This window comes from Scyliorhinus torazame, chromosome 5 (genome assembly GCF_047496885.1).
Source record: "Scyliorhinus torazame isolate Kashiwa2021f chromosome 5, sScyTor2.1, whole genome shotgun sequence".
Lineage (NCBI taxonomy): Eukaryota > Metazoa > Chordata > Chondrichthyes > Carcharhiniformes > Scyliorhinidae > Scyliorhinus > Scyliorhinus torazame.
Genome location: NC_092711.1, coordinates 165,323,771 through 165,460,510, shown reverse-complemented (window position 1 = coordinate 165,460,510; position 136,740 = coordinate 165,323,771). Strand labels below are relative to the sequence as shown.

At 47.5% G+C, this 136,740-nt stretch overlaps 3 protein-coding genes and 2 long non-coding RNA genes across 5 annotated transcripts; 2 read left to right on the top strand and 3 right to left on the bottom strand.

Moving 5' to 3' along the window:
- Positions 1-5,471: 5,471 nt before the first annotated feature.
- Positions 5,472-12,234, bottom strand: LOC140420444 (uncharacterized). The gene has a single exon (XM_072504443.1). It carries the CDS (start codon positions 11,715-11,717, stop codon positions 10,374-10,376), a length of 1,344 nt encoding a protein of 447 aa, XP_072360544.1. The 5' UTR covers positions 11,718-12,234; the 3' UTR covers positions 5,472-10,373.
- Positions 12,235-23,650: 11,416 nt separating this feature from the next.
- Positions 23,651-110,001, bottom strand: LOC140418020 (uncharacterized). Its single transcript, XM_072501450.1, is given in 6 exon segments — positions 23,651-29,130; positions 32,462-32,564; positions 34,567-34,630; positions 39,067-39,187; positions 102,442-103,795; positions 109,776-110,001. Coding segments are annotated over 5 exon segments (2,175 nt in total). The 5' UTR covers positions 103,450-103,795; positions 109,776-110,001; the 3' UTR covers positions 23,651-28,251.
- Positions 36,849-43,267, top strand: LOC140420450 (uncharacterized). The gene is made up of 2 exons (XM_072504460.1): positions 36,849-36,939; positions 39,377-43,267. Exon 2 carries the CDS (start codon positions 39,723-39,725, stop codon positions 40,623-40,625), a length of 903 nt encoding a protein of 300 aa, XP_072360561.1. The 5' UTR covers positions 36,849-36,939; positions 39,377-39,722; the 3' UTR covers positions 40,626-43,267.
- On the bottom strand, positions 90,689-92,367 carry LOC140420452 (uncharacterized). Its single transcript, XR_011946376.1, has 2 exons — positions 92,213-92,367; positions 90,689-91,056 (listed from the first exon to the last, which is right to left on the bottom strand). It is a non-coding gene; the product is annotated as an uncharacterized lncRNA (long non-coding RNA).
- Positions 110,002-110,583: 582 nt separating the features above from the next.
- LOC140420455 (uncharacterized) lies at positions 110,584-114,165 on the top strand. Its single transcript, XR_011946379.1, has 2 exons — positions 110,584-110,682; positions 111,010-114,165. It is a non-coding gene; the product is annotated as an uncharacterized lncRNA (long non-coding RNA).
- The last annotated feature ends 22,575 nt before the right edge of the window (positions 114,166-136,740 follow it).

Genomic DNA, 136,740 nt, shown 5'->3' with positions numbered 1-136,740 from the left:
GGTGTATAATGAAGCGTGGGGGAATTCCCCTGACATTGTCGCAGGCTTCCAGCTCTCTGATTTTAAAGAGGGACAAGAACCCGGAGTAGTGTGGGTCATACCGCCCGATATCATTTTTGAATGTAGATGCCAAGGTAGTGACGAAGATGTTGGCCTCACAAATTGAGGACTGTGTACCGGGGGTGATGGGACGAGGCAGGGGTGTCCGCGCTCTCCATTGCCATTCCCCTTCGACCCGTTATATATTTCAGACTCGGTGGGCAGCACCGGAGGCATCATGGAAAATGTGGGAAAGAGAGACTACAGCTTCAAATTCCTAGGTGTGCACGTCACCAACAATCTGTCCTGGTCCACCAACGTCGACGCTACGACCAAGAAAGCACAACAGCGCCTATACTTTCTCAGGAAACTAAGGAAATTCAGCATGTCCACATTAACTCTTACCAACTTTTACAGATGCACCATAGAAAGCATCCTATCTGGCTGCATCACAGACTGGCCTGGCAACTGCTCGGTCCAAGACCGTAAGAAACTACAGAGAATCGTGAACACTGCCCAGTCCATCACAGAAACCCACCTCCCATCCATTGACTCTGTCTGCACCTCCCGCTGCTTTGGGATAGCGGGCAGCATAATCAAAGACCCCTCCCATCCGGCTTATTCACACTTCCAACTTCTTCCATCGGGCAAGAGATACAAAAGTCTGAGAACACGCACTAATACGTCCAAAGACGTGCAGGTTAGGTGGATTGGCCATGACAAATTGCTCTTAAGTGACCAAAAAGGTTCGGAGTTATTGGTTACGGGGATGGTGTGGAAGTGAGGGCTCAAGTGGTTTGGTGTAGACTCGATGTGCCGAATGGCCTCATTCTGCACTGTATGTTCTATGTTCTAACAGATTCAAAAACATCTTCTTCTCCGCTGTTACCAGACTCCTAAACGACCCTCTTATGGACTGACCTGATCTCATCACACATCTCCTCCACTGAGTAGTGCTGCACTCCTGTATGCTTCACCCGGTGCCTGTGTCTATGTATTTACATTGTGTATTGATGTTTCCCCTGTGTATTCTCATGTATGGAATGATCTGTCAGAACTGTACGCAGATCAATACGTTTCACTGTATCTCGGTACACGTGACAAAAAACAAATCCAATCCTCACCATTGAAGTGATAGTATTTCTAATCAGTAAGGCTACTCCACCCCCTCTGCCATATTCTCTGTCCCTCCTGTAAACTTATAACCAGTACATTTGGTACCCAGTCCAGACCATCCTGCTACTTGTTTTTGAAACTGTGTTGAGCACTGTCCCAGGTTCGATTCCCTGTTGGGTCGTGGTACGTGCGTAGTCTGCACATTCTCCCCATGCGCGTGGGGTACCTCCGGGTGTTCTGGTTTCCTCCCACAGTCCAAAGACGTACAGGTTGGGTGGATTGGCCATGATAAACTGCCCTTAGTGACCAAAAAGGTTAGGAGGGGTTACTGGGTTACGGGGATAGGGTGGAAGTGAGGACATAAGTGGGTCGGTGCAGACTCGATGGGCTGAATGGCCTTCGTCTGCACTGTATGTTCTATATACAGGTAAAATGATAATGAAATGACCTACAAAACAAGTTATAGAAACATGAAAAATGCCCATACAAATACAAACAGAGGGAAAACGAAAAAACAAATACACGAATACACATTCAAGTAAATACAGTAATTCCAGTTACTGGTGCTAACAAGTAGGAGTACCAGAGGGTCCTCTAATTTGGTGCTATTTGGGGGGCCCGTGTCACAAACATGGGTCCCAAGTCCCGATGTGTGGTTATTTTGGCTTCCCACCTACGGAATTGGACTGTGAGGATGATGAGGTACATTAGTGTGAACAGGATCAGGATTGCAGCCAGGGGTAAAATGAGGTGAATGGTCGAGTGTAACTGAACATCTGAGTCCAAAACCTCATCCCACCACATGGTGGCTCCACTTGTCTTAATCTGCCTTGTTACCTCCTGGGTTAATCGGATCACTTTAGTGAAGTTTTTGTGTGTAAAAGCCAATTTTAACCGACTCTCGTGCACTTCCTCAGGTCGGGGGTTTAATTTATTGTCTCGTGCTGACTTTAGTCCTGTCCTGATCTCACCTAGGGCGAAATGACCCTCGAGGAGTGTCCCGGGGCACTTTTGTCCAAGTTCTAATCCTTTTTCGAGGCTATAAGCAAGACATCCAATTTCAGGACACCCATTATTTGAAAATCCCCACCAATCCCCTTTTGTGGTGACACTCAGACAGCATTCATTCGAGGTCCTCTTTGGCTTTTGGTAAATAAACCTCTGATTATTGAAATGAAAATCGCTTATTGTCACAAGTAGGCTTCAATGGAGTTACTGTGAAAAGCCCCTAGACGCCACATTCCGGCGCCTGTTCGGGGAATTGAACCATGCAGCTGGCCTGCTTGGTCTGCTTTAAAAGCCAGCGATTTAGCCCAGTGTGCTAAACACCAGAACATAATACTCTTATCCGGGTGTGTCCATTGCCCACCGTCCTCACATTCCCCTGCGTCAGATGGAGAAAACCAGATAGCCGGGGTATAAAAGGTTCACAATGTCCTGCGTTTTGAGTCAGATGATGAGAATACCAGGTTTCATCCTGTGTCGTCGTCCGTTGGTGCCCTGGGGAGATCAATCATCATTTTTGTTATTATCTGTTGCTTAATCTCTGCATTTTATAGTGTCACAATGTGTAAACCCCCCTTTCTTTTTGTTCTTATTTCAAAGAAAACAAAAAGCCTGATAATGGCTGAGGCTTGGAGTGGTCGGAAACTGTCTTCGAACACTGCCATCTTTTAACACAACCATACAGTGATTGAGGCTTTCTTAACCGGCCGAATTTTAGGGGGGTCAGTTCTATTCAGTTTTGTCCCGGGTGCTCAGACGTTCACTGAAGGGGCCGAATTTTAGGGCAGCCCGATTCTGTGTAGCAGCAAACACCAAAAGGTTCATACGTGTAAATAGCATGTGGGATCAGCCAAACATGACCTCCAAAAAGAGGAAAGAGAAAGGGAAGTGGAATGAGTCAGGTTATGGGATAAATACATTCTGCATCCCACAACCAAACTGTGGAGCAGGCTCCCCTCAATAAGTTCACAGCTGATCTGATTGTAACCTCAACTCCACATTCCCACCGACCCCCCGATAACCTTTCACTCCCTTGCTTATCAAGAATCTATCCAGCACTGCCTTCAAAATAGTCAAATCTAGGATTTGGATTCTCACCAGCTGATTATGGGAGGGGGTGGTCCGGATTTCAATTGTGTAAGGGAGCCAAGGTTGGATAGGTTCAGCCTTAATTGTCACAGAAACTTCATTGCAGCGTTAATGTCTGCCTACTTGTGACACTAATAAGAGCCGAATTAGGCCACTCGGCCCATCGAGTCTGCTCCGCCATTCAATCATGGCTGATATTTTCTCATCCCCATTCTCCTGCCTTCTCCCCATAATCCCTGATCCCCTTAATAATCAACAACCTATCTATCTCTGTCTTAAAGACACTCAGTGATTTGGCCTTGATCGATGATGTCCAACTAAATCCGCTACCTTGATGGCGGGGCTTGTCCCTACCGGCCATGTCGTTGGTGTCCGAGGCACATGGGCCTTACCAAATGAGGAAAACTCAAATGCGGCAAAGAATTCCAGATTCACCACCCTCTGGCTGAAGAAATTCCTCCTCACATTTGTTTTAAAGGATCGTCCCTTTAGTCTGAGATTGTCTCCTCTGGTTCTCATTTTTCCTACAAGTGGAAACATCCTCCCCATGTCCACTCCATCCAGGCCTCGCAGTATCCTGTAAGTTTCAATAAGATCCCCCCCGATCCTTCTAAACTCCAGCGAGTACAGACCCAGAGTCCTCAACCGTTCCTCATACGACAAATAAAGGGTTGAGCAAGTTTAATGGGCCAAATGGCCGACTGCAGCTCCTATTTGTTTTGATCTCTGTGTCCAGGACAGGAAGCAGTGAGCAGGGATCTGTCAATCAGCCTGAATCAGCACCTTCAGGAGAATTGGGAGGGTGAATATTAGATAGAGTGAATGGAGGGAGAGTGTGTGGGATGGAGATTTACAGCTTTTGGGGAATGAGAGAGGGAAGAATGTTCCATGGAAACTAGAACTGTCTGTTCTGAGTTTCTATCCTGTACTGACAGCGATGTATTTTGTAAATTGTTTTTCCAGGATATTAGAAAAGGAGGAATTACAGACAGAAATCTCAAACATCACATCTTGATCGGACAGAGTCACTTGATTCTTTGGGTCACACACACCCGAGTGAGTGTGTTCCAGAGCACTGACTGTGAAAAGAGCTTCAACCAGTTAGAGCTTCACAGCGGGGAGGGACTGTACACGTGTTCTCTGGATGAGTAAGGCTTCAATTGTCTAACCTGGAGAGACACAAGGAGACCCAAAACATGGAGAAACAGTGGAAATGCCGGGACTGTGGGAAGGGATTCAAAGCCCCATCTGCACTGGAAGCTCATCGGCGCATTCACACTGGGAGAGGCCATTCAGCTGCTCTCAGTGTGAGAAAGGATTCAGTCAGTCATTCACCCTGTAACACACCAGAGGGTTCACACTGGGGAGAGGCCATTGAACTGCTCTCAGTGTGGGAAGAGATTCAATCAATCAGCCAGCCTGACGTCCCACCGGCGAGTTCGCACGGAGGAGAAGCCGTTCACCTGCTCTCAGTGTGGGAAGAGATTCAATTAGCCAGCCTGACGTCCCACCAGCGAGTTCACACGGAGGAGAAGCCGTTCACCTGCTCTCAGTGTGGGAAGGGATTCAGACATTTATCCACCCTGCGGAGACATCAGCCAGTTCACCCCGGGGAGTGAACATTCACCTGCACTCAATGTGGGAAGGGATTCTGTGTTTCCTTGTACCTGCTGAGACACCAACAAGGTCACAAGTGATTACAGGGGTTGGATTCTGCTGTTATTGTTGCTATTCTCAATTACACCCAGAACAGCATTGTGTTCATTCTGTCAGTTGGTCAATGGGGAGGGTCGGAGGGTTTCGTTCTGCTGGACTGGCCGGTCTCACGACTTTGCCTCCAGTGGGCTGATGCTCTTGAGCCTTGTGGCAAATACTTGGCTTCAAATTTCACCAGGATCACAGAGTGAAAGGGTGTTTGGAAGGTAGATGACAGATAGTTCCTGTTTCTGTTTGGAACCCCAAAGCATGCAGTTCAGATAAAGATAGGCTTTGGTGGTTACATGGTTCTGTCTCAGAAGGAAACGGTCAAGCCATGAGGGCCAAGTTGATTGGGAACATACAATAAAATGTGTAATGATACACAGGCAGTCGCATTTAAGGAATTATCACATATTTACATAAAATATAGATTCCTTTAAGAAACAAAATCCAACAGGAAAAGTGACGCAACCGTGACTAACAAGAAAAATTAAAGATTCCATCAGGTCAAAGGAAGAGGCTCATTAATCGATTACAGATTTATTGCTTCACTGATTTATTGGTACCTTGAAGAATCAATGCAGTATAATTCTTAAATTCAGTATACATACAGACAGAAAATTGAATACCCACAAGGCAAAGTCATTGTTTCAGATAAAAATATGAGAATTGCTGTACAGCAACTTAATGTGTGTCAGAATCTAACACGGTTTCTAGAAAAGTTGCATAAAAGCCCTCGAAATGAATAAACCATTGTTCTACAAATACATGTAGTAGTGAAAAAGTATTGCAGCCTTAGCAACAGAAACATTTACAAAATGTAGCAAAACCTCAGCAACAAGCAAGGTTAATGCAGAACACCTTATCTTCAGAGGATTGGTACACGTGGCGGGAGCATGTAGACATTTAATTAATTTGATAGACATTAATGAATTTTAAGTAATGACCAATGCCTGGATAACAAATCATGCTCCAAGTGACAAGAGTTTTTTGAATAAATCAGGAAGCCTCAGCTGAGAATTTGAAACCAATAAGGGGTTAGACCATTGATAAGAATTTATTTAAGACTAAAGTTTCATGACTAAAGTTTATTCTGTATTCATGCTTTAAGAAATTCTGAACCATCTATTCATTTCCTAATATTTTCTTATGTTTTTGTTTAACTCTCTTTATTATGTTTTGATGTATTATTTCATCTGAATTTTGATTTATTTCTATGCAAGAGAATCAAGGTGGATAATTAGCAATAAAGTTGCATTTTTGGACACCTCCAATCAACCAGATCTTGGGCTCATTTTTGAAGATAAAATAAAAGATCTTATCACTCATATAGTTGCCAAAATAAGTGTAACACCGAGGATTGGAAACTTGTTCTAGAATTCAGCAAAGGAGGATCAAGAAACTCATAAAGAGAAAATAGAATATGAGAGCAAACTGGCGAGAAACATAAAAAAACGACTGGAAAAGTTCCTGCAAAATGTGAAAAGGAAAAGATTCGCAAAGACCAATGTGGGTTCATTGCAGGCAAAGACAGGAGAGTTTATAATGGAGAATAAGGAAATGACAGAGAAACTAAACAATGAGTGTCTGTCTTCATGGAGGAGGATACAGAAATCGTCCCAAAAACAGAGAACTAAGGGACCAGTGAGCACGAGGAACTGAAAGAGATTAGTATTTGTGAAAAAGTAGTATTGGAGAAATTAATGTGGTTGAAAGTTAATAAATCCCCAAAACCGCTGCTCGCCATCCCAGAGTGTTGAAAGAGGCGGCTGTAGAGATAGTGGACACATTGGTGATCATCTTTCACAATTCTATAGATTCTGGAATGGTTCCTGCAGATTGGAAGGTGGTAAATGTAACCCCACTATTTAAGGAGGGAGAGAGAAAACAGGGAACCACAGACCCATTAGCCTGACATCAGTAGGAGGGAAAATGCTACAATCTATTATAAAGGATGTGATAACAACGATTTAGGAGCAGGAGTAGGCCACTCGGCCCCTCGAGCCTGCTCCACCATTCAATAAGTTCCCGGCTGATCTGATTGCAACCGCAACTCCCACCACCCCCCGATAAGTTTGCTTATAAAGAATCTATTCAACTCCATCTTCAAAATATTCAAAGACTCTGCTTCCACTGCCCTTTGAGGAAGAGAGTTCCAAAGACTCCCAACTCTGACAGAAAAAAGTTCCCCTCTGCCATAAATGGGCAAGTATTACTTTTAATGTGACTCCAATTTCTAGATTCTCCCACAAGAGGAAACATCCTTGCCACATCCACCCTGTCAAGGCCCCTCAGGATCTGATACGGTTCAATCATGTCACCTAAACTCCATCGGACACAAGCCCAGCCTGTCCAATCATTCCTCACAAGACCAGCCTCCAATTCCAGGTAGGAGTCCAGTAAACATTCTCTGAACTGCTTCCAACACATTTACATCATTCCTTAAATGAGAGCAATACTGTACACAGTGCTCCAGATGTGGACTCGTCAATGTCTTGTATAACTGAAGCCTAACATCCCTACTTTTGTATTCAATTCCCTTTTTGTGAGTCATGCTCTTGGACACCCAGATCCCTTGGAGTCTCAGAGCTCTGCAATCTCTCACTATTCAGATCAGAAACTTTTTTATTCTTCTGGCAACATGGACAATTTCACATTTTCTCACATTATTCTCCATTTGGCAGATCTTTTCCCACTCACGTAACCTGTCTCTATCCATTGTTGTCTCCTTATGTCCTCTTCACAGTTTACTTTCCTACCTATCTTTATACCATCGGAGCAGGAGTTGGCCATTCAGCCCATCGAGCCTGCACCACCATTCAATACGATCATGGCTGATCATCCACTTCACGGTAGCACAGTTGCTTCACAGCTCCAGGGTCCCAGGTTCGATTCCCGGCTTGGGTCACTGTATGTGCGGAGTTTGCACTTTCTCCGTGTCTGCGTGGGGTTTCCTCCGGGTGCTCCGGTTTCCTCCCACAGTCCAAAGATGTGCAGGTTAGGTGAATTGGCCATGCTAAAATGCCCTCAGTGTCCAAAAAGGTTGGGTGGGGTTACTGGGATAGGGTGGGGTTGTGGACTTAGGTTGGGTGCTGTTTCCAAGGGCCGGTGCAGACTCAATGGGCCGAATGGCCTCCTTCTGCACTGTAAATTCTATGATTCTATGATTCACTGTCTTTTTCCCCACACTATCTCCATATCCATTTGTGTTATTGATATTTAGAAATCTGTCAGTTGGGTGGCACGGTTGCCCACTGGTTAGCACTGTTGCCTCACGGCACCAAGAACCTGAGTTCGATCCTGGCCCCGGGTCACTGTCCATGTGGAGTTTGCACATTCTCCTAGTGCCTCGTGGGTCTCAGATCCGAACTTGTTGTGCAGCATTGGTGAATTGACCTCGCCACACTGCCCCTTAATAAGAATAGACTAATTTATTAAACAAAGAAACAGAAATCTGTCAGTTTCTGCTTTAAACACACTCCGTGACTGAGCTTCCACAGCCCTCTGGGGTAGAGAATTCCAAAGATTCACAACCCCCTGAGTGAAGAAATGTCTCCTCTGAGACCCGTCCTAAGTGACTTCCCCCTTAGTTTGAAATTGTGTCCCCTGGTTCCAGACTCTCCAATCAGGGGAAACCTCTCACTTGCACCCACCCTGTCTATTCCTTTATGGATTTTGTAAGTTGCAATGAAATCCCCTCTCATTCCTTGAAACTCTAGAGAAAAGAGGCCTAGTTTCCCCAATCTCTCTTCCTGGGACAGTCCTGCCAAATCCAGAACAAGTCTGGTGAAACTTTGTTGCTGTTCCTCTGTGGCAATACATTTCCTAAGGTAAGGGGAGTAAAACTGCACACATTACTCCAGCTGTGGTCTAAGCATTTCATAATGATCAATGTCAAGGCCACTGGATGGTATTCACTGAGGCACATTGCCTGGTTCTTCTTTGGCACCGGTATGATGGTGGTCTTCTTGAAGCAGGTGGGAATCTCAGAACAGAGTAGGGGAGGTTGAGGATGTCCGCGAACACACCCGCCAGTTGGTCCGCGCAGGATCTGAGTGCATGGCAGGGACTCCCGTCAGGACCTGTCGCTTTCCAAGGGTTCACTTTCAAGAAGGCCAATCTGACTTTGGACGCTGTGACGGTGGGCATGGGTGTGCCCAAGGCTGCTGGGGCAGATGACAAAGGTTTGTTGGTTTCCTGCTCGAAATAAGCATAGAATGCATTGAGTATGTCAGGAAGGGGTGCGCTGTTGCTAAAGATTCTACTCAGCTTTGCTTTTTAGCGCATTATGTAGTTTAAGCCTTGCCACAATCGATGAGAGTCCATGATTCTCGCTTAGTCTGGACAACTCTTCTGTTGTCTCTTGGCATCCCTGTTGGCTTTGATGAGGCCGTACCTAGATTTTTTTGTATAGGTCAGGGTTGCCTGACTTGAACGCCTCAGACGTGGCCTTCAGTCAGGAGTGAATCTCCCGATTAAACCATGGTTTCTGGCTGGGTAACGTATGTACTACCTTCTTTGACACACAATCTTCTACACACTTGCTGATGAAGTCTGTGACGGTGCTGGCATACTCATTTAGGTTGGCTGCTGAGTTCTTAAATATGGACCAGTCACGTGGGAGCTCTTCAGTTGCCTCGGACCAGCATTTGCACAACCTTCTTAACCGGATTCTCCCGCTTAAGTTTCTGCTTGTATGCCGGGAGAAGGAGCGCCGTCTTGTGGTCCGATTTTCCGAAGTGCAGGCGGGATAGATCATCAGGCGCCCTTGATGTTTGTGTAGCAGTGGTCAAGGATGTTGGGGTCCCTGTCGGGACAGGACATGTGTTGGTGGAATTTTGGCAGTACACTCGAGGTTGGCCTGGTTAAAGTCCCCAGCCACGATGAACAAGACCTCCGGGTATTCTGCTTCATTGTTATTTATAGCGGTTACAATTCATCAAGCGCCTTCTTCACTTCCACCTGGGATGGGATGTAGACCGCCGTGTTGATGGCAGAGGTGAACTCCGTGGAAGGTAGTATCGGCGGCACTTCACAGTCAGGTATCCCAGATCCGGGGAGCAGTAGTTCGCCAGGGTCGCCACATCCGAGCACCAGGAGTTGACGAGGAGACAAACCCCTCCACCCACTCCAGGTTCAGTCCTGGATGTAATTAACAGCAGAATCTAACCCATCATCACTTGTGAACCCTTTGGTGTCTCAGCATGTTGGACGACTGAGTGAATCCCTCCCCACAGTGAGTGTAGGGGATTGGCTTCCTTTCAGTGTGAACTCGCTGGTGTCTCCGCAATGTGGATAATGTTTGAAATCTCTTTGTGCAGTGAGAGCAGTTGAACAGTTTCTCCTCAGTGTGAATGCGCTGGTGCAACATCAGTACCCGAGAGCTTTTAAACCCACTCCCACAGTCGGAGCATTTAAAGGGTCTCTCATTGCTGTGAGTGACATTGTGGCTCAGCAAGTGATGACCGAGTGAATCTTTTCCCAGTCGGAGAGGTGAACGGGCTCTCCCCGGTGTGACCTCGCTCGTGTTTCATCAGGTTGGATGAGGTTCTAAAACACTTTGTGCAGTGAGAGCAGCTGAACGATCTCTCCTCAGTGTGGATGCGCTGGTGGGACATCAGTAGCTGAGAGCTTTTGAAACCCCTCCTGCAGTCAGAGCATTTAAAGGGCCTGCTCTTGGTGTGAGTGACATTGTGGTTCAGCAGGGTGGATAATCGAGCAAATCCCTTATCACACACAGTGCAGATGAATGGCCTCTCCCCGGTGTGAACTCGTTCGTGTTTCCTCAGGTCACCAATGTTAGTGAATCCCTTATCACACACAGCGCAGTTGAATGGATAATCCCCAGTGTGAACTCGTTCGTGTTTCCGCAGGCTGCCATTGTCAGCGAATCCCTTTTCACACTGAATGCAGGTGAAAGGCCTCTCTCCAGTGTGAACTCGCTGGTGTCTCTGCAGGTGGGATAACCGAGTGTATCCCTTCCCACAGTCAGAGCAGGTGAACGGTCTCTCCCCGGTGTGAACGCGTTCGTGTCTCCGCAGGTTGCTAATGTCAGTGAATCCCTTTTCACACTGAAAGCAGGTGAACGGTCTCTCGCCAGTGTGAATTCGTTCGTGTGTCCGCAAGCTGCCGATTTCAGTGAATCCCCTTTCACACTGAGAGCAGGTGAAAGGCCTCTCTCCAGTGTGAACTCGCTGGTGGTTCTGCAGGTTGTGTAGCTGAGTGAATCCCTTATCACACACAGTGCAGATGAATGGCCTCTCCCCAGTGTGAACTCGTTCGTGTGTCCGCAGGTTGCCAATGTCAGTGAATCCCTTTTCACACTGAGAGCAGGTGAAAGGTCTCTCTCCAGTGTGAACTCGTTCGTGTCTCTGCAGGTTGCCAATTTGAGTGAATCCCTTTTCACACTGAGAGCAGGTGAAAGGCCTCTCTCCAGTGTGAACCCGTTCGTGTCTCTGCAGCTTGCCAATCTGAGCGAATCCCTTTTCCCACCGAGAGCAGGTGAAAGGACTCTTTCCAGTGTGAACTCGCTGGTGTGTCTGCAGCTGGGATAACCGAGGGAATCCCTTCCCACAGTCAGAGCAGGTGAACGGTCTCTCCGCAGTGTGAATTAGTTTGTGTCTCTGCAGGTTGTCAATGCGAGCGAATCCCTTTTCACGCTGAAAGCAGGTGAAAGGCCTCTCGCCAGTGTGACTGCGTTGATGCGTTGCCAGCTCGTGTGGGGCTCTAAATCCCTTCCCACAATCCTCACATTTCCATGGTTTCTCCATGATCCGGGTGATCTTACGTCTCACCACGCTTGACGATCAGTTGAAACCTTGTCCACACAGAACACCTGCACAGTCTCTCCCTGCTGTGAATGGTGTAGTATGTTTTCAGGCTGTGTCACTGGTTAAAGCTCTTTCCACAGTCAGTGCTCTGTAACAGTCTCACACGGGTGTGTGTGTGTGTCTCAGTGCTTTTCCAGACACACTGTTGTTTAAAATCTCGTGAAGCAGACAGAATAGACAAACATTTCTCCTTCTAGATTCTCAGGCCGATGATCCCAAGAATTGAGTGACTCAGTCAGTTCTTGACCTGATATTTAGTTTGAGATATCGGCCTCAAACTCCTCTCGTTCGAACTTCCTGCAAACAGATTTTACAATAGTAATCATTGGCAGTACAGGATAGAAATTGAGAACAGACAATTCTAGTTTCTATCGAACATTCTTTCCTCTCTCTTTCCCTGGAATGCTTTAAATCTCAATCCCACACACTCTCCCTCCATTCTCACTCTGCTGTATCTAATATTCACCCTCCCAATTCTCCTGAAGGTGCTGATTCAGGCTGATTGACAGATCCAAGCTCACTGTTTCCTGTCCTGGGCACAGAGACCTGAAAATCTTCATGCAGGCTGCCAGACAGATATATATCTATATTACTGGATGAAAAATGTGTGTAATAAACAGACTGTATTCACTTACTTTCCCTCCCAATTTTCCTGCAGGTGCTGATCAACAAATCTAAACTCACTAAAACCTGCACAAGAGTAGAGAATCTCCATATAAGTACTGATTAGAGATGGGGAAATTCTGAGGAAGAATTTTATTTAGTCATGGAGTGGTCATGACAGGGAACTCACTGCACACAAGGGTTGTGGAAGTCCAGATGATCAATCATTTAAAATAAAATAGGATGGTCACTTGAAGAAAATAAACTTGCAGGTGAACAGGGATATCGAGGGGGAATGGGACTGACTGGATTGCTGTACAGAGAGTCAGCATTGACTTGAGTTCCCAAATGGATTCTGTCAGTGCTGCAATGACTGTATGACTGGAAATATATAATGTAGGTACAGTACTATATTACAAAACTAGAAATAATAATACATGTATTTTATTACAGAACCATCAATAATATATATAATACATACCATATAACACAAGACATAATTCTGTCCGATATTAAATTTTTAAAAATTAATTTACGGGATGTGGACAATGCTGGTCAGGCCAGCATTTATTGCCCATCCCCAGTTGCCCTTCCGAAGTAGTGGTGAGCTGCCTTCTTGAACTGCTGCAGTCCTTGAGGTGTTGGTACATCCCCTGTGCTGTTTTTTTTTCCATTTGTTTTTTATAAATTTAGAGTTCCTAATTCATTTTTTACAATTAAGGGGCAATTTAGCGTGGCCAATCCAGCTACCCTGCACATCTCTGGTTTGTGGGGGTGAAACCCACGCAAACACGGGGAGAATGTGCAAACTCCACACGGACAGTGACCCAGAGCCGGGATGGAGCCTCGGACCTCGGAGCCGTGAGGCAGCAGCGCTAACCACTGCTCCACCATGCTGCCCTACATCCCCTGTGCTGTTAGGGAGGGAATTCCAGGATGTTGCCCCAGGGACAGTGAAGGAATGGCAATATATTTCCAAGTCAAGGTGGTGAGTAACTTGGAGGAGAACCTCCAGGTGGTGGGCTTCCCAGGTTTCTGCTGCTCTTGTCCTTCTAGATGGTAGTGGTTGTGGGTTTGGAAGGTGCTGTCTGAGGAACCTTTATGAGTTACTGCAGTGTATCTTGTAAATGGTATACACGGCTGCTACTGTTTGTCGGTGGTGGAAGGTTTGAATGTTTGTGGAAGGCAATGCAATCAATCAGGTTGCTTTGTCTGGATAGAGTCGAGCTTCTTGTGTGTTGTTGGAGCTGCACTCATCCAGCAAAGTGGAGTGTTTTCCATTACACTCCTGACTTGTGCTTGTAGATGTCTGGTGGACAGGCTTTGAGGCATCAGGAAGCGTGTTACTCATCGTAGGATTCCCAGCCCTTGATCTGCCCTGGTAGCTACAGTATTAATATAGCTAGTCCAGTTCAGTTTCTGATCAATGGTAACCCCCAGGATGTTGGTTGTGGGGGATTCACCGATGGGAATGTCACTGAATGTCAAGGGGTGGTGGTTAGATCCTCTCGTCAGAGATGATCATTGCCTGGCACATGTGTAGCGCGAATGTAACTTGCCATTTATCAGCCCGAGTCTGGATATTGTCCAGGTCTTACTGAATTTGGACATGGACTGCTTCATTATCTGAGGAGTTGAGAATGGAGCTGAATATGTTTGCGGATCTGCAAACATCACCATTTCTCACCTTATGATGGAAGGGAGATCATTGATGAAGCAGCTGAAGATGGTTGGGCTTAGGATACTGCCCTGAGGAACTCCTGCAGTGATGTCCTGGAGCTGAGATGACTGACCTCCAATCACCACAACCATCTTCCTTTGTGCCAGATATAAATCCAACCAGTGAAGAATTATCCCCCGATTCCCATTGACTCCAGTTTAGCTGGGGCTCCTTGATGCCATACTCAGTCAAATGCTGCCTTGATGTCAAAAGGAGTCACTCTCACCTCATTTCTGGCATTCAGCTCTTTCGTCCAAGTTTGAACCAAGGCTGTAATGCCGTCAGGAGCTGAGTGACCCTGGCGGAACCCAAACTGACCTTCCTGGAGCAGGTTATTGCACAGTAAGAAGTTTTACAACACCAGGTTAAAGTCCAACAGGTTTGTTTTGATGTCACTAGCTTTCGGAGCGCTGCTCCTTCCTCAGGTGAATGAAGAAGTATGTTCCAGAAACACATATATAGACAAATTCAAAGATGCCAGACAATGCTTGGAATGCGAGCATTTGCAGGTGATTAAATCTTTACAGATCCAGAGATGGGGTAACCTCAGGTTAAAGAGGTGTGAATTGTATCAAGCCAGGACAGTTGGTAGGATGTCGCAGGCCAGATTGTGGGGGATGAACGTAATGCGACATGAATCCCAGGTCCCGGTTGAGGCCGCACTCATGTGCGCGGAACCTGGCTATACGTTTCTGCTCGGCGATTCTGCGTTGTCGCGCGTCCTGAAGGCCGCCGTGGAGAACGCTTACCCGGAGATCAGAGGCTGAATGCCCTTGATTGCTGAAGTGTTCCCCGACTGGAAGGGAACATTCCTGCCTGGTGATTGACGCGTGATGTCCGTTCATTCGTTGTCGCAGCGTCTGCATGGTCTCGCCAATGTACCACGCTTCGGGACATCCTTTCCTGCAGCGTATGAGGTAGACAACGTTGGTCGAGTCGCACGAGTATGTACCGCGTACCTGGTGGGTGGTGTTCTCACGTGTAATGGTGGTATCCATGTCGATGATCTGGCACGTCTTGCAGAGATTGCCATGGCAGGGTTGTGTGGTGTCGTGGTCACTGTTCTGAAGGCTGGGTAGTTTGCTGCAAACAATGGTTTGTTTGAGGTTGCGCGGTTGTTTGAAGGCAAGTAGTGGGGGTGTCCCGGGACCTGGGATTCATGTCGCATTACATTCATCCCCCACCATCTGGCCTGCAAAATCCTACCAACTGTCCTGCCTTGATACAATTCACACCTCTTTAACCTGAGGTTACCCCATCTCTGGATCTGTAAAGATTTAATCACCTGCTAATGCTCACATTCCAAGCATTGTCTGGCATCTTTGAATTTGTCTATATATGTGTTTCTGAAACATACCTCTTCATTCACCTGAGGAAGGAGCAGCGCTCCGAAAGCTAGTGACATCGAAACAAACCTGTTGGACTTTAACCTGGTGTTGTAAAACTTCTTACTGTGCTCACCCCAGACCAACGCCGGCATCTCCATATCAGGTTATTGCAGAATTGCCACTTAATAGGACCTTTGATGACTCCTTCCATTACTTTGCTGATGATGGAGAGTATTCCGACAGGGAAGTAATTGGCTGAGTTAGATTTAGCCTGTTTACTGACCCCTTAAATGTCAGCCATTTCCTGGGGAAAGCAGCCCTTTAATTGTGAACATTGGGAAAGAGACCATCCTTTTAGCCAGACAAATAAATGTGTCAAGCTGAAGGAGCAAAGGATGTCAATGTCTTTGAGAGAGAGAGAGACCTGGGCCAAGCTTTCCAGAGTCTGCACCCTCCCTGGATTCACTTCCTTTCCCTTCAGTTGCTGCAAGTGACCAATTGAAGGTCAGAATGAGAAAAGAAATGGAAAGGGGGAGGAAATAAAGTGTTTTACTCTCAGATGTTGGAGACAGGAGTCTGTGAGCAGCTCAAACTTATTCAGGGTTGGAGGAACAACAGCTTTGCTCGGCAAAAACCGCCATGTGCAGCTTTCGCATTGAGACAATGGGGGAGCTTTGATTGGCGGAGGGGCAGAGTCTTTCCGGTCCTCCAACTCTTCCCATTGGTCAACACCTGAGAGGTAAGGTCAGCGGAAGTGAGCTCCCCTACGCATGCGCAGCAGTCCCTCTCCCTGAGACATGCGCAGTCCCGGATGAGGGAAGGGGGAGAACACCGATGGCCGGAACTGTCAGCCGGTTGCTGGAAACCGTCTCGAGGATGTGTTGGGGGAGACGGAACTGAGGGTGGGGGCGGCGCTCGCGTGTCCCGCGCCGGCGTGTTTGCACTAATGCAGTGACGTCACCACGGAGCGAGTGGATTCCTATTGGCTGATTTAGACGATGAGCTCCTTTGTGATGTCACAATGTGGAGGTTGAACAATGGGTTTCAGACTAAAACTTCCTCCTCTGGGCAACATCTGGGAGCAAATCAATGTCTCCCCTTTCAGAAGTTCATACGATATAAGAACTAAAATTAGGCCATTTGGCCCATCGAGTCTGCTCCGCCATTCGATCATCGCTGATCTCATCCTGGCCTTATCTCCACCGTCCTGAGAGTTCTTCAGAACCCTTGTCGTGGTTCCCCAGGACGACAATTCGTGTTTATCGATTAAATCAGAGAGTCTGAACAGCGATCTTCCAAGCAGTGGATTTTATTCAGCTAGTACAAGAGAATAAAATCGGGATGTCCGGAACAATCCGAAGAGCCCTCAGGCTTACAGGCTTTTTATGTACATTTCAGTTCCATATCTCAAGGTTCTCATCTTCCTTATCTTACTTTACAGCCGGACCTCGCTTTTGGCCACTATTATTTTTAGATGCCTTTTATCTGTTTTAGTCACGATTGGTCGCTTCCTTTTTCCTCTCTCTGTTTCTTAAACCATGGTGGTTATAACTCCTGCTCTTATCTATACTTTTCTGCTTGTGCAACAATCGTGGTTTAGCTGATTTAGGCCGAATGTATAGGAAACATCTGCTTTCTTTATTCTGTTTTATTATGGTTTATTATTAAAGTAAGTCACGAAGCAGTATTCACTGTATTCCCAAGTGATTAATAGTTGCTTTTATTAATTAGTAATTGCTAAGCTACTTTTCTGGGTCTTCTGCTTTGATTATATCAACTATACTTGATTACCTTAGGTTGTCTATGCTGTGTTTGATTATGTTACTTCACACAGGGTTATTCTAAATTACATCAGGTTACATAGGTCACACATTCATTTCATTGCTCACCTAACTCTACTTATCACTAAAACCTATGATTCTACATGCCATGTCTACCTATCCTTATACAATACTCAGTACAAATTCCCAACATGTCCCCCCTTTGAGGCTACCTCCTAGCCTCATCACAATTACCAAGCCCAAATAACACATTTTAAATCAAACCGCTCCCTGCAGGCAATGTGGAGGAGCTGAATATTTTGGCCAGGGACCAATGCCCCTGTTATACTTTTTAACATAATGCGGTTAGCCAGATTCAAATTCCCAGGCTGCTCCCCCAGGTTGCCTGCTCCTAACAGTCATCAGCCAAAAACCTCCCCACATTTGTCAAGGAAAGGAAAAAAGACTGATTCCTGTTTACAGACTAAGTTCTTTTGGGCAGCCGCGATGTTCAGCAAGGTGTGTATCCATGTCACCAGGCGACCGTCCAGAACCGCAGTTAGTTCACAGAGTGACGAGATTCAACTTCAACCAAAGTCATGGTAAATTCACTTCGTGGGGGCGACTTAAAGTCTCCCCATTCCTCTGTTGTTCGTCCAGGGCGTGAACTGCTGAGCACCCGAGTTACCATCTGCCGTGCCGCGATCCTGGAAAGGAAGGATCTCAGAACGGGTAGGAAGCAACAAAATATTAGTCCCAAAATAACTATTGTTGTGACTGCTATAGCTCCGGCCTTGGCAAACCATGCCCCCCATTTTCCGAACATTCTATCCAGCCAACTCCATACCCCCTGTCCAAACCCAGCATTTGAAAATGATGAATTCTAGCCGGTGTCAAAACAAACTTCCCTTTTTCAATCAATTCAGCTACCTTATGGTACACATGTATGTTTATCGGATATCCCATGGTGACTGTAGATGCTTTTTCATACGCCCACCAAGCTGCTGCCAGGCCTTGGTAGCACGGAGGATATCCCATTGCTACGTCGTCTAGCCTGGTGCTGTAATATGCTACAGCCTGCCTTCGTCTACCCTTACAATTCTCTTGTGTTAACACTGCTGTAGCAAATCCAGCTTCCCTGTTACTTACAAATAAGTCAAAGGGTTTGTCATATGTCGGTAAAGCCAATGCTGGAGCTTGTGCCATTTCTGTCTTTATTTTCTCAAATGCGTCTGAAGCATCACTATCCCATTTCAGCTTGGCTCTCAATTCTTCGCAACCTGCCTCCTTCATCACCTTTCGTAGTGCATGTGTCTTTTCTGCATAATTTTCCACCCATTCTGAACTGAATCCTGTCATTCCCAAAAATGTCATCATTTGGCCCACCGTCTGCGGTTTCGGAATCTTTAATACAGCTTCGATCTGTTGAGAAGCTATCCCTTTCTGTCCCGCTGATATGTCTCTTCCCAGGTATTCTACTTTCTCCTGGCACATCTGCAGCTTTTTCCTGGACACCTTGTGGCCCCCTTCTGCTAGTCTTTCTAACAGTTTTAAACTATCCTTCCTGCATTGTTCTTGTGTTTCTGTGCATAACAACAAATCATCCACATATTGTATTAGTGTTCCTTCCAACTGTACTCCTGTTAAATCCTCTTTCAACACCTGATTGAATACATGTGGAGAGTGTTTAAATCCTTGGGGCATCCTGTTGTATGTGTATTGTTTCCCTTCGAACGTAAATGCAAAGAGATACTGACTTTCTTGAGCTAATGGTACACTAAAAAATGCCGAACATAGGTCTATCACAGTAAACCATTTACTTTCAGGTGGTATATTTGTCAACAAGGTGTAAGGGTTTGGAACCTCTACCGGCATATCTTCCACTACCTCATTAATTGCTCTGAGGTCATGCACCAATCTCCATTTTTCTCCGTCCGCTTTCTTCACCGGTAGCAGCGGTGTATTACACCTGCTCCGGGTCTCTTTTAATACCCCTGCTTCTATCAATCCCTTAATTGTTCCTCTAATTCCCTCAATTGCTTCTGTCTTGATTGGATATTGGGGCCTATAAGGCCCCTGGCGTCCTGTCTTTAATCTGACTTCAACTGGATTAGCGGTTTTGACCCTTCCCACATCCGTGTCCTGTCTGGACCACAACTCCTGCGGGAGGGAGTTCAAATCCTGCTCTAAACTCTCTCTCCATTCCAGTTCCTGTCTCTCACTTTGCACTCCTATTGTTACTTGCTTTGGTTTCCCAAGCAACTTAACATCCAAAATTATCTTCGTCATTTGTCCGTCACTGGACGTCCAAATATCTACATTGTCTGTCTGAACAAATTCTAAGTCTTGTGCTTTCAGCACCATTGGTCCTAGGTCTTTTGATCTATTTTGCGGATTCACTTTCAAGGTGACATGTGGCTCTGATCTAGGTACAGAAAACCATTTATCAACCCATTTATTCCTAACGATTGTGAGGGCTGCTCCCTCTAGTCCAATTAAAATGCTTCCTGTCTCTATTTCCTGTTCTTGTCCCGCCTCTTTTTCCCATTTCTCCTGAATCTCAGGTTCCTGCTTCTCATCAAATATCATTGTACTGTGTAATTCTGTTCTTGGCCATTTGGCTTGTGGTATCCTGGTATCTATAAGTTTTCCCCAAATTTCCCATATTTCTCTTTTAACTTGTTCTTCTATATCTCCCAACCAATATACATTAACCCTCTCCTCTCCTGGTATCTCAAGTGGATATATTCCCATCACATCAATTCCCTGTTCTGTACATTCTAATTTTAGTCCCAAACCTAGGATTGCATCCCTTCCTAATAGATTTAAAGGAGTTTTATCATATATTAAAACAGGTACATGGGTAGTCTTGTTTCCAATGGTAACAGGCACCGGCGTCGTCATTCGAGCTAATGTTACTTTTCCCGAGAACCCCACAGTTTTTATAAACTGGTTTGACAATGGTAAGTGATCCGCATATTTCGTTTGTATGCACGTACATGTGGCGCCGGTGTCTATCATCATGGGGACCTCGATCCCTCCTACTCTAAACGTTAACTATAGGTTCTTGCTCTGCGGTTTCTGTTATTTGTACGTACTGTCCTACCATTTTGGGGTTCTCTGGGCCTCCCTATGGGGAAATTTGATGATTTACCGGCCCTTGAAACGTCGGGATGCTGTTTGGTGACACTTGGATCATTTGCTGGCTTGTCTGCCGCTGGTTCTCTCCCTGCCTGTAGGAATTTCGCGGGCAATTCCTTTTTATGTGCCCTGCCTCCCCGCAACCCCAACACACACCTGGAGGGCCAGGCAATGGTCCCTGTCTCGGAGCCTGATTACTAACCTGTCCCTGTCCTCTTTGATTCTGATAGGGTGGCCTACCACCTCCTTGTCCTTTCCCATTTCTATTCCAGTCATTTTGACCTTGCAGGGCGTATGGGTTTTGATAATTTAGGCCACAAGCTTCTGGGTTCATGGACAGCGGGAAGGCAGAAATGTTATAGGTTACGATGGGTTGGCCTCCATCTCCGCTCCCCCCTAATATTATTGGTGCTGGTTGTTCCTCCAATTTTTGTTCCACCACCACCGGTGCTATTTTTCTGGGTACGAGATCCTCTTTTGCCTTTATCTTATCCTTGTTTTTGATCTCCTCCAACTGTGCCTGAAGGAGTTTACGTTGTATCTCCTTCAACTGTTTATCTGCATTCTTTTCATCTTTGCGATATCTCTCCACTGCATGGGCAACATAATCAACAAACTCTCGGTAACTTTTTGAGTCCAAGCCCACTACCTCCTCCAGTCTTGTTTTAGCTGGAACTGGCAAGCCCTCCAGTACTGTAGCCCGAAACATGGCATTGGTCAGTGGGTCTATTAGAATGTCCCTTTCCGTGTCCCTTCTCCATCTTCTTAATTGTTTTTCCACATACACAGCCGCATTCTCCTCCTCACCCAATGGCTCCCCCTTTAGGGTTTTTACATCCATTCGGTTGGGGTATGTATCCCGCAATGCCTGCCATATGTCTTGGCGATACGGGTCCATGGGTGTCCCATCTACGTCTGGGTCATAAGCTGCCATCGGGATACCTGCACGTCTCATTATTTCTGCCATTTGGTCCATTCCTAGCACCTTTGTCAAGAGAGCTTTGATGTCACCCAGTGCCATCCTTTTCCCCATCATTCCCGCCTCCAACTGTCCAATCCACCTTCCAGCTCCATCCAAAATATTGGGTAATTCATTAATTAAACTAGGCAGATCCTGTCCTGACCAAGGGATATACTGCAGTCTGCCACCCTTCAGAATCACCGGGAACACGCTCTTTTCTCTCCTATCCTCAGCTGGAAACTTCACAGGTTTATGTTTTTTCCGCATTGACTTTCTTCGTCCCCCTAACACTGATTGTCCTCCTTCATCTTCACTACTTGCTTCTGTCTCTTCTTCCATCTTTCCCTTTGTTCTATTTTTCTCCGGGTACCTCTCTGGGTGTTTCCATGTCCATGGTTTTTCCAATCTTTGTCTATTTGTCCCTTCGGGTGCTTCCCAGCCTATCTCTTCTCTTTCTTTTTCCTCTCTGTTCCATCCTACTCTTTTTCCTTCTATTTTTCCCTGTGCCGCCTCACTCCCATACTTGGAGAGATCTTCTTCTGTCCTCCACTTACATCCGTCTCCAACATTCTTCCCTTTCCTTTCTCGTTCCTTATCCACTTTCATTGTCTTCTTTGCCCATTCCAAAAGTTCTACCATATTTACTTCTTCTGTCAATTCCTTTCTTTTTTGACTCAGCTCATCCAAATCCTCTTCTACTTTCCTTGCCGCTTCTTCTATATCTTGTCTCTTTTCTCTCTCTCTTTCTTTCCATTCATCCCTTGTCATTGGTTCCATGTTATATTCTCCCTCAAAATTCATTGTACCTGATATGACTGGGTACAGTCCCTTGGAGCTCTGTTCCCCTAAATATGGGGGCGGGGCTTCGTTTGGATCTTCCAATTCTGCTTTTTCCCGAAATTGTACTGGCATCTGCCTCCTGTCTCCCCTCCATGCCCTTCTTTTCTCTTTCCCCTCTTGTTCAAATAGTGCTAGTATTTCTAACTCCTTTTCTCGCTTCTCCCTTCTTTTGCTCGATTTATCCTTAATTTTATAGTTCTTTATCATTCCTTTCTGGTCCTCACACCTCTCTACGTCCCATGTGCCTTCCTCCGGCCACTGTGTATTGGTCTTACTTGTCCTTTTGGCCCATTTTTTAGAAACGTGTTCTATATCTCCCCGAAGGGCTGGGAACTTCTCCCCTAATTTCTCCACTGGTGTTCTAAACTTGTGTTCCATTATTCGTCTTTTTGGGTTATTGTCACAATCTTTATCACTCAATTCGTCAGAGTTAGGTATCACAGTGATGATCACTTGCTGTATTATTTTCCCGTGTTCAGTCCCCTGTTTACCTTTCCCTTGGGTTTCCTTTGTCAATATCTGTAACTCTAACCGGGGTTCCGATATCCACTTCCCAGTAGTCCCCTGTCCCGGTACTATCTTCCTCTCCCGGGCTATGGGGTAGTATGTTCTCACTTGTTTGTCTATTTGTACAGAAACCCTGTATCGGTCAGATTCCTTTATTAATTTCTCTAGAGTTTCTAATTCTATCTCGTCTATCCAATTTCTGTCGGTTATTCCTTCCCAGTTCACATACGGCCACTCATTTTTTATCTCTTCTAAATTAGTTACATGTGTAATCTTTTCCCACTCCAGGGTTGCTTCTGTTTTTTGTTAATTTTTAATCCCCTGATTTTTCTTCTCAGCCTGTTATATCAATCTCACCACTAGGTGGTCGTGTCAGTGTAATGTGCTTTTAATTACCGTATTAGGTCAGAGAGCGATCTCTCACTGATCTCTCTCCCTCTCGGTTGACGTCCGTTACCCGAGGTCCTGGGTAGGTTTGGACTGGCAGATTCTTCCACACTTACTCTCTTCCGGGCAAGTCGTGACCTGAAAAACCCGCTCCAAACCGCTTGACTTAACCTAATTGCATCAATTTAGCGTTCGGTCTTTTTTCCCGTCTCACTTTTTACCCATTCACAGACAATACAGTATTCTCAGCGCGCTTTTGCATGCAATGCTCCACTCTTCAGATCAGGCTCAGTCTCTCAAAGTACTTTACACAATTTAGCTTCACCTTTGCAGGATATCTTTTGGGTTTGGGGAGATCCAGGACCAGCAAAGAGCCGGGTGCGCCGGGCCTCGAGATCCCTTTTCCGACAACAAGGATTTACATGCAATACAAATTTGCTCACCTTGCTGTCAGAATGCCGGCTTTGGGATGTCCAGCCCCGGTCGGACCTCCGTCTCCGCCACTCCTTCCAGATGTTTTTCTGGGCGATCTCGCTCCAACCCTGCTCGCTGCGCCAATTCTGTCGTGGTTCCCCAGGACGACAATTCGTGTTTATCGATTAAATCAGAGAGTCTGAACAGCGATCTTCCAAGCAGTGGATTTTATTCAGCTAGTACAAGAGAATAAAATCGGGATGTCCGGAACAATCCGAAGAGCCCTCAGGCTTACAGGCTTTTTATGTACATTTCAGTTCCATATCTCAAGGTTCTCATCTTCCTTATCTTACTTTACAGCCGGACCTCGCTTTTGGCCACTATTATTTTTAGATGCCTTTTATCTGTTTTAGTCACGATTGGTCGCTTCCTTTTTCCTCTCTCTGTTTCTTAAACCATGGTGGTTATAACTCCTGCTCTTATCTATACTTTTCTGCTTGTGCAACAATCGTGGTTTAGCTGATTTAGGCCGAATGTATAGGAAACATCTGCTTTCTTTATTCTGTTTTATTATGGTTTATTATTAAAGTAAGTCACGAAGCAGTATTCACTGTATTCCCAAGTGATTAGTAGTTGCTTTTATTAATTAGTAATTGCTAAGCTACTTTTCTGGGTCTTCTGCTTTGATTATATCAACTATACTTGATTACCTTAGGTTGTCTATGCTGTGTTTGATTATGTTACTTCACACAGGGTTATTCTAAATTACATCAGGTTACATAGGTCACACATTCATTTCATTGCTCACCTAACTCTACTTATCACTAAAACCTATGATTCTACATGCCATGTCTACCTATCCTTATACAATACTCAGTACAAATTCCCAACACCCTTCAACCCAATTAAAAATCTGTCTAACTCCTCCCTAAATTTACTCACTGTCCCAGCTCCTCCGCACTCTGGGGTAGTGAATTCCACAGATTCACAGCACTTGGGAGAAGCAGCTTCTCCTCAACTCTTTTGAATAGGGCAGCACTGTGGCCCAATGGTTAGCACTGCTGCCTACGGCGCTGAGGATCTGAGTTCGATCCAGGCCCCGGGTCACTGTCTGTGTGGAATTTGCACTTTCTCCCCGTGTCTGCGTAGGTTTCACCCCCACAACCCAAAGATGTGCAGAGTAGGTGGATTGGTCACACTAAATTGCCCCTTAATTGGAAAAAAAAATAATTGGGTACTCTAAATTTTATTTTTTTAAAATTAAAACTGTTTTGAATTTGCTACCGCTTTTCGTAAGACTATTACCTCTCGTTCTGGAATGCCCCACAAGAGGCAGCAGCCGCTCCAAGTCTACTTTATCTTTCCATTTCTTTCCTCATTCTGAGGGGTTATTGGTGACTTGCAGCAGCTGAAGAGAAAGGAAGTGAATCCAGTCTGTATGTTCCACACATCTTGAGTTCAGTAACATAGACATATTTCTGTCTGGCAGTCTGCATGGAGATTTTCAGGCCTCTCCAAGACGGGGAGCAGGGATCTGTCAGTCAGCCTGAATCAGCACCTTTAGAGAATTAGGAGGATGAATATTACAGCAGAGTGAAAATGGAGGGAGAGTGTTGGATGGAAACTAGAATTGCCTGTTCTCAATTTCCATTTGTAAATTCCTTTTACTGGATATTAGATGAAGATTTGCAGAAAAAAACCGAACGCCACTTCAGGATTTGGAAGTCACTTGGTTTATCAGGACCTGAATATCATCAGGAGAACCATCACTGCAAAAGACACTTCTGGGATTAAGGATTGCCAGTCAGGCAAAGGAACAGAATGGAAGTAAACACAGGAACGAAGAATCACATTGGGCTGGTTCCAGGAGAATTGAGTGACAACTTCTGCGACGTAACCATGGAGTGTGATTTTTGATTGTCTTAAAAGTAAAAGAGCTACATTCTATTTGTAGTTTAAGGGATACGTTCCCTATAAAAATAGTGTTTAGGCATTGTTGCTTCTAGTTTGTTGCAATAAAGTCATAAAACCTGAAGTTTTTGTCTTATGACTCAGTAATTTGTTCACTGGGTTTAGAATTTATCTTTTAAAATTCCTGATCTTTTCAGAGATCTTACACAGTTGGTTTTGAGTCACAAGTTTCAACTTCCCATTTAAGCCTCAGGCAACTTGCTGTCTCTCTCTTGCTCATGTCAATGACAGCCCAGTAACAGAGCTGAAGGCTGGAGATGTTGTGACCCCTTGTCGGAGCTGGAATCAGTTGAAAGAAGAACCATAGTTTCTGGTTGAGCTTTGTGTGAGCTGTCCAACCAGGCTGACCATATATAAATAGCTAACCAGGCATTATGTTGTGATGAGGGTTTAGAAACAGACCCTGGATAGACGAGTTCACTGAAGCTGTGGGCTTGTCAGCTGTACAATGAAACCAGGCATCAAACAGCCACAGACACCTGTAATATTGGACACTGGGTTTAATCCTGTTCTGTATTAAACAGACCTAGTTGATACTGGGTGATTGTGATATAGTTAATCTGACCCTTTGTTCATTCAATTCCAAAAGTGAATAATATTGATTCAAGTACAGTGACTACCTTGTCAATCTGTCAATAAGGTGGTGTCAGTTCATGCAGATCCATATCTGAACTCAATTCCATTACTTATTTTTGTTACTGACTAGACTGTCTCTCTCTTCTCTCCTCTCTCTCTCTCCTGCCTCTCTCAGTCTCTGGTGTTCCTCTCTCTCTCTGGTGCCTCTCACTCCCTCTGCTTCCTCTCTGTCTCTCTCAGCTGCCTCTCACTCTCTCTCTTCAGTGCTTAGGAAGGCAGGTGGGATAGTTTCCTTTGGTAGCCGAGGGCTGAGATTATGAGAACAGGGAGATTGTGCTGGAACTGCATCAAACACCAGTTAGACCACAGCCATATTACAGGAAGGATGTGATCATCCGAGAGAGACTGCAGAGGAGATTTATTTATTTAAATTTAGTGTGCCCAATTAATTTTTTCCAATTAAGGGGCAATTTATTGTGGCCAATTGACCTACCCTGCACAACTTTGTGTTGTGGGGGCGAAACCCACGCAAACACGGGGAGAATGTGCAAACTCCCCATGGACAGTGACCCAGAGTCGGGATCGAACCTGGGACCTCATGCTGCCCGTTGCAGAGAAGATTTATGATGATGTTACCAGGGATGGAGAATTTTAACTATGAGGAAAGTTTAGATCTCCCCAGTGTGAATTCGCCGGTATACAGTGAGTTGCTGAATCTGGTCCCACAGTGAGAGTACCTGAACGGTCTCGTCAGTGTGAACAAGATGATGGGACATCAGTTCACCGGACGTTTTATAGAATTTCCCACAGTTTAAACATTTGAAAGGTCTGTCTTTAATAATAATAATCTCTATTGTCACAAGTAAGCTCACATTAACATTGCAATGAAGTGAAAAGCCCCGAGTCGCCACATTTTGCCGTCTGTTCGGGTACACGGAGGGTAGAATTCAGAATGTCCAAATTACCCAACAGCACGTTAGATAAACTCGGTCAGTTCTCACTGGAACAACGGAGGTTGAGAGGCGAGCTGATAGAGGTCTACAAGATTATGAGTGGTATGGACAGAGTGGATAGTCAGATGCTCTTTCCTAGGGTAGGAGAGTCAAGTACGAGGGGGACATAGGTTTAAAGTGCGCGGGGAAAAGTTCAGAACAGATGTGCGAAGCAGGGTTTTTACACAGGGTGGGAAATATATGGAACGTGCTGCCTGGGGAGGTGGTGGGAGCAGGTACGGTAGCGGCATTTAAGGGACAATTAGATAAATATATGAATAGGGTGGGAATGGAAGGATATGGACTCCATAAGTGCAGACGGTTTTAGTTTAGGCAGGTACCATTATCGACCCAGGCTTGGAGGGCCGAAGGGCATGTTCCTGTGCTGTAGTGTTCTGTTTTTTTTAAAATGTAGAGTTCCCAATTCATCTTTTCCAATTAAGGGGCAATTTAGCATGTTCAATCCACCTACCCTGCACATCTTTTGGGTTGTGGGGGTGACACCCACGCAAACATGGGGAGAATGTGCAAACTCCACACGGACAGTGACCCAGAGCTGGGATTGGCCCTGGGACCTCGGTGCTGTGAGACTGCAGTGCTACCACTGCGCCACCGTGCTGCTCTTGTATTGTTCTATGTTCACCTCTTTCGGGACTCGTGGGAGGAAACCGGAGCCTTTGTGTCAGGTGGTGTGATGATAGCGTTTTGTGCAGAGTCTGTGAAAGTGAAATAAAGGTGTTGGTGAAAAGGAGCAGAACCTTTGACTCTTTATACACAGCAGCTAAACGTCAACAGGACATTTTTGTCATTTAATCTCACCCATCCCTGGTTTTCTCTTTTGTTCTACCCGAAACTCCCCCTTTCTCACCAGCATCAAACCCATCATATTTCTCTCTCTCTTTAGTTCTGAAGTAAAGTTACATTGGACGTGAAACGTTAACTCTGTTTCTCTCTCACAGATGCTGCCTGACCTGCTGCGTTTTTCCAGTACTTTCTGTATTTAATTTAGATCTACCTGTAGTGGGGAGAGAAACACTATTTATCATTCAGGATAAAACAAATGTCCTTCATCAGCTTTTGTGGATCATTTCAGTGGAAATGTGCTCTCCCAGGCTCAAAGAGCATCAGCCCACTGGAAGCAAAGTTGTGAGACCGGCCAGTCCAGCAGAAAGAAACCGTCCATTAACCCTGCCATTTCACCAAGTGTCAGAATGAACATGGTTCAGTCCTGGATGTGACTAACAGCAGCAATAACAGCAGAATCCAACCCGTCATCACTCGTGAACTCGCTGGTGTCTCAGCAGATGTGTTGACCGAGTAAATCCCTTCCCACACACTGTGCATGTGAATGGCCTCTCTCCTGTATGAAGTCGCTGGTGTGCCTGCATCGTGGCTAAGAGAGTGAATCCCTTCCCACATTCAAAGCAAGTGAACGGCCTCTCCCCCGTGTGAATTCGCTGGTGTGCCTGCAGATTGGTTAAATGAGTGAATCCCTTCCCACAGTCAGGACAGGTGAACGGCCTCTCCCCAGTGTGAATTCGCTGGTGTGTCTGTAGGTGGGATAACCGAGTGAATCCTGTCCCACAGTCAGAGCAGGTGAAAGGCCTCTCCCCAGTGTGAACTCGCTGGTGTGTCTGCAGGCTGGATAACCGAGTGAATCCCTTCCCACAGTCAGAGCAAGTGAATGGCCTCTCGCCAGTGTGAATTCGCTGGTGTCTATGTAGGTGGCTTATTTGAGTGAATCCCTTTCCACACTGAGAGCAGGTGAACGGCCTCTCTCCGGTGTGAATGTGCTGGTGTGCCAGCAGATGGGATGAGATTCGAAACATCTTTGTGCAGTGAGAGCAGCTGAACGGTCTCTCCCGAGTGTGAACTTGGTGGTGCGTCAGCAGTTCGGAAGAAGTACTGAACCCCTTCCCACACATGGAGCAGGTGAATGGCCTCTCCCCGACGTGGACTGGCTGGTGCTTCTTCAGGTGGGATAACTGAACAAATCCCTTCTCATGCTGAGAGCAGGTGAACGGCCTCTCCCCAGTGTGAATGCGCCGATGAGCTTCCAGTACAGATGGGAATCTGAATCCCATCCCACAATCTGGGCATTTCCATGGTTTCTCCACGGTGCTGGTGTCCTTGTGTCTCCCCAGGTTGGACGATCAGTTGAAGACTAACACAGAATTTGTGTACGGTCTCTCCCCGCTGTGGATGGTGTGATGTTTTTTTTAGGCTGTGTAACTGATTAAAGCTCTTTCCAGTCAGTGCTCTGGGACACTCTCACTCAGGTGTGTCTTGGTGTTTTTGCAGTCACACTGATGGTTAAAACCATCTGAAGCAGGCAGATCAGACAAACCTTTTTGCTTCTCGATTCAAAGGCCGATGATATTCAAGTCCCGGTGAATTGAGTGAATCTGTCAAATCGAGACGTGAGGTTTGGTTTGAGATTTCTGTCTGTAATTCTTCCTCTTCTGATATCCTGTAAAAGGAGTTTACAAAAGACATCATTGTCAGTACAGGATCGGAATTCAGAACAGATATTTCTAGTTTCTATGGAACATTCTGTCCTCTCTCATTTCCCCAAATCTGTAAATCTCCGTCCCACACACACACCCTCCATTCTCACTCTGCTGTATCTAATATTCACCCTCCCAATTCTCCTGAAGGTGCTGATTCAGGCTGATTGACAGATCCATGCTCACTGCTTACAATCGTGGACAGAGACCTGGAAATCTTCATGCAGACTGCCAGCCTAACGGAAATATGTAACAGGACTAAAATTGTGTTTAATGTAAAGGATTGTATCAGTTGGTTAAAATACACGGGGTTGCGATTGATCATGATCTGGAACTTTCTGCCAATGAAGGTCCTCAAGCAGAGATGATCAATAATTTCTAACTGAATTGGATGGACGCTGCAGGGTTACTTTTGTCAATAATAAAGATTATTATTATCCTCCTGTAACCAAAGGCTATCCTCCTCATTATTTACCACCCCACCAATTTTCGCACAATCCGTGAACTTACCGAGAGACCTGGGCCACCCTTTCCAGAGTCTGCACCCTCCCTGGATTCACTTCCTTTTTCTTCAGAACCAGAGTACTTCCGACCCTTCAACTGTTCCCATTGGTCAACAGCTCAGCCGAAAGGTCAGGGGTGGGTTCTCGATGCACATGCGCAGCTTTCCATCGCTCCCAAGACATGCGCAGTCAGGGCCGCCCGCCCGGCGAATGGAGCGGTTTCGCCACCGCGGGGGATTATGGGAGCTAAATGTGGGGGGGGGGGGGGGGGGGGGGGAGGAGAGAGAAATGACCCCACCCTGACACAAAGTATATATGGGTAGTGAGTGGATTTGATTGTGGCGCTCCCTTTACAAAACAGTTTGTTAACTTAATGTGTAAAGGTTAGACACCTGGGTGAAATATTGGGAGGGCCATAGATTAGTGTGAAACTTAACTCAACAGTCAGCGCCTTCAGGGGAGGAGATTTTTTGGGAAAGCAGGAGTAGATAATGGGATGAATTGATGTTGAAATCAATAGGAAGGAGAGACTATCTGGGGAATGAGATGTAGAATTTGTGAGACATCACGATCTTGGACAACCTTCATGAAACTTTCTTTTACAATGTTCCTGGAAAATCCATGGCGTATTTTATTAAGTCAAATGTGCTATCAAAGAGGGCGGCACGGTGGTGCAGAGGTTAGCACTGCTGCCTACGATGCTGAGGACCTGGGTTCAATCCTGGCCCCGGGTCACTGTCTGTGTGGAGTTTGCATATTCTACCTGTGTCTGCATGGGTTTCACCCCACAATCCAAAGATGTGCGGGTTAGGTGGATTGGCCACATTAAATTGCTCCTTAATTGGAAAGAAAATAATTGGGTACTCTATTTTTTTTAAATGTGCTGTCCAAATGAAAATTAACGTTTTATTGAAGACAGCCGCTTGAACTCCCCGACTACTCCCGAACACCAATGAACAGTCTGATTAACTATCTAATTCATACAGACCAGCCGAGCCCACCCATCCCAGTGTTCACAATGACTAGGCTTGGTCACTTTTCTCTCTTCAAAATACAAGGCTGAGGGGCTAATTGAGGTCATTAAAACTATCAAAGCTTTTGATAAACACAGAGGGCGTTTCCCACTTGTAGGGTTAAGAGCAAAACTGAATTCAGGAGAAACTTCTTTCCAGAGAGTAGTGATAATGTGGAACTCACTACCACAGTGAGTGGTGGAGGTGAATAACATCGATACATTGAAGAGGGAGCTGGATGAACACATGAGGGTGAAATAAACAGACGGACACACTGATAGAGTCAGATGGGAAAGCATGGGAGGAGGATGAGGTGAAGTAGAAATACTGGCAGAGATTGGTTGGGCTGAAAGGCCTGTTTCTGTGCTGTATATTCAATGTAATTTAGCCTGGTATTGCCTTTAACTCTGACATAGTCCATTCCGGGTTAAAGAGCGACGTTTCACTCACAGAACATTTCAGATCATTGTTTCCAGCTATTGTCCAATCAATGCCTTTGTCAGTCTGGTGTCTGAGTGAGTTGCTGAGGCAATAAATTTAACTACAAATATCAAATGTGATTTCTTCTGATATATCTTTGAAGACCAGATCTTTTTTCAAGTGGACTGAATTGGTTATATTTCCTCGGTCACAGTCCTGTCCAACAACAATTATTATTTATCAGCCAGTCTTATTTAAATTATGGAGTCTGTTTTATACAGTAAGAGGTCTCACAACACCAGGTTAAAGTCCAACAGGTTTATTTGAAATCAAGTTTTCGAAGCACTGCTTCATCATCAGGTGAAGTGAGACCTGATGACGGAGCAGTGCTCCGAAAGCTTGTGATTTTAAATAAAGCTGTTGGACTTTCCCCTGGTGTTGTGAGACTTCTCACTATGCCCACCCCTGTCCAATGCCGGCATCTCCACATCATGTTTTATACAGGACAATGCATCAGCTTGTTCAGTACCCCATTCACCACCTGAAACAGTGACCTCTCTTGACCTCAAGAGCACAATGGTAGCAGTGTGTGTACCATCTACAAGATATTTCACGGTAGCACAGTGATAGGGCAGGACGTTAGCACAGTAATAGGGGCAGTACGGTAGCACAGTGGTTGGCACAGTTGCTTCACAACTCCAGGGTCCCAGGTTCGATTCCAGGCTTGGGTCATTGTTTGTGCGGAGTCTGCACGTTCTCCCAGTGTCTGCGCGGGTTTCCTCTGGGTGCTCTGGTTTCCTCCCAGAGTCCAAGGATGTGCAGGTTAGGTGGATTGGCCAAAGTTAATTGTCCTTAGTGTCCAAAAAGAATAGGTGGGGTTACTGGGTTACGGGGATAGAGTGGAGGCATGGGCTTAAGTCGGGTGTTCTTTCCAAGGGCCGGTGCAGACTCGATGGACTGAATGGCCTCCTTCTGCACTGTAAATTCTATGATCTATGAGCTCACCAGGGCTCCTCCGACATCACCTTCTCAACCCATAACCTTGACTGTCATGAAGGACAAGGGCAGCAAACACATGGGAACAGCACCACCTGAAATTCCCTCAGGGCGACTTGGAATTATCTGCTTCAGGGTCTGAAGACACCTAGACAAATAGAACACAAAAAGCGTTTCAGATCAATATCTGTGTGTACACAAGCCTCTTTAGTTCAGAGTCTGTCCAGACCCTGGTCCCTTTCAGCTCAGTATCAGCTTGCTCAACCCATTCTGCTGCATTCTGGGCAGGTTTTAACTTGGCTATTTCCTGATCTTTAGACCCTATCCTCTGATCCTCGCTATTTTTACATTTATAAGTGTGGTGCTGTTTCAACATTAAGATCCCCACCCTAAACTTGAGCATGTTTTCCATGTTAAAACATCGCATCTCAAACAAAGTTTTTAACACAACAAATGCCAAAATGTTTTTTTAATACGTATTTAATTGGCTGAAGAGGTGGGAATCTTGTGTGATGCAAGTTCTTCACTCACAATGTACAGCACCCGAACCAGGCCATTCAGTCCCTGTCATTTATACTGTACCCGAGACTCCTCCCACTTTACTTCATCAAGCTCCAGCTTTCTTCCTCATGTGTTTATCCAGCTTCCCCTGACAGACATCTGTACTGTTCATCCCAACTACTCTGTTTGGCAGCGAGCTCCACATTCTCACCACTCTTGTTCTTCTCTTCTCCTTCATCTGTTCATCCAGTCTCCCCTGATATACATCAATATTATCCACCTCATCCACTACCTGTGATAGTGAGTTCCACAATTACACTGTTCGCTGGGAAAGAGGATTATTTTTGTAACCTTTGTCTTTTCCCTTTTAGTTGCTGCCCAGTTTCTCAGCTCGATTTGCTGATCCTGGAATGGGGTAAAGGACAGGGCAAGGAGGAGACTGAAACTTTACATCACTTTCCCGAACACCATGGCTCAGTCAGTCTCACAGTCTCGCCTCTGAAGGTCGTGGGTGCAGGTCCCCTCTCCAGAGACTCGACTCCCCCATAATCCAGGGCTGACTCTCTTTCAGTCTTCAGATGCCAGGGTTCTAAACTCTGGAATTCCCTCCCTTCACCCCTCCACTTCTCTCTCCTCTTTCACCACTCTGCTTAAAATCTACCTTTTCCTTTCGTTGACATTAAGGACTTGAAAAATTCACGGAGGATAATTTATTTGAAATTCATCCAGAACATTAAATTCCCAGCCCAGTTACAGGGATTATTAACAACAATAGAAAATACCTCAACTGTCAGAGTGAACATGGTTCAGTCCTGGATGTGATTAACAGCAGCAATAGCAGCAGAATCCAACCCCTACATTCAAACAGAAACTCACTGGTGTGTCAGGACATTGTCAGGGAGTGAGTGACTCCCTTCCCACTGTTATGGGTCAGGGCTTAGAAACTCCCAAGTGTATTATGGAGTTCACCTGATCTACAACCTTTATGTTGAATTTGGCTAGGATGAGCACAAAAGCCTTCGCCTCAGGTGTGATTCAATAGATTCCCTAGACACCTTAATCAAAACAAGGTTTATTTTCGAATACAGTTAACACACGCACACATTATATATATATATATATATATAAACACACAGCAAGAATTATCAAACATAAAGACACCATACAGCTACAGTAATCTATGTATAACACTTAATGAATTCCGCCTTTAACTGTTCGAATTCAATAACAAAATCCAATAAACCAAAAAGCCCTACTCAAGGGCGTAGCACAGCACACTGCATTCTCACTTGAAGGGGACTGGTCTTTTTCCTGAAATTTTGAGCCAGTTTCAATTAGCAGATTTAAACTCCTTCTGGAAATCATACTATATATTTTAAGTTACCAAAGCAGGTACCCACAACCAATGTTTGTTTTACTGGAACAGATATTTAAAATGAAAATAGAGAGAGATAGGCAAAAAAACACTTATTTCCTCCTCTGCACTCCAAAATGAAACTGAGACCAAACACCTGACAGCGACAGCCCAGCTCCATACACAAAATGACGTCACTGAAGCCATGTGATAAGACAAAAACCTTTCTTCAAGGGACACTCGCATGGCACCATGCACACAACATTTAAACAGCCTCTCCCTGGAGTGAACTCACCGGGGCATCAACAGATTGGAAAACTGGGTGAATCTCTTCACACACAGGGAACCCTTAAATGCACCTATGATAAAAACAAATTACTGCAGATGCTCAATCAGAAACAAAACAGAAAATGCTGGACATCCTCACCGGTCTGCCAGCATCGGTGGAGAGAGAATGGAGCTGCCGTTCCGAACCTGGGTGTCTCTTTGTCAAAGCTGGAGGGAACTGGAAATAAGATGAGATTTCTCCTGTTGTGAGGGGTGGTGGCGTGGAGCAGTGGGGCTGGTTAGAGGGCCAGTGACAGGTGGGGATTGGCAAAGACGTAGTGGACAAAAAGACAAAGGTGGTGATAATGACTAAGAAGGGTCCAACGCCAGCACCTCCACATCAAGAAGGGTGTTGACAGTGGCACATTAAGAGATCAGAATGTGCCTTTGTTCTTCCATTAGCACATTCTGATCTCTTAATGTGGCAATATCAGCACCCTTCATAGTAACTTATATGAACAACGTCTGATGCATTTACTTATAAGAAACAATAATGACATTTGAGACAGATGATTCACACATGATTGTAAGTAATAGCTTCATAGAATGTGAAGGCGACTAAAAGAGGTGTCTTTAATGTGGATGGTGAAAGTCAGTCTTAGATTATATAAAATTGGTCTCTTCCTTCATACATCGGAATAAAGCTTTAAACCTGATTCTGAGTATCTCCTGGTGGGGACTGGGTTGTCCCACAACAGTCACCATCATCATTCTCAGACTCAGAAGTTTCTGTTTCATGAGTTACTGAAAAACACGATTCTTTCGCTGAAGACAATTCATTACATAATGATACTGAGAATCAATGATGAAAACACTGATTAATCATCCCCAGTGCATTTCCCGGGTTCAAACACCTCTGGTTACCATCCAAGACCCATATTTTGTTTCAACAAAATGCAATCGGCATGAAAAATGCCTCCACAATCGAGCAACTTAACTGAGAAAACAGACCCTGGGATTTCATGATGAAACCCTTTCATCTCTTATATGACTTATCAAAGTCCGTAATATATTTCTCCATGGATGACCACCTATTTCCTGAAATCTATCAAAGGTTAACAATGCTTCATATGCTTCCAACAACTCATCTTTTTTATACGACTTATCCAAAACGGTAATGGAATATCCAATCAGTTTTCAGCATCTAAATCATCCTCAACGAATTCCGAAAAAACTTTCCTCATAACCTTGTATTTTGCTGTTAATGATGAAGCCAAAGCCCTATCCAGCCTCTTTCAGGGGATGGAAGTGACGCGTGTCCACATCTCAGATTCACTGTTCCATTCCTGATATTGTTCTCCCTCCGAGAAAATTCGTGGATAATTAAAGCCTGTCCTTCTGCCATTCTGTAACTAAAATGTCAGCAGCAATGTGCTTCTTCTCAGAGAGAGAGAATAAAACTTCTTACACACGAACAAAGCACCAAAGTTTAGTGTTGATCTTCTGCTACCACGTTATTCAAAATAGTAAGAAGTCTTACAACACCAATTTAAAGTCCAGCAGATTTGTTTCGAATCATTTCATCAGGTGTCTCGCCTGATGAAGGAGCTGCGCTCCGAAAGCTAGTGACTTGAAACAAACCTGTTGGACTTTAACCTGGTGTTGCAAGACTTCTTACTGTGCTCACCCCAGTCCAACAGCGGCATCTCCACATCATTCAAAATAGTGTCTGCAGAGGAAGAATCGGTCTAAAGCTGAGTTGTACCTTGAACAGGTTTATTTCCAAAACAACAAAGGAAACGCAGATACTCTCCCAGTTCCTCACCCCCACCCTTATTCCATTCCACCCTATCCCCTCCAACGCCCAGTTCTCCTCCCCTGAAAATGCTGACTCCCGGGTTAAGGTTCACCCTCACCTAATGTCACCCAGGTGTCTAAATCTTTCCACCTGAAGCTAACAAACTGTTTTGTCAAGGAACGGCACAAACCAATCCAGTGACTATCCGCACGTACTTGTGTCAGTTGGGTCACCGCGCCCTGCCCCCTTTTCATCCCAGTTCCAGGAGTTTGGAGGCTGGGCTCTGGAGGAAGAATGGCGACCGCAGCTCCCACAATCCCCCGCGCTGGGGAAATCGCTTTATCCGCCGCGCGGGCAGGCGGCCCAGGACTGCGCATGTCCAAGGGAGAGGAGAAACTGCGCATGTACATTGGAGTGCCCACCTCCTGACCGTCATACTCAGATTTGGACCAATGCGAGGAGGTTTCACCGGAAGGACTCTGCACCTCTAGCCAATCAGAATGCGGGTTTTGTGTGAATGAAGAGTGAGAACAAAGACAGAAACGTCCTCCTGTCTCCAACCTAGAACATAACATAGAACCTACAGTGCAGAAGGAGGCCTCTGTGAGTAACACTTTCTTTTCTCCTTCTTTCCATTTCTTTTCTCATTCTCACCTTCAATTGGTCACTTGGAGCAACTGAAGGGAAAGGAAGTGAATCCAGGGAGGGTGCAGACTCTGGAAAGCTTGGCCCAGGTCTCTCTCTCTCTTTTTGAAAAACATTTTCTGAAGGCATTTATGATTATATAACAGTAATTACAAATGTAAACATAACTCAGTAAATACCCCCCACCCCCACCCCACAACTGTACCCAGCCAACAGACACAGTTCCCCAGCTCACCCTCCTCCTTCACTCACTGATCTTGCCGAAACTAAACTACCTCCCTCTACCCCCTCCCCCCCCCCCCCCTTATTATATCTGCGAACAGTTTAATTTTCCTCAAAGAAGTCGATAAACGGCTGCTACCTCTGGATGAACCCCAACGTTGATCCTCTTTGGGCGAACTTGACTTTCTCAAGCCTGAGAAACCCGGCCATGTCACTAACCCATACCCCCGATTTTGGGGACTCCGAGTCCCTCCGTGCCAGTAAGATCCGTCTCTGGGCTACCAAGGAGACAACGGCCAAAATGTCAGCCTCTCTCGTCCCCTTGACTCCCGGGTCTTCTGACACTCCAAAAATCGCCACCTCTGCACCCGGTGCCATCCTTGTCTTTAAAACCATGGACATGACATCAGCAAATCCTCGGCAATATCCCCTAAGCTTCGGACATGCCCAAAACATGTGGACATGGTTTGCGGGCCCTCCCGCACACTGCCCACACCAGTCCACCACGCCTTCAAAACCTTGCTCATCCAGGCAACAGTCGTGTGTGCCCGGTGGACCACCTTAAATTATATCAGGCTGAGCCTGGCACATGATGAGGACGTTTTGACTCTACTCAGAGCATCCTCCCAAAGACCCGCCTGTAGTTCCTTATCCAGCTCTTCTTCTCGCTTGCGCTTTACTTCCCCTGTCTGGCGTCCCTCCCACGCCATAAGTTCTTTATACATTTCTGAGACCATCCCCTCCCCCATCCTCATTTTTGAAACTGCCTTATCCTGTATCCACTGGGTCGGTAGAAGCGGAAAGGAACCTGCCTCCGGTATGATGTCCTTCACCTGCAAATAATGAAACCCATTCCCTCCTGGGAGTTCAAACTCCTCCTCCAAACAAGAAAAGCTCCCACCAATAAACAGGTCCCCCCGCCTCTCAATCTGTGCTCTCTGCCACCTCTGAAACCCCCCCATCCAACCTCCCCGGCACAAACCGTTGGTTCCCACAAATTGGAGCCCACATCCTCTCTTTATCTCTTAAAGACATTGACATTCTTTGCTCTCTCAGCTTGACACATTTATTTGTCTGACTAAAAGGATGGTCTCTTTCCTAATGTTCACAATTAAAGGGCTGCTTTCCCCAGGAGATGGCTGATATTTGAGGGGGCAGTAAATTAATATCGGATAGAGAAATGTCTACTGTTGTTATATGGTACAGATTAGATATATTATTGATGGTTCAGTAATAAAATATATTTGTTATTATTTCTAGTTTTGTAATATAGTTGTATATCTATGTTATATTTTTCCAGTCACAGAGTGATTGTAGCACAGAAGGCGTCCATTCATTAATTCGAAACCATACCGAATCTGTTGAGCAAACTAGTCAGTACAATTACCCGTCTATATCCATGTTCCCCTGCAAGTTTAGTTCCTAAATGGGCCAATGCTATTCCATTTTGAAATTAATAATCATCGCAACTTCCACCAACCTCATAGGCAGTAAATTAGAAGTTCTGAAAAATTGCCTCTGAATAAAGTTCTTCCCGCACCCCCCATTTCTAATCAAGCAATACAGTTCAGCGGCACAGTTGCACAGCTACTCCCAGCACCAGAGACATGGGTTCAATTCCGGCTCCAATTTCTGGGTGCTCTAATTTCCTCCTACAGTCCAATGGTGTGCAGTTAGATGGATTGACCATGCTAAATTGTCCCGTAGTGTCTAAAGATGTCCAGGTTAGGTAAATTGACCATGATCAATGCACAGGGTTACGGGGATATGGCAGGGAGTGAGCCTAGGTAGAGTGCTTTTTCTAAGGGCCGGTGCAGACCCAATGGACCGAATAGTCTCCTTGTGCACTGCAAGAAACATTACCCAAATTCTGTAGTCCAGTCAAATGGACAAATATCTCTGGCAGTTGCCAAAAGATTTTGAGATTCCCTTTTCCAGGACAGGTTGCAAAGTGCATGGATCTGTTGATCAGCTGATTCAGCATCTTCAGGAGAATTGGGAGTATGGATATTAGTTACAACAGAGTGAGAATGGAGTCAGAGTGTGTGGGGTGGAGATTTACAGCTTTGAGGGAATGAGAGAGGAAAGAATGTTCCATAGAAACTGGAATTGTCTGTCCTGAATTTCTGTCCTGTACCGACACTGAGATGATCTTTGTAAACACATTTAACAGGATATTAGAAGATGAGGATTTACACACAGAAATCTCAAACCAAATATCACATCAAACCAAACATCACATCAAGATCTGACAGTCACTCAATTCATCAGGACCTGAATATCATCGGCCTTTGAATCTATAAGGAGAAATGTTTTTCTGTTCCGTCAGATTCAGATTTTAAACATCAGTGTGGCTGAAAATGCACCGAGATACACACACTCAATAAGAATGTTCCAAAGCACTGACTTTTAACCAGTTACACAGCCTGAAAAAACATTGCATCATTCACAGTGGGGAGAGACCGTATCCGTGCTCTGTGTGGGGACGAGACTTTAAGAGACACGAGGACACCAGCAGCATGGAGAAGCCATGGAAATGTGGGGACTGTGGGAAGAGATTCAGATCCCCATCTGTGCTGGAAACTCACCAACTCATTCACACTGGGGAGAGGCCATTCACCTGCTCTGTGTGTGGGAAGGGATTCAGTCAGTCATCCACCCTGCAGACACACCAGCGAGTTCACACCAGGGAAAGGCCTTTCTCCTGCTCCATGTGTGGGCACCGATTCACTCATTTATCCACCTTGCAGGCACATAGGCGAGTTCACACCGGTGAGAGGCCATTCATCTGCTCAGTGTGTGGAAAGGGATTCACTCAGTTCTCCAGCCTGCTGAGACACAATGTCACTCACACCAATGAAAGGCCCTTTAAATGCTCTGACTGCGGGAGTGGCTTCAAAAGCTCTCGGGAGCTGATGACCCACCAGGGCATTCACACTGAGGAGAGACCGTTCAGCTGCTCTTACTGCACAAAGAGGTTTCGAAAGTCATCCACACTACGGACACACCAGCACATTCACACCGGGGAAAGACCGTTTACCTGCTCTGAGTGTGGGAAGGGATTCACTAAGTCACCCGATCTGCTGATACACCAGCGAGTTCACACAGGGGAGAAACCATTTACCTGCTCTGAGTGTGGGAAGGGATTCAGTTCTGCAACCCAACTGATGAGACACCAGCGAGTTCACACCAGGGAGAGGCCGTTCATCTGCACTGGATGTGGGAGGGGATTCGCTCATTTACCCAACCTGTTGAGACACAATGTCACCCACACCAATGAGAGACCCTTTAAATGCTCGGACTGTGGGAGCAGCTTCAAAACCTCTTCGGTACTGATGGAACATCAACGCACTCACACCGGGGAGAGACCATTCATCTGCTCTGTTTGTGGGAAGGATTCTCTCGGTCATCCTATCTGTTGAAACACCAGCAAGTTCACAAGTGATGACATGGGTTGGATTCTGCTGTTATTGCTGCTGTTAATCACATCCAGGACTGAACCATGTTCATTTTGACACTTGGTGAAGTGGGAGGGTCGGAGGATTTATTTCTGCTGGACTGGCTGTTCTCATGACTTTGCTTCCAGTGGGCTGATGCTCTTTGAAACTGGGAGTATTTGGAAACCAAAGGTAGTTTTAAGGTATTTATATTTGTATGGATAAACATTAGAATAAAGTTATAGTTTCCAGTCGGTGTTTTGTGCCTCGAAGGGAGCTGTAGTTAGACGTTAAAGGCTGTCTACGTGGGGATTAGCTTCAATCCTAGGATATGATTGTGTTTAGATAGCTCCGCATAAAGAAAAGATAGTTGCTGAGCAACTAGAGGCCCTGAAAGATGGCAAACAGCTTTCTTTTGCTCTTTAGTTTATAGCTGAAAGCTAGCAGCAGTTGCAGGCAGTTGGAGTCAGGTCACGGAGCAGGGAACAGCTCCCAACTCTGCTCGAAGCTGGAGAGAGAAACCAGCTTTGCTATAAGAAAAGCTGTACATTGGAGTAATGTGCAGGAAAGAAGATTCAAAGGAAACTCTGGGATAGCTGGGTCTGAAGACCTGGAAAGAGAACAGGATTCTGTTCAGGGACCCCAGACAAAGCTGAGAAGGAATTGGTTAGTGAAAATACAAGACAAACGTTTCCTAAAAAAATCCTCACTGTTAAAATGCGTTAATATCGTCTATGAACAACTTGTAAAGTATTAGTTGGATATCAGAATTTGTGTAACAGTGAAATCATAAATGGGTTGATCCAAAATCCTGGCACAGATTTCCTGCTAAAAATTGGAGTCAAAAGGGTCCTTTGGAAAAGTTGGACTGGATTTTGGAATGTGGATCACTAAGTAAAGGTATTCTTACAAGGGAATATTTTTTAAAGTATTTTGGGAATGGAGTTTGGAAACTCTCATATGATAATCATCTGGGGGGATTCTAAGGAGAAATCTGGAAACACTAACTTTGTGCCAATGAGACCATTGGGGCTTCAAATGTATTTTGTCATCCATGTGAGTCTTAAAACTTGTGTGTATTGGTGAAGCGGAAGGAGGTGTAAAGGAGGATTGTATTATAATCCATTTTTATGTTTAATTTTTTTTCTTATTGATAAACTAATCAGTAGCCCCGTGACTCTGTTTCATTTAAAAAAGTTAAAGTCTTTTGAGCCAGGGTTCCATTATGGGATCTTCCTGTTCCGTTATAACGTCAACTGGGATCGGGACAGGAGTGAAAATTTCTACTGAAATGGAAACATGGAAAATAGGAGCAGGAAGAGGCCATTCGGCCCTTCAAGCATTCTCTACCATTCATTCTGATCATGGCTGATCATCCAACTCAGTAACCTGTTCCCACTTTCCCCCTGTGTCCTTTGATCCTTTTAACCCCAAGATCTCTATCTGACTCCTCCTTGAAAACATACAATGCTTTGGCCATAACTGCTTCCTGTGGTAGCAAATTCCACAGACTCACCGCTCTCTGGGTGAAGAACTTTCTCCTAATCTCAAACCTCAGTGGTTTACCCTGTATCCTCCTGGACACTAAATAGTGTTTTTCCCCAACTACAGACAGATCGAAAATAAATTCAGAAAGAACTGGAAAAACGCAGCAGGTCTGGCAGCATCTGTGGGGAGAGAAAGAGTTGACGTTTCACGTCCAATGTAACTTACTTCAGAACTAAAGAGAGGGAGAAATGTGCTGGGTTTGATGCTGGTGAGAAAGGGGGAGGGTCAGGTAGAACAAAAGGGAATGTCAGGGATTGGTTAGAGGGTGGGTGAGATTAAAAGACAAAAATGCCCTGTTACAAAAGGCAAAGGGAGAGGTACTGGTTGCAGTAAAGAAACAAAGCATTGGGGTGGAACGGTGACACAGTGGTTAGTTCAGCTGCCCACGGCGCTGAGGTCCCAGGTTTGATCCTGGCCCCGGGTTACTGTCCGTGTGGAGTTTGCACATTCGCCCCATGTCTATGTGGGTTTCAGCTCCACAACCTAAAGATATGCAGGTAGATGGATTGGCCACGCTAAATTGCCCCTTAATTGGAAAAAAATAATTGAAGACTCTAAAGAAATTTAAAAAAAGAAACAAAGCATTGGTCCACAGTAAGTGTTAATGGCAGAATAAAGGACAGCTCTGTCTGGAAGCAAAAAACATGAAAACAAAATGCAGACTGGCACTTGGTAAAAAAACAAATCAAAATGGAGGAGAGAGTTCAGGGTGTGAGGTTGTTGAACTCAATGTTGAGTCCAGAAGGCTGTAAAATGCCTCATGGGAAGATGAGGGGCTGTTGGTCCAGCTTGTGTTGGGCTTCTCCGGAACATTGCAGCAGGCTGAGGACAGAAATGTGAGCCTGAGAGCAAGGTGGTGAATTCTAATGGCAGCAAGCGGAAGGTCAGGGTCATGCTTGTGGACTGAGCGGAGGTGTTCCACAAAGAGGGCAGGGAACAGGCTACAGATGAATTAAAGAGAAACCATTTGTGTCCAGAATATTGTGAATATCCTTTTACTCTGGTTGTCTTTGATCCTCAAGTCATTTTCTGTTTTTTTAACCATGTTATGCTTCATTAATAAACATTTATCATAACAATATTTGATTTTTCATGATTAGATTGATGTCGTTCAGGGAAAGTGGATGAGAGGGGTTGACAGGCTCTTTAACAGAAAATGAATCCCTCTGAGGTAATTGGCAAAGGAGCCAGAGGGGAGGGGGGAGGGGTGGGGGGGGGGGGGGAGAGAGGGGGGAATGAGATTTTATTTTATTTATTGACACAGCGAGTTGTTCTGACCTGACTGAAAGCAGATTCAATTGTATCTTTCCAAATGGTAAATACTTGTAAGGGAAGAATCTTCAGGGTTCTGGGGAAAGAGCAGAGCATTTGGAGGAATGGGAGAGTCCTCTCAAAGATATAGCGGGTACCTGGTGGGCTGAATGGTCTCCTCCTGCACCCTGTGAATCTGAGCCTCCTGCTTTTGTGCAGGTTAAAAGGGACAGATTTCATTGCAGCCTCTTCCCTGTATATGTATTTAAAGAGACGGGTTTCTCTTTAGCTGTGAGTGACCGATATAACAATTGGTTGGAGGCCCATTTCCCAGTCAGTCCTCCAGCACTTTCCTGTCTCTCTATTAGTGCGACGTCCATGGTAGTTTCCCAACTGGGAACAGGCCCCGTTATTCTTAGGTAAATTCAGTTTCAGCTCTGTTGCCTGGCTGTCATTGACACGAGCAATAGAGACAGAAAGGTGCCCGAGGCTCAAATGGGAAGTCAGAACTTGTGGCTCTAAACCAACACTTCAACATTTGTCAGTGAAATCCATGTTATTTATACTGGGGTGTTTATTATTAGAGTTAGGCACTGGAGGCAAAGGGTGGGGATTTTAAAGGGTAACTTTCCATTTCTAACTTTGTATTGTTTATAGTATCAGCCTATAGGCTCAGTGGGCAGCTCTCTCACCTCTGAGTGAGAAGGTTGAGAATTCAAATCCCAGTCCAGGGACTTGAGGACAAAAATGACATCCAACATTCCTCGTCCCAGCACTGAGGGAGTGCTGCACTGTCAGAACAGCCTTCTTTCAAATAAGATGTTAAACTGAGGCCCTGTCTGCCCCTCTCGGGTGGGTGTAAAAGTTCCCACAGCCACTATTTTGAAGAAGAGCAGGGGAGTTACCCCAGTGTCCTGGTCAATATTTACCCCTCAATCAACATCACTAAAAACAGATCATCTGCTCATTATCACATTGCTGTGTGGGATCTTGTGTGTAAATTGGCTGCTGCTTTTCCTACATTGCAACAGTGACTACACTTCAAAAGTACTTTATTGGCTGTAAAGCACTTTGGGACGTCCTGTGGTTGTGAAAGGTGCTATAGAAATGCAAGTTTTTAAATTGAAGATTTATGTTTTCTGAACTTGTTATTTGGAACTTAATTGATTTCAGCCACACCCAACTTACCATTTAATAAATTCACTTTGGTTCAGACAAGGCAATTAAGGCAAAGGCAGAATTCTCTTGAAGTTAAATTTAAAACATTTATTCAAAGAAACTTTAAGACATTGACTTTTACAACTTCATGCGGGTGATCAGTCTGTAGAAGCGTAACCCTCTCTGGCTCCTTTGACAGTAATTTCCTTGGAACTCGGCCTCTGGAATCTTCAGTACTTGGCCAGCAAGGAAGACCTTCAGAACCTCTGCTTTTATCCCCAAAGTGACCATTACTTCACATCAGAGTTGGGCCTGTTGTAACATGACCATTGGTCAATTTGGTCACTGGGTCAATTTAATTGGATCGCCAATTACTGACACCACCGTCTCTCATTATCTTAGACAGGAATACAATAGAACTGTTTCATACTATCCCTTTATCTGATTCTATACAATCGCTTATTCAAACAGTTTCAAATGTTGAGGCGAATCAAAGTTTGAAGGTCTCTCTTGCCAGTACATTTATCCTCATTGCACATGCTTTACAAGCACAGCAATTAAGCTGTTACATTTTTACAGCAAATAAAACTGAGTCTCTTACTATAACTACTGATTCATTATTGAGTATTTAATTGTAACTCAATTAAGGCTCATTACTTAATCAGTTACTGACTGGTAGCTAATTAATACAGTAATCTTTAATTAATACATTTGGTTAATACAATATCCACTAGTTGAAAAAGACAGTTTTGTGAAAGACAATACCTTTCTTTCTTACTAACCTAGATTGGATTGAACATTGAGTCTTCGACTTGAACCAGACATTGGCAATATATGATCTTCTGTAGCTTTACAAAATTCTGGAACAATTTGTTACTTGAAACAATTTTGCCTCACTCAGCTTTGGAACAGAATGAATTTTTAAAATAAAGGTCCAGTCACGTTTCAGAGTTTAACATGGTTTCCTTAACCTTGTTACTCATAACAGTGAAGATTGACGAGTGATTGATTTTAAAAACAAAATATTATCAATGAGGCATACCCAGAATTTCCGACATTATAATAATAATATAATCGCTTATTGTCACAATAGGCTTCAATGAAGTTACTGTGAAAAGCCCCTAGTCGCCACATTCCGGCGCCTATTAGGGGAGGACATTACAACAGTGACTACACTTCAAAAGTACTTCAAAGGCTGTAAAAAGCTTTCGGAGATTGTGTGGTCATGAAAGTTGTTATAGAAATAGATATAGAATCCCTTGAGTGCAAAAGGAGGCCATTCAGCCCATTGAGTCGGCACCGACTCTTCCATAGAGCACTCCACCCATATCCACTCACCAGTAACCCCATAACCTAACCTGCACACCCCTGGACACTGAGGGGCAATTTATCAGGGCCAATCCCCCTAACCCATACATCTTAGGACTGTGGGAGGCAACCAGAGCACTCGGAGGAAACCCACACAAACATGGGGAGAATATACAAACCACACACAGACCGTGACCAAGGCCAGAATTGAACATGGATCCCTGGTGCTGTGAGGCAACAGAGCTAACTACTGTGCCATTGTGATGCTCAAATAAATGTAATTTATTTTTAGAACTAGTTCCCAAACTTGGATATATCACACTCGGTCCACTCACGAAGATCACTCATAAAGACTGAGACTTGATTTTATGTAACAACCATGTCTTTCACTGCATTTCAAATACCCTGTGAAAATCCAAACACAGTATCTCATGAAGGTATTTGATTTAAAACAGAATGACTTGTTGTGATTTGGGATTCACTGCCTGACAATGGTGCAGGAAGTGAGCTTAATGGCCTCCTTCTTTGCCCTTTGATTCTCGTTTACATTTGAAGAAAATCTTAGACTTGAACCAGAGATTGGCAGTATTTGGGAAATACCTGAAACCCACTTCCGAGGAGGGGGGTAGAAGCGGAGATGATGAAATGTTTCCAAAAGAAAATGGGATGGGCTTTTGAGGGAAATAAATCGACATGGATACGGGGATAGAACAGGGCAATCATTTGATCTACAGAGATCTACAAGTTGTGAATCTTTGGAATTCTCTACCCCAGAGGGCTGTGGGAGCTCAGTCATTGAGTGTGTTTAAAACAGAGACTGACAGATTTCTAAACACCAATAACACAAAGGGATATGGGGATAGTGTGGGGAAAAGACATTGAAGTGGATGATCAGCCATGATCGTATTGAATGGTGGAGCAGGCTCGACGGGCTGAACGGCCAACTCCTGATTCTATGTTCCAATGATACGAAGATGTGAGAAACACCCAGATAAATTAGACAAAAGAACCCTGTAACCACCATAGCCCATCTTCATGGCAACGTGGCTGCTTTGGGAACTGAATATCTTCCAACGTGCAAACACCTTTTCATTCTGTGCTCCTCGTCAAACTTGGAACCAGGTAATCGCAACTAACCTTAAAAATGGTCAGCCCACCGGAGGCAGAGGTGTTAGACCGGCCAGTCCAGCAGAAAGAAACCCTCCAATCATCACCATTCACCAGATGTCAGAATGAACAAAATGCAGTCCTGGATGTCAGTGAGAGCAGAAACAATAACAACAATTGTAACTTATTGTGAACTTGTCCGAGTCACAACAGGTGTGATGAATCACAATCCCCCCCCTCCCCGCATTGAGAGCAGATGAATGGTCTCGCCCCAGAAATAACCCGCTGGTGTGTCCGGATCATTGAATGTCTCCCCTGCTCAGAGCAGGTGACTGGCTTCTTCCAGGTGTGAACTCGCGAGGGTTCCTGCAGGGAGTATCGATATCTGAATCCCTTCTCTCATTAAATGCAGGTTAATGCCTTCTCCCCTGTATGGACTCTCTGATGTCTCTGCAGGTGGGATAACCGAGTGAATCCCTTCTCACACTGAGAGCAGATGAATGGCCTCTCCCCAGTGTGAACTCGCTGGTGTATCCGCAGTTCGGATGACCTGAGTGAATCTCTTCTCACACTGAGAGCAGGTGAACGGCTTCTCCCCAGTGTGAACAAGCTGGTGTCTCCGCAGGCTCGATGAAGTAGTGAATCCCTTCTCACACTGAGAGCAGATGAACGGCCTCTCCCCAGTGTGAACCCGCTGGTGTTTCCGCAGGTCGGATGATCGAGTGAATCCCTTCCCCCACACACAGCAGATGAACGGCCTCTTCCCGGTGTGAACTCGCTGGTGTGTCCTTAGGTGGGATGATTGAGTGAATCCCTTCTCGCACTGAGAGCAGATGAACGGCCTCTCCCCAGTGTGAACTCGCTGGTGTTTCTGCAGGGCGGATAACTGAATGAATCCCTTCCCACACACAGCAGGTGAACGGCCTCTCCCCAGTGTGACTGCGCCGATGAGCTTCCAGTGCAGATGGAACCCTGAATCCCTTCCCACGTCCCCACATTTCCACCGTTTCTCCAGGGTGGGGTGTCCTCGTGTCTCTCCAGATTTGACAATCAGTTGAAGCCTCGTCCACACACACAACACGTGTAAGGTCTTTCCAGACTGTGAATGGTGTGATTTTTTTTCGGTCTGTGTAACTGGTTCAAACTCTTTCCACAGTCAGTGCTCTGGAACACTCTCACTCGGGTGTGTGTGTCTCGGTGCTTTTCCAGTCACACTGATAGTTAAAATCTTTTGATGCCGACAGATCGGGCAAACATTTCTCCTTCTAGATTCAAAGGCCGATGATACTCAGATCCCAAGGTATCAAGTGACTCTGTAAGACCGAGACGTGACAATTGAGATTTCTGTCTGCAATTCCTCCTCTTGTAATATCTGTAAAAGGAGTTTACAAAAGTGAACACTCAGTACAGGATAGAAATTCAGATCAGAGAATTCTAGTTTCTATGGAACATTCCTTCCTCTCATTCCCCAATACCTCGTCTCCAATACCTATTCCCCATACCTAGTCTCCAGGGAGCGGACTCGGAGGGACGGAGTGTCGGAGCTGTGAGTACAGAAACCTTATCTCGGGGATTCGCAGCCGAGTCTCCGGGGAGCGGACTCGGAGGGGCAGGGTATCGGAGCAGTGACTGTAGGAAGGATGAGCTCGCTGACCACTGCACCCTGGTACAGGAGGCCATTCAAGCGGGGGGAGGAAGTGGTAGTTGTCGGGGATTCTATAATTAAGGGAACTGATAACATCCTTTGGAAGCAGGACCGAGAGTCCCACATGGTATGGGTGCCAGGGTGAGGGGCATCTCTAACCGGCTTGAAAGGATATTGGAGAGGGAGGGGGAGGATCCAGTTGTTGTGATCCACGTTGGGGCAAACAACATCTGCAAGACTCGGAAAGAGGACCTGTTTGGGGAAAATCAGGAACGAGGTTCAAAATTAAAGAACAGGTCCTCAAAGGATATAATCTCTGGATTATTACACGAGCCACGTGCAAATTTGACACAGGGATGAGAAAATTACAGAAGTAACACGTGGCTAAAGGAGTGGTGCGGGAAAGAGGGGTTCCATTTCATGGGGCACTGGCATCAGTATTGGGATAGGAGGAATCTGTACCGTTGGGACGGTCTCCACCTGAACCGATCTGGGACCAGTGTCCTTGTGGAAAGGATAAATAGGGAGGTCAGAAGGACTTTAAACTAATAAATGGAGGGGGAGGGGAAGGCCTCAGGGGAACTCAATACTGTTCCAAAAACAAGTAGCAGGATGGTCTGGACTGGGAAAATACACCGGTCATAAAGTTTACAGGAGGGACAGAGAATATGGCAGAGGGGGTGGAGTAGCCTTACTGATTAGAAATACCATCACCTCAATGGTGAGGATTGGATTTGTTAATTGTCACGTGTATCGAGATACAGTGAAAAGTATTGTTCTGTGTATAGTTCAGATAGATCATTCCATACGTGAGAACAATACATAGGGCAAACATCAATACACACAGCGCCTTCTCCTCCTCCAAAATAGCCCCGTAAACCACCAATACTACCCCTTCCCCAGTCCCCCTGTCGTCAGCACCTCCTCCAGCAATGTGGAAGCTGGCTCTACTGGGAAACTCTGTATCACCTTTCTGGCAAACTCTCGAACCTGCAAGTATCTAAATATTTTCCATTGCTCCAGCCCATACTTCACTCCCAGCTCCTTCAATCCCGCAAAACGACCCGCAAGAAATAAATCTTTTAGTGTCCAAATTCCTTTCCAATCCCATCTCCGAAAATTTCCAATCCCATTTCCCTGGCTCAAATCTATGGGTATCCTCTCCTTTCTTAAGGAGAAAGTCGACATAGCTTTATTACAGGAAACTCATCTGGATGATGAGGAACACTTTAAATTGAGGCGGGATTGGGTGGGGCAGGTTTTTTCATCTCCTTTTCATCAAGTAGCAGGGGTGTGGCAATCCTTATTAATAAAAATATCCCTTTTAAGGTTGAAACCTGCACCAAGGACAAAGGAGATAGATATGTGATCATTAGAGGTTCGGTGCATGGAGATGTTGCTTCAATAATGAATGTTTATGGATCCCCGAATTACTCCCTGGAGTTCATTACTAAGTCCTTTGTGGATTTTGCAGAGCTAGCTTCAACTAACTCTTTTGTGGTTGGCGACTTCAACTGCCACTTAAATCGTCTGGTAGATAAGCTCCCGGTTACCAGGAACACCCCCACCCCCACCCCTACCCCCCAACCCCCAACCCGCAAGCTAGGGCATCGGCCTTTACTTGTGAGGAGGTGGGTTATGTGGATGTTTGGAGAACTTTGCACCAGAGGGGCGGAGATTTTACCTTCTTTCCAGCCCTAATCAATGTCATACTGGAATCAACAAAATTTTTATGTCAAGGACCATCCTACACCTGGTGTCCTCTTGCACCGTAGTGAACATCGATTGTGGACCATCCCGTTTCTCTGGAATTCTACTTGAGGGTTCACCCCCAGGTCGAGAATGTGGAGGTTTGCTGCCTCTCTGATAAGAGATACTTAATTTACTAAGCATTGTAAGAACGAGTTGGAGTTCTTCCTTTGGGTTAACCCAACCCCTGGTATTCCCCCCTCCATTTTATGGGAGACATGTAAAGTTTATGCTCGGATGCTGAAGAACCAGCAATGTCTGGGGGTTTGTTTCACGAAGGCCGAGCAGAATTATAAGGAGATCTCGCATAAGCTATTGCTTAAGGAGCTTCCTGAGACAAGAGTGGTTTTGGATTCCCTATTGATGCAGCAGGTCGAGAAAGGTTTGCGAGGCAGACGGTGTACGAGTTTGGGAATAAACCAAGCAAATACATGACCTGTTTGACAAAGAAAAAGGCCGACATTGGAACAATTCCCTCTGTGCGGCTTGGGGGAGGGAAAAGGGTTGTGAGGACAGAGGAGATAAACAGGGATTCGGGGAATTCTATGCAGGATTATAAAGTCTGTGAAGTCTGGTGAAGGGTTGCTGGATATGGAGCATTTATTCTCTTCCTTGAAGCTTACGGAGGCCTCAGAAAGCCAGTGTGAACCTCTTAATGCTCCCCTTTCTCGGGAAGAGGTCTCAAAGGCCATGAAGGAGCTCAGCTGGGTAAAGCACCAGGAGCGGATGGCTGTGGGTGTGAGTTTTATAGGGGGCTTGAGGATTTGTTGTTGGACCCATTGATGGCGAGAAGGCTGGAGGACATCCTTCCAACAATCGTGGTGGGTGGGGGGATGGGGGGGGTGGGGGTGGGGGTGGGGGTGGGGGTGGGGGGGGGGGGGGTGGTAACCAGACTGGGTTTATAAGGGTTTTCCAGTCACAATGTCAGACGGTTGCTGAATGTGATTCAGGCTTTTCAGAAATACACAGTGGATGGGCTGGTGATCTCCTTTGATGCAGAGAAAGCTTTCGCTCAAGTCGAATTATCTGGTGCATACGGTGCGAGGCTTCGGAATCGGTGAGGATTATGTCGAGTGGATTAAATTGTTGGATTATAGGTAAAGTCGCCAAGGTCCCAGATGACCATAGGCTGCTTTCCCCATTGAGAGGTAGAGCTGGCTGGTGGTGATTCAACCTGAGGATCAACACACCTCAGGCAAGAGACAAGGTTGAGACAAGGTTGAATAACATCAGCCAGGAATTGAACCCTCGCTCTGCATCACAAACCAGCTGTCCAAACAACTGAGATTAACCGGCCCCTGTGATATTACAGGCTGGTCAGGGGCAGGGCTCATGGATGGTTTATAATTGTCGTATTTGAGCTTCAGAGAGAGTCTCAACAAATAAATGTGTCAAGCTGAGGGAGCAAAGGATGTCAATGTCTTTAAGAGAGAGAGAGACCTGGGCCAAGCTTTCCAGAGTCTGCACCCTCCCTGGATTCACTTCCTTTCCCTTCAGTTGCTGCAAGTCACCAATTGAAGATCAGAATGAGCAAAGAAATGGAAAGGGGGGAAAAAAGAAAGTGTTTTACTCAGAGGACGTTTCAGTCTGTGTGATGTTCAAGCTCCATTCACACAAAGCCCGAGCTGATTGCCTGGAGGACCAGAGTCCTTCCGGTCATCCAACCCTTCCCATTGGTCAACGCCTCAGCAGAAAGGTCAGCGGTGAGCTTTCCCTCGCACATGCGCAATCTCTCCCTCAGACATGCGCAGTCCCGGGGCCGGGGCCGGGGCCGGGGGCGGGGGGGGGGAGAGAGAAAATCACCGAGAGGCTTCTCGCTCTGGCCGGAGCCGTCAGTCGGTTGCCTGGAAACCTTGTCTCGAGGAGGGGGAACAATGACTGGTGGAAGGTTGTTGACCAATGGGAAGAGTTAGTGAACCGGAAGGACTCCTTCCGCCATCCAATCAGCTCTCCCGTTCGAACGTGGAAGCTGGACACTGAGGAAACCTGGGGCCTCGCACGAACTGAAAACTTCTTCATGTCTCCAACATCTGTGAGTAAAGCACTTTATTTTCTTTTCTCCCCCTTTCCATTTCTTTTCTCATTCCCACCTTCAATTGGTCACTTGCAGCAACTGAAGGGAAAGGAAGTGAATCCAGGGAGGGTACAGACCCTGGAAAGCTTGGCCCAGGTCTCTCTCTCTCTGAAAGACATTGACATCCTTTGCTCCCTCAGCTTGACACATTTATTTGGCTAAAAGGATGGTCTCTTTCCTAATGTTCACAATTAAAGGGCTGGTTTCTCCAGGCGATGGCTGACATTTGAGGGAACAGTAAATTAATACCAGAGACATGTCTCGTGCTGTTATATGGTACAGATTAGATATATTACTTATGGTTCTGTAATAAAGTACAATCCAGTCATCTCTTCCCTTGGAGGGTTATTAGTCTCTGGATTTCTCTTCCCAGGGGCCAGTGGCGTGTGGGGGTCTTTGAATATATTCACGGATGAGTTGGACTGATTTTTAATAAATTGTTTTGTTTTAAATCATTTTAAATCAATGAATGCAACAGAGTAACAGAACAAAATCGTGGCAAATGGGCACAGAGCGGAACAAGAGATATTGCCAACATCAATCCAAGCAACACATTGCAGAATTAATTTGGAACAGGATATTTGAGGGACCAGAGCCTCGAGATGAAATGCCAGATCAATTGAAGAACCAGTTAACAGGTTAAAGTAGTGAGTGGGGAAAGAGGGTAAGAGTATATAACAGTTCAGTTTGTAAACCCAAAAATATCACAAACGGGATGGGCTAACAGCATAATGAAATTAAAATGAATTACACAACATAGATGACATAGAACTCCTGTAGTGCAGAAGGGTATTCGCCCCTTCACATCTGCACTGAGCCTCAGAAAGAGCATTTCACACAGGCCCACTCCCCATCCAATCCTCATAAGCCTGTCCATTGATCATGGTCAACCCACCTAACCTACACATCTTGGACACTAAGGGGCAAAATAGCGTGACCAATCCACTTTCGCTGCACTTCTTTGGATAGTGGGAGGAAACCGGAGCACCCGGAGGAAACACTCAAAGCCACAAGGTGAATACACAAACTCCACACAGACTGGAATTGAACCTGGGTCCCTGACGCTGAGGGAGCAGTACTAACCACTGTGCCCTAAGTTAAATTGAATTCACTCCTGGAAAGTCCAGGAGGAGCAAGTCAGTGAATTTGGAGCCTATCTATTTTAGATAGGAGTCCCATACTTTACCCAATGCATCAGACTCCGAATGAATTACAGACATAAAAATTGCATGGAGATGCTTTCCATAATCAGACTATGCCAGTTTTGGATCGAGGGAGAACTGACTGGTCTGCTTCTGTATTGAGCCAGATGAATGTTGGCTCCATCCTAACCCAATCCCTTATGAACCTAAGATGAGAGGCCAATTGATGAAGCCTGATTTTTCAGGAGACCATACCCTCCCTTAGCTCCTGGTGATTGGAGCTTAACAAACTTGAGGCAAGGTTTATTTGTGTTCCAGGTAGAGTCATAGATGTTTACAGCTTGGAAACAGGCCCTTCGGCCCAGCTTGTCCATGCCGCCCAGCTTCTATCACTAAGCTAGTCCCACTTGCCAGCATTTGGCCCATTTCCCTCTATACCCACCCTGCCCATGTAACTTCTAACTGCTTGTTAAAGGACAAAATTGTACCCGCCTCTACCACTGCCTCCGGCAGCCATTCCAGATGCTCACCACCCTCTACCAGCCTCCCCGAACAGGCGCCGGAATGTGGCGACTAGGGGCTTTTCACAGTAACTTCATTTGAAGCCTACTTGTGACAATAAGCAATTTTCTTTTCATTTCATTTCTATGAAAAGAAACTTCTCCTCTGGTCTTTTTGTGTCTCTCTTCTCTCACCTTAAACCTATGCCCTCTAGTTCTAGACTCCTCTACCTGAGGGAAAATATGTTGACTATATACCTTTTCTATGTTCCTCATTATTTTGTAGACTTCTATAAGGTCACACCTAAGCCTCCTACGCTCCAGGGAAAAAAAGTCCCAGCCTATCCATCTGCGGTCTTACCAATGTCTTGTCCAACTTCAATAAGACATCCCAACTCCTGTGTTCAATATTCTAACCAATAAAACTGAGCATACTGAATGCCTTCTTCACCACCCTGTCCACCTGCGACTCCACCTACAAGGAGCTGTGAACCTGTACTCCTAGATCTCTTTGTTCTGTAACTGTCCCCAACTCCCTACCATTAACTGAGTAGGTCCTGCCCTGATTTGATTAATTCCCCTAACAACTCTGGTTGACAGCAGTATAGGCAGCATCTGCAGAGGGTACAACAGTCTGGGCAACACATTCACTTTAATGAAGGCAATCCTCGCCATGAAATCGGAAGAGCCGACTACCGGGCAAGGTCCCACCTAATAGTCACCATCAGCTGTGAAAAGTTGGCCCCATACAGCTGCCTGAAAGAGGGGCCATTGACATTCACTGGTTTTTAAATGGCATGGTGGGCGTGGGGCATCTGAAGGGGAAGTTAGTAAGAGGAGGGGGCTTACACCTCAACCCCTCCCCACCGGCATGGCCTTGGACTCAGTAAAATTGATCTCGTAACTGGAGAAGGCACTAAATCTACCTACTACTCCAATAATGACCAGGACTGAAACACTGGGGATCGACATCATCAGCAGCCCGTCATCTGCACACAGAGTGATCGTGTGCTGCCTCACGCCACTCCCCAGTCCCGATATCAGAGGATCTGATCTGATATCCTCCAGCAAGGGCTCAATGGCCAATGCAAACAGCAAGGGGGACAGAGGGCAGTCCAGTCTTGTCCCTCTCTGAAGCTCAAGGTTTGATGCCCTTAAACCATTGGTGAGCACCGCCGCTGCCGGTCTGTGATGTAACAATTGAATCCACTCAATATAAACCTCACCCAACCCGAAGCCTCGCAGCGGATACACCAGATAATTCCACTCAACTCGAGCAAAAGCTTTCTCTGCATCGAAGGAGATCAGCAGCCCATCCAGTGCATATTTCTGAAAAGCCTGAATCACATTCAGCAACCTTCCAACATTGTTACTGGAAAACCTTCTCCGTATAAACCCAGTCTGGTCCTCCCGCACGATTGTCGGAAGGATGTCCGCCAGCCTTATCGCCAAAACATAAGATCGCAGTTTCAAGTCAACATTCAAAAGAGAGATTGGGCGATAAGAGGCCCACTCCTCTGGGTCCTTGCCCACCTTCAGGATCAAAGAGATATTAACCTCACCAAGAGTCGGTGGCAGCATCCCTGAGTCAAAAGAGTGACAACACATATCTACCAACGGGTCCAACAACAAATCTTCAATCCCCCGATAAAACTCACCCACAGCCATCCGGTCCCGGGCTTTACCCGGCTGCAGCTCCTTCATGGCCTTTAATACTCTTCCCTCGAAAGGGGAGCGTTAAGAGCCTCACAATGGCTTTCTGAGGCCTCCAGAAGCTTCAGGGAAGAGAAAACATGTTCCACACTCACCAACACATCAGAATATTGCTCAGACTTGTATAATCCTGCATTGAATTCCTGAAATACAAGTTTGTCTTCATGACCCTTTTCCCTCTCCGAAGCTGAACAGAGGGAATTGCTCTAAAGTCGACCTTTTCTTTGTCAAACAGGCTAAGTATTTGCTCAGCTTATTCCCCAAACTCGTACAACTTCCGCCTCGCAAACGTCCAACTTTTCTGTTGGGACAATAGGGAGCCCAAAGCTGTTCCGCTGTGTTAACCCAAAGCCGCTCTTGCTGTGTTAACCCAAAGCCGCTCTTGCCGTGTTAACCCAAAGCCGCTCTTGCCGTGTTAACCCAAAGCAGCTCCGCCGTGTTAACCCAAAGCAGCTCCGCCGTGTTAACCCAAAGCCGCTCTTGCCGTGTTAACACAAAGCCGCTCTTGCCGTGTTAACCCAAAGCCGCTCTTGCCATGTTAACCCAAAGCCGCTCTTGCCGTGTTAACCCAAAGCCGCTCTTGCCGTGTTAACCCAAAGCGCTCTTGCCGTGTTAACCCAAAGCACTCTTGCCGTGTTAACCTAAAGCCACTCTTGCCGTGTTATCCTCCTTCAACAGAAGCCGACTCAGGCCCTCCAGATGATTCTCCTCCACCTTCACCAAACAAACCTCCAGATGCCGCTGGTTCTTCAACATCCTGCACCTTTTATTAGCAGTGTAAGACATGATCAGCCCCGAGCATAAACTTTACACGTCTCCCACAAAATGGAGGGGGAAATACCAGGAGTCGAGTTAACCGAAAGGAAGAACTCAAACTATTCCGTAAAGTGTGCCGTAAATGAAGTGTCTCTTATCAGGGAGGCATCAAACTTCCACGTTCTTGACCTGGGGGTGAGCTCTCGAGCAGAAACTCCAGACAAACGGGGGAAGGTCTGTGATTACGATGCTCCCTGTGGTGCAAGTGGACACCAGGTGTAGGATCGTCCTCGGCACAAACAAATTGCTGATTCTAGTATGACATTGATGTGGGGCTGGAAAGAAGGTAAAATCTCTGCTCCTCGGGTACAAAGTTCTCTAAACATCCACATAACCCACCTCCTCACAAGCCGAGGCCAACACCCTAGCTTGCAGTGTGAGGGGTTCCTGGTAACCGGGAGCTTATCTACCAGAGAATTTAAGTGGCCATTGAAGTCACCAACCACAAAGAGTTAGTCGAAGCTAACTGTACAAAATTCACAACAACCTTCGTAATGAACTCCGGGAGTAATTCGGGGATCCATAAAGATTCATTATTGAAACAACATCTCCATTCACCAAACCTCTAATGATCACATATCTACCTCCTTTGTCCTTGGTGCAGGTTTCAACCTTAAAAGTGATATTTTTATTCATAAGGATTGCCACATCCCTCCTATTTGAGGAAAAGGAGGTGAAAAAACTTGCCCCACCCAATCCCACCTCAATTTAAAGTGTTCCTCATCATCCAGATGGGCTTCCAGTAATAAAGCTATGTCGACTTTCTCCTTAAGAAAGGAGAGGATCTTTTTTCTTCTGATAGGGTGATGGATGCCCCGTACATTCCCTGGGAAAACTTTTAGATTAACTGCCGCCATTAATTCGGCGACAGAGAGACAGGAACAGATTTTCACGCCACAATCGGGCGTGCGCCATTACCCCCTCCTCCAACTCACTTTACACCAGAGGCACCAAAGTCTCCACAAACTGCTCCTTTCACAGATAAAAGCCCCGTCTGTACCAGAGTAGGATAAAGTCAACAACACATAAACCCTCCCATAATAACAAAAATACAAAAGAATCACAACCACAATAGATCCAAGGGGACATTCCTCAATAAGACTGAGGACCCGGAGGATTAACCCCACGGCCAGACTGTCGTTACCCTCGGGATACCTTCTCCAAAATGAGGAGAAGAAAAGAAGGGCCAACAAGGGAATGGGGATCGAATGTCCCTCCCGCATTTTAGGCCCACCCGTGAAGACCTGCATCCACCACCACGCACCCTTCGGCAATGGCGCCACTCTGTTCTGCCATGATTAACGCTTGGATAATAGAAGAAAGACGACGGATAATAAGCACACGGCACATCTACCATAACTGAGATAAGATAATCCGAGTCCCTGGAACACTCGAGGAGAAGAAGACATTCAATCGGCGCTCACAGAATAACAACTCCCTTCAACAGGATAAAAGATAACAAATTCAGACAACAACACCAAGATAGGGAAAGAGTCCGGATTAGAGCCTGAGTTAGTCTGAGCTGCAAATCATCGCTCCAATCCTTGCCCTTCAAGGATTTAGCGAAGACCAAGGCAGTAGTCGGATTATCGAAAGACTTGACGGAGTTGTCGGATACAATTTTCAGGGTCACAGGATGACGCAACATAATTCACTGTAAGGTGAGGTGGGAGCCAGGTCTCACCTCACCTTACCCGTCTCCAGGACCCTCTGGTGATCTTTCAAGTTGTGGAAGGGAATGATTACAGGCCTGGGATGAAAACTATCCCTTGGCCTCAAAGACAGGATCCGATACCCTTTCTAATTTCTAATTCTAATACCCAGGCTTCACATCCAGCTTGAGAAAACGTGGCAGCCGGTCCTCGAAGAACCTAACGCAAGCCTCGCCCTCCACACCTTCTGGCAGGCCGACGACTCAGATGTTCTTTCTCTGACCTTCGGTTCTCCAAGTTCTCCAGGAGTCCACCACACCACTCCGGCTGTTTTCCAAGGATTAAATTTTTGCCTCCGCCGAGGACGCATTTGCTCAACGTTCAGGATTCTCTCCTCCGGATCATCGAGCCTCTTAAAGGTGTTTTACAGCTCGGCCTCATGAGCTCACAGATATTGAGTCAGCACACTCAGTCTCTGGTCAGTAACACGCAGAATGTCGCTGACATAAATCGGCCAATGATCCCACAGAATAGACGAGCAGGCTCGATGGGCCAAATGGCCAACTGCAGCTCGTATTTGTTATGATCTCTGTGCCCAGGACAGGAAGCAGTGAGCATGCATCTGTCAATCAGCCTGAATCAGCACCTTCAGGAGAATTGGGAGGGTGAATATTAGATACAGCAGAGTGAGAATGGAGGGAGAGTGTGTGGGATGGAGATTTACAGCTTTTGGGGAATGAGCGAGGAAAGAATGTTCTCTAGGAACGAGAATTGTCTGTTCTGAATTTCTGTCCTGTACTGACAATGATGTCTTTTGTAAATTGTTTTTACAGGATATTAGAAGAGGAGGAATTACAGACTGAAATCTCAAACTTCACGTCTCAATCTGACTGAGTCTCTCAATTCCTTGGAACTGAATATCACCGGACTTTGTATCTAGAAAGAGAAATGTTTGTCTTTTCTGTCAGCCTCAAAAGATTTTAACCATCAGTGTGACTGAAAAATCACCGAGACACACACACCCGAGTGAGAGTGTTCCATAGCACTGACTGTGGAAAGAGCTTTAACCTGTTACACAGCCTGAAAAAACATCACACCATTCACAGTGGGGAGAGACCGTACACGCGTTCTGTGTGTGGACGAGGCTTCAACTGATAGTCAAACCTGGAGAGACACGAGGACACCCAAAACATAAGGAAACCGTGGAAATGTGGGGACTGTGGGAAGGGATTCAGGGTCCCATCTCAGCTGGAAGTTCATCGACGCAGCCACACTGGGGAGAGGCCGTTCACCTGCTCTGTGTGTGGGAAGGGATTCACTGAGTTATCCACCCTGCAGAAACACCAGAGAGTTCACACTGGGGAGAGGCCGTTCACCTGCTCTCAATGTGAGAAGGGATTCATTCGGTTATCCAACCTGCTGCAACATCAGCGAGTTCACACTGGGGAAAGGCCATTCACCTGCTCTCAGTGTGAGAAGGGATTCACTCACTTATCCACCCTGCAGACACACCAGCGAGTTCACACTGGGGAGAGGCCGTTCACCTGCTCTGTGTGTGAGAAGGGATTCACTCACTTATCCAGCCTGCGGAAACACAAGCGAATTCACACTGGGGAGAGGCCGTTCACCTGTTCTCAGTGTGAGGAGGGATTCACTCAATCATCCGTCCTGCGGAAACACCAGCGAGTTCACACTGGGGAGAGGCCGTTCACCTGCTCTCAGTGTGAGAAGGGATTCACTACTTCATCGAGCCTGCTGACACACCAGCGAGTTCACACTGGGGAGAGGCCGTTCACCTGCTCTCGGTGTGAGAAGGGATTCACTACTTCATCGAGCCTGCTGAAACACCAGCGAGTTCACACCGGGGAGAGGCCGTTCACCTGCTCTCAGTGTGAGAAGGAATTCACTCAGTCATCCCACCTGCAGAGACACCAGCGAGTTCACACCGGGGAGAAGCCGCTAACCTGCTTTTAGTGAGAGAAGGGTGAGCAAGCGGGTGATTTTTGAGGCGATGAGTATTGTGGCGGATAAAGTGGGCCGATCTGTGATGGTGAGTGGTAGGCTGCAGGGGGCCCGGGTGGTGCTGGTGAATGTATATGCCCCGAATTGGGACGATAGAGGGTCCATGAAGCGAATGCTGAGCCGGCTCCCGGATCTGGAGGCGGGGAGGGGGGGGGACTTTAATCCGGTACTGGACCCGGCACTGGATCGATCCAGGTCGAGGTCGGGCAAGACGCCAGCTGCAGCCAAGGTTCTGAGGGGGTTTATGGGTCATATGGGGAATGGACCCATGGAGGTTTGCCAGGCCAGCGGCTTGAGAGTTCTCCTTTTCCCATGTGCACAAGTCCTATTCACGGATAGACTTCTTCGTGGTGAGTAGGGAGTTGATCCCAAGAGTGGAGGGGACGGAGTACTCGGCAATAGCGATTTTGGACTATGCCCCGCACTGGGTGGAGCTGGAGTTGGGGGAGGAGAGGGGCCAGCGCCCGCTGTGGCGCATGAATGTGCCACTGCTGGCAGATGAGGAGGTCTGTGGGCGGGTCCGAGGGTGCATTCAAAGGTACATGGAGGCCAATAATAATGGGGAGGTATTGGTGAGTGTGGTCTTGGAGGCGGTGGTCAGGGGAGAGCTAATCTCAATCAGGGCTCACAGGGAGAAGAGGGAGAGATTGGTGGGGGAGTTACTGAGGGTGGATAGGAGATACGTGGAATCCCCTGAAGAGGGGCTGCTGAAGGAGCGCCGGAGCCTCCAAACGGAGTTTGATTTGCTGACTATGGGGAAAGCTGAAGCCCAGTGGAGGAGGGTACAGGGTGCAGCGTACGACTATGGGGAGAAGGCCAGTCGGATGCTGGCGCATCAGCTACGTAGGAAGGAGGCGGCAAGGGTAATTGGAGGAATCAGGGACAGAGGGGGGAACACGGTGAGGAGTCCGGCCAAAATAAAAGAGGTCTTTAGAGATTTCTACGGGAACCTGTACAAGTCAGATCTGCCGGAGGGGGAGGGGGAGGGGGGGGGGGGGGGGAGGGGATGCGGCGGTTCCTGGACCAATTGAAGTTTCCAATGGTGGAGGAGGGGCAGGTAGAAGGTTTTGGGGCCCCGATCGGGATGGAGGAGCTGGTTAAGGGGTTGGGGAGTATGCAGGCGGGCAAGGCCCCGGGGCAGATGGGTTCCAGGTTGAGTTCTACAGGAAGTTTGTGGAACTGCTGGGCCCGTTGCTGGTGAGAACCTTCAACGAGGCGAAGGAAGAAGGGATTCTTCTCCCCGATGATGTCGCGGGCTCTGATCTCGCTTATCCTCAAGCAGGACAAGGACCCGCTGCAATGTGGCTTGTATAGGCTGATTTCGCTCCTCAATGTGGATGCCAAGTTGTTGGCGAAGGTCCTGGCGACTAAGATTGAGGATTCTGTCCCGGGAGTGATACAAGAGGACCAGACGGGGTTTGTGAAGGGCAGGCAATTGAATGCAAATGTGCGGAGGCTCCTGAATGTGATCATGATGCCCTCGGGGGTGGGGGAGGGGGGAGGCGGAAGTGGTGGCAGCAATGGAAGTGGAGAAGGCCTTTGATCGGGTGGAGTGGGAGTACCCGTGGGAAGTGCTGGGCAGGTTTGGGTACAGGGAGGGGTTCATACGGTGGGTCAAATTGTTGTACCAGGCCCCGGTGGTGAGCGTATCGACAAATCGGCTGAGGTCAGAGTACTTCAGACTGTACTGTGGGACGAGACAGGGGTGCCCCCCTGCTGTTTGTCCTGGCAATTGAGCCGCTGGCCATGGCGCTGAGGGAGTCCAGAAACTGGAGGGGGTTGGTCCGGGGAGGGGAGGAGCATCGGATCTCATTATATGCAGATGACCTGCTTTTGTATATCGCAGATCCAGTGGAGGGGATTGCAGAGGTCATGCAAACCCTTAGGGAGTTTGGCGACTTCTCAGGATACAAGCTCAATGTTGGGAAGAACGAGCTCTTTGTGGTACATGCGAGGGGTCAGGAGAAGAGGTTGGAGGAGCGGCAGCTCAAGAGGGTGGAGAGGAGTTTCCAGTGTTTGGGTATCCAGGTGGCCAAGAGTTGGGGGGTCCTGCATAAGCTCAACTTGGCGCAGTTAGTGGTCCAGATGGAGGAGGACTTTAAGAGTTGGGACGTATTGCCACTCTCCCTGGCGGGCAGGCTTTAATATAGAATTTACAGTGCAGGAGGAGGCCATTCGTCCCATCGAGTCTGCACCGGCTCTTTTTTGAAAGAGCACCCTACCCAAGCCTACACCTCCACCCTATCCCCATAACCCAGTAACCCCACCCAACACTAAGGGCAATTTAGCACGGGGCAATCCACCTAACCTGCACATCTTTGGACTGTGGGAGGACACCGCAGCACCCGGAGGAAACCCACGCACACACGGGGAGAACATGCAGACTCCGCACAGACAGTGACCCAAGCTAGGAATCGAACCTGGGACCCTGGTGCTGTGAAGCAATTATGCTAAACACTATGCTACCGTGCTGCCCTACGTTGTGGAAGTGAATGATTACAGGCCTGGGATGAAAACTATCCCTCGGCCTCAAAGACAGGATCCGGGGCCCTTTCTAATTTGAAACACCCAGGCTTCGCGCCTAGCTTGAGGAAATGTGGCAGCCGGTCCTCGGAGAACCTAACAGGAACCTTATCCTCCACACCTTCTGGCAGGCCAATGACTCGGATGTTCTTTCTCTCACCCTCGGTTCTCCAAGTCCTCTAGGAGTCCACCACACCACTCAGCCGGTTTTCCAAGGATTGAATTCTTGCCTCTGCCGAGGAGGCATCTTGCTCAACGTTCAAGATTCTCTCCTCCGGATCATCGAGCCTCTTCATGGTGTTTGCAGCTCGGCCTCATGAGCTCACAGATATTGAGTCAGCTCACTCAGCCGCTGGTCAATAACACGGAGAATGTCGGCAGTCATCATTTTCACCGCCTCTGAGAGAGTCCCGGAGAGCGCGGGGTCGCGAGACCTCCTGAGGGTCAGGCCGCCATGTTCAAAAGGCGGCTCCACCCCCACTGTATCCGCCTGCACTCTTTTATCGATAGATTTCTTTTTTTAAATAAAATTTAGAGTACCCAATTATCTCTTTATTCCAATTAAGGGGCAATTTCGCATGGCCAATCCACCTACCCTACACATCTTTGGGTTTTGGGGGTGAAACTCACACAGACATGGGGAGAATGTGCAAACTCCACACGGACAGTGACCCAGGGTCGGGATTCGGACCCGGGTTCTCAGCGCTGCAGTCCCAGTGCTAACCACTGCGCCACATGCCGCCCAATCAATAGATTTCTTGACATATTTCGGCATAATCTCACCAAAATTAATCCCGAAGTCTTCCAGAGACATGAGAACAAATATTAATTCTGGCATTAGTTAGATGAATGCCGGGAAATCAGGATAAATGACGGATTATAGGCGAGTGGCACCAGAACCTGCGGAAAAGCCGCTTCACGTGGTCCCCCCCCCCCAGACAGATTTCTGATTGGCGAGGGAGTCGAGGGTCATGGGAAACCGGCAGGAAAATGGAGAGAAAGCTGAGATGAGGGATTTCCTCACTCGAGGATGTAACACAAGTGCAAGGCAATGACCATCTCTTGCAAGATGAGAATAATAATCTTTATTGTCACAAGTAGGATCACATTAACATTGCCATGAAGTTACTGTGAAAAGCCCCCAGTCGCACATTCCGGCGCCTGTTCGGGTACACAGAGGGAGAATTCAGAATGTACAAATTACCTAAGAACACGTCTTTCGGGATTTGTGGGAGCACCCGGAGGAAACCCACGCAGACACGGAGAACGTGCAGACTCCACACAGACAGTGACCCAAGCCTGGAATCAAACTTGGACCCTAGAGCCGTGAAGCAACAGTGCTAACCACTGTGCTACCCTTGGCGAGGATCTAACCACTGCCCCTTGACATTCAGTGGCATTACCATCGCTGAATCCCCCACAAACAACATCCTGGGGGTTACTATTGATCAGAATCTGAAGTGGACTAGCCATATTAATACTGTGGCTACTAGGGCAGGTCAAAGGCTGGGAATTCTTTTTCTTAATAAATATTTTTATTCTTCACATTTTCATTCAAATTTACACCCACCGACAAACAATCAACAGTAACAAGTATAATGTCAATCCCCTGGCCAACAATTCCTTCCTCCCACCAACCCCCAAACAACCCTCAACATTTTAAATACAAACATCAAAGAAAAGAATTCAGGAATCCACCATCCAACCCCATACAGTCACCAACAACATACACAGTCCAACCCCCCACTCCCCCCTTTTGTTCAATGTCATCCAATTTTTGAAAGTGCATAATAAACAAAGCCCATGAATTGTACAACCCTTCCCCTCAACTCAGACTTCACTTTCTTGAGTGTTTAAAAACTCCAACAGATCCCCCCGCCACACCAGGGCACAGGGTGGAGAAACTGACCTCCACCCCAACAGGATCCGCCTGAGCGAGGCGAAGGCTAAAACATCTGCCTCCGCACCCGCTTCCAACCCTGGCCGATCCGATACCCCGAATAGGGCCTCCAGAGGACCCGGCTCATGCCTCACATGTACCACCTTCAAAATTACCTTGAACACCTCCCGCCAATACCCCTCCAGCTTTGGACAGGACCAAAACATATGAACGTGGTTTGCGGGTCCCCCCCCCCCCAACGTTCACAAACATCCTCTACCTCCTCAAAGAGTCGGCTCATCATCACCTTTGTGAGGTGCGCCCGATACACCACATACAGCTCTATCAGCCTCAACCTCGCGCACAAAGTTGAGGCGTTTATCCTCCAGAACACCTTGCACCACAATCCCTCCTCCATGCTCTCTCCCAGCTCTTCCTCCCACTTTGCCTTAATCCCCTCCAGTGGGCCTTCTGTTCTCCTCAAATCGCCCCATAAATTGCCAACACCACCCCCTTCTCCATTCCCGGAAAGCTCTGTATCTCCCTCTTAGCGAAATAAAGGCTGGGAATCCTACAGCGAGTAACTCACAACCTGACCTCCCAGAGCTTGTCCAAACATCTACAAGGCACAAGTCAGGAGTATAATGGAATACTCTCCACTTGCCTGGATGAGTGCTGCTCCAACAACACTCGAGCAGCTCGACACCACCCAGGACAAAGCAGCCAGGTTGATTGCTCCTCCGTCCACAAACATTCAAACCCTCCACCACTGACGAACAGGGGCAGCCGTGTGTACCATTTACAAGATACACTGCAGTAAGTCACCAAGGTTCCTCAGACAGCACCTTCCAAACCCACGACCACTAATATCTAGAAGGACAAGAGCAGCAGATACCTGGGAACCTCACCCCCTGGAGGTTCCCCTCCAAGTCACTCACCAGACCGACTTGGAAATATATCGCCGTTTCTTCACTGTCGCTGGGGCAAAATCCTGGAACTCCTCCCTACCAGCACAGTGGGTGTACCTACACCTCAGGGATTGCAGAAGTTCAAGAAGGCAGCTCACCACCACTTTCTGAAGGGCAACTAGGGATGACAAAAAATACTGGCCTAACCAGCGACCCCCAAATCCCCGTCAATGAATTGATTTATCTTTTTAAATACCCAATTGTTTTTTCCAATTGAGGGGAAATTTAGCATGGCCAAGCCACTGGTGCTGGGCGGCACGGTACCATAGTGGTTAGCACTGTTGCTTCGACTGTACCTCCTGTTTGTTATGGTCTCTGTGCCTAGGACAGGGAGCAGTGAGCATGGATCTGTCAATCAGCCTGAATCAGCCCCTCAGGAGAATTGGGAGGGTGAATATTAGATACAGCAGAGTGAGAATGGAGGGAGATTGTGTGGGATGGAGATTTACAGCTTTTAGGGAATGAGGAAAGAATGTTTCATAGAAATTAAAATAATCTGTTCTGAATTTCTATCCTGTACTGACTGTGATGTATTTTGTAAACACCTTTTACAGGATGTTAAAAGGAGAGGATTTACAGACAGAAATCGCAAACATCATGTTTAGATCTGACAGAGTCACTCGGTTCATTGGCCATTAAATCGGGAAGGAGGAATGTTCGCCCGACCTGTTGGCTTCACAAGATTTTGAACATCGGTGTGACTGGAAAAGCACCGAGACACACCCACCCGAGTGAGAGTGTTCCAGAGCACTGACTGTGGAAAGAGCTTTAACCAGTTACACAGCCTGAAAATACATCACACCATTCACAGCGGGGAGAGACCGTACACGTGTTCTGTGTGTGGACGAGACTTCAACTGATTGTCCGACTGGAGAGACACGAGGAGACCCAAAACATGGGGAAACGGTGGAAATGTGGGGACTGTGGGAAGGGATTCAGGGTTCCATCTGCGCTGGAAGCTCATCGACACATTCATACTGGGGAGAGGCCCTTCACCTGCTCTGTGTGTGGGAAGGGATTCACTCAGTTATCCCATCTGAAGTCACACCAGCGAGTTCACACCAGGGAGAGGCCATTCACCTGCTCCGACTGTGAGAAGACATTCAGTCACTCATCCACCCTGCAGACACACCAACGAGCACACACTGGGGAGAGGCCGTACACCTGCTCTCAGTGTGAGAAGGGATTCCCTCAGTTATCCGGCCTGAACTCACATCAGCGAGTTCACACTGGGGAGAGGCCATTCACCTGCCCTCAGTGTGGGAAGGAATTCACTCAGTCATCCAACCTCAAGTCACATCAGCGAATTCACACTGGGGAGAGACCGTTCACCTGCTCTCAGTGTGGGAAGGGATTCTGTGTTTCCTCGAACTTGCTGAGACACCAACAAGTTCACAATTGATTACAGGGGTAGGATTCTGTTGTTATTGTTTCTGCTTCAATTACACAGAGGACTGCATTGTGTTCATTCTGACAGTTGGTCGATGGGGAGGGTCGGAGGGTTTCTTTCTGCTGGACTGGCCATTATCCTGACTTTGCATCCAATGGGCTGATGCACTCTGAACCTTCTTGCAAATACCTGGTTTGAAGTTTTACAAGAATCAGAAGAGTGAAAGGGAGTTTTGAAGTTTAAGACTATTTGTTTCCATTTCTGTTTGGAAGCCCCAGAACCATGCCATGTTGCCATGAAGAGGGACTATGGTGGTTACATGGTTCTTTTGTTTAGTTTATTTGGGTGTTTCTCACTGTGGAAAACTGAATATGCGGGGCTCAGGGTATGAGGGAATAAGGTGTCTGAGGTGGGCTGGGAAAATACATTAAAAGGTATGATGGGAGATAGCTATTATTTAAGGAATTATTACATATTTACAAGGGGATTGGTTAGTTCAGTTGGCTGGATGGCTGGTTTGTGATACTGAGCGACACCAACAGTGTGGGTCCAACTCCTGTACCGGCTGAGGTTATCCATGAAGGCCCCGTCTTCTCAACATTGCCCCTCGCCTGAGGTGTGGTGATCCTCGGGTCAAATCACCACCAAGCAGCTCTCTCGCTCTCTCTTTCTCAGGAGAGAGAAGCTTGTGGTCCTCTGGGACTTTGGCGACTTTCACATATGTATGACAAATATAAATTAATTTAAGGAATAAATATCCAACAGTAATAGTGATGCAATGGTGCCGAGGGGATTTTCACAGTACTTTCTTTTGACAATAATAAAGATTATTATTATAACAGGAAACATTAAAGATTCCATTACATGAAAAGAAGGGGCTCATAAAATGGCCAAAATAGGTAATAAGCCTGAGGATTGGGAACTTGTTTTAGAATTCAGCAAAGGAGGATCAAGAAACTGATAAAAAGAAAATAGAATATGAGAACAAACTGGCGAGAAACATTAAAAAAAGGACTGGAACAGCTCCTATAGGAATGTGAAAAGGAAAAGATTAGCAAAGACCAATGTGGTCCATTCCAGACAGAGACAGGAGAGTTTATGATGGGGAATAAGGAAATGGCAGGGAAACTAAACAATGTGTGTCTGTCTTCACGGAGCAAGATACAGAAATTGTCCTAAAAACACCAGAGAACCAAGGGACTCGTGAGCACGAGGAACTGAAAGAGATTAGAATTAGTGAAAAAGTAGTATTGGAGAAATTAATGTGATTGAAAGTTAATAAATCCCCAAAAGCTGCTGCTCTACATCCCAGAGTGTTGAAAGAGGTGGCTGTAGAGATGGTGGATACATTGGTGATCATCTTTCACAATTCTGTAGATTCTGGAATGGTTCCTGCAGATTGGAAAGTGGTAAATGTAACCCCACTATTTAAGGAGAGAGAGAGAAAACAGGGAACCACAGACCCATTAACCTGACATCATTGGAGGAAAAATGCTACAATCTATTATAAAGGATGTGATAACATATGAATTAGGAGCAGATGTAGGCCACTCGGCCCCTCGAGCCTGCTCCACCATTCATTACATCCTGGCTGATCTGATTGTAACCTCAACTCCACACAGGCCCCTTAGAAATTAAATCTGCGGAGATAGTTATGGGGAATAAGGAAATGGCAGAGGAGTTAAACAGATATTTTGCATTAGTCTTTATGGTTCCATTAATACTAAAGAATATGGAGGAGGAATTAAATACCAATACTAGAGACGCAGTATTCAACAAACTAATGCGGCTAAAGACAGATAAGTACCCTATCCCTGATGACTTACACCTTAGGATCCTAAAGAAATGCCTACAGAGATAGTGTCAGCAGTTTTGGCCCCCTTATTTAAGGAGAGATATTATTTTATTGGAGGAGGGTTAGAGAAGATTCACTATGATGATCCCCGGTATGAAGGGATTGTTTTAGGAGCAAAGGTTAAACAGGTTTGGACTCTACTCATTGGAATTTAGAAGATTGAGAGGTGATCTCATTGAAACATACAGGATTCTTCAGGGGCTTCACAGGGTAAATGCTGAGAGGATGTTTCCCCTCGTGGGAGAGTCTAGGCCCAGAATAAAGAGATGTCAATTTGAGACTGAGATGAAGAGGAATTTCTTCTCTGAGGGTTGTGAATCTTTGGAACTGAAAGCTGTGGGGACAGAGTCCCTGTGTATATTTAAAGCTGAGATAGATTCTTGATCAGTGAGGGAATCAAGGATTCCAGGGAAAGGGCAGGAAAGTGGACGAGAGAAATGTTGAATCAGCCATGATCCTATTTAAAGGCTGAACAGCCTCCTCTTCTTCCTATTTCATATCGTCATATGATGGTCTTCGCCCCACCTATTGTCCCGATAACCTTTCACCCCCTTGCTGAACACGAATCTATCCAGCTCTGCCTTCTAAATATTCAAAGACTCTGCTTCCACTGCCCTTAGGAAGAGAGTTCCAAAGACTCAGCACCCATTGCGAGAAAAAAAGTTCTTCTCTGCCTTAAAGGGGCAAGTTGCTACTTTTTAAAAATTCCAATTAAGGGGCAATTTAGCCTGGCTAATCCACCTACCCTGCTAATCTATGGGTTGGGGGAATGAGACCCACGCAGACACGGGGAGAATGTGCAAACTTTACACAGACAGTGACTTGGGGCCGGGATCAAACCCGGGTCCTCAATGCCATGAGGCAACAGTGCTAACCACTGTTGTTACTTTAAGAAGACTTCAATTTCTAGATTCTCTCACAAGAGGAAACATCCTTTCCACATCCAACATCAAGGTTCAATCAAGTTACCTAAACTCCATCGGACACAAGCCCAGCCTGTCCATTCATTCCTCATAAGATAACCTCCCTACTTTTGTATTCCATTCCCCTCACAATAAACAATAACATTCTATTAGCTTTCCTAATTACTTGCTGTACCTTTATACTCACCTTTTGTGATTCATGCTCTTGGACACCCAGATCCCTCCGAATCTCCGAGCTCTGCAATGAATACAAATCTTCAAGTAATAAATTTTCCTACATTGCACTCCATTTGGGAAATTTTATACCACTCATTTAACATATATTTTTGTAACCTCCTTATGTCCTCTTCACAATTTAATTTCCTACCTATCTTTGTATCATTGTAACACAGGAGCAGGAGTTGGCCATTCAGCCCGTTGAGCCTGCTCCACCATTCAATACAATCATGGCTGATCATCCACTTCAATGCCTTTCCCCCCACACTATCCCCATATCCCTTTGTGTTATTGACATTCAGAAATCTGTCAGTTGGGCGGCACGGCAGCGCAGTGGTTAGCACTGCTGCCTCACAGCGCCAAGGACACGGATTTGATCCTGGCCATGGGTCACTGTCCATGCGGAGTTTGCACATTCTCCCCATGTCTATGTGCGTCTCACCCCCAGAACCCAAAGATGTGCAGGGTAGGTGGATTGATACTGGTTCTTGCAAATCAGTCCATAATTTTCCATGTTTTAAAATTCTATTTGGAAAAATTGATTCTATAAGCTTGCCCACCAATGATGTTAAACTAACTGATCTGCAATTGCTGGGGCTATCCTTATTGAACAAATGCATAAGATTTGTAATTCTCCAGTCCTCTGGCACCTCCAGCAAAGACTGGGAAATTATTGCCAGCTCCACTGTAATTTACATTCTCACTTTAACACTTCCTCCTTATCAATTAAAAATAATAATTTTTATTATTGTCACAAGTAGGCTTATATTAACATTGCATTGAAGTTACTGTGAAAATCCCCTCGTCGCCACACTTCGGCGCCTGTTCAGGTACATGGCGGGAGAATTCAGAATGTCCAATTAACCTAGCAAGCATGTCCTCCGGGACTTGTGGAAGGAAACCGGAGCACCTGGAGGAAACCCACGGAGACACAGGGAGAACATGCAGATTCTGCACAGGCAGGGACCCAAGCCGGGAATCAAACCCGGGACCCTGGCGCTATGGAGTAACAGTGCTAATCACTGTGCTACCGTGCCGCTCTGGCGACAAAGTTTCTTAATCTGCCTCCATGGCCTGGGTAGCCTCTATATCCTTGGTAAAGACAGACAGTGACTTTAGTTTCATTTTGAACAGGGTGTCAGTTACTGTGTCTCATTCTTGAAAAGCTCTTTCTTCACATTTAAACAGGTAATGGTAAGTGGGGGAAAAATGATACGCAGTGACCCCAAAACAAGGTACTGTCGACATTCAGATAAAAGCAAATTACGACAGATGCTGGAATCTGAAACAAAAGCAGTAAAAACTCAAGTATTTCAGCAGACAGCATCTGGGGAGAGAAAGGGAGCTAATGTTTCGAGTATGGATGGCTTTGACAAAGAGTCATCCAGACACAAAACATTTGCTCCCTTTACTCTCCACAGATGCTGTCAGACCTGCTGAGATTGTCCAGCATATTCTGTTACTGTAGACATTCCCTGTCTGCCCAGTTCTATTTTGAAGTCAGCCCCTGAATTGTGTGGACATAGTTTCAGATTTCCACATTTGATGAACAAACGTTGAAATATTTGCTCCACACCCACAGGGTCTCATCTGTTTAAAGCCACAAACAGAAAGGTGCAGTTTTCTCCTGGAGTTTGAGACAAATTAGCTTTCAAAATGATGCCGAGTTTCAACCAATGAGGAAGATCCGAGCTCAGTCCCGCCCCTCATTCACTCTGATTGGTTGGTGGATCAGCCGCTCCCATTCAGGCATCCAGGTCCGTCCCCTCTTCGTATTGGTCTGGAGCTGCTGTCAATCAACCTGGCATTGTGATGCAGAGCATGCGCAATGCGGCTGCTATAGTTGGACACCAGTGCGCAGGCGCGGGAACGGAGTTTGGAGCATGCGCAATTCCAGTGTTGGCCTCGGGAAGGGACTCCTTTGTCACGGAGAAGCGGAGTCAGCGTCAGGCGGTGAGTGGCAGGATCCGCAAACCCTTCAGAATCATTGTCAGCTCCCTGGTTTGCAGCTGCCGGGAACAGGCCCAGGTTAACCCTCCTACTTCAGCGACTGGAGGATGGTTCACACCAGAGGAGGGTGACAGTAAATAAGAGCTGACACTTTGGACTCAAATCAATGAGGATTCTGATCTCTGGGAATGAAGGAAACCCTGGGAGGTGGGCGGGGAGGATTCACAAACACCCGCTGGAGGCCCCAAACCCCCAATAGGAACCTGCAGGTCCCGAGTTTGCAGCTCCCGGGGCTTGTTTACTTGTGTGCCCAAGTGAGCGGGCATCAGGGTCCCAGTGACCAGGACAGAAAATGAGTGATTAATTTATTTTATTCTCACTTTGCAAAGAGGCTTGAGAACTGAACCCAGCCAGAGTGGAGGCAGGAGGTAAACTGTCAGGAAAATAATTGTGAAGGTGCTGTGCTGGGTTTGACGGGCTGACCAACTCTCATGGTGAAAATTAAGGGTGGTGTTTGCCAGAGCTGTTGGAACATAGAAGCGGTAAGGAACATGGTTCTGTGCAGTGACAAAGATCCAATTTGTCGGACAGCCAGCATCCAGGCAGCATGCAGACTGGGGCAGTGGACTCAGATACATTTCTGTAAAATATGGGACTATTAGTCACCCTGGGATTTGCATTCAGCGCGGGGAGCAAGAGAGTGTATGGGAGTAGGATTTACTGTTTTGCAGGTACAAATGAGGAAAATATGTTGTATGTTCAGGATTTCTCTCTGTATAACGTTTTGTAAACTTCTTTTCCAGGGCACTAGAATGGGTGGATTTACAGACAGGAAGCTCAAACTGAACATCACAGCATGACCTGACAGAGTCACCGAGTCGCCACGGCCAGAATATCATTAGTCATTGAATTTGGAAGGAGAAATGTTTGTGTGTTCTGCCTGTGTGACACCATTTCAAACATCATTGTGACTGGAAAAGCATCAGGACACACAATGGAATGAGAGTGTTCCGGTTAATTGACTGTACAAAGAGCTTCAACCAGTGAAACATCCTGTAAAAAAAAATCACACGATTCGCAGCAGGGAGAAACCATACAGGTGTTCTGTGTATGTGGACAAAGCTTCAACGGACTGTCCAAACTGGAGAGATATGAGGAAACTGGCACCATGGAGAAACCGTGGAAATGTGAGGACTGTGGTGAAGGATTCAATTCTTCACCCCGGCTGGAAATCCATCGACGCGTTCACAGTTGGGAAAGGCCGTTCAACTGTTCTGTGTGTGAGAGGAGGTTCACTCAGTCATCTGCCCTTCGCTTACATCAGCGAGTTCACGCTGAGAAGAAACCATTCAGCTGCACAACCTGTGAAGAGAAATTCAAGTCTTTATCCATCCTCACTGAACACCAGCGAATTCACACAAGTCAGAAACCATTCATTTGCTTTGTGTGTGGGAAGGGATTCACTCAGGTATTCACCCTCCAGACACACCACCAAATGCACACAAACGAGGAACCATTCAGGTGCATCACCTGTGGAGAGACTTTTAGTCAGTCAACTGACCTCAGTGAGCACCAACACACTCACATTGGGGAGAAGCCATTCACCTGCTCCGTGTGTGGGATGGGATTTCCTTGGGCATCCCAATTGCTGACACATCAGTGGGATCACACCGGGGGGAGACGGTTCTCTTGCTCCTTGTGTGGAGCGGGATTCACTCAGTCACAACACCTGCTGAGACACCAGCGAGTTCACAAATGACTGCAGGGATTGGAATCTGCTGTTTTGCTGCTGCTAATCACATCCAGGATTGATAGTCTGACAATATCTGGTTTGATTCTGCTGATGTTAACAATCTCTATAACTGGCTGCAGTTTAATATTCTGAAAATGTCACTGATTTTTGGGGCTGCAATGTCCCTTTTTAAAAGCCCCATCTGTGATATTTCTCCTTAATTCAAGAACTCTCAACAGGAACACATTCCCAGTAAAATTATCATAGATTGTCATAGAATTTACAGTGCAGAAGGAGGCCACCCGGTCCATCGAGTTCACACCGGCTCTTGGAAAGAGCACCCTACCCAAGGTCAACACCTCTGCCCCATCCCCATAACCCAGTAACCCCACCCAACACTAAGGGCAATTTTGGACACTAAGGGCAATTTATCATGGCCAATCCACCTAACCTGCACATCTTTGGACTGTGGGAGGAAACCGGAGCACCCGGAGGAAACCCACGCACACACGGGGAGGATGTGCAGACTCCGCACAGACAGTGACCCAAGCCGGAATCGAACCTGGGACCCTGGAGCTGTGAAGCAATTGTGCTATCCACAATGCTACCGTGCTGCCCACGTTAAGAACTTGTACTTCAATCCTAACTTGGTCTTTGATGCAAACCAGTGTCTAAAAGGTTCCACTGATTAACATCTCCAATTAGAAAGTGCAGATTAATCCTTGCTGACAATTCTTACTGACTTCTTCAGTGTTCTGTCCATTATGATATTAAATTGTGAAGGAAGCGAAACAAACAGTGAAATATTATACAGGCACTGTAAAAACGTACATAAAACCCTGAACATCAACATGTATACTGATGAAGTTTGGAAGTCGCTGAGTTGAATCATTTCTGACACAGCAGCAGCAACATTTGGTAAAGGTGGAACCCACAACAAAGACTGGTTCAGACTCACTCAGCCGAGATGACATCTGTCATTGAAGCAAAAAGCAAAGTCGACCTGATGTGCAACATAAACCCAACAGCTAGAACACTGCATTACTTGAAAGTAGCCAAGACAGTTGTGTAAATATCAGGGAGATCCTGTGCAAATAAACATTGGACCAGCCTCTGTCAATAATGCCAAGCTGCCTGTGACAATGGAAATCTACGACTGATGGGGTCAAGAGGGATCTTTGTCCGACCATCACTAAAGTTGCCCGGCTGAACTTGGCAGCTGGTGAAGTTCTTACCAACAGAAGTAAACAGATGTCCTGCTGGGTTGATCACGACTGTGAGCTGGACATCTCCCAGACTCTGATTGCCTCTATTGCAGCTTCCATGTTGAGTTGGAGAAGGAACCCTCACCACTTGAGCTGGAAGAGGCCATTGATTGCTGAGCAAGCAGAAAGGCACCCGGGAAGGATGGAATTCCAGCTGATCTGCTTACACACGGACAGTCCCTTCGGCTGTCGCACCTTCATGACCTCCGACGTCTCTGATGGGTGACAGGAACCATTCCATACGTGTGATGCAAAATCATCACAATATATAAAATCAGCAGTGACAGAGGAGATTCCAACAACTACAGGGACATCTCACTCCTTAACATCACTGGGAGGTCCTTCACTAGGGTCATGTCTAAAAGATCCATCTACTTGCAGACTGATATATCCAGAAGCATGTGGTGAACCACTGTAATAGGAGATGTAAGGTAGGACCTGCACTACAGGTTCGCCGGTAGCTCCTGCCGGCTGGCTCCGCCCACGGAGAACTGTATAAATATGCATGACCTCCAGTGCCCTGCCATTTCGCCAGCTGCAGAAGGAGACCATGCACCTGACTGTAATAAAGCCACAGTTCTACCCAACTTTAGTCTTTGTGCAATTGATCATGCATCAATTTATTACAGTCAGATTTTCCACAGAATGGATATCAGAATTAAGCCCGATCGCCTGCAGCTAGATCCGCACTCGCCCGACGCCAGAAAAGACTTTATTCACTGGCTAGCATGTTTTGAGGCCTACATCAAGGCTGCGGACCCCGAGCCAACGGAGGCTCAGAAGATAAACGTCCTGTACTCCAGACTGAGCTCCAGCGTGTTCCCGTTGATCCAAGACGCCACGAATTACACAAAAGCAATGGAACTCCTTAAGGAACACTACGCGCAGAAGGCGAACACGCTCTTCGCCAGGCATGTACTCGCCACCCGCTCGCAACTACATGGTGAGTCCATCAAAGACTTCTGGCGGGCCCTAAATCCACTCGTCCGGGACTGTGACTGTCAGGCCGTTACGACCGCCGAACACGCAAATCTCCTCCTGCATGATGCCTTCGTGACGGGGATTGCGCCGACCGCATCCGAGAACAATTACTGGAAGGGGCCACGCTCGAACTGGCGGAGACAAAAACCTTGGCGCTCTCCATGACGGTCGCATCCCGTAACGTATAATTGTACCCCTCCCGCCGCGCTGCCCACCCTTCTACTCTTTCCTACCCCTCCTGGACCCCGCTGATGACCTCCTCAGCTGGGGCCCTGCCTTCCCAATTCGCCGCACGCCGATCCGCGCACCCCGGGGGTCCCCGCTGCTACTTCTGCGGTCAGCAGAAGCACCCCCACCAACACTGCCCGGCCCGCACTGCAGTTTGTAAAGCCTGCAGTAAAAAGGGCCACTTAGCGGCTGGGAGCCAGGCCCGCGCAGTCGTTGCGATCGCGCCCGCTGTTGCCCCCTACCCCACGCCAGACGCACAATGGGAGCCACAATCTTCTCCTCCCGGGTCCATGTGCGACCAATGGGCGCCGCCATCTTGTCCCCCTTCGTCCATGTGCGCCCTGTGGGTGCCGCCATCTTGTCCCGATCCCTCGATGTCCGCACCATGGGCGCCGCCATCTTGTCCCGACCCCGCAATGTGCGCACCAGTGGCGCCGCCATCTTGTCCCCCACAGGGTCTCCAGACATCCCTCGTGCATCAAAGCACAGTGCGCTTTCTCTGCTGACAGGTCTGCAGTGAACATGATCTTCTCCACATACCAGCTACAAGAGAAGTGAACAATTGGTATTTAATCTAAAATGTCTATGCTGAGAAAAGTGAAACGTTATCATTACTGAGTGAAAGTGAACCTTTCAGTGTGAATCACAATTTAATTGTACAATTGGAAAAGGCACCAAAATGTTTGATTCCCTCAAGACAAACTTCAGCCTTACATAGAAACATAGAAAATAGAAGCAGGAGGAGGCCATTCGGCCCTTCGAGCTTGCTCCATCATTCATTATGATCATGGCTGATCACCCAACTCAGTAACCTGTTCCCCACTTTCCCTCCACATCCTTTGATCCCTTTTGCCCGAAGAGCTGTATCTAACTGCTTCTTGAAAGCAGACAATGTTTTGTCCTCAACTCTTTCTGTGGTAGTGAATTCCCCAGGCTGACCACTCTCTGTGTGAAGAAATTTCTCCTCGTCTCTGTCCTAAAAGGTCTACCCATATCCTTCGACTATCACACATGGTGCTGGACTCCCCCACCATCGGGAATATCCTTCCCACATTTACCCAGTCTAGTCCTGTCAGAAGTTTATAGGTTTCCATAAGATCCCTCTCATTCTTCTGAACTCCAGCGAACATAATCCTAACTGGCTGAATCTCTCCTCATACGTCAGTCCCACCATCCCAGGAATCAGTCTGGTAAACCTTCGCTGCACTCCCTCTATAGCAAGAACATCCTTCCTCAGATAAGGAGACCAAAGCTGCAGACAATATCCCAGGTGCGGCCTCACCAAGGCCCTGTATAATTGCAACAAGACATCCCTCATCTAAATCATGAATATATATTGTGAATAGCTGAGGTCCTAGTACCAATCCATTCGGAAAAATACTTGTTTATTCCTACTCGTTTATTCCTACTCTTTATTTCCTGCCTGCCAACCAATTTTCTATCCATCTCAATACACTATCCCCAAACCCATGCGTTTCAACTTCACATGCTAATCTCTGATGTGGAACTTTGTTGAAAGCCTTCTGAAAGTCCAAATAAACCACATCCACTGGCTTCCCCTCATCGACTACTAGTTACATCCTTGAAGAATTCCAATAGATTTGTCAAGCATGATTTCCCTTTCATAAATCCATGTTGATTCTGTCCAATTCTGCCACTGTTTTCTAAGTACTTTGCTTTAAAACCTTTGATCATGGACTTTAGAATTTTCCCCACTGCCGTCATCACGTTGATTGGTCTATAATTCCGTTTACTTTCTACCTCCCTTTTTAAAGAGTGGGGTTACATTAGCCACCCTCTAATCTGTAGGAACTGTTCCAGAATCTGTACAATCTTGGAAGATGACCACCAATGCATCCACTATTTCTTGAGTCACTTCCTTAAGTAGTCTGGTATGTAGATTATCAGGCCCCGGAGATTTATCGACCTTCAATCTCATCAATTTCCCCAACGCCATTTCTCTACTCTTATTTCCTTAAGTTCCTCCCCTCTCTGAACCCTGCATTCCCCAACATTTCTGGTATGTTATTTGTGTCGTCCTTTGAGAAGACAGAACCAAAGTATGTATTGAGTTGCTCAGCCATTTGTCTTCACCAATCTCTTTCTCTTCGCGTATCTATAGAAACTTTTGCAGTCAGTTTTTTATGTTCCACGCCAGCTTACTCTCGTACGCTATTTTCCCCTTCCTAATCAATCTCTTGGTCCTCCTTTGCTGAATTCTAACCTGCTCCCAATCCTCAGGTTTGTTGTTTCTCCTGGCCAATTTGTGGGCTTATTCCTTGGATCTTGAAGTAATATTTCAGAACTCACAAACTGTGGGAGGCTCCACCCTCTTTAAGAAGGTTGAAGCTGACCGATAAAAGCTAATGTTCTTGCTTTATTTTTCTTCAGGTTTATTCCTGTGATTTGGAAAGGTGCCTCAAGGAGAATGGGGGAAAAAAGTTACAATTGGGCAAAGCTGAAACCCCCTTCCCAAAAGAATTGGAAAACAAAGTTTCAAATGGTGTTTGGTTCATCTTTGATCTGAAAAGGAAAGTCACCTAAAGTCAGCACAATTGGGCACAGTTAGAAATGTTTGCTCCAATCCCTTTGCAAACAAACAGAGAAGTTAACCCATTCCACTGACAGCATGGTGACAATTTGCCTTTTGGCTTTATCCCATTTCTTATCTTTCAAAACAGGGTGTTTGAGAACGGGAGATATGGGAGTTACCTCCTAACTGATTTCAAATACTTGTGTCTCTGATATACAAAGACAGGAAGATTTGTAAGAAATAAATGATAAAATATGAAGCATTTATTGAATATTATAGGAATAGCTCACTGCCTTTCTCGCCTGTGACAAAATCTTCCACAGCAGTTTGCTGGGTGACAAACACAGGGCAGGCCTGTTCTTTCTGCCCAGGACTGGTCTCTAACACAGGCTCTTAAATTGACATTTCTAACCCTGATATGATTGGATCTCAGGATCCATCCGCAAACCATTTGTCTGTGTAAAGGCTAAAACAGGAAGAGATTTCTAAAAAGATCCATACTGGCTTCACCCAACACCCACACTGGCTCACAGCAGTGAACCATCCAGAGGAGACTGCAGCCACTAGTAATGGAGACCAGTACTCATTCTGCATCATCCGTCTGTCCTCTGGGACTGGGAAATCATTCTCAGGCTGTATGATGTTTTGTGTGTCCATTATGCATCATTTTTAAACTGTTGTTTCTTAATAAACCAGCGTTAAATCGCACATTAGCTTGGTCCCATTTTTGGGGTTATCTGTGACTCTTGGATCAAGTATCTCACCGATCACTGCATGCTGTTCTGGTCACGATATTATAAAATGATACCAAGGCACTGAAGAGGGTGCAAAGAAGATTTATAATTGTGAAACCAGAAATGTGTAGGTACATATAAAATATCAGGAAAGGATTGACAGGCTGGGTCTCCTCTGTCCTTAGAAATGAAGGCGGAGGGGATAACCTAATAGAAATGTTTAAAATAATGGAAGGTTTTGTGAGAGAGGATATGGAGAGAATGTGGAGAAGAGCATAACTAGAGACCATCAATACTTTATACACATGATATGGAGACACCAATCCATATCTACACGTGTTCCAGATTTTAATGTAATTGTCCAATACAGAAAACACAGTATTTTGTGTCTGTGTGGGTCTCACCCTCAAACCCAAGGAAGTAATAAGGTATGAGAATTGAAATAATATAGAGTTAGAAAGGAGAAAAGTCCAAAAAATGGAGCAGTCTGCGACAGGACACAAATTAGTTGCCTCTTATCCTGGAGAAATTAAGGACCCAACAAAGTGTGCGTCTGAAACATTAATTTATTTGACAAATATCAAAATATTAAACTCCAACTGGTATCAGGGATTATTATCAACAGAAACAAACTCCAGCTGTCAGAATGAACATGGTTCAGTCCTGGATGTGATTAACAGCAGCAATAACAGCAGAATCCAACCCCTGCAGTCACTCGTGAAGTCTCTGGTGTCTCAGCATGTGGGATGACCAAGTGAATCTCTTCCCACGCACACAGTAGATGAACGGCCTCTCCCCAGTGTGAGTGCGTTGGTGTTTCAGCAGATCAGATGTAGTTTTATAGCTCTTCTCACAGTCAGAACATTTAAAAGGTTTCTGATCACTGTGAACAAGTTGATGTGTAGCAAGGTTCCAGAAGTGAAGGAATCTCTTCCCACACTCAGAGCAGGTGAACGACCTCTCTCCAGTGTGAACTCTCTGGTGTCTCTGCAGGTTAGATAAATGATTAAATCTTTCCCCACACACAGAGCAAGGGAACAGCCTCTCCCCAGGGTGAACTTGCTGGTGTGTGAGCAGCTTGGCTGAATGAGTGAATCCCTTCCCACACTCGGAGCAGGTGAATGGCCTCTTTCCGGTGTGAACTCGCTGGTTCATTTCACTTTTGAAGCTCTTCTCACAGTCAGAACATTTAAAAGATCTCGTATTACTGTGCACAAGTTGATGTTTCATAAGGTGTGCTGACTGAGTAAATCCCTTTCCACACAGGGAGCAGGTGAATGGTCTCTCCCCAGTGTGACTGCGTTGATGAGCTTCCGGCAGGGATGGAGATTTGAACCCCTTCCCACAACCTCCACATTTCCACGGTTTCTCCATGGTGCCGATGACCTTGTGTCTCTCCAGATTGGAGCCTCATTCACACACAGAACATCGTGTACAGTTTCTCGCTGCTGTGAATGATGGGATGTTTTTTCAGGCTGTGTAACTGGTTAAGGCTCTTTTCACAGTCAGCTCACTGGAACACATTCACTTGCATATGTATGTGTCTCGGTGCTTTTTTCAGTCACACTGACCTTCCCACAGATAGAAGACAAACATTTCTCCTTCCACATTCAGGGGCCGATGATATTCATATCCTGACAAATCAAAAGGCTCTCAAATCTTGAGTTTGCTGCCTGTAAGTTTTTCCATTCCATACCCTGTAAAAAGAATCAAAGTAGAATGAAACTCAATAGACAGCACAAAAACAGGTCATTGTATCCAGTGTCAGTGTATATATTCCCCATGAGCCTATCACTTCTCTCTGTCAGCAGGTATTTCTATTCCTTTCTCTCTTGTGTCTGCAACTTGCTAAGTGCATTCATGCTGTTTTCCTCAACCAGTCCCTGTGGCACCAAGTTCCACACCCTCTGGATAAAGACATTGAATCTAACCAGTACTATCCTGTGTGGCCGCAGAGCAATGCTGCCTCTTTTCTCAATTTCCTGCAGAGGCCAAATCATTGTTGATGAAAAAGCGTTGAGCCCAGCAGCATTACTCTTGTCTGATCATCTCTGGAAAGCAGGCGTACCAGCAAAGGCAGCTCAGTCTTCACAACACTCAGAATAAAGCCGATACCTTGTCAAGGAACTGCAATGAACCGCAAACAACTATTTGTAGGAATCTCTGTCTGCCTATCCTCCGGTAAAACAGCTTGAGATGTTAGTGGCGCTATGTGAATAAGATGAGGTGTTTCTTCATTCAAGTTTGTCAATTGGAATTCGACATCCTTGAAGGCTGTGGATGCTCAGTCGCTGAGTATATTCAAGACTGAATTCAACAGATTATTGGATACAGAGGGAAAGAAGGAAAATGGCGACAAGGAGAAAAAGTGGAGCAGGCTCTATGTCCTCCAACTGCTCCTGTTTATTCTGCTCTTAAGTGGCTCTTGATGGACAGTGTACTCTTTACATTTAGTAAAATGACCAATAACGATTTCAAATTTTATTTTGGTTCCATTCAGGTTCCGAGAATCGTAGAGGTGCATTGCACAAGAGGGGGCGATGGGGGTTGTTCAGCCCATCTTTCCTGTGCTGAATTTTAGAAAGAACAGACTTGTTCAGTCCGTCATTCCCATTTCATGTCCCACGCCTTGCACCTTCTCATCCTTGGGTAACTATCCACCTCTCTTTGAAAATTAATTAGTGAATCATACCGCTGCATTTTCAGGCAGATCCTGGAATTCACTGAGTTTTGCTCAACTGCCATTGTGATACAGGTAGTTCAGTGAAGGTTTTGCAGTGGGCAGTACGAGAGTATTTCAAAAATATCAACTGAAAAATATGTTTGAATATTAAAATTATTGGATGGGAGGGTAGAGCTGGTCCAGGGTTCAGAATGATTTTTCTCCTGGTCACTGGGACCCTGAAGCCTCCACTTCCTGTTCCCTCACCAAAATGGCCGCACATGCGCCGCTTCTACCAAGTTTCTACTTTGTTTCTACCAAGATGGCGGCCGGTCACCTGGGTCAGTGGGCCGACACTAGACTCTGGACACTTTGGGAGCAGAAGGGGACAAATAGAAGTGGAGAGACAAGAGGTGAAAGAGACAGATTTTATACAACTACAACTTCATCCATGATTGAATAGTGGAGTGGACTCGATGGGCTGAATGGCCTTACTTCCGCTCCTATGTCTTATGGTTTTATGGTCTAACTTGAACAATAACTTTGACAGAATCTCAAACCCCCAACTTCCCCAAAGTAAGAGGTGTATATGAAAACCACCACCTCCAATTCACACATCGTCCTGACTTGTCTGACATCCAGAATTGGGTGAGCAGACATTTCCTCCAATTAAACATTGGAAATAGTGAAGTCATTGAGTTTGTACATTCTCCCAGTGTCTGCGTGGGTGTCATCCCCACAACCCAAAGATGTGCAGCGTGGGTGGATTGGCCACGCTAAATTGGAAAATAATAATTGGGAACTCGAAATTTATTTTAAAAAATAAATAGTGAAGCCATTGTCTTATGGCCCTGCTACAAACTCCATTCTCTAGCCACCATCCACCTCGCTGGAAACTGTGTTTATTTTATCCTTTCACAGGGAGTGGATATTGCTGGGAGAAATCATTGCCCACTCCAAATTGCCCTCGAGAAGATGGTAGTGAGTTGTCTTCTCAAACCGCTGAAACACATGATGTGTAGGTTGAGTCACAGCATAGCCAGGGTGGAAGTTCCAGGATTTTCACCCAACAACAGTGAAGGAACAGTGACATAGTTCCAAGTCAGGATATTGTGTGGCTTGGAGGGGAACCTGCAGGTGATGATGTTCTCATGTGTCTGCTGTTCTTGTTGTATGAGGTGGTCAAGGGTTGAAAAGTACTGTCTAAAGAGCCTGATGAGTTGCTGCAGTGCATCTTGTAGGTGATACACGCACTGTGTGCGACTAATGCAGATTTCAATGTCATATTTGACCAGATGAGCTTTTGACTACATATTTGCACCATCACTAAGACTGTTTATATCCAGCTCAATAATATTACCTGACCTAGCCCTCACCTCAGTGTGTCTGCTCTGAAACCAACATCTATGCAACTGTTATCTTTAAACTTGATGATTCCAACACACTCCTGACCAGCATCCCAACTTTTATCATCTGTAAACTTGAGATCATTTGCTGCCCATTTTCTCACTCTTACCAATTCCCTTTTCACTTGGCGCAGTCTTATCAACTGGTTGAACTGTTGATTACCAGAGGCAGCAGCAACACATCCAGCTCTACCTGGCCCTGCTCTCCTCTGCCTAAACTGGTCACTATTTCTGGATTGTTCCTGGAAGCAAGGACAACCCAGATTCTGTTCTTCATGATCATCTTCTTAAATCTCTCTCCTGACTTCGAACAAGTGCAAGGAGCTCATTGATTTCTTTGTCACTGACACTGAGATCACCCGTTCAGCTGAATCTACTTCCAAAAGTTATTTGTGAACTCGCCTGTGTCTCATTAGGTTTTGTGACTGCGTGAATCCCTTCCCACACATGGAGCAGTTGAAAGGCCTCTCCCCGGTGTGAACTCGCTGGTGTGTTAGAAGGTCAGGTGAATTAGTAAATCTCTTCCCACACTTGAAGCAGATGAACGGTCTTTCCCCAGTGTGACCACGCTTGTGTTTCAGCAGGTGTGATGAACTGCTGAATCCCTTCATACACACAGAGCAGATGAATGGCCGCTCTCCAGTGTGAATTTGCTGGTGTGTGCGAAGGTTGAACAATCGATTAAATTGTTTCCCACACATGGAGCAGGTGAAAGGTCTCTCCGGTGAGTGACTACGCAGATGAGTTTCCAGTTGGGATGGAGATATGAATGCCTTCCCACAGGCCCGGCATTTCCAAGGTTTGTCTATGGTGTGGATATCCTTGTGTCTCTCCAGGTTGGACGATTTCACACCTGTAGATTTCAAATTTCCCATAAAAAGAGTTTATAAACATCATCATTGTCAACACCGAATAAAAATAAAGGACAGACAATTCTCGTTTGTATGGAACAGGTTTTCTGCACTTCTTTCTGCGAAACAGTAAATCCTCATCACATACGTTCTTCCTCTTTCCTATGCTGGAATCCAAACCCCAGGGTGACAAACCAGCCCACATTTTATGGGCCATATTTGAATCCACTGAGATTTGCTGCTTGGGTGTCTGACTCGTCAACTGGACCTATGTAGAACTCTGTTCCAACCGTTCTGGCAGCCAACCACCCCCTCCCTGGCCTCACATTTCTGTCAGCAGCCCACCCAACACCGCCCACCTCTTCACACAGACCCATGCAGGCTTACCTTTAATTTTCACCATGAGAGTTTGTCAGTCTGCCAAACCTTTCAAACCACCTTCAAAATTCCTTTCCTTACAGTTTACCCGCTCCCTCCACTCTGGCTGGGTTGAGTTCTCAAGTCCCTCAGTGTAGAGTGAGAATAAATCAGTAATTTTCTCTCCTGGTCACTGGAATCCTGATGCCCCGCCCACTCTGTTGTTTCACCAAGACGGCCGCAGCTGAAGCAAACAAGCCCCGGGAGCTGCAAAATCAGGATCTGTGGGTTCTTCTTGGCAGTTTGGGGCCTCCAGCGGGTGTTTGTGAATCCTCCCCGCCCACCTCCCAGGGTTTCCTTCCTTCCCAGAGATCAGAATCCTCATTGATTTGAGTGCAAAGTGACAACTCTTATTTATTGTTCCCCTCCCCCATCCTCTGATGTGAACCATCCTCCAGTCGCTGAAGCAGGATGGTGACCTTTAACCTGGGCCTGTTCCTAGGAGGGAGAAGCCCCGCAGCTGCAAATCAGGGAGCTGACAATGATTGTGAAGGGTTTGCGGATCCTCCCTCCCACCGCCTGATGCTAACATTGCTTCCGCGGGACAAAGGACTCTCCTCCAGACGAACAACAGCATTGCGCCTGCGCGCTACTGTCTCACCTCATCAACCGCACTGCGCATGCTCCAGATCACAATGGGAATGATTGATGGCGGCTCCGGACCACTAGTAATAGGGGGCGGGACTGGAGGACCGAATGGGAGCAGCTGGTCCTCCAACCAATCGGAGCGAATGAGGGGCAGTGAATGAAGCATGCACAATGCGGGAAATGGTGAGGGGTGGATGCTTTTTTTCTTGGATCTGTAATTTGTAAGCGGCAAATTGCAGATCGGAGCGTATGATGGAGCCGGCGTGTGGACGGGACAATTTCTATAAAGGTTCTGTCATCTACAAACTCCCTCAAAAACTCAGCAATCCCATTTGTACTGAGCGGGGCCAAAGATCCCTAAAGTCGTCCCGGTTAATGATCACCATCTTTATTGGGGGCAATGTGCAGCACTGAGCATGTGCGGCCGCCACGTTGGGGGCAATATTTTCATAGCTGGGTGGAGCTTGTCCCCCATTGTTTCGAATAGAGACAAACTGTCCATCAAACTGGGTCACCCTTTGTGTCCCAGTGTCTTAATGAGGAGGCAGGGTGGAAGCAGGGAAGGAAAGAAAAGGATGTAACTCCTGCTCTCTGGATCCTACTACCTCAAGGGACGTCCTGCCTTATGTGCCCAGAAATCTGTGGCAAACGTACCCTAAAACATATGGAATTATCTTCACTACTCCCAAAATGTTCCCCTACTGAAACCTCAACCACCTGTCCAGGCTCATTCCCCAATACCAGATCCACTGCCCCTTCCCTCGTTGGACTATCTACATATTGCACCAAGAAGGGACTGCTGACAATGACAAGGGGTAAAGTTCAGTTCAGTAGGGCACACGAGTGTTCATCCTAAGTTAGAATTATATTCACACCCAAAGATGTGCTGGTTGGGTGGATTGGCCACGCTAAATTGCCCCTTAATTGGAAAAGAAATATAATTGGCTTCTCTAAAATATTTTTTAAAAGTTAGAATTATAGAATCCCTGTTTCTGGAAGGGCCGTTTACGAGCTTTGATGGGCTTACTGAGCTGTTTGGGTTGGCATGGGGAGAATGTTTTAGGTATATGCGGGTGCTGGACTTTGCAAGGAAGGTCTTCCCGACCTTCCCAATAGTGCCTGTCTCCTCGCTGTTGGAGGTGGTGTTGTCAGCGGACGGGGTGAGGGGGGGGGGGGGGGGGGGGTGGCGACAGGGGATCGTCTCGGTGATTTACAGGAGGGTTTTGGAGGAGGATGGGGTGTCCATGGAGGTGTTAATGCGAAGTGGGAGGAAAAGCTGGCTGTGGCGCTGGAGGAGGGTTGTGTGCTGCGGAGGCTAAACGCCTCGATTTTGTGTGTGAGGCTGGGGCTGATACCGCTGAAGGTGGTGTACAAGGTGCACCTTACAAAGTCTTGAGGTCTTGGCACCTTCAGGTGATGCCACCTAAGACAGAGTAAATAAAATCAGGAATACTCAGGAAGTATCAATTTGAGGATCATAGATGTCTCAGAGATAACAAAGGAATAGATCAGAGTTTTAGCAACAGATGCTCTGAGCCTTGGGTGGAGTCAGGCGATGTTACTGAGGTGGAATCCAGTCTTCAAGATGATGTAAATATGTGGTTGGGAGCAAGTCACGGGGTCAAATATCACACCAACCATTTGGACAATGTCTTTCAATCTCAATCTCAAAACAATGACCAGGGTGAGGGATGGAGTCAGTGGCTAATAAAGGAGTTTGTTACAGGGGCTGAACGCAATGTCTTCCCATTACTGAAGTGGAGAAAGTTTCTGCTCACCCATTACTTACTGTCAGAACTGTGTGTGCCTTGGAAGGAAAGTTGGATGTGATGGTGTTCACAGACCCGATATCTTGGTCCTTCAAGGAGGCAGAGGTTGAGGGTTTGGGAGATTCTGTCAATGTTCTGGTTGAATTTTGGAAATATAAATTCCCTCTCCTTCTCCGCCTCTGCTCTCAATCTTTTCTCACTCTCCTCCCACCACAGAGGCCTGAAACGTTTCTGGCCCAGACCTGCGGAAGGTTCCCTTCCCTGAACGACATCAGTGAATCAGTTGTTCTTTTGTGAAAATCTGGCAGTTTTCAAGGTCACCTTTTCCTAGTGCCGGCCTCACAGGTTTTGAACATAATATAAGAACATAAGAACTGGAAGCAGGAGTAGGTCACCTGGACCTTCGAGCCTGCTCCGCCATTCAATGAGACCATGGCTGATCTTTTGTCGACTCAGCTCCACTTTCCCGCCAGAACACCATAACCCTTTATTCCTTTATTCTTCAAAAAACTATCTATCTTTATCTTGAAAACATTGAATGAAGGAGCCTCAACTGCTTCACTGGGCAGGGAATTCCATCAATTCACATGGAAGGAAAAAACACCGTTCACAGTGGAGAGAAACCATACATGTGTTGTGTGTGTGGGCGAGGTTTCAGCCAATCTTCTGGCCTGTCAAGACACAAGCGCATTCACACTGGCGCGAAACCGTGGAAATGTGGGGATTGTGAGGCGGCATTTGGTTTCCCGTCTGAGCTGGAAACTCATCGACGCACTCACACTGGGGAGAGACCATTCATCTGCTCCGTGAGTGGGAAGAGATCTACTTGGTCATCAAACTTGCTGACACAACAGCGGGTTCACACTGGAGAGAAGCTGTTCACCTGCTGTGTGTGTGGAAAAGGATTCACTGATTCATCCAAGAGACTGAAACAGCAGCGAGTTCACACCGGGGAGAGACCATTTGCCTGCACTGAGTGTGGGAAGGGATTCACTCATATATCCACCCTGCTGAGACACCAGCGAGTTCACACTGACAAAATACCTTTTAAATGTCTGCACTGTGGGAAGTTCTTTAAAAGCTCTGGAAAACGGATGTACCATCAACATGTTCACACTGATGGGAGACATTTTAAATGCCCAGACTATGTGAAATGTTATAAAGTCTCCTGGGAGCTGATGGCCCATCAACATATTCACACTGATGAGAGACCGTTCAGGTGCTCTCGCTGTGTGACTGGGTTCAGGCGATCATCTCAACTCACTGTCCAACGGCGAAGTCACACTGGGGAGAGGCCATTCATCTGATTGTGGGAAGGGATTCATGCAGTCATCCGCCTTGCTGAAATACTAGTGGGATCATATTGGGGTGGTACAGCAGCACAGTGGGTAGCACTGTTGCTTCATAGCGCCAGGGTCTCAGGTTCAATCCCAGCTCTGGGTCACTGTCCGTGTGGAGTTTCCACATTCTTCCCGTGTTTGCGTGGGTGTCACCCCCACACCCCAAAAGATGTGCATGGTAGGTGGATTGAACATGCTAAATTGCCCCTTAATTGGAAAAGGTGAATTGGGTACTCTAAATTTAAAAAAAAAACAGAACAATACAGCACAGGAACAGGCCCTTCGGCCCTCCAAGCCTGCGCCGACCCTGGTATCTGCCTAAACTAAAACTGTCTGCACTTATGGAGTCCATATCCTTCCATTCCCACCCTATTCATATATTTATCTAGATGTCCCTAAAATGCCGCGACGGTACCGGCTCCCACCACCTCCCCAGGCAGCACGTTCCATATATTTCCCACCCTATGTAAAAAACCTGCTCCGCACATCTGTTCTGAACTTTTCCCCGTGCACTTTAAACCTATGTCCCCGAGTACTTGACCCTCCTACCCTAGGAAAGAGCACCTGACTATCCACTCTGTCCATACCACTCATAATCTTGTAAACCTCTATCAGCTCGCCTCTCAACCTCCGTCGTTCCAGTGAGAACTGACCGAGTTTATCTAACGTGCTGTTGGGTAATTTGGACATTCTGAATTCTCCCTCCGTGTACCCGAACAGACGGCAGAATGTGGCGACTCAGGGCTTTTCACTTCATTGCAATGTTAATGTGAGCTTACTTGTGACAAGAGATTATTATTAAAGACAGACCTTTCAAATGTCTAAACTGTGGGAAATTCTATAAAACGTCCGGGGAACTGATGCCCCATCAGCTTGTTCACTGATGAGAGACCGTTCAGGTGCTCTCACTGTGGGACGAGATTCATGCGATCGGAGCAACTCACTGTACACCGGCGAATTCACACTGGGGAGATCCAATATTTCCTCATAGTTAAAATTCTCCATCCCTGGTAACATCATCATAAATCTCCTCTGCAGCAGGCAGCACGAGGTCCCAGGTTCGATCCCGACTCTGGGTCACTGTCCGTGCGGAGTTTGCACATTCTCCCCCCGTTTGCGTGGGGTTTCGCCCCCACCACACAAAGTTGTGCAGGGTAGGTCGATTGGCCACAATAAATTGCCCCTTAATTGGAAAAATTAATTGGGAACTCTAAATTTAAATAAATAAATCTCCTCTGCAGTCTCTCTCGTGTGATCACATCCTTCATGTAATATGGCTGTGGTCTAACTGGTGTTTGATGCAGTTCCAGCACAATCTCCCTGTTCTCATAATCTCAGCCCTCGGCTACCAAAGGAAACTATCCCACCTGCCTTCCTAAGCACTGAGGAGAGAGAGTGATTGGCAGCTGAGAGAGACAGAGGGAGAGAGAGGAAGCAGAGGGAGTGAGAGGCACCAGAGAGAAAGGAGCACCAGAGACTGAGAGAGGCAGGAGAGAGAGAGGAGAGAAGAGCGAGACAGTCTAGTCAGTAACAAAAATAAGTAATGGAATTGAGTTCAGACATGGATCTGCATGAACTGACACCACTTTACTGACAGATTGACATGCTAGTTACTTTACTTGAATCAATGTTATTCAATTTTGAATAAAGGGTAAGATTAACTATATCACAATCACCCAGTATCAACTAGGTCTTCTGTTTAATACAGAACAGGATTAAACCCAGTGTCCAATATTCGAGGTCTCTGTGGCTGTTGGATGCCTGGTTTCACTGTACAGCTGACGAGCCCACAGCTTCACTGAACTCGTCTACCCAGGGTCTGTTTCTAAACCCTCATCACAACATATTACCTGGTTAGCTATTGCATATATCATCATGGTCAGACACCTCACACAAAGCTCAAGCAGAAACAACGGTTCTTCTTTCTACTGATCCTAGCTCCTACAATGGGTCACAGCATCTCCAGCCCTCAGCTCTGTTACTGGGCTGCCATTGACATGAGCAACAAAGAGACAGCAAGTTGCCTGAGGCTGAATGGGAAGTTGAAACTTGTGACTCAAAACCAACTGTGTAAGATCTCTGAAAAGATCAGGAATTTTAAAAGATAAATTCTATACCCAGTGAACAAATTAATGAGACATAAGACAACAACATCATGTTTTATGATTTTTACTGCAACAAACTAGAAGCAACAATGCCTTAACATTATTTTAATAGGGAACGTATCCCTTAAACTATAAATAGAATGTTGCCCTTTTACTTTTCAAGACAATCAAAAATCACACTCCATGGTTTCGTCGCTGAAGTTGTCACTCAAGTCTCCTGGAACCAGCCCAATGTGATTCTTCATTCCTGTGTTTACTTCCATTCTGTTCCTTCGCCTGACTGGCAATCCTTAACCCCAGATGTGTCTTTTGCAGTGATAGTTTTCCTGATGATATTCAGGTCCTGATAAACCAAGTGACTCTTCCAAATCCTGAAGTGACGTTCGTTTTTTTTCTGCAAATCTTCATCTAATATCCTGTAAAAGGAATTTATAAATGGAAATTGAGAACAGGCAATTCTAGTTTCCATCCAACACACTCTCCCTCCATTCTCACTCTGTAATGTTCATCCTCCTAATTCCCTAAAGGTGCTGATTCAGGCTGACTGACAGATCCCTGCTCACTGCTTCCTGTCTTGGAGAGGCCTGAAAATCTCCATGCAGACTGAACTCAAAATGTGTGGAACATACAGACTGGATTCACTTCCTTTCTCTACAGTTGCTGCAAGTTACCAATGACCCCTCAGGATGAGAAAAGAAATGGAAAGATAAAGTAGACTTGGAGCGGCTGCTGCCTCTTGGGCATTCCAGAACAAGAGGTAATAGTCTTACGGTAAGTGGTAGCAAATTCAAAACAGTTTTAATTTAAAAAAATGTTTTTTTTAGAGTAACCAATTTTTTTTTTCCAATTAAGGGGCAATTTAGTGTGACCAATCCACCTACTCTGCACATCTTTGGGTTGTGGGGGTGAATCCTACGCAGACACGGGGAGAAAGTGCAAATTCCACAGGCAGTGACCCGGGGCCGGGATCGAACCCAGGTCCTCAGCACCGTAGACAGCAGTGCTAACCACTGGTCCACGGTGCTGCCCTATTCAAAACAGAGTTGAGGAAAAACTGTTTCTCCCAAGGGCTGTGAATATGTGGAATTCACTACCCCAGAGTGCGGTGGAGCTGGGACAGTGAGTAAATTTAGAGTTGGACAGATTTTTAATCGGGTTCAATGGTTCTGAAGAACTCTCAGGACAGTGGAGATAAGGCCAGGATGAGATCAGCCATGACCGAATGGCGGAGCAGATTCGATGGTGAAGGAGCAGCGCACCAAAGCTAGTGACATCGAAACAAACCTGTTGGACTTTAATCTGGTGTTGTAAGACTTCTTACTGTGCCCACCCCAGTCCAACGCCGGCATCTCCACATTATGAACTTCTGAAAGGGGCAGACATTGATTTGATTCCCAGATGTTGCCCAGAGGAGGAAGTTTTAGTCTGAAACTCATTGTCCAATCTCCACATTGTGACATCACAAAGGAGCTCATCCTCTAAATCAGCCAATAGGAATCGATCCGCTCCGCGGTGACGTCAATGCATTAGTGCGCACACGCGGGCGCGCGGACGCGCGAGCCCTGTCCCCACCCTTTGTTCTCTCTTCCCCAACACATCCTCGAAACGGTTTCCAGGCAACCGGCTGACAGTTCCGGCCATCGGTGGTATCCCCATCCCCTGACCCGGGACTGCGCATGTCTTAGGGAGAGGGGAAGCTCCGCATGCGCAGGAGAGCTCACTTCCGCTGACCTTTCCGCTCAGATGTTGACCAATGGAAAGACTGGGAGGACCAGAAATAATCTGCCCCTCCGCCAATCAGATGCGGAAGTTGGAAAAGGAGGTTTCTGCGGAGCAAAGCTGTTGTTCCTTGAACCCTGAATGAGCTTGAGCTGCAGACAGACTCCTGTCTCCAACATCTGTGAGTAAAACACTTTCTTTTCTCCCCCTTTTCTCATTCTCACTTTTAATTGGTCACTTGCAGCAACTGAAGGGAAAGGAAGTGAATCCAGGGAGGGTGCAGACTCTGCAAAGCTTGGCCCAGGTCTCTCTCTCTCTTAAAGACATTGACATCCTTTGCTCCCTCAGCTTGACACATTTATTTGTCTGGCTAAAAGGATGTTCACAATTAAAGGGCTGGTTTCTCCAGGAGATGGCTGGCATTGATGGGGTCAGTAAACAGGCCAAATCCAACCCAGCCAATTACTTCCCTGTCTGAATACTCTCCATCATCAGCAAAGTGATGGAAGGAGTCATCAAAGGTCCTATTAAGTGGCACTTATTCTGCAATAACCTGCTCCTGGACGCTCAGTTTGGGTTCCGCCAGGGTCACTCAGCTCCTGACCTCATTACATCCTTGGTTCAAACTTGGACGAAAGAGCTGACTGCCAGAAGTGAGGTGAGAGTGACTCCCCTTGACATCAAGGCAGCATTTGACCTAGTATGGCATCAAGGAGCCCCAGCTAAACTGGAGTCAATGGGAATCGGGGGATAACTTTCCACCGATTGGAGTCATACCTGGCACAAAGGAAGATGGTTGTGGTGATTGGAGGTCAATCATCTCAGCTCCAGGACATCACTGCAGGAGTTCCTCAGGGCAGTATCCTAGGCCCAACCATCTTCAGCTGTTTCATCAATGATCTCCCTTCCATCATAAGGTGAGAAGTGGTGATGTTTGTGGATGACTGCACAATGTTCAGCACCATTCTCAACTCCTCAGATAATGAAGCAGTCCATGTCCAAATTCAGTAAGACCTGGACAATATCCAGACTTGGGCTGATAAGTGGCAAGTTACATTCGCGCTACACAAGTGCCAGGCAATGACCATCTTCGAAAAGAGAGGATCTAACTACCACCCCTTGACATTCAGTGGCATTCCCATCGCTGACACCCACACAACCAACATCCTGGGGGTTACCATTGATCAAAAACTGAACTGGACTAGCCATATTAATACTGTAGCTACCAGGGCAGATCAAGGGTTGGGAATCCTACGACGAGTAACACGCTTCCTGATACCCCAAAGCCTGTCCACCAGACATCTACAAGCACAAGTCAGGAGTGTAATCGATTGCGCTCCACTTTGCTGGATGAGTGCAGCTCCAACAACAAAGAAGCTCTATCCAGGACAAAGCAGCCTAATTGATTGTACCCCCTTCCATAAACATTCAAATCTTCCACCACCGACAAACAGTAGCAGCCATGTATACCATCTACAAGATACACTGCAGTAACTCCGAAAGGTTCCTCAGACAGCAACTTCCAAACCCACAACCACTACCATCTAGAAGGACAAGAGCAGCAGAAACCTGGGAAGCCCACCACCTAGAAGTTCTCCTCCAAGTTACTCACCACCGTGACTTGGAAATATATTGCCATTCCTTCACTGTCCCTGAGGCAACATCCTGGAATTCCCTCCCTAACAGCACAGGGGATGTACCTACACCTCCAGGACTGCAGCAGTTCAAGAAGGCAGCTCACCACTACTTCGGAAGGGCAACTGGGGAAGGGCAATAAATGCCGGCCTAACCAGCATTGTCCACATCCCGTAAATTAATTTTTAAAAATTTAATATTGGACAGAGAAATGTCTAGTGTCGTTATATGGTATGTATTGTAGATATTATTGATGGTTCTGTAATAAAATACATGGATTATTATTTCTACTTTTGTAACGTAGTACTGTACCTACATTATATATTTCCAGTTATAGTGATTGCAGCACTGACAGAATCCATTTGGGAACTCAAGTCAATGCTGAGTCTCTGTCCAGCAATGCAGTCAGTCCCATTCCCCCTCGATATCCCTGTTCACCTGCAAGTTTATTTTCTTCAAGTAACCATCCTATTTTACTTTAAATTATTGATCATCTCGACTTCCACAACCCTTGTGGGCAGTGAGTTCCCTGTCATGACTAAATAAAATTCTTCCTCAGAATTTCCCTACCTCTAATCAGTAAATATACTTATATGGAGATTCTCTACTCTTGTACAGGTTTTAGTGAGTTTAGATTTGTTGATCAGCACCTTCACGAAAACTGGGAGGGAAAATAAGTGAATACAATCTGTATATTACACACATTTTTCATCCAGTAATATCGACATATATCTGTCTGGCAGCCTGCATGAAGATTTTCAGGTCTCTGTGTCCAGGACAGGAAGCAGTGAGCTTGGATCTGTCAATGAGCCTGAATCAGCACCTTCAGGAGAATTGGGAGGGTGAATATTAGATACAATGAAAATGAAATGAAAATCGCTTATTGTCACAAGTAGGCTTCAAATGAAGGTACTGTGAAAAGCCCCTAGTCGTCACATTCCGGCGCCTGTTCGGGGAGGCTGTTACGGGAATTGAACCGTGCTGCTGGCCTGCCTTGGAGTGTGTGGGATTGAGATTTACAGCATTTCAGGGGAAGAGAGAGGAAAGAATGTTCGATATAAACTAGAATTGTCTGTTCTGAGTTTCTATCCTGTACTGACAATGATTACTATTGTAAAATCTGTTTGCAGGAAGTTCGAACGAGAGGAGTTTGAGGCCGATATCTCAAACTAAATATCACATCAAGAACTGACTGAGTAACTCAATTCTTGGGATCATCGGCCTTTGAATCTAGAAGGAGAAATGTTTGTTTATTCTGTCTGCTTCACGAGATTTTAAACATTAGTGTGTCTGGAAAAGCACTGAGACACAAACACACACCCGTGTGAGACTGTTACAGAGCACTGACTGTGGAAAGAGCTTTAACCAGTGACACAATCTGAAAAAGTACTACACCATTCACAGCAGGGAGAGACTGTATAGGTGTTCTGTGTGTGGACGAGGCTTCACTGATTGGCCAACGCGGTGAGACGCAAGATCACCTGGACCATGGAGAAACCATGGAAATGTGAGGATTGTGGGAAGGGATTCACAGCCCCACACGAGCTGGCAAGGCATCAACACAGTCACACTGGAGAGAGACCTTTCACCTCTCAGTGTTTAAAGGGATTCACTGCCATTGGCAGCCTGCGGAGACACGAACGAGTTCACACTGGGGAGAGGCCATTCATCTGCACTGTGTGTGAAAAGGGGTTCACTGACATTGGCAGCCTGCGGAGACACGAACGAGTTCACACCGGGGAGAGGCCATTCATCTGCACTGTGTGCGATAAGGGATTCACTCATTTACACAACCTGCAGACCCACCAGCGAGTTCACACCGGGGAGAGACCATTCATCTGCACTGTGTGTGATAAGGGATTTACTCGGTTACCCCACCTGCAGAGACACCAGAGAGTTCACACCGGGGAGAAGCCGTTCATCTGCACTGTGTGTGATAAGGGATTCACTCAGTTATCCCACCTGCAGAGACACCAGCGAGTTCACACCGGGGAGAAGCCGTACATCTGCTCTGTGTGTGATATGGGATTCACTCAATTATCCAACCTGCGTAGCCACAATGTCACTCACACCAAGAGCAGGCCCTTTAAATGCTTTGATTGCAGGAAGGGTTTCAAAAGCGCTCAGCTACTGATGTCCCACCAGCGCATTCACACTGAGGAGAGACCGTTCAGCTGCTCTCACTGCACAAAGAGGTTTCAAACATCATCCAGATTGCGGAGACACCAGCGAGTTCACACTAGAAAGAAGCCATTCACCTGCTCTCACTGTGGGGAGGGATTCACTCAGTCGTCCAACATGCTGAAACACCAAAGGGTTCACAGGTGATGTTGGGTTAGATTCTGCTATTAATCACATCCAGGACTGAACCTGGAGTGGGTGAAAGTGTTTGTCTCCTCGCCAACTCCTGGTGCTCGGACGTGATGACCCTGGCGAACTACTGCTCCCCGGATCTGGAATACCCGACTGAAGTGCCGTCCAAACTACCTTCCATGGGAATTCTCTTCTGCCATCATCACGGCGGTCTACATCCCACCCCAGGCGGAAGTGAAGAAGGCGCTTGATGAATTGTACACCGCACTGCTATAAATAACAATGAAGCAGAATACCCGGAGGCCTTGTTCATCGTGGCCGGGGACTTCAACCAGGCCAACCTCGAGTGTACTGCCAAAATTTCACCAACACATCTCCTGTCCCGACAGGGACCCCAACATCCTTGACTGGAAGTATCGGCAGTATCAAGGTGCTAAAGTACATCCTGTACTTTCCCACTAACCTGCAGACAAAACAGCTGCAACTGTACTGTGTATAAACGTGTGTTATTGTAACTACTCCTTGAGATGCTTCGGTTCGCTGAAGCATTCCCTGCATGTTTATAATAAAGATTCCCAAACTTTACCCTACTCTAGACTCTGAGTGACATTTGTCCCAAAACAACCTGGTGTCAGGAACAGGATCCACTGACGGCTCTGATTAAAGGAAAGTCCCCGTGGACAGCAGATACCGGGGTGAGTATTGTTTGTTTTATACCACCCGTGTTTAGTTCAGTCTGACTGACCACTGGGGACTCCTCAGAACCTCAGGGAGCTGTTTCTGGTCTGTTTCTTTGACATCCATTCAATGCAATTTCAATAACTGGAACATTTCAGGCAGGGAATTGTCGGTTTTATACCAAGGATATGTTTGGGGGCGATACTGAAGTCCCCGTGACCGAGAGGGTTTTGTAGCTGCCAAAATATGAGGGGATAAAGGCGTACGGGAGGTGAAACAGAAAGAGTTAGGCAGTTGGACAGAGTTTGGCGTGTGTTCAGAGGTCCCAGATAGGGGTCAGCCAGCATCATCACATCGATGGATCTGCACAGAAAAGGTCCAACCAGGTGGAACTTATAAGGCCCAAGGTGAGGTCAGTGACGCGGGAATTTGAAGAAGTCTTCGGAGAGAAAGAGGTCAGAGTGGACTCACCCACAGCGGGAAAGGTCATTTTGAAATTTCTTTGGCCCTTTTCGTGACATTTTCTCGGAACCTTCAGTCAAGAAACATAAAAGCTGCATTTGCGCTGGGGGATCACCTCCAGAGGGCAGTGTTTCTGCAACCACCTACGGTGCCAGATGGAGATCGAAGACTTTGGAAGTTCAATAAGTTTGTCTATGTTTTGAACAATGTTTCAAGTGTATGGCACTTCTCAGTTAGATCAGTTTTGTCCAAGTCAGGTTGTCCCTACCTGAAGGCAGAAGCTGCCTTGCTTTATTGGTACGAAGGCAGGAAACTCTCGGGCATCTTTATGATGCATGTTGATGGCTGCCTATGTGGTGGTACTAGTGAGTTCCAAAATAATGTTACTGACAGGATCAGAACAACATTTAAGGTTGGAGCCAGGCTTCTGGGACCTTTAAATAAATTGGATTGGAAATCGGGCAGTGTGGGTCTGACGTGACTTTACATCAACAATCTCACGGAGACAGTACGAACCCTGTCACAGTCAATGGGGCCGGGGCCTCACAGAAAGATGAAGGTGTTTCCAAAGCTGGGACTGAACTGCTGCAAAGTTGAATTGATGAATGGGGCCCACAGGCAAGGCCGGATACAAGTTTTGATGTCTTCGAGCTGAGTTCTGTAATGAAACGTCCAGAGGTCGAGGATATTTAACGGGCAAACAAAACATTAAAAAATACAAGATGGAGAAATGTGCGCTGAAATTTCCATCTTTGAGTGAGCTGCAAAATATAAAATGGATTTTTTTAGTGATGCCTCACTCGGATGAGCCTGGCTCAGTGTCTGTACACTGAGTGATGTTTAAAAATCTCTTTCAGCAGAAGAACAGACAAACATTTCTCATTCTAAATTCAAAGGTCGATGATATTCAGCTCCCATGAATCGAGTGACTCTGTCACATCTTGATATGATGTTTGGTGTGAAATTTCTGTCTGTAACTCCTCCCCTTCTAATATCCTGTAAAAGGAGTTTACAAAAGCCATCACTGTTAGTGCAGGATACCCAAATGGAATGTGAAATTCGATCCTATTGTAAGATCCGGGTTTGGCTCCAATCTCAATTGTAACACTCAAATCAATTACATGTCAGACTGTGTTGTGAAAGTTACCTGCAGCTCCTGACTAGTTACAGACCATTCCAGGTACAAGAATATTGTCACAGAATTTATTAAGTTAATTGTAATAAGTACAAAATCACAATAATTAACAAAGGCAGTGGATCAGTCCGTTCACTCTGGATCACCAGCTCTCAGCTTCCAGGTGACTGTGGAGCTGGCTCTTGTTCTGTTGACTGAAGTCTATCCTCTTACTTCATGTTGAGTTGTGCACCGAGCTCCAGAGAATTGTAGCTCATTAACCCTTTCTAGTACCTACCTCTAACCATGGCTGGTAGTTTCCTGTGGTTCTGATTGGCCCAAGCAGCCCATGATCAGTCCCTGATTGGTTAAATGGGGCACGATCAATGTCTGATTGCTCTCTGAAGGATATCGGTCACCTTGCTGATGTGTGATGTCAGTTTCTCATTGTGGTGTCACTTCCTCATGATTAATATTCGTCAGGCTCATCGTCCTAACTGATGCCTAAAGTCACCCATGATTATTGTGGTACATTAATTACAAGCCTTATTTAATACTTCCTGTACACTCTACCTACAATGTAACTACTGTTAGGAGGCCCATTAACTACTCACACAAGAGACCTTGTAACTTATTCGTTCTTATCTCGAGCAAAGCTGATTCCACACCCTTAACGTTCAGGCTAAGTTGATCTCTCTGTACTGAACTAATGTAATCCTTAATGAACAGGAGCAATCCCATCATCTTTTCCGAGCTTCATGCATTCCAATATGTCAAATACCCTTCAACATTTAGATTCCAGCCTTGGTCCCCTTTCAAACAAGTCTCTGTAATGTCTATCAGGACACACATTTATCTCTATCCGTGCTGACAATTCTTTTTTTTAAATTTAGAGTACCCAATTCATTTTTCCAATTAAGGGGCAATTTAGCATGGCCAATCCACCTAGCCTGCACATCTTTCAATTGTGGGGGTGAAACCCACGCAAACACGGGGAGAATGTGCAAACTCCACATGTCAGTGACCCAGAGCCAGGATCGAACCTGGGACCTCGGCGCCGTGAGGCAGCACTGCTAACCACTGCACCACCGTGCTGCCCCATCTGCGCTGACAATTCATCCAATCTCTGTCAAATGCTGCGTGCATTTTCAATCCATTTTCAGGGGTTCAATAATCCAATAGGGATTTCAAGTGAAACCTCTTCATCCAGCGAGTTGTGAGAATGTGGAACTCACTACCACAGTGAGTGGTTGAGGTGAACAGCATGAATGCTGCATGAACAGCTGTATCTTGACAAGGGAGAAAGGAATAGAAGGAGATGCTGATGGGGGGAGATGAAGAGGGCTGGGTGGAGGCTCATGCGGAACATAAATACTGACAGAGACCAATTGAGCCAACTGGCCTGGCCCTATGCTGTAGACTCAATGGAACAGAGACAAATGTATTCATTTTAGATCCACCTGATAAAACTCTTTTCTTGGGATGGAGGCATCACGGGCTGGGTCAGCATTTGTTACCCATTCATAATTGCCCTTGAACTGAGTGGCTTGCTAGGTCATTACAGTGGGGGACAGTTAAGAGTCAACCACATCTGTGTGGCTCTGGAGTCACGTGTGGGCCAGACCAGGTAATGATGGCAGATTTCTTTCACTGAAGGACATTAGTAAAACAGATGGGTTTTTACAACAATCGACAATGGTTCCATGGTCATCATTAGACTTTGAATTCCAAATTTTTATTGAATTAAAATTTCACCATCTGTCCTGGTGGGATTCGAACCCCAGAATAATACCTGGGTCTCTGGATTACTAGTCCAGCGGCAATACCACTAGGCCACCGCCTCCCCCATACTATCCAGGATAAAATAAATGCAAAGTCGTGAGACTGTCCAGAATGTACCTGTTGTGTAGAACCTTGGTCAGACCGCAGCTGGAGGACTGTGTGCAGTTTTACTGCCCTTGTCGCCAGAGGGAAAGGGCAACAAAGGTTCACCAGACTTGTTCCGGGGATGGCAGGACTGCCCTTAGAGGAGAGATTGGAGAAACCTGGCCTGTATTCTCTAGTGTCAAATAATGAGAAGTGATCACAATGAAACCTACAAAATACTGAAAGGAATAGACAGGGGAGGTGCAGGTGAGATGTTTCCCCTGGTTGGGGAGTCTGGAACCAGTGGACACAATTTCAAAATAAGGGGGAAGCCACTTAGGACCGGTCTCGGAGGAGACATTTTTTTACTCACTGTGAGTGTTGTGAATCTTTGGAATTCTCTCCCCCAGAGGGCTGTGGAAGCTCAGTCATTGAGTGTGTTTCAAGCAGAGACTGACAGATTTCTAAATACCAATAACACAAAGGGATATGGGGATAGTGTGGGGGACCCAGACTCACTCACTCACTCACACAGACTCACTCAAGTGGATGATCAGCCATGATCGTATTGAATGTTGGCGCAGGCTCGATGGGCTGAATGGCCAAGTCCTGCTCCAATGTTCCAATGATACAAAGAAAGGTAGGAAAGTGAATTGTGAATAGGACATAAGGAGGTTACAAGGTGATATAGATAGGTTAAGTGAGTGGAAAAAATATGCAAAATGGAGAATAATGTGGGAAAATGTGAAATTGTCCATTTTGGCAGGAAGAATAAAAAAGCTTCTTACCTAAACGGTGAGAGATTGCAGAGCTCTGAGATTCAGAGGGATCTGGGTGTCCAAGAGCATGAATCACAAAAGGCGAGTATACAGGTACAGCAAGTAATTAGGAAAGCTAATAGAATGTTATTGTTTATTGTGAGGGGAATTGAATACAAAAGTAGGTTATGCTCCTGTGAGCGGGAATGAATCCAAAAGAATCCCTCGACATTCAGGTCTGCTTCAAACATCAAACAGATTATTGTTGTAACACCGGCGGGGAGTAAGTCTCTGGGCAAAGGCAGATACCTCTCCACTGAACAAAGGGAATCATCATCATTTATACAATTTCAAATAGTTAGTCAGCCCAACTCAGCCAGACACGATCCAATCACAATGATTATAGATTACACACATTGACTGGTAGATCCAATGAAAGTGGTTACTGGGCAGCAGGGAATTGCGTGATCAGCTCATGGACAGCTAGAGGGTTACTCATGAACTCATGATGCCTTCCAGACCCCCTCATCGACCATCCCTGGGTCTCGTGTATACATAACTCACTTATCTTAACCTTGTTACTGGCTGGTACCATTGTCAGAATTCCATAAGAGCATCCCCCTTTGTGAGGGAGAGAGTGAGCTGACTGGTGGTGATTTAATCTGACGGTCACCACACCTCAGACGAGGGACAATGTTGAGGAGGCGGGGCCTTCATGGATGGCCTCAGCCGGTACGGCAGTTGAACCCACGCTGTTGGTGTCGCTCAGTATCACAAACCAGCCATCCAGCCAACTGAGCTAACCAATCCCCTGAAATATTAGTTATTGCCTGTCTCCCATCACACCATTTAATGTTGTTTCTCAGTCCATGTCAGACAACCTGCCCCATACCTTGATAATTTTCTTCTGCGAGAAACACAGAGATAAATTAAACAAAAGAACCATGTACCCTCCATGGCCCATCACCATGGCAAGGTGGCATGCTTTAGGGGGATCCAAACAGAAATGGGAAGGAAACATCTTCCAACTTCCAAACCAACTTTCAATCTGTGATCCTTGTGAAATTTGAAACCAGGTATTCGCAACAAGGCTCGAAGAGCAACAGCCCACTGGAGTCAAAGTCATGAGACCGGCCAGTCCAGTAGAGGAAACTCTCCAACCATCCCCATTGACCAACTGTCAGAATGAACACAATGTAGTCCTGGATGTAATTGAGAACAGAAACAATAACAGTAGAATCCAACCCCTGTAATCACTTGTGAACTTGTTTGTGTCTCAGCAGGTGCGATGAATCACTGAATCCCTTCCCACATTCAGAGCAGGTGAACAAACTCTCCCCAGTGTGAACTCGCTGATGTGCCTGCAGATGGGATAACTGAGTGAATCCCTTCCCACACGGAGAGCAGGTGAACGGCTTCTCCCCAGTGTGAACTCACTGGTGTCTCTGTAGGTTGGATAACTGAGTGAATCCCTTCCCACACGGAGAGCAGGTGAATGGCTTCTCCCCAGTGTGAACTCGCTGGTGTCTCTGTAGGTTGGATAACCGAGTGAATCCCTTCCTACAATGAGAGCAGGCGAATGGCTTCTCCCCAGTGTGAACTTGACGGTGTGCCCGCAGGTTGGATAACAAAGTGAATGTCTTCCCACACTGAGAACAGGTGAATGGCCTCTCCCCAGTGTGAACTCGCTGGTGTGTCTGCAGGTGGGATAACCGAGTGAATCCCTTCCCACACTGGGAGCAGGCGAATGTCCTCTCCCCAGTGTGAACTCGCTGGTGTGACTGCAGGCTGGACATATGAGTGAATGCATTCCCACACTGGGAGCAGGTGAATGGCTTCTCCCCAGTGTGAACTTGCTGGTGTGTCTGCAGGTGGGATAAGCGAGTGAATCTCTTCCCACACTGGGAGCAGGTGAACGGCCTCTCCCCAGTGTGAACTCGCTGATGTGACTGCAAGTTATCGAACCGAGTGAATCCTTTCCCACACTGGGAGCAGGTGAACAACCTCTCCCCAGTGTGAGTTCGCTGGTGTATCTGCAGGCTGATCAACTGAGTAAATCCCTTCCCACACTGGGAGCAGGCAAACGGCCTCTCCCCTGTGTAAACTCGCTGGTGTCTCTGCAGGTTGGATGAGGAAATGAATCCTTTCCTACACTGAGAGCAGGTGAATGGCCTCTCCCCAGTGTGAATGCGTCGATGAATCTCCAGCGCAGATGGGACTCTGAATCCCTTCCCACAGTCCCCACATTTCCATCGTTTCTCCATATTTTGGGTCTATTAGTGTCTCTCCAGGGCGGACAATCAGTTGACGCCTTGTTCACACACAGAACACGTGTACGGTCTCTTCCTGCTGTTTTTTCAGGCTGTGTAACTGATTAGAGCTCTTTCCACAGTCAGTGCTCTGGAACACTCTCACTCGGGTGTGTGTGTCTCGGTGCTTTTCCAGTCACACTCATGTTTTAAAATCTTCTCAAGCCAACAGACGAGGCAAACATTTCTCCTTCTAGATTCAAAGTCCGATGATGTTCATGCCCTGATGAATCGAGTGACTCAGTCTGATCGAGACGCTTAGTTTGAGATATCTGTCTGTAATTCGTCCTTTTCTAATATCCTGTAAAAACAATTTACAAAACACATCAGTGTCAGTACAGGACAGAAACTCAGAACACACGGGGACTTCCGGTTGCGACATGTCGGGAGCGGCCGCATATGAGGCAGCTCTCATCCGGGGACTTTGTTTTCCATCTTTTTCACCCGGTCTTTGAGGGGGTTTGGGGATATTTCAAATTTGTCAATGGGATAAAGCTCAATTACTGTGGAAATGTCCAAGAAACCAAGTTTGAAGAAGCCAGCGGGCAAAGAATCGTCATCCGATTCAGATTCTTTTCCAGGCTCATTGGAAACAAAATGGCGGCGGCTGCTGCCGAAGCGAAAGTTATAGTGTTGTCAGTTGAGATGCTCATGGGCATCTTAGCAACAGCCGACTATCTCCGAGGATTTCCCTATATCAACCGAGAAGCCCCCAGCTCCTATTTAATTGATAAACGGTAAAGGGTGCAGGGCATGGGGGTGGCTCTTTCGATGAAGAGCAAGCGGATTGTCTCTTTAGAGGCTGAGATGGTCTTTTGGCTGATAATAACAAATCTCTATGTGCCAAAGTAGACGACTTAGAGAATCGCTTCAGGAGACAAACTCTTCGCGTTATGGGGCTGCTGGAGGGATTGGAGGGCCCGCACCCGACTGAATACACGTCCAGGATGTTTGGGAAGATGGTGGGGAGGGTGAACAGTTGTTCCTTCCTGAGCTGGATGGGGCCCATCACTCGCTCTGTCAGACGCCTTGCCCAGGAGAGCCACCTCGGGCAATTACCGTCAGGTTCCACAGTTACCGGGATAAGGAACGAGTCCTGAGGTGGGCGAATGATCACCGTAACTACAAATGGGATAGCCATGCCATCAGGCCCCATCAGGATGTGGGGGCGGAGCTGCCAAAAAAGAGGGCGGCATTTATCAAGCCCAAGGCTGCACTTTTCATACGTGGTGTTCGGTTTGGGGTGGTTTACCCAGCACACCTCCCAGTGAGTTTTAATTCAAAAGACCACTACTTTTGAGGCGCTGGATGATGCCGATGCTTTTGTGAGGAAGCTCAGGCTCGGTATTTTTGTATTATATATGGGGTCTTGTTGTTTTTGGAGAGGGATTGTGGTTTTGGGGTCTTGTTGGGGTTTCTTGTACCAGTTTGTATTTGACTGTTTTTTTGTGGGGGTGGGGGTTTCCTTTATTTAAAGTTGGGTGCAGGTGGGAGGGGGGTTTGTTATGGTTACTCAGTTTTATATGCCCCGGGGGGGAGTTGCCCTGCGAGCTGAAGAAGGTAGTTAATGGGAACGAAGTGGTGGGGGTAACTGCAGCTCATTAACATAGTATAGGTTTTAGATTATGGGCTGAGTGTGTTGGTTCTGTTTGGCGTTAAGGATTGTTGAGCAAGGATTGTTGAGCTAAGGGTCTGGGGGGGTTCTTCGGGCTTTTGGTTGTGGTTTTAATGAGAGGCGGGGAGCTGGGGGATGGGGAGCTGGGGGATGGGGAGCTGGGGGATGGAGAGCTGGGGGATGGAGAGCTGGGGGATGGAGAGCTGGGGGATGGGGAGCTGGGGCATGGGGAGCTGGGGCATGGGGAGCTGGGGGATGGGGAGCTGGGGGATGGGGAGCTGGGGGATGGGGAGCTGGGGGATGGGGAGCTGGGGGATGGGGAGCTGGGGGATGGGGAGCTGGAGGATGAGGAGCTGGGGGATGGGGAGCTGGGGGATGGGGAGGGTTTATCGACAGTGACTACAGCTTGCTCTTTGCTCTGTTTTGTTGGGGGCCTGGTGGCCGACTCAGGTGGGCTCGATGCCGATACTTTTTCAGTCATTTTAGAATGATCTCTTTTGGTGGATATGGCTGACTGGGGTACGGGGTGGGTGGGGGTAAACCCTCAATCCGACTGGCCATTTGGAATGTGAGGATGTGAGGGGGTTGAACGGTCTAGTGAAGAGATCAGGGATATTCGCTTATGTGAAGAGTTTGAATGCGGATGTGGTGTTTTTGCAGGAGAGCCATTTGCGGGTCAGGATCAGACACGGTTACGGAAGGCTTGGGTGGGACAGATGTAGGTCCCAGGGGACCACAGTGTTGATAAGTAAAAGCGTTTCTTTTTCAGCTTTTCGAATTCTGACAGATCCGAATGGGAGACACGTGATTGTCAGTGGGTCTTTCGTGGGCACCTTGATAGTCCCAGTACATGTGTCCACTCCGAATTGGGACGATCAAAGTTTATATTAATAAATTACTGACCTCTATTCCTGACTTGGACACACATCAGCTAATCTTGGGGGGAGACTTTAATTGTGTTTTGGATCCTAGTCTGACCGATCTATGCCCAGGTCTGTGATTCCTTCAGGGTGGCCAAAGTGGTGGTGACTTTCATAAGACCATATGACATAGGAGCAGAATTAGGCCACTCGGCCCATCGAGTCTGCTCCGCCATTCAATCATGGCTGATATTTTCTCATCCCCATTCTCCTGCGTTCTCCCCATAACCCCTGATCCCCTTATTAATCAAGAACCCATCTAACTTCATGGAGCAGATTGGGGGCAGAAATTCATACCTTGGATCTGTTGTTATAAAGGCCTCCCACCACTAGTGTTTATACAAATATGCTGAGCTCAGGTTATTTTCAGTTGGATAGGGGCACAAGGCAGTGTTGCCCACTGTCTCTGCTTCTGTTTGCCTTGGGGTGGCATGGTGGCACAGTGGTTAGCACTGCTGCCTCACAGCACCATGGACCCGGGTTCAATTCCAGCCTTGGGTGACTGTCTGTGTGGAGTTTGCCCTTTCTCCTCGTATCTGAGTGGGTTTCCTCCTGGAGCTCCGGTTTCCTCCCACAGTCCAAAGATGTTCAGGTGAGGTGGACCGGCCGTGATAAACATCCCCCTAGTGTCCAAAAGGGGATGGTTGGGTTACAGGAATAGGGTAGAGGTGTGGGCCTAGGTAGGATGCTCTTTCAGAGGGGCGGTGCAGACTTGATGGGCCGAATTGCCTCCTTCTGTACTGTAGGAATTCGATAATACTATGAATAAAGCCATTGGCTACTACGTTGAGGTTTTCTGGGTGATGGACAGGGTTAGAGAGGCGAGGGAGAGAGCACAGGGTGTCCCTGTATGCAGATGATCTGCTTCTTTATATCACGGACCCAGTCTCCATGATGGATGAGATAATGAAGCTTTTGTGGAGTTTTGACTCCTTTTCTGGGTACAGAGTAAATCCGGACAAGAGCTCATATTATCTGGTGATCCCCCAGAGAGGGGGGCTGACCTGGGGATGTTGCCTTTTAACCTTGCCAGATCCAGCTTGGTTATCTGGGAATCCAGGTAGCCCACGAGAGGGCCTCTCTTCAGAAATGTCAGTTTGCTCGGCTGGTGAATGAGGTCAGGGCAGATTTGCAGAGGTGGCAACCTCCCACTGTCTTTGGCCGACAGGGTTCAGATGGTTAACATGAACATCCTTCCGAGGTTGCTGTTTCTTTTCCAATGTCTCCCTATCTTTTATCTTTCTTCACAAATCATCCAATGTTAAAATCAATACGCTGATTACTTCTTTCATTTGGGTGGGAAGGACCCCGAGGATTTGCAGGACATACCTTCAGAGAGAGAGAGACAGGCTTAGCCATATTTCATCTGTTTAAGAAGGGTAGCAAGGATAATCCAGGGAACTACAGGCCGGTGAGCGTTACGTCAGTGATAGGGAAATTACTGGAGAGAATTCTTCGAGACAGGATCTACTCCCATTTGGAAGCAAATGGACGTATTAGTGAGAGGCAGCATGGTTTTGTGAAGGGGAGGTCATGTCTCACTAACTTGATAGAGTTTTTCGAGGAGGTCACTAAGATGATTGATGCAGGTAGGGCAGTGGATGTTGTCTATATGGACTTCAGTAAGGCCTTTGACAAGGTCCCTCATGGTAGACTAGTACAAAAGGTGAAGTCACACGGGATCAGGAGTGAGCTGGCAAGGTGGATACAGAACTGGCTAGGTCATAGAAGGCAGAGAGGAGCAATGGAAGGATGCTTTTCTAATTGGAGGGCTGTGACTAGTGGTGTTCCGCAGGGATCAGTGCTGGGACCTTTGCTGTTTGTAGTATATATAAATGATTTGGAGGAAAATGTAACTAGTCTGATTAGTAAGTTTGCAGACGACACAAAGGTTGGTGGAATTGCGGATAGCGATGAGGACTGTCAGAGGATACAGCAGGATTTAGATTGTTTTGGAGACTTGGGCGGAGAGATGGCAGATGGAGTTTAATCCGAACAAATGTGAGGTAATGCATTTTGGAAGGTCTAATGCAGGTAGAGAATATACAGTGAATGGTAGACCCCTCAAGAGTATTGAAAGTAAGAGAGATCTAGGTGTACAGGTCCACACAGGTCACTGAAAGGGGCAACACAGGTGGAGAAGGTAGTCAAGAAGGCATACAGTATGCTTGCCTTCATTGGCCGGGGCATTGAGTATAAGAATTGGCAAGTCATGTTGCAGCTGTATAGAACCTTAGTTAGGCCACACTTGGAGTATAGTGTTCAATTCTGGTCGCCACACTACCAGACGGATGTGGAGGCTTTAGAGAGGGTGCAGAAGAGATGTACCAGAATGTTGCCTGGTATGGAGAGCATTAGCTATGAGGAACGGTTGAATAAACTTGGTTTGTTCTCACTGGAACGACGGAGGTTGAAGGGCGATCTGATAGAGATCTACAAAATTGTAAGGGGCATAGACAGAGTGGATAGTCAGAGGCTTTTCCCCAGGGTAGAGGGGTCAATTACTCGGGGGCATAGGTTTAAGGTGCGAGGGGCAAGGTTTAGAGTAGATGTACGAGGCAAGTTTTTTTACACAGAGGGTAGTGGGTGCCTGGAACTCACTACCGGAGGAGGTGGTGGAAGCAGGGACGATCGTGACATTTAAGAGGAGTCTTGACAAATACGTGAATAGGATGGGAATAGAGGGATACGGACCCAGGAAGTGTAGAAGATTGTAGTTTAGTCGGGCAGCATGGTCGGCACAGGCTTGGAGGGCCGAAAGGCCTGTTCCTGTGCTGTACTTTTCTTTGTTCTATTATTGGGCAGCCAATATTGAAAGGGTGCTGGGGTTATTCAGAGATCTGAATTCTATATGGGGGCAGATGGAGACAGGCACTTGTCAGGGTCCAGTTTACGGGCCTTGGTTAATGCCTTGCTTCCGTTTTCTCCTATGAAATGTACCTTGAGCCCTGTGGTGGTGGCTACACTGAGGGTTTGGAGACAGTTCAGGCAACGCTATTGGCTCAGCTCAATATTGTTGTTGGCCCCTCTCTATGGGACTCACCACTTTTTGCCTACGGATTTAGATTTAGGTCCTGGAGGAGGGAAGCTCTGGAAAAGTTTGGTGACTTGTTTGTGAACGGCAGGTTTATTGGTTTTGATGAACTGGTGGAAAAATTACAACTCGCGAGCTCTAATTTTCTTAGATGCATGATTTCCTACGTAAGGAGATCTCGGCGTTTCCTTTAGCACGCCTGCCGTCTCTGATGATTTGGATTCTATCTCTTGCTGACGTGGGTGAGGGTAGGATTTCAGATATCTACAGTCTGCTAAGCAAGCTCCACTGAATGAGGTGAGGAGAAAGTGGAAAGGGGAATTGGATCTGGTTTCTGTGGAGGGGGTGTGGAGTGAGACTGTACAGGGTCAACACAACCTCCTCCTGTGTTAAGTGGAGCTTGACAGGGGACATCTGACTAGGTTGTGTGGTTTTGTTCTCGGGGGTGGCAGACAGGTGAGCTTGGTGTTCTCGGGTCTGGCGAATCATAAAAGGTACCATCTTTTTAGCCAGACAAATAAATGTGTCAAGCTGAGGGAGCAAAGGATGTCAATGTCTTTCAGAGAGAGAGAGAGAGACCTGGGCCAACCTTTGCAGAGTCTGCACCCTCCCTGGATTCACTTCCTTTCCCTTCGGTTGCTGCAAGTCACCAATTAAAGATCAGAATGAGAAAATAAATGGAAAGGGGGAGAAAATAAAGTATTTTACTCACAGATGTTGGAGACAAGAGGAAGTATCAGTCTGGGTAAAGCTCAATAGTCATTCACACAAAGCCCGCGCTCTGATTGGCTGGAGGGCCAAAGTCCTTCCGGTGGCCCACTCTTTCCTTTCGTCAACATTTCAGCGGGAAGTCAGGGCGGGGGAGGGTCTCTGCACATGCGCAGCTGCCTCTCTGTTATGGACATGCGCATTACCGGTCTACGTTGGGACGCAAACGGAATTGTCGGTGTTTGGAGCATGCGCATTCGGAATAATGGGCCTGTTCGTTTTGGAAAGCCCGAGCAATACTAAGGAGGTGGGTGGAAAGATTTGGAAATACTCTGTGGAGCCGCAAAACCTGATGAATAGTTGTCAGCTCCCTGATTCTGGTTCGGGAAATTCTTTCCCAGGACCAGGCTCAAGTTAATGCCCAAAATATTTGTTCAGTGAGTGGAGGATAGGGAGGGGAAAACAATAAGGTTAGACCCCGCCCCTCATGCACTCTGACTGGCTGAAGGACCGAGCGGCTGTCTCCGTCCTCTAGCCCCGCCCCTCATTCTCTCTGATTGACTGGAGGACCGAGCGGCTCTCTGAGTCCTCCAGACCCGCCCCTCATTCGCTGCGTGCTGGAGGACCATGCGTCTGTCTCAGTCCTCCAGTCCCGCCCCTCATTCACTCAAATGGCTGACACAGTCCTCCAGCCCCGCACCTCATTCACTCTGACTGGCTGGAGGGCCAAGCGGCAGTCTCAGTCCTCCAGGCCCGCCCCTCATTATCTCTGATTGGCTGGAGGACCAGTCGGCTCTCAGTCCTCCAGACCCGCCTCTCATTCACTCTGATTGGCTGGAGGACCAGGCGGCTCTCAGTCCTCCAGCTCCGATCCGTTACCTGGAGACTGGGCAGCGCATTCCCAACGGAAGGTATTCAAATTCCGGCTCCAAAATCACACCCTAGCGAGTAGGCCGTGAATCCCCAAGGAAAGGTTTTTTCATTGAGCTCCGAAAATCCGGACCTCTCAGTCCACTCCCTGGAAACTAGGCCGTGAATCCCCGAGGAAAGGTCTTTATACTGACTGCTCCGAGACTCTGCCCCTCCAAGTCCGCTCCCTGAAGACAGGGAGAAAGAGGCGTCAGAGACTCGGTATTGGGGAATGAGAGAGGAAAGAATGTTCTCCAGGAACTAGAATTGTCTGTTCTGAATTTCTATCCTGTGCTGACAGTGATGTCTTTTGTAAACTCCTTTTACAGGATATGAGAAGAGGAGGAATTACAGACAGAAATCTCAAACGTAACGTCTCGATCTGACAGTCACCAGATTCCCTGGGAATCTGACTATCATCAGCCTTTGAATCTAGAAGGGAAGAAGAACTGTTTGCCTAATCTGACAGCCTCTAAAGGATTTTAAACATCATTGTGACTGGAAAAGCACTGAGACCCCCTGCCCCCCCCCCCCCCCCCCCATGAATCAACATTGTGCCATTCACAGCGGGGAGTGACACGTGTGAACGAGACTTCCAACTAATTTTCTGACCTGGAGAGACACAAGGAGACACAAAACATGGAGAAACCGTGGATATGTGGGGACTGTGGGAAGGGATTCAATGCACCATCTCAACTTGAGATTCATCAACGCATTCACACCGGGGAGAGGCCGTTCACCTGTGCTCAGTGTCGGGAGGGATTCACTGTGTTATCCCGCCTACAGACACACCAGCGAGTTCACACTGGGGAGAGGCCGTTCAACTGCTCAGGGTGGGAAGGGATTCACTCAGTTATCCCATCGACAGACACACCAGCGAGTTCACACTGGGCATAAGCCATTCAACTGTTCAGTGTGGGAAGTGATTCACTCAGTTATCTCATCTGCGGAGACATCAGCAAGTTCACACTGGGGAGAGGCTGTTCACCAGCTCTCAGTGTGGAAATAAATTCTCTGAGTTATCCAGCCTGCAGACACACCAGTGAGTTCACACTGCGGAGAGGCCTGAGAAAGATGGAAAACAAAGTCCCCGGATGAGAGCTGCCTCACATGCGGCCGCTCCCGACATGTCGCAACCGAAGTCCCCGTCTGTTCTTAATTTCTGCTGTACTGACACTGATGTCTTTTGTAAATTGTTTTTACAAGATATTAGAAAAGGAGGAATTACAGACAGATATCTCAAACTAAACGTCTCAATCAGACTGGGTCACTCGATTCATCAGGGCCTGAACGTCATCGGACTTTAAATCTAGAAGGAGAAATGTTTGCCTCGTCTGTCAGCTTGAGAAGATTTTGAACATCAGTATGACTGGAAAAGCACCAAGCCACACACACCCGACTGAGAGTGTTCCAGAGCACTGACTGTGGAAAGAGCTTTAACCAGTTACACAGCCTGAAAAAAACATCACACCATTCACAGTGGGGAGAGACCGTACACATGTTCTGTGTGTGAACAAGGCGTCAACTGATTGTCCGCCCTGGAGAGACACGATAGACCCAGAATATGGAGAAACGATGGAAATGTGGGGACTGGGAAGGGATTCAGAGTCCCATCTGCGCTGGAGATTCATCAACGTAGTCACACTGGGGAGAGGCCCTTCACCTGCTCTCAGTGTGAGAAGGGATTCACTCAGTATTCTGACCTGCAGACACACCAGCGAGTTCACACCGGGGAGAGGCCGTTCACCTGCTCTCAGTGTGAGAAAGGATTCAGTCAGTTATCCAGTCTGCGGACACACCAGCGAGTTCACACTGGAGAGAGACCATTCACCTGCTCTCAGTGTGGGGAGGGATTCATTCAGTTGATCAGCCTGCAGATACACGAGCGAGTTCATAGCGGCAAGTGGCCGTTCACCTGCTCTCAGTGTGGGAAGGGATTCATTTCCTCATCCAACCTGCAGATACACCAGCGAGTTCATACTGGGGAGAGGCCGTTCACCTGCTCTCAGTGTGGGAAGGGAGTCACTCAGTTATCCCACCTGCAGTCCCCACATATCCACGGTTTCTCTCACCTGTGGAGACATCAGCGAATTCACACTGGGGAGAGGCTGTTCACCTGCTCTCAGTGTGGAAATAAATTCTCTGAGTTATCCAGCCTGCAGACACACCAGCGAGTTCACACTGGGGAGAGGCCGTTCACCTGCTCTCCGTGTGAGAAGGCCATCACCACGTTATCCAACCTGCGGAAACACCAACGAGTTCACACCAGGGAGAATTAACTCAGTTGGCTGGATGGCTGGTTTGTGATGCAAAGCGACTCCAACATCAGGGGGTTCAACTCCCGTACCGGCTGAGGTTATCCATGAAGGCCCCACCTTTTCAACATTGCCCCTCGCCTGAGGTGTGGTGACCGTCAGATTCAATCACCACCAGTCAGCTCTCTCTCTCTCAAGAGGGCAAAGCAGACTCTGGTCCTCTGGGACTTTGGCGACTCTTATTTCACACAAATACAACAAACATAGATTCCTTTAAGGAGCAAAAATCCAACAGGAAAAGTGATGCAACCGTGGCTAACAAGAAATGTTAAAGATTCCATTAGATCAATGGAGGAGACTCACAAAGTGGCCAAAATCGTCGTAAGCCTGAGGATTGAGAACTTGTTTGAGAATTCAGCAAAGGAGGATCAAGAAACTGATCAAGAGAAAATAGAATATGAGAGCGATAAACATAAAAAACGACTGGAAAAGCTCCTATAGGAATGTGAAAAGGAAAAGATTAGCAAAGACCAATGTGGGTCCATTCCAGGCAGAGACAGGAGTGTTTTTTTTTTAAATTTAGAATACCCAATTCATTCTTTCCAATTAAGGAGCAATGTAGAGTGGCCAATTCACCAACTCTGGACTTCCGGTGGCGGCTATGGAGGGAGACTTCCGGTGGCGGCTATGAAGGAGTAAGTTGCACATTTGGTGGCTCCCGCTCTGGTCGGACTTTTGGACCTTTCCCCTGGACTTTTTTCTGGTTTTAAACAGTAAATTCAAAGGCTGAATCAATTGGACACTGTTTCCACGTATTCGTGTATGGAGCAAAGAACCAGAAGTGCACGAAAAGGCAGAAATAAAAAGTTAGCCAAGAGCTGTGTTGAAGCTGCAGCAGGAGACAGCATGGCCGAGGACCGGACGCCTGGGGTGGCGGCGCTGCGACCATCCGAGCAGTTGATGCAGGTCATCCAGGATGGTTTCGGGGTATAAGCTCAATATGGGGAAGAGCGAGATGTTTGTGGTCCAGGCGAGAGATCAGGAGAGACGACTGCGGGATCTGCCATTCAGAGTGGTAGGGGACAGTTTCAGGTACCTAGGTATCCGAGTGGCGATGGATTTGCGACTAAATAGAATTTGGCCCGGCTGGAGGATCAGATGAAGGAGGGATCCGGAAATGGGATGCGCTCCCGTTGTCTCTGGCGGGCAGAGATTAAACGGTAAAAATGACGGTCCTCCCAAGATTCCTATTCATTTTTCAATGCCTCCCCATCTTCATCCCGCAGTCCTTTTTTCAGCGGGTCAATAAAGTTATTGTGGGCTGTGTGTGGGGGGGGGGGCAAGTCCCCGCGAGTGAAGAGGGCAATGCTCGAGTGGAGTTAGGGGGATCGTGAGCTGGCGCTGCCGAATTTCAGCAATTATTACTGGGCGGCTAACATAGCCATGGTGAGGAGGTGACTGGTGGGGGGGAAGCCGGCGTGGGTGCGCATGGAGGCGGCTTCTTGCAAGGGCACAAGTCTGAGGGCGTTGGTAACAGCGCCTCTACCATTCCCGCCAGCGCGGTACTCCACCAGTCTGAGTGGTGGTGGCGGCCTGAGAGTCTGGGGGCAGTGGAGGGGACATGTGGAAGCAGAGGGGGCATCGGTATGGTCCCCAATCTGCGATAATCACTGCTTTGCCCCGGGGAGGATGGACGGGGGGGTTCCGAATTTGGCGGAGAGCGGGGATCGAGAGGATGGGCGACATGTTTATAGAGGGGAGTTTTCCGAGTATGAGGGTGCTGGAGGAGAAGTTTGCATTGGCGGGGGGAAATGAATTTCGATATCTGCAGGTGCGGGACTTTTTGCGGAAGCAGGTACCAACCTTCCCACTCCTGCCGCTAAGGGGGATTCAGGATAGGGTGGTTTCTAGAGGATGGATAGAAGAGGGAAGCGCCTCGGACATATATAAAGAGCTTATGGGATCGGAGGAGACGCAGACTGAGGAGCTGAAGCAAACGTGGGAGGAGGAGCTGGGGGGAGAGTTAGAGGAGGGCCTTTGGGCAGACGCGTTGAGTCGGGTCAACGCGACCGCAACATGTGCCAGGCTCAGCCGGATCCAATTCAAGGCCGTTCACCGGCCCACATGACGGTGGCTCGGATGAGCAGATTCTTTGGGGTGGAGGACAGGTGTGCGAAGTGCGCGGGGGGGCCAGTGAACCATGTCCACATGTTCTGGGCATGTCCAAGGCTGAGGGGATTTTGGCAGGGGTTTGCCGACGTCATGTCCAAGGTATTAAATACGAGGGTGGCAATGAGTCCAGAGGTGGCGATTTTCAGGTTGTCGCAGGATCCGGGAATCCAGGAGGAGAAAGAGGCAGATGTTCTGGCCTTTGCTTCCCTGGTAGCCCGGAGATGGATATTACTGGCATGGAGGGACTCAAAGCCCCCGAAATCGGAGACCTGGCTTTTGGACATGGCTGGCTTCCTCTGCCTGGAGAAAATTAAGTTTGCCATGAGAGTCTCTGTTAGGGTTCACCCGGAGGTGGCAACCATCCGTCAACTTCTTTGCAGAGAATTAATCGTCAGCAGAAGGGGGGGGGGGGGGTTAGGCTCGCGTTGATTATGGGCAGCACGGTAGCATTGTGGATAGCACAATTGCTTCACAGCTCCAGGGTCCCAGGTTCGATTCCGGCTTGGGTCACTGTCTGTGCGGAGTCTGCACATCCTCCCCGTGTGTGCGTGGGTTTCCTCCGGGTGCTCCGGTTTCCTCCCACAGTCCAAAGATGTGCAGGTTAGGTGGATTGGTCATGACAAATTGTCCTTAGTGTCCAAAATTGTCCTTAGTGTTGGGTGGGGTTACTGGGTTATGGGGATAGGGTGGAGGTGTTGACCTTGGGTAGGTGCTCTTTCCAAGAGCCGGTGCAGACTCGATGGGCTGAATGGCCTCCTTCTGCACTGTAAATAAAAATTCTATGATTAGGGGGGTAAGTAATTGTTGAACCTGTGGGAGAGGGAGGTGGTATTTGCACTAGGTTAATATTTTCCTTGTTATGTACATTGTTATTTTGTTGCTGTTACAATGCCAAAGAAATACATCAATGAAATGTTTCTTTTTAAAAAACGGGGTGGGGGGGGGGGGGGGGGGGGCGGGGGGAAGGCCCGGGGTGGCACCAAGTTGAGGTGGGGGGAGGGAGTAAGGATGTTGTGGCTGTTCGCTGTTGCCATGGTTATTTTGTGTTTTTCTTCTTTGTTAAGTATATATTTGAAAATGCCTCCAATAAAATATTTAAACAAAAAGAATCCCGCCGCCGGCGAATGGCGCGCCGCCGAGAACCACACGGCTGGGGAACCGCAGAACCCCACGCCCTATCTCTCTCGGTACATCCAGACCATCTAACTCGCCCTATCTCTGTTACCAATTCCAATCTCTGCAACGATCCCCATCAATCTCACATTTTCCTCCCACTGGAACCCTCCAGTTCTCTTTACGATCCACTCAACCTTCGCCCCTTCCGATCTGAGTTTGTCATTCAGAGGCTACATCCTATATCCTCCAGCTCCTACAACCCTTCCTATCTCTGTGACCTCCTCCAATCCCAAAACTATCCCTATTTCTCCAACCTCATTAAGAGGTATAACCCTGTTTATCGTTGTAATATTCTTCAGTTCCTACATCCCCTCCACCCTCCATAACACCCGTTAGCTCAACTCTTAGATAGCACATCAAATTACAGCAGTCTCCTCCAGATGCTGCAACCCTAAAGCCCCTGCAACCCTACCTTATCCCTGAAACCACTTTAACCCCCTCCAACCTCTTTTTTTTCTGTTAAATCCTCGATCCCCCCACAATGCACACAGAGCTGTAATCTTCCCCAGCCTCTAAAAATACTCACTATTGCTGTATCCCCTCAATTGCTCCCTTGTCTGATAATCCCAATAGCCATAAAACTCTCTCCATCCCAGTTACTGTGTTGAGACTCTTAATACCACCCCATGCCTGTTACCTTCTCTCAACTGTACAATTCTCCCTGTCTCTGTCACATCCTCCAGCCCCTACAACTCTCCCTATCTCTGTAGCTTCCTCCCATCCCTACAACGCTTCCTATCTCTGTAGCTTCCTCCCATCCCTACAATCCACCGAAGACCCTGGCGAAGGAGGGCGTCGGACTCGTTTTGCCGCAGGCCGGACACCATTCGCACGAGGTGCTGGATCGGGCGGCGTGTAACGAGACGGAGACCGGCACTTCCGTGATGAACGGCGTAACGGTTGTACATCCACGGCCCGTGTGCCCGAGGATTCCCCCTCTGATGCGTCCTGTGTCTCCATCTCGGAGTCAGAGTCTGCTGCCTCTGTCATCTCGGTGTCTCTATCTCCATGCGGGTTTGTAACGACCTGCGCAGGCTGTGAGTGAGGCACCAGAGGAAGATTGTGAGGACCATTGTCTCTGGTCTCTGCGGCTGTAGAAATTAACTCCGGGGGCGGGGAATCTTTGGAAGGGATAGTCTTCTGGACCGAACGTGGTCTACATGTTTGCGCTGGAGACGACCCTGGGCTTGCACCTGGTAAGATATAGGGCCCGTTTGGCAAAAGATTACGCCAGGGACCCACTGGGCACCACCAGCAAAATTGCGAACAAACGCTGGGTCACCGGGTGCAAACTGCCGAATTGGCCGATGCCGAGAAAAACCCTGTCCCTGCCGTTCTTGTGTGCGGCGTACCTTTGCGCCAATGTCTGGGAAAACCATACTAAGGCGGGTGCGAAGTCTCCGGCCCATTAGGAGTTCTGCGGGAGCTACCCCAGTCATCGCATGGGGGGTGGTTCCATACGAAAACAAAAAGCGAGCCAGTCTCGTGCCCATTGACCCGGAAGACTGCTTCTTTAGGCCTCGTTTGAATGTCTGCACTGCGCGCTCTGCCAACCCATTTAAAGCCGGGTGGTAAGGGGCAGTGTGGATATGGCGTATACCGTTCATCTTAATGAACCTCGCAAACTCCTCACTGGTGAATGGAGTGCCGTTATCCGTGACCAGCACCTTGGGGAGGCCATGTGTACTAAAAGACAAACGCATCTTCTCAATTGTTGCGCAGGACGTTGTCCCCTGCATCTTATGCACCGCTAGCCATTTAGACTGGGCGTTGATTAATAGAAGGAACATGGATCCTTGAAAAGGGCCTGCAAAATCTGCATGCAAGCGTGCCCAAGGCCGCCCTGGCCATTCCCAGTGATGTAGGGGCGCGGCCGGCGGAAGCTTCTGAAGCTCCTGGCAAATGGAGCAGTTTTGGGCCACCTTCTCAATGTCGGTGTCGATGCCTGGCTACCAAACATAACTCCGGGCCAACATTTTCATTTTGGTCACACCTGGATGCCCATTGTGCAAGTCTCTTAGTATCAGTTCCTGTCCTTTTTCCGGCACAATCACACGCGTCCCCCACAAGAGGATGCCGTCTTCCACGCTGAATTCTGACAGACTGGAGGAAAATGCCTGCAACTCGCCTGGGAGCTGTCTCTGCTGCCCACCATACAGGACTATGTGTCGAACCTTTGACAGGACTGGCTCCGTCTGGGTCTACTCACGGATTTGTGATGCCGTGATAGGCAAGGTGTCCATAGAATTTAGGGTTGCAACCACCTCACCGGTCGTGGGGGTCGACATGGGGCCGGTCGATAAAGGCAATCGGCTCAGTGCGTCGGCATTCGCTATCTGCGTTCCTGGTTTGTGCTCCAGAGAATACTCGTATGCCGCGAGCAACAAACCCCGGCGCTGGATCCGTGCGGAAGCAATGGGCGGTATTGGCTTATCCTCTCTGAAAAGTCCCAGCAGAGGCTTATGATCAGTCACGAAAGTGAAGTGGCGGCCATACACGTACTGGCGGAAACGTTTCACCGCAAAGACCACTGCAAGGCCCTCCTCGATCTGCGCATACTTTTTTTCCGCTGCAGTCAATGTGCGGGAGGCGAAAGCTATCGGCTGCTCGGCCCCGTTCTCCATCTTGTGGGACAGGATGACCCCAATACCATAAGGGGATGCGTCACATGTGACAAGCAAAGGCTTTCCAGGATCATAGTGGGTTAGTAACCCGGACGACGACAATTGTTGTTTTACCCGCCGGAAAGCAGTTTCTTGCGGCTGACCCCAAACCCAGATGTGATTTGTCTTTAGCAGAAGATGCAACGGGGCCAGCGTAGTTGCCAGATTGGGGAGGAACTTCCCGTAATAGTTTACGAGGCCAAGAAAAGAACAAAGATTCGAAGTGTCAGTCGGGGCGGGGGCCTGTTGAATTGCACGCACCTTCACTGCGACGGGGTGCAAACCTTCGTGTTCCACCCGATAACCCAGGTAGACTACTTCCTTTGCCTGAAAGACGCACTTTGTGCGACGTAAACAGACGCCAGCTTCCGAAAAGAGTAACGACAGCCTCCAGATTTTCCAAATGCTCCTGCTCCAACGTCCCTGTGATCGAAATGTCATCTAAGTAGACAGCGCCACACGGTAAACTTCTCAAATGCCCTCCATAACGCATTGAAAAATAGCGCAGGCAGAGGATACTCCAAAGGGCAAACGTGTACATTCATACAGGCCCCGGTGTGTATTAATCGTTACATATGGTCGGGAGGCAGGGTCCAGCTCCAACTGTAGGTAGGCGTGACTCATATCTCATTTTGTGAACGAGAGTCCACCTGCAAGCTTTGTGTAGAGATCCACTATGCGAGGCATTGGATATCGGTTGAGTAGGGAAGCCGTGTATTCACTGTAAGTTTATAGTCGCTGCACAAGCGAACTGTGGCATCTGGCTTCATTACAGGTACAATTGGTGCTGCCCAGTCAGCGAAACGGACGGGCCTGATAATACCCAAAGTTTCCAAATGAGTGAGCTCCCCTTCTACCTTCTCGAGCAAGGCGTAAGGCACCGGGCGCGCCCGGAAATAGCGCGGCGTGGCTCCTGGTTCGACTTGGATACGGGCTACGTATTTTATTTTCCCCAAACCGGGCTGGAATACATCTGGGTATCGTCCTAGCACCTCAGTCAACCCTCCAGAAACTGTTTGGAGGATGTGCTGCCATTGCAAGAGCAAATGGCGCAACCAGTCCCGTCCCAACAGGCTGGGCCCATGGCCGCGCACCACGATAAGTGGGAAACGCCCCTCCTGGCGTCTATAAACAACAGGGGTCATCGTAGTTCCTGCGCTGTCCAATGGTTCCCCCGTGTAGGTGGCCAACCTGGCCTGTGTGTCGGTTAATGTAAGGGTCTGTATACCCTGCTTGATGCGGTCGAATGACCTCTGGGCGATCACGGAGACCACTACGCCAGTGTCCAACTCCATCTCAAGCGGGTGACCATTGACCCGTACTGTCACCTTAATGGGGGCCACACGGGGAGCTGCCACACAATGGAGCTGCAGGCAGTCGTCCTCCGTCTCCACGTCCTCAGGAGTAGTCGCCACAGGTTCATCCACATTGAAGGTACGGCCCCTGGGCTGGTCCCAGTTTCGGTTGGAACGACGGCGCCTCTGGCGCCCCCAGGACCGGCGTCCGAGACGGGGTCGGCGCCTACAAGTCTGACACGGACATGGCTCCTCATCCATTGGTTCTGGAGAAGGCTCCCTTCGGGGAGGAATGTCCGACGGCCACTGGCGTCGATCCGGACGTCGTCTCGCCCAAGGTGCCGCAGGAGTGCGGGGGTCGTTTTCGGACAGAAGTGGTAGCGCCTCAAGGCATGCACTTCCATTCCCTGTATCTCCTGCACTCCTCGTTCTGCACTCTCTCGGGACAATACTATTTGAATGGCCTGTTGAAAAGTCAATGTTGGCTGAGCTAACAAGTTTCTCTGGGTGGCTGCATTGTTAATACCGCAAACCAAACGGTCGCGTAACATTTCTGACAAGGTCTCACCATAGTCACAGTACTCCTCAATCCTGCGTAGCCTGGATAGAAAGTCGGCAAGGGATTCTCCTGGGGTCCTCTCAGCGGTATTAAACCGGTAACGTTGGACTATCGTGGATGGGGCTGGGTTAAAATGCTGCCCCACTAAATTCGCAAGTTCCTCAAGCGTTTTGGTGTCCGGCAAAGTTGGGTACGTAAGGCTCCTAATCACCCCAAACGTATGCGGGCCAAAGGCGGTGAGCAATATGACCACCTGGCGCTCATTTTCGGTGATATTGTTTGCCTGGAAATACTAACGCATCCGTTGTGCATACTGGTTCCAGCTTTCCAGCGCAGCAATCAAAACATCCAAACGTCCGTACAGAGGCATGGTGTAATAGAAAACTACTTCCAACCTGTATCCAACAAAAATCCAGGGAGGTGGCTTCAGTAGTGTAGACAGCTATTCACTTTAATTCTCGTCGCCAGTTTTGTGAGGGCCACGAAGAATCCAGCACGGGTTTCAAGGATACAAAGAAATAACATTTATTTACAATAACATATATATACACAACAGCAGCAAGCTCACTTGCTGCTTACTCCTTCCTGCTAGTTCCAAACTGGCCAGCTTTATTTATACAGGGAGTCTGCTAATGATTTCTCCGCCCCCCCCTCAATGGGGAAGCTCATACACCCACAGGATTGTGGGATTGTCATTAGTCTCCAGCCAATGGTAAGCAGGCAGGTTATAACACCCCTCTACCCTGGGACAAAGTGTGGTGACAGTGGGTGAGACTGAGCAGAGCTGGCACTGAAACAGAGGCCATGAGGGAGCAGACACTGAGCAGGCTGTGAGCAGAGTTCTGTCAACAGGGCCCGAGGCCTTCAGTCTTTCTCCCACACTCTCACTCTTTCTCCCTCTCTTTATCATTTTTCCCTCTCTGTGAGTGTGTGATTGGAGCTGGAAGAAACATTCACATCGATCATCACAACACAAGGAGGCGTGTAGGGTTAAATCTGTAAACATTGAATTTAATATAAACACCTCTAATGCAAGCTAGATCAATTAATTAATTTAAAACCAATAAGTAAACCTAATTAAAAAGTAAACTTAATTAAATACATAACATTAAAATTTGTATTTTACACATTGTATATCTATGAACACAGGCAAATTATATCAGTAAACATTTTGAGTTTGTCTACATACAACTACATTTGTATGAAGAAATTGGATTAAACACAAGTTGAATTTGAGCAAATAATCTGTTTCAGTGGAGCGTTTATCCATGCTGCTGGTCTCCCGCTCGCTGTCTCACTGCTCCGTTATCCTCCTCGCTGATCGAGCGATCACTGCTCTCACCGCTCCGTTATCCTCCTCGCTGATCTAGCGATCGCTGCTCTCACCGCTCCGTTATCCTCCTCGCTGATCTAGCGATCGCTGCTCTCACCGCACCGTTATCCTCCTCGCTGATCCAGCGATCGCTGCTTTCACTGCTCCGTTATCCTCCTCGCTGATCTAGCGATCGCTGCTCTCACCGCTCCATTATCCTCGCTGATTTAGCGATCGCTGCTCTCGCTGCTCCGTTATCCTCCTCGCTGATCTAGTGATTGCTGCTCTCACCGCTCCATTATCCTCCTCGCTGATCTAGCGATCGCTGCTCTCACCGTTCCGTTATCCTCCTCGCTGATCTCGCGATCGCTGCTCTCACCGCATCGTTATCCTCCTCGCTGATTCAGCGATCGCTGCTCTCACCGCTCCATTATCCTCGCTGATTTAGCGATCGCTGCTCTCACTGCTCCGTTATCCTCCCCGCTGATCTAGCAATCGCTGCTCTCACTGCTCCGTTATCCTCCTCGCTGATCTAGCGATCGCTGCTCTCACCGCTCCATTATCCTCGCTGATCTAGCAATCGCTGCTCTCACTGCTCCGTTATCCTCCTCGCTGATCTAGCGATCGCTGCTCTCACTGCTCCGTTATCCTCCTCGCTGATCTAGCGATCGCTGCTCTCACCGCTCCATTATCCTCGCTGATTTAGCGATCGCTGCTCTCACTGCTCCGTTATCCTCCTCGCTGATCTAGTGATCGCTGCTCTCACCGCTCCGTTATCCTCCCCGCTGATCTCGCGATCGCTGCTCTCACCGCTCCGTTATCCTCCTCGCTGATCTAGCGATCGCTGCTCTCGCCGCACTTTTCTGCTTACTGCTGGTCTCCGCAACGTTTAGGGAAAAGGGAAAATAAGAACATACAAGAATTAGATAAGCTCTGGAAAAGAACAGGAAAGAATCGAGAATAAAAACACTTGGGGCCAATTTCAAGGGATTTAGAACCTATTCCGGATTAATTGCAACCAACGATTGGCAGCAAAACTGTAACAGAACAGTGGTCCCCTTCTAGAGATTAAATACTTCAGGTACCGTCAGTGTTTATTCGTACAAGAAGGAAAAGCAGGACAACTCGTTGAGCTCCCAGGATGATAAAAGAACTGAAGTGTAAGATGAAGCAGAAATAGGGTGGCTAACGTCAGCTTAATAATCAGGTGAAAAGCAAGATCATGGCTGATCTGATTGTAACCTCAACGCCACATTCCCAGCTGCCCCAACAACCATTCACGTTCCTACTTGTCGAGAATCTATCCAGTTAGCTGTAAATATATTCACCGACTCTGCTTCCACTGCCTTTTGAGGAAGAGTGTTCCAATGACACATCCCGCTCGGAGAGAAAATACTTCTTCTCAAATCTGCCTTAAATGGGCAACCCCTAAAGTTACTTGTATCCTTTCGAATGAACAATTATACAATTCTGTTCAATTCATCAGGCAGCTCCTTATTTTCCATTATCAATTTTTCACTCATTTTCTAGAGGACAAAAGCTCACGGCATTCACACATTTCACAGAGCAAACCCCAGACAGCACACAGCCATGCGGCCAAGGAGACCTGCACAGTGATTCAGGGATGCCGACCTCACCAGACTGTTGAACACGGTGGAGTCCACACGGGATAAATTGTTCCTCCAAGTGGTTGGAGGGTCAGCCACAGGTCAGCCAGTGCCGCCTGGGAGGCAGTGGCAGCGACCATCAACTCGGGGGGTGTCACCAGGAGGGCCGACACCCAGTGCCGCAAGAAGATCAACGACCTCCATCGGGCAGCAGGGGTGAGTTAGCATCCGCCACCTCGCACCAGTCTCACACGCCACCGCGGCTGCACCCCCTTATCCTCACGGCCCTGTGGTTTGCACAGCACCCCCACCCCCAGTACACCTTGGCACCAACCTGCGCACCCCACCCATCATCAGCAGCGGTGCCCATGCCTGTCACCCGCCACAGCTCCCCCTTCCGCTGCCACTGAAGCTTTTATGTGGCTCACATTGCCCTCTCTGTCCCACAGGAGAAGTTGGCCCATAACAGGCAAGAAAGGGCCCAGATGTTTAACCATCTTGTGGATTTAGTAAAGAAACATTACGACCCTAAACTGTCCGTAAACCTGCAGCATTACCGATTCTACACGGCTGGGACGATCCCTGGGAATACCAGGACAGAATTCCCAATGAAAGTTCTCATGTGCCACACTCACCATCAACTCGACATTCAGCAAGGACATTCTGGCACCTCTAGACAGACACAAAACCCTAGAAGTACTGGGCAAACCTTCCGGGAGGACGACAAATGTCAGCCGCAAGATTGCTGTAAGTGTGGCCAAAAAACATGAGCCAGTCAGAGCTGTCAGAATGAGCAATACTAAACTGCATCATCATCCCTACGGTGTCCCTGATAAAGATAACACTCTTGGTCAATGGCCATTCCCGAGAAATAGAGGCGGATACGGGAGCTGACGTCTCCACCGTCAGGGAATAAACATTCCGGCAATTCCGGATGGGCATCTTGCCCCGAGCCCTGCGAGACTCCAGGGCCACGTTGGCCATATATACAGGGGAACCTTTGAAGGTTATGGGGATCACAATGACTCCGGTTACCTGTGAGCAGCAGACAGCCTCGATACTACGATCACCGACCCGGCCCCAACGATGTCTAGGAAACTGGACCAAAACCCAATATTTTAGTTTATTTTGTAAGAGTGTGCAGAAAGAATGATTCACTCCAGGAGTGACATCATAAAAACTACGGCTTGGCTATTGTTAAACAAAACTTTATTCTGAATCAGAATATTAAACTAGCTTTAACTTTAAACCCAAACTGAACAAGGTGCTGGGATGGCACTGCCGAGCCAGCAGGAGCACTGCCTGGTTGCCAGGGTTGCAGTGCAAGGGTGCCAGCTGGACAGTGCAAAGTTGACCGCATACCAGGGATAAGGCCAGAGGGCGACCCTGCAGCTACCCTGACCACCCTGGAGTCTCTGATGACCCCCCTGGGTGCCGTTCCGTCTGGTCCACCCCAGGTTGTCTCTTCCAAGGGGCGAGAGGGAGCTTGCCCATAATATGAGGGTGGAGGGAGGGTTTGAAGGGAGGGGGAGTACAGGGCCCGTAAGTAGGGAGTGGGTGATGGGTGGGGGTCCTGAAAGGGAGACAGTGCTCTTCAAAATGGCGGCCCGATCTCTGAGTTCAGCTCCCAGTGCCAACAGAAATTCTGGGCATGATCTTCTGGCCTCATTACACCTGCGCTCAAGCGTAACGAGGCCGGGAAATAGTGGGAGAGGCCAAAAACAGTAACCGCGCCAGGTGCCAAACAGTTTGCAATGCAACCGGCCTGCTCCCGTCCGTGAATTCGGAATCCCGCCGTAGCGTGGCAGAAACCAACTATCACCGATTTAAGGCCCATTTCCATACAATTAACGAGAGCCACCTGTCATCCAACGGCCTCCTGTCATTTCCCGGCCTCCCCAGCAAGTGGTCACGCCGGCGCCCATTGATACTCCTTTTTCAAAACGTGCACCTGGCGGAAGGGTTTCCGTGGGGAGCCGAGAAGGGGAGAAGCAATCTTTGTGCACAGGAAAGAGACCGGGGAGGGGGGGGCTGGTCTTGCCACCCCAGTACTCGGCGGGGGGTGGGGAACCCTCGGCTGGGGGTGGGCCACCATGGGAGGGTGGAGGGGAAACGCTGGGGGGGGGGGCAATCCCTCGCGGCACCACCATGCCAACCCTTGAATCCCAATCCCATGTGTCGTGCCAAGTGGGGCCATGTAGCATGTGGGAGTCATTGCCTCACATTCCAATCGAACCTTGATGCCTGGAGACTGTGTGGGGGTCAACACCACACACGCAGCAGCCAACATCCGAACACCCAGGGGCTGGGACACAGCTCCCGGGAGATGATCACGGCCGGAGGGTGGGTTGGTGCCAGGGAGAGGGGGGATTGTCTGGAGAGACGGACAAAGTGTCCGGGGGTCAGCCCGCATTGCGGAGGAAAGTGACCGAGGTATCAAAATGTTTGTGCAGAGAGTTGTTTAATGTGCTGCACAATATCCCATTTCCGAGAGAGCCCCCCCCCCGCCCTCCCAACCCTCCCGACCCCACTCCCTCATCACCCTCTACCTGGCCCCTCCCCCCTACCCCAGTGCCCTCTGATCCTCAACGTGCCTGGCCCTCCGAGCTCTACCTCGGCGAATCAACTGGCGAGCTGGCATTCGGGGCGGAAAGCACTATTGGGAATGGGATATTGTCCAGGGCCTCTGCGGATCTTCTCTTCAACTTCGGCTTTCCAACTTCTGACGGAAACTGCCGAGCGTTCAACGATGTTCCTGGTGTCTGAAGCGACTTGACTTTTTTTCAGTCCTTTCTTCACTTGAACTGATTTGTCAGCAAACCAAGACTGCATTCTCTCAACAGAATGTGTCAGTAATGGTCTCCGAATAGACTGCTCACTCTCAGTGTCACTCAGGAACTGCAAGCGTAAACGTCCGGTGAAATTGTAGGTCTCTGAGTCCAACAGCGATTCCAGGTCGATGTTGTCATCCATTCCTCTTGCTGTGGTATTGTCCAATATGGCTCCCTCAATGTTGCTCAGCAGTGAGTCATTCTCACCGCTGCTCGGGAATTGCACGAATAAAACTCCGGTGTACCTGAAGCTCCCAGTGTCCGATCATCGGTACCAGGATCACCCTCCTCCACAACAGCTGACCTTTGATCTCTGACATGAGGGCCTGGAGGTTCAGCTCCTCTTCTGGCTGTTCAGTTCCAACTTCGATCTCCTCTGCAGACACAACAGAGGCATCAAAATGTTTGTGCAGAGAGTTGTTTAATGTGCTGCACAATATCCCATTTCCGAGAGAGCCCCCCCACCCCCCAACCCTCACGACCCCCAGCCCCACTCCCTCATCACCCTCTACCTGGCCCCTCCCCCCTACCCCAGTGCCCTCTGATCCTCAACGTGCCTGGCCCTCCGAGCTCTACCTCGGCGAATCAACTGGCAAGCCGGCATTCGGGGCGGAAAGCACTATTGGGAATGGGATATTGTCCAGGGCCTCTGCGGATCTTCTCTTCAACTTCGGCTTTCCAACTTCTGATGGAAACTGCCGAGCGTTCAACGATGTTCCTGGTGTCTGAAGCGACTTGACTTTTTTTCAATCCTTTCTTCACTTGAGCTGATTTGTCAGCAAACCAAGACTGCATTCTCTCAACAGAATGTGTCAGTAATGGTCTCCGAATAGACTGCTCACTCTCAGTGTCACTCAGGAACTGCAAGCGTAAACGTCCGGTGAAATTGTAGGTCTCTGGGTCCAACAGCGATTCCAGGTCGATGTTGTCATCCATTCCTCTCGCTGTGGTATTGTCCATTATGGCTCCCTCAATGTTGCTCAGCAGTGAGTCATTCTCACCGCTGCTCGGGAATTGCACGAATAAAAATCCGGAGGACCTGAAGCTCCCAGCGTCCGACGCGGATTCTAGATCGATACTGTCCATTTCTTCATCATCTATGAAGAAGATGGGGTATTGTCCACAGTGGCTCCCTCAGTGTTGCTGAGCAGTGAGGTTTGGTCCTCTGGATGATGATCGATGGCAACAGAGGAGACCTCACCGGCAGATCTGTCTTCCACATCACTACTGCCATTGATGCTATTTTCCTGCAGTTCAATTTGGCATTCAATGTCATCAAGATTAACAGCTGGAGTAAGAGATTCAACCATTGGTTCAGGTGCGCTGCTTGTCCACTCGATCATTTTACAGTCTCTCACACCTTCGCTGATCTCCAGGGAAACTCCCAGATCCTGCTGGTCATTCTGGCCGCTCGGTACCAGGATCACCCTCCTCCACAACAGCTGACCTTTGATCTCTGACATGAGGGCCTGGAGGTTCAGCTCCTCTTCTGGCTGTTCAGTTCCAACTTCGATCTCCTGTCCAGACACAACAGCAGCTGAGGTATTTTGACTGTTGACACGTTGTGCCTGATCTCCACTGGGGATAATTTCTACAGTATTCACTTCATCAATCTGTGCGATAGAAACGGAACAAACTGTTCCGTGTATCTTACCATTTGCCCAACAATATATAATCCACGTAGTCACGATCATTGTTCTGAGTGCTTGGATAAAATGTTCACTCTTAGCAATCGTTTTCTGTGTGAGCAGTTGGCAGGTAGAAGACCAAATCAATGGTAAAGATTCTGTCAACAGCGAGTTAAACTGGGTAACTATGGAAACAGGTGATGCGGGATGACGTAAACAAACATGGTGGGTACCGTGACATCATAGAACTCTGTCACAATAGCATCATACCCGACAGTGTGATGTCACAGGGACCACAATTCCCCAATTTAGAGAATCAAGTCAGGAAGCAAAGAACAAGGGGCAGAATTCTCTGTTTGAGAGGCTAAGTGTAGACACCAGGACTGAATGGGAGGTGTTCCCCGGTCCTGGTGGGGGCGTGACTGCCGGAGCCGTTTAGGACATGCTAATGCGGCAGCATTCACACCACGTGGCACTAATGCAATTCCAAAGCAGGCCCCGAGATTCACAGATACAGAGCTTGAGCTTTTACTGGATGCCATGGAGGAGACGTGGGGCACACTGTTCTCCGAGGTGGGAAGGAGGTTGTCACCCACAGATGTCAACCGGGCCTGGGCGGAGGTTGCAGAGGCCAGGATCGGATCATGGTCAATAACTCGGGACTGAGTGGTTAGTGTCTACCTATATTTTCCAGTTATGGACACAGTGTACTCCCTATCCACCCCCCCCCCCAAACTCCCCATCCCCCCCATACTCCCCAACTCCATACTCCCCATCCCCCATATTCTCCATCCCCCCATAGTCCCCAGTCCCCTCCGTACGCCCCCCCCCCCCCCCAAGCCCCGACGATGAATGAACGAAGCACGCAGCTCACAATGCCTCCTCTGTATGATGCAGGAGAAGTTGGCCCACAACAGATGGGAGAATTCCCAGACAGGCGGTGGGGTGCCGGATATCAGAGTCCTCATCTCCTACGAGGAACAGGCCCTGGAGGTCGCGGGGCTGCTGTGGACAGATCTGTCATCGACGTAGAGGTCGCCGCAGAGATCCCCGTTCCACCGGCCCTCACCCAGATGACCTGTCACCCGTGAGTTGTTAATGCCATACAGCCTGACCCATCCCTCCCACTGACCACATATGTCCATTCTCCTGCAGGCTCCTCATCTGACGGTGCCGGCCCATCCAGGGTGGTACCCCCCCCCGCCCCCGAGTGTATCGAGACCAATGACCCTCACAATTAGATTACCACTTTGCAGTGGATTGAGCCAAGCCTCACCTTGATGGTTCAACACCGCACTGAAATATATCCAATCACATCCCAGTCTTGACTTGCGAGCAAGTGCAGCCGGGTCCGATGATGAAAATGGAGTAATGGCCTGTGGCAGTGTGACTGTTCTCAGTGTGGCTCCCACTTCTGAACACTTGTGCCCCTCCCTCTGTCAGATCAGGACAAGCTGCCTCCTGTCCCAATGACCAAGTCTCTCTAACACACTGCTGCTGCCTCACAGAGCCAAGGACCCGGGTTCGATCCCGGCCCCGGGTCATTACCTGGGTGGGGTTTGCACACTCTCCCCGTGTCAGTGTGGGCCTCATCCCCACAACTAAAAGCTGTGCAGGGCAGGTGGATTGGCCGCGCTCAATTGCCTCTTTAGTGGATGTTTTTTAATGTCTCTCTAATATTCTCCAACCCCTGATTTTATCCTCAGCTCTTGCAACCCTCCCCATAACTGTAACTTGATACAGAGCCAACGATCCTCAACAACTGCGTCAGCTTCTTCAGCCGTTATTACACTCCCTGGGCGGAATTCTCTATAGCCCGACGCCAAAATTGGGATTCGCTATCGGGTGGAGAATGGCTTCCGACGCCGGAGTCGGGGCAGGCGCCGGTTTGACGCTGGTTCACGATGCTTCGCCCCCTCCAAATTGGCGTCATTGGGACGCATGGCACGCACAGTCGCAAGGCCGTTGCCATATCATCAGCCGGCACACCCGCGATGATCCGTCTCCGATGGGCCCAGTTCCAAACGGCACGGGCCACGTGTGGTCCCAGCGGTCGTGAACCTGGTGTGCCGGCTGCGAACAGTGTCCTGCGCCGCCACATTGGGCCAGGATCCGTGCCGCTGGCCGGGGGCGTCTGCTAGGGCTGGAGGGAGTGGTGGGGGGTGGCCAGGGGGTGGGCTGTGGGGTTGAGGTGGGTGGGTATGGAGTCCAGCACGGCCGGCGGCGTGTTTTCCAGCACGCCCGCTGCAGCTTGTCAGCCCTGCGCATGCGCGGCCCGGGACCCGGCCATTCTCCAGCCGGTTTCTGCACGATCCATGGGTGCTCCACATGATGCTGGTGCTAGCCTCTCACCGGTACCGGAATCGTTGAGGGGTTCGTGCCAATTTTCCCAGCATCACAAATCCGCAGATCCTCCGTTGGCATCGGCACGTAGCCTCAGGAATGGAGAACTCCGCCCCCTATCTCTATTACCACCTCCAGACCATCGATCTCTGTTCCCAACTCCAACCACTGCAACCCTCCCAATCAATTAACATTTTCACCCCTTGATCCCTCCATTTCTCTTTAAGATTCTCCAAACCTACGGCCCTTCTGATCTGCATTTGTCATTCAGAGGCTACAACCTATATCCTCCAGCTCCTACAACCCTTCCTAGCTCTGTAAAATCCTCCAATCCCTACAACTGTCCCGATTTCTGTAATTTCATTCAGAGACTATAACCCTCTCTATCTTTGTAATATTCTGCACCTCCTACAACCGGTACAACATCTGCAATACTGTAAGAACACCCCCAGTTGTTTTAAGCTCTTCCTGCCTGCTATGTGTATTCTCTTCGAGCTCTCCTCTGAGATAGCACGTCCTATCTCAGCAATCTCCTTCAGACCCTATAACCCTACCGTCCCGACAACCCTACCTATCTCTGTAACCTCCTCCAGCTTCTCCAACCTCCCCTATCTCCCGTAAAATCCTCTATTTCTCCACAATGCACACAGAGCTGTAATCTTCCCCAGCCTCTAAAAATACTCACTATTGTATCTCCTCAATTGCTTTCAAATGCTCCCCTTTGTCTGAAATCCCCAATAACCATAAACCCCTCTCCATCCCAGTAACTGTCTTCGGTCTCAATACCGCCCAATGTCTGTAACCTTCTTGACAAGCTCCCAGTATTTCTTCCTTTGTACTCCGTGTATGGTTTGGGTCCTGTTAGGCGGCCTGGCCACCGCTCCCACAATGACTTCTGGCATTCATCATTTCTGATCGCTACACAAAACCCTTTTCCTGTACGTTGTCTTCCCTCTCTACCGTGCTAAGACCACCATTGATTAACAGAGCCACCCAGCCAATGCTTCCTACCTCCTGTCCTTGCTAAATGTCATCAGTTGTTACAATTCTGGAATCAATTATTAAGGAGGTCTTAACAGTGCAATTAGTATTGTATGATTAGAACAAGTCAACACGGTTTTACCAAAGGAAACCCTGTAAGTCAATGTTATTCGAGTTCTTTAGAGGATGTAAATAACAGGTAAGACAAAGAACAGTAGATGTAATCTACTGGATTTCCAAACTGCATTTGATAAAGTGGCACAGAAATGGTAAAAAGGCAAAATAAGGGCTCACGGAGTTGGGGGCAAGATGGTTCGAGGATTGGGTAGAATAGCAATCAGAAACTGGGCATATGGAGAGCATTTCCAAGTTGGCAGACAGTAAACGTTCCGTACCACAAGAATCAGTGCTAAGGTCTCAGCTATTTACATTTATATTATTACTTAGAAAAAGAGACAGAGTAACGTATGTGTGATAAACCTCACGAGGACCACGGGGGATCGCTGATTGATCTCCCCATGGGATTTGTAGAATACAAGTTCCCGTGGTGAGTGGGCGGAGGCTGGCCCCACTGGGGTTCATTCACGAGATCTTTAAATGTAGCCCCCAGAACCAGACCGACAGTTGCCGATAGTCCAGGGCTGGGACGCTTGTTTTGTGCTGCGATAGCGGTTTTATTTTCAGTTTAAAATAAACCCATTTGGCCTTTCACTCCACTCATCCTGTAATTATTACAATGTGCAAGTTTTCTGATGATACAAAGCTCAGTGGAAAGGTAAGCTGTGGGTGGGTTTGGAAACTGCAAAGAGACATGGACAGGTAAATGGAGTGGGCAACAAGATAGCAGATGGAGTATCATTTAGGAAAGTGTGAAGTTATTTACTTTGGTTGTCAGAAAAGAACAGTAATATATTTGTGAAGAGATGAGAAATTTGTAAGTGTTTTTTAAAAAAAATATATTTTATTCAAATTTTTCGGTCAAACAAAGACAAAACAAAATTTTTCCATTTTACAACTTTAAAAACAATATATATATGACCGTTTTTTTAAAATAAATAATATGCTAACTAATTGGCAACTGCCAACAACAGAAATAGTAACTAATACCTAAAATAATAATGTCACAAAAACCGATATAAATAACTAATATATAAACACGTGTATAAAACCCCTGAGGACCTGAATGAGCCCTCCCCTCCCCCCCTCTCCCCCCCCCCCCCCACCCCCCCCCCCCCCCCCACCCCCCCTCCCCACCCCCTCCCCCCTGGGTTGCTGCTGCTACCATTCCTATTTTCCCTTATCGTTCTGCGAGATAGTAGAGGAACGGTTGCCACCGCCTGGTGAACCCTTGAGCCAAACCTCTTAGTGCGTATTTTATCCGCTCCAATTTTATAAACCCTGCCATGTCGTTTATCCAGGCCTCCACGCCCGGGGGTTTAGCTTCTTTCCAAATAAGTAATATCCTTCGCGGGCTACTAGGGACGCAAAGGCCAAAACATCAGCCTCTCTCGCCTCCTGCACTCCCGGCTCATCTGCAACCCCGAATATAGCCAACCCCCAGCCTGGTTCGACCTGGACCCCCACCACCTTTGAAAGCACATTCGCCACACCCACCCAGAACCCATGCAGTACCGGACATGACCAAAACATGTGGGTGTGGTTCGCTGGGCTTCCCGCGCATCTCCCGCACCTATCTTCCACACCAAAAAATCTACTTAGTCTTGCTCCAGTCATGTGCGCCCTGTGTAGAACCTTGAATTGTATCAGGCTGAGCCTGGCGCATGAGGACGAAGAGTTTACCCTCAGGGCATTTGCCCACAGCCCCTCCTCGATCTCTTCCCCCAGCTCCTCTTCCCATTTTCCCTTCAGCTCCTCTACCATCGTCTCCCCCTCGTCTCTCATTTCCCTGTATATGTCTGACACCCTACCATCCCCCACCCATGCCCCCGAAATCACTCTGTCCTGGATCTCTTGCGCCGGGAGCGGGAATTCCCTCACCTGTTGCCTCGCGAATGCCCTCACTTGCATATATCGAAATGCATTCCCCGGTGGCAACCCATATTTTTCTGTCAGTGCTCCCAGACTCGCGAACGTCCCATCTAGGAACAAATCCTTCAATTTCACAATCCCTGCTTGCTGCCAAGATTTAAATCCCCCATCTATCTTCCCCGGGACGAACCTATGGTTGTTCCTTATCGGGGACCACACCGAGGCACCCGTCACTCCCTTATGCCGTCTCCACTGCCCCCAAATTTTCAAAGTTGCCACCACCACTGGACTTGTGGTGTATTTTTTCGGGGAGAACGGTAAAGGCACTGTCGCTAATTCTTTTAGGCTGGTTCCCCTACAGGACGCCATCTCGAGTCTTTTCCACGCCGCTCCCTCCCCTTCTCCCATCCACTTACATACCATTGACACGTTGGTGGCCCAATAATAGTCACTTAAACTCGGCAGTGCCAGTCCCCCCTATCCCTGCTACGCTGCAGAAACCCCCTCTTCACTCTTGGGGTCTTCCCAGCCCACACAAAGCTCATAATACTCTTATCCACTTTCTTGAAAAAGGCCTTTGTAATCATTACAGGGAGGCACTGGAACACAAAAAGAAAATGAAACTGAAATGAAAACCTCGGAAGGACCACCATTTTGACTGCCTGCACCCTGCCCGCCAGTGACAGGGGCACCATGTCCCACCTCCTAAAGTCCTCTTCCATCTGCTCCACCAATCTTGCTAAATTAAGCTTATGCAAGGTTCCCCAGTTCCTGGCCATCTGGATCCCTAGGTACCGAAAATCCCTTAGAACATAGAACATAGAACGATACAGCGCAGTACAGGCCCTTCGGCCCACGATGTTGCACCAAAACAAAAGCCATCTAACCTACACTATGCCATTATCATCCATATGTTTATCCAATAAACTTTTAAATGCCCTCAATGTTGGCGAGTTCACTACTGTAGCAGGTAGGGCATTCCACGGCCTCACTACTCTTTGCGTAAAGAACCTACCTCTGACTTCTGTCCTATATCTATTACCCCTCAGTTTAAAGCTATGTCCCCTCGCGCCAGCCATTTCCATCCGCGGGAGAAGGCTCTCACTGTCCACCCTATCTAACCCCCTGATCATTTTGTATGCCTCTATTAAGTCTCCTCTTAATCTTCTTCTCTCCAACGAAAACAACCTCAAGTCCATCAGCCTTTCCTCATAAGATTTTCCCTCCATACCAGGCAACATCCTGGTAAATCTCCTCTGCACCCGCTCCAAAGCCTCCACGTCCTTCCTATAATGCGGTGACCAGAACTGTACGCAATACTCCAAATGCGGCCGTACCAGAGTTCTGTACAGCTGCAACATGACCTCCTGACTCCAGAACTCAATCCCTCTACCAATAAAGGCCAACACTCCATAGGCCTTCTTCACAACCCTATCAACCTGGGTGGCAACTTTCAGGGATCTATGTACATGGACACCGAGATCCCTCTGCTCATCCACACTTCCAAGAACTTTACCATTAGCCAAATATTCCGCATTCCTGTTATTCCTTCCAAAGTGAATCACCTCACACTTCTCTACATTAAACTCCAGTTGCCACCTCTCAGCCCAGCCCTGCAGCTTATCTATATCCCTCTGTAACCTGCTACATCCTTCCACACTATCGACAACACCACCGACTTTAGTATCGTCTGCAAATTTACTCACCCACCCTTCTGCGCCTTCCTCTCGGTCATTGATAAAAATGACAAACAGCAACGGCCCCAGAACAGATCCTTGTGGTACTCCACTTGTAACTGAACTCCATTCTGAACATTTCCCATCAACCACCACCCTCTGTCTTCTTTCAGCTAGCCAATTTCTGATCCACATCTCTAAATCACCCTCAATCCCCAGCCTCCGTATTTTCTGCAATAGCCTACCGTGGGGAACCTTATCAAACGCTTTGCTGAAATCCATATACACCACATCAACTACTCTACCCTCGTCTACCTGTTCAGTCACCTTCTCAAATAACTCGATAAGGTTTGTGAGGCATGACCTACCCTTCACAAAGCCATGCTGACTATCCCTGATCATATTATTCCTGTCTAGATGATTATAAATCTTGTCTCTTATAATCCCCTGGCCTCTCAGAGAATCCTAGGATTAAAAAAATAATAATAAAATATGGTACTTACCTCACACCAATGGGTTTTATTATTAGGTTAGAGGAGGAGGGCGGGTGGGAGACACTACACGTGTAGTGTCTCGGGTTTCCTCTCCACCAGAATATATTGGTGAGGGTCTTCCCAGATGTCCGCGGGTCGAACTTCCTGTTCCCGCCTTAAACACTAAAAAAAATTTTTAAAACAGCAAAGAGGGACCGAAAATGGGACCAGGTAAGTGTTTACCGCTGAAATTGACTAGCCTGCTCCTGTGAAGGTCTCCCAGAAATCACTAACGCACCGCTCCCGCTGAAATCGACTGGCCTGCTCCTGCAAAGACAAGTGTTTTTAAAGGAGAAACTTACCTCCCAGAAATCACTTGCGCACTGCTCCCGCTGAAATTGACTAGCCTGCTCCGCTCCCACTGAAATCGACTGGCCTGCTCCTGCAAAGACAAGTGTTTTTAAAGGAGAAACTTACCTCCCAGAAATCACTTGCGCAATGCTCCCGCTGAAATTGACTAGCCTGCTCCGCTCCCGCTGAAATCGACTGGCCTGCTCCTGCAAAGACAAGTGTTTTTAAAGGAGAAACTTACCTCCCAGAAATCACTTGCGCACTGCTCCCGCTGAAATTGACTAGCCTGCTCCGCTCCCGCTGAAATTGACTTGTTACTCTCCTCAACGGCAAATCATCTATTCCCCTGCTCTGTCCCCCAGGATGCATCACAAACAGCTCACTCTTCCCCATATTCAATTTATATCCTGAAAATTCCCCAAACTCCCTGAGTGTCTGCATTATCTTGGGCCCCCCCTCCACTGGGTCCACGACATACAACAACAAATCATCCGCGTATAATGACACCCTATGTTCTTCTCCTCCTCTAAGTACTCCCCTCCACTTCCTAGAGCCCCTCAGCGCAATGACCAGTGGCTCAATTGCCAACGCGAACAGTAACGGGGACAGGAGACATCCCTGTCTTGTACCCCTATATAGTCGGAAGTGGTCAGATCGCTGCCTATTTGTAATCACACTTGCCACCGGGGCCCTGTATAGGAGCTGAACCCATCTAACGAACCCCTCTCCAAATCCAAATCTCCTCAACA

Bases quoted from the DNA above. Each gene is read 5' to 3' on its own strand.
- LOC140420444 (XM_072504443.1), bottom strand. From the start codon at position 11,717: ATGGAGAAACCATGGAAATGTGAGGATTGTGGGAAGGGATTTAGAGCC.
- LOC140420450 (XM_072504460.1), top strand. From the start codon at position 39,723: ATGGAGAAGCCATGGAAATGTGGGGACTGTGGGAAGAGATTCAGATCC.